At 52.4% G+C, this 116,143-nt stretch overlaps 4 protein-coding genes across 8 annotated transcripts; 1 reads left to right on the top strand and 3 right to left on the bottom strand.

The window, feature by feature from the left end:
* Window positions 1–207: 207 nt before the first annotated feature.
* Window positions 208–3,587, bottom strand: EXOSC6 (exosome component 6). The gene is made up of 2 exons (XM_077288923.1): window positions 2,912–3,587; window positions 208–628 (listed from the first exon to the last, which is right to left on the bottom strand). Exons 1-2 carry the CDS (start codon window positions 3,512–3,514, stop codon window positions 473–475), a joined length of 759 nt encoding a protein of 252 aa, XP_077145038.1. The 5' UTR covers window positions 3,515–3,587; the 3' UTR covers window positions 208–472.
* A 33,324-nt stretch (window positions 3,588–36,911) lies between these two features.
* Window positions 36,912–49,558, bottom strand: AARS1 (alanyl-tRNA synthetase 1). Of its 2 annotated transcripts, none has more exons than XM_077288918.1 (21): window positions 49,360–49,558; window positions 48,209–48,361; window positions 44,828–45,016; window positions 44,606–44,751; window positions 43,282–43,473; window positions 43,044–43,188; window positions 40,481–40,626; window positions 40,303–40,411; window positions 40,073–40,223; window positions 39,861–39,985; window positions 39,481–39,625; window positions 39,212–39,390; window positions 38,956–39,069; window positions 38,675–38,881; window positions 38,422–38,606; window positions 38,241–38,349; window positions 38,058–38,171; window positions 37,861–37,980; window positions 37,694–37,780; window positions 37,504–37,617; window positions 36,912–37,425 (listed from the first exon to the last, which is right to left on the bottom strand). In XM_077288918.1, the coding sequence occupies exons 2-21, from the start codon at window positions 48,347–48,349 to the stop codon at window positions 37,240–37,242; spliced, it is 2,904 nt and encodes a 967-aa protein (XP_077145033.1). In that variant the 5' UTR covers window positions 48,350–48,361; window positions 49,360–49,558; the 3' UTR covers window positions 36,912–37,239. The 2 variants fall into 2 exon arrangements, with proteins under 2 accessions (XP_077145033.1, XP_077145034.1); XM_077288919.1 differs by having other exon boundaries at window positions 49,299–49,415.
* Window positions 49,559–49,597: 39 nt separating this feature from the next.
* Window positions 49,598–79,677, top strand: LOC143807411 (fibulin-7-like). Of its 2 annotated transcripts, none has more exons than XM_077288922.1 (8): window positions 49,598–49,658; window positions 56,750–56,845; window positions 71,043–71,193; window positions 71,267–71,437; window positions 75,213–75,338; window positions 78,746–78,883; window positions 78,969–79,104; window positions 79,204–79,677. In XM_077288922.1, exons 2-8 carry the CDS (start codon window positions 56,768–56,770, stop codon window positions 79,562–79,564), a joined length of 1,161 nt encoding a protein of 386 aa, XP_077145037.1. In that variant the 5' UTR covers window positions 49,598–49,658; window positions 56,750–56,767; the 3' UTR covers window positions 79,565–79,677. The 2 variants fall into 2 exon arrangements, with proteins under 2 accessions (XP_077145037.1, XP_077145036.1); XM_077288921.1 differs by lacking the exon at window positions 49,598–49,658 and adding an exon at window positions 56,533–56,662.
* Window positions 79,678–83,085: 3,408 nt separating this feature from the next.
* PDPR (pyruvate dehydrogenase phosphatase regulatory subunit) lies at window positions 83,086–102,917 on the bottom strand. Of its 3 annotated transcripts, none has more exons than XM_077288916.1 (18): window positions 102,793–102,917; window positions 102,310–102,534; window positions 100,866–100,999; window positions 99,199–99,280; window positions 98,964–99,127; window positions 98,373–98,494; window positions 88,675–88,792; window positions 88,264–88,413; window positions 87,620–87,812; window positions 87,418–87,542; window positions 87,179–87,334; window positions 86,958–87,091; window positions 85,813–85,961; window positions 84,765–84,877; window positions 84,593–84,687; window positions 84,423–84,512; window positions 84,170–84,352; window positions 83,086–84,014 (listed from the first exon to the last, which is right to left on the bottom strand). In XM_077288916.1, exons 2-18 carry the CDS (start codon window positions 102,522–102,524, stop codon window positions 83,643–83,645), a joined length of 2,595 nt encoding a protein of 864 aa, XP_077145031.1. In that variant the 5' UTR covers window positions 102,525–102,534; window positions 102,793–102,917; the 3' UTR covers window positions 83,086–83,642. The 3 variants fall into 3 exon arrangements, with proteins under 3 accessions (XP_077145031.1, XP_077145032.1, XP_077145030.1); XM_077288917.1 differs by having other exon boundaries at window positions 102,800–102,905; XM_077288915.1 differs by having other exon boundaries at window positions 102,701–102,839.
* Between the last annotated feature and the right edge of the window lie 13,226 nt (window positions 102,918–116,143).

Below are 116,143 nucleotides of genomic sequence, written 5' to 3'. Positions count from 1 at the left end.
TACTGTTTAACTCTTGCTGTGCTGTGTAGTGCTGGTTTTCATGACGACAAGATCGCTCAGAGCATATGTGCAGAGTCTGCGGCTTCCAGGTACGGCCACCGTTCTGGGAGCAGTGACGGGGGGTTTTGAACTCCCTTTAGCCAATTCTGACTTGTATCTCTCAGCATCACTCGGTCACGGACAGCAAAAATATCACAGAACCGCGGCTCAGAAAAAAAGACACTTTTATGCAATTCTTACAGAACAAAACAACTTGGGGAGGGGACCTGACAACCACAAGAAGTCAGCGCCCCCCCAGGCACATGGGTGGGGTGAAACCACAGCTTCTCCATCACCTGTGTCCAGCATCTGTCCATCTACTGAGCGTAGCAGCGTCCAGATCACAACATTCGGGAAAAGTACAAGAAACATCCCTGCAGCCGCCATCACCTGGCAGTCACACGTCATCCCGACTGGGGGGCCGGGTCACACGTCATCCCGACTGGGGGGCCGGGATCTTCCTCTTTGTCGCCTTCAGGAGACTCTGCTGCAGCACGGGGTACAACCGCTGACAGCCCTCCATACACATCCGCACGGCCGCGGCCGGACTGTCACCCTCCCACTCGCCGCTGCACAGGAGGCCGGAGACCTGAACGAGAGGAGACATCAGGTGACACATTGCAACATCAACCCCAGTATACAGGAGCCCCCTCAGTATACGGGACCCCCGTTCTCCCACCCTCCCCCAGTATACGGGACCCCCGCTCTCCCTCCCTCAATATACGGGAACCCCGCTCTCCCTCCCTCAATATACGGGACCCCCGCTCTCCCTCCCCCAGTATACGGGACCCCCGCTCTCCCTCCCTCCCCCATTATACGGGACCCCCGCTCTCCCTCCCTCCCCCAGTATACGGGACCCCCGCTCTCCCTCCCTCCCCCATTATACGGGACCCCCGCTCTCCCTCCCTCCCCCAGTATACGGGACCCCCGCTCTCCCTCCCTCCCCCAGTATACGGGACCCCCGCTCTCCCTCCCTCCCCCAGTATACGGGACCCCTGCTCTCCCTCCCTCCCCCAGTATACGGACCCCGCTCTCCCTCCCTCCCCCAATATACGGGACCCCCGCTCTCCCTCCCTCCCCCAGTATACGGGACCCCCGCTCTCCCTCCCTCCCCCAGTATACGGGACCCCCGCTCTCCCTCCCTCCCCCAGTATACGGGACCCCCGCTCGCTCTCCCTCCCGCCCCCAGTATACGGGACCCCCGCTCGCTCTCCCTCCTTCCCCCAGTATACGGGACCCCCGCTCGCTCTCCCTCCCTCCCCCAGTATACGGGACCCCCGCTCGCTCTCCCTCCCTCAGTATACGGGACCCCCGCTCGCTCTCCCTCCCTCAGTATACGGGACCCCCGCTCGCTCTCCCTCCCTCCCCCAGTATACGGGACCCCCGCTCGCTCTCCCTCCCTCCCCCAGTATACGGGACCCCCGCTCGCTCTCCCTCCCTCCCCCAGTATACGGGACCCCCGCTCGCTCTCCCTCCCTCCCCCAGTATACGGGACCCCCGCTCTCCCTCCCTCCCCCAGTATACGGGACCCCCGCTCGCTCTCCCTCCCTCCCCCAGTATACGGGACCCCCGCTCGCTCTCCCTCTCTCCCCCAGTATACGGGACCCCCGCTCGCTCTCCCAGTATACGGGACCCCCGCTCGCTCTCCCTCCCTCCCCCAGTATACGGACCCCGCTCTCCCTCCCTCCCTCCCCCAATATACGGGACCCCCGCTCTCCCTCCCTCCCCCAGTATACGGGACCCCCGCTCTCCCTCCCTCCCCCAGTATACGGGACCCCCGCTCTCCCTCCCTCCCCCATTATACGGGACCCCCGCTCTCCCTCCCTCCCCCAGTATACGGGACCCCCGCTCTCCCTCCCTCCCCCATTATACGGGACCCCCGCTCTCCCTCCCTCCCCCATTATACGGGACCCCCGCTCTCCCTCCCTCCCCCAGTATACGGGACCCCCGCTCTCCCTCCCTCCCCCATTATACGGGACCCCCGCTCTCCCTCCCTCCCCCAGTATACGGGACCCCCGCTCTCCCTCCCTCCCCCATTATACGGGACCCCCGCTCTCCCTCCCTCCCCCAGTATACGGGACCCCCGCTCGCTCTCCCTCCCTCCCCCAGTATACGGGACCCCCGCTCGCTCTCCCTCCCTCTCCCAGTATACGGGACCCCCGCTCGCTCTCCCTCCCTCCCCCAGTATACGGGACCCCCGCTCGCTCTCCCTCCCTCTCCCAGTATACGGGACCCCCGCTCTCCCTCCCTCTCCCAGTATACGGGACCCCCGCTCGCTCTCCCTCCCTCCCCCAGTATACGGGACCCCCGCTCGCTCTCCCTCCCTCTCCCAGTATACGGGACCCCCGCTCGCTCTCCCTCCCTCTCCCAGTATACGGGACCCCCGCTCTCCCTCCCTCCCCCAGTATACGGGACCCCCGCTCGCTCTCCCTCCCTCCCCCAGTATACGGGACCCCCGCTCGCTCTCCCTCCCTCCCCCAGTATACGGGACCCTCGCTCTCCCTCCCTCCCCCTGTATACGGGACCCCCGCTCGCTCTCCCTCCCTCCCCCAGTATACGGGACCCTCGCTCTCCCTCCCTCCCCCTGTATACGGGACCCCCGCTCGCTCTCCCTCCCTCTCCCAGTATACGGGACCCCCGCTCGCTCTCCCTCCCTCTCCCAGTATACGGGACCCCCGCTCGCTCTCCCTCCCTCTCCCAGTATACGGGACCCCCGCTCTCCCTCCCTCCCCCTGTATACGGGACCCCCGCTCGCTCTCCCTCCCTCCCCCAGTATACGGGACCCCCGCTCTCCCTCCCTCCCCCAGTATACGGGACCCCCGCTCTCCCTCCCTCCCCCAGTATACGGACCCCGCTCTGTGGCCGCCATCACCTGGTGCAGCGCCGGCAGGAGGCTCAGGTACATGGTGGCTCCCGCCCCCTCCTCCGCGTCGTCCGGGTCCAGCAGCAGCTCGTCCTCCCCGCGGCTCAGCCCCGCTCCCACCACCAGGTCGTACATCTCCACCCCCGCATCCGCCAGGGCCAGGGAGGCGCAGGAGACGGCGGCGGGCAGCGCGGAGCCCCGGTCCTCCAGCACCAGAGCCCACAGCGCCAGCTCCGCCCGGGGGAAGCGCTCCAGCCGCACCGCGGCCTCCAGACTCTCCTGCAGCAGCAGAGCGGCCGGGCGGGCGGCGGCGGAATACCAGGCCCCGGCCCGGGAGAACGGAGCCCAGCGCAGCTCACACAGCAGGCGGCCGCGGCCCTCCCCGCCGCCCCACTCCCGGGGCCCGGACACCGAACACAGCACCTTCGTGCCCCCGACCTCTATGTACGCGGAGCCCGCAGCCTGACTGAGCAGCCCGGCCCGCACGAAGACTGCCCGCGGCTCCCCGGCAGCACGGCCCGTCCTCCCCGCAGCGGGCTCCCGGGGCACGGCGTACAGCAGCGGAGACTGGGACTCCTCCGGGCCGCGCACACGGCGGCTGTCACCGGGCATCACTGCGGTCCTCCACAGTCAGCGAGAGGGAGGAGGGACAGAGCGGCCACCCACAACTAGCGAGAGGGAGGAGGGACAGAGCGGCCACCCACAACTAGCGAGAGGGAGGAGGGACAGAGCGGCCACCCACAACTAGCGAGAGGGAGGAGGGACAGAGCGGCCACCCACAACTAGCGAGAGGGAGGAGGGACAGAGCGGCCACGGTTGCGTCTAGTTTGGAGTTGATTTTTTGTGGTCCTCAAAAAATCAACTCCATTGTAGCTGATTCACTAGTGAGCCGTCTAGATCGGAGTTGATTTTTTGAGGCCTCATTTTATCAACTCCACTCTAGACGGCTCACTACTGAAGTGACTAGATCGGAGTGGATATTTTGTGGTCCTCATTCCAGCCACTCCACTGTAGATGGTTCACTGGTGAGGTGACTAGATTGGAGTTGAATTTTTGAGGCCTCACTGCAGTCACGTGCCTTTGGTGACCTCATTTTAGCCACTCCACTCTAGACAATTCACTAGTGAGCTGACTAGATCGGAGTGGATTTTTTGATGATCTCTCTGCAGCTTCTCCATTCTAGACAGTTCAGTTACTACAGTGACATTCTTCAAAAAATCAGCTCCAATGTTCAGAATGGAGCTGATTCCAAGAGCCTCATAGACTGCAATGTAGTGGAATTGGAATGTATACACACACGTGTGTGTGTGTGTGTGTTCAGCTTTGTAACTGTAATAATATAATACTTTTATTTTTTAGATACTTGCTTAAACTGTTATATTTGTTATGTATTTCCAAAGGGCACATTTTTTTTTCATGATTAATCAAACTTGCATTTTATTATTGCTTTTTATAATATAAATAATTACACATAGCGCGGTTTGTTGATTTTTGCCTGAATTTTACTTTTGCTGTATTACCAGTCCTGGCCGCAGCACGGACATTGGAAGAGTGGATGGAGCCTCACGGGAAAAAACGTAACATAGCGCATCAACAGAGTCCTCATAATTAACATTGGATCGGAGTGGATTTTTTGAGGACCTCATTTTAGCAACTCCATTCTAGCTGATTCATTAGTGAACCGTCTAGATCGGAGTGGATTTTTTGAGGACCTCCCTGTAGCCTACAATCGTGACAGTTTGGTGCTGAGGTGACTGGAATCTAGTTTTTCAAAGAGTGAGTGGAGCTTCGCAGGGAGAAACATAACATAGCACAGCAACAGAGTCCTCATAATTTACAATATTGGATCCTAGTGGATTTTTTGAGGACCTCATTTTAGCAACTCCATTCTAGCTGATTCATTAGTGAACCGTCTAGATCGGAGTGGATTTTTTGAGGACCTCCCTGTAGCCTACAATCGTGACAGTTTGGTGCTGAGGTGACCGGAATCGAGTTTTTCAAAGAGTGAACTGAGCTTCACATGGAGAAACATAACAGAGTGAAGCAACAGAGTCCTTGTAATTTACAACATTGGATCATAGTAGATTTTTTGAGGACCTCATTTTAGCAACTCCATTCTAGCTGATTCACCATTGAGCCGTCTAGATCGGAGTGGATTTTTTGAGGACCTCATTTTAGCAACTCCATTCTAGCTGATTCATTAGTGAACCCTCTAGATCGGAGTGGATTTTTTGAGGACCTCATTTTAGCAACTCCATTCTAGCTGATTCATTAGTGAACCGTCTAGATCGGAGTGGATTTTTTGAGGACCTCCCTGTAGCCTATAATCGTGACAGTTTGGTGCTGAGGTGACTGTAATCGAGTTTTTCACAGAGTGAACGGAGCTTAACAGGGAGAAACATAACAGATCAAAGCAACAGAGTCCTTGTAATTTACAACATTGGATCGTAGTGGATTTTTTAAGGACCTCATTTTAGCAACTCCATTCTAGCTGATTCACCATTGAGCCGTCTAAATCGGAGTGGATTTTTTGAGGACCTCATTTTAGCAACTCCATTCTAGCTGATTCATTAGTGAACCGTCTAGATCGGAGTGGATTTTTTGAGGACCTCCCTGTAGCCTATAATCGTGACAGTTTGGTGCTGAGGTGACTGGAATCGAGTTTTTCAAAGAGTGAACGGAGCTTCACAGGGAGAAAAATAACAGAGCGAAGCAACAGAGTCCTTGTAATTTACAACATTGGATTGTAGTGGATTTTTTGAGGACCTCATTTTAGCAACTCCATTCTAGCTGATTCACCATTGAGCCGTCTAGATCGGAGTGGATTTTTTGAGGACCTCATTTTAGCAACTCCATTCTAGCTGATTCATTAGTGAACCGTCTAGATCGGAGTGGATTTTTTGAGGACCTCATTTTAGCAACTCCATTCTAGCTGATTCATTAGTGAACCGTCTAGATCGGAGTGGATTTTTTGAGGACCTCCCTGTAGCCTACAATCGTGACAGTTTGGTGCTGAGGTGACTGTAATTGAATTTTTCAAAGAGTGAACGGAGCGTCACAGGGAGAAACATTACAGAGCGAAGAAACAGAGTCCTTGTAATTTACAACACTGGATCGTAGTGGATTTTTTGAGGACCTCCTTTTAGCGACTCCATTCTAGCTGATTTACTAATTATTTATTACTAGATGGTGGCCCAATTCTAACGCATCGGGTATTCTAGAATAAGTATCTAGTTTATTTATGAATATTTTAGAATAATACAATGAATGCACAGGATTCGGCTGGCCGAGCGTGACCAATTAGCGAAGCGTGGTTCAAATCCTACGCCAATTTGCGGCCGGACTGCGCGTGTCGCTGATTGTTCGCTGCCGACGACGTAGTATATAGCACAGCCACGTAGTATATAACAGCCCACGTAGCATATAACACAGCCCACGTAGTATATAGCACAGCCACGTATATAGCACAGCCCACGTAGTATATAACAGCCCTCGGAGTATATAGCATAGCCCACATAGCATATGACACAGCCACGTAGTATAAAACAGCCCACGTAGCATATAACACAGCTCACGTAGTATATAACAGCCCATGCAGTATATAACACAGCCCACGTAGTGTATAACACAGCCCACGTAGTGTATAACACAGCCCACGTAGTATATAGCGCAGCCTGTTGTGAACTCTGTTTCCGGGCTCCCTCCGGTGGTCATGAGTGGTACTGTGTGAGTTCTCTCTTTGGGCTCCTCCTGGTGGCTCTTTTTGTTATTTTGCAGGTTTCTGGCAGGATCAGCTGTCTCGTCATCTGCTAGTTAGGTTTCCTATTTAACCCCTTAGTGACAGAGCCAATTTGGTACTTAATGACCGAGCCAATTTTTACAATTCTGACCAGTGTCACTTTATGAGGTTATAACTCTGGAACGCTTTATCGGATCCCGCTGATTCTGAGATTGTTTTTTCGTGACATGTTGTACTTCAAGTTAGTGGTAACATTTCTTCGATATTACTTGCGATTATTTATGAAAAAAATGGAAATATGGCGAAAATTTTTAAAATTTTGCAATTTTCAAACTTTGTATTTTTATGCCCTTAAATCAGAGAGATATGTCACAAAAAATAGTTAATAAATAACATTTCTCACATGTCTACTTTACATCAGCACAATTTTGGAAACAATTTTTTTTTTTGTTAGGGAGTTATAAGGGTTAAAAGTTGACCAGCAATTTCTCATTTTTACAACACCATGTTTTTTTTAGGGACCACATCACCTTTGAAGTGATTTTGAGGGGTCTATATGATAGAAAATAACCAAGTGTGACACCATTCTAAAAACTGCACCCCTCAAGCTGCTCAAAACCACATTCAAGAAGTTTATTAACCCTTTACGTACTTCACAGGAACTAAAACAATGTGGAAGAAAAAAATTAACATTTTACTTTTTTTTGCAAACATTTTACTTCAGAACCATTTTTTTTAATTTTCACAAGTGTAAAAACAGAAATTTAACCACAAATTTTGTTGTGCAATTTTTCCTGAGTACGCCGATACCCCATATGTGGAGGTAAACCACTGTTTGGGCGCACCGCAGAGCTTGGAAGTGAAGGAGCACCGTTTGACTGTTTCAATGCAGAATTGGCTGGAATTGAGATCGGACGCCATGTCGCGTTTGGAGAGCCCCTAATGTGCCTAAACAGTGGAAACCCCCCACAAGTGACACCATTTTGGAAACTAGACCCCCCAAGGAACTTATCTAGATGTGTGGTGAGCACTTTGAACGCCCAAGTGCTTCACAGAAGTTTATAACGTAGAGCCGTGAAAATAAAAAATCGCATTTGTTTTCACAAAAATGATTTTTTCGCCCACAAATTCTTATTTTCACAAGGGTAACAGGAGAAATTAGACCACAAAAGTTGTTGTGCAATTTCTCCTGAGTACGTCGATACCCCATATGTGGAGGTAAACCACTGTTTGGGCGCACCGCAGAGCTTGGAAGTGAAGGAGCACCGTTTGACTTTTTCAATGCAGAATTGGCTGGAATTGAGATCGGATGCCATGTCGCGTTTGGAGAGTCCCTGATGTGCCTAAACAGTGGAAACCCCCCACAAGTGATACCATTTTGGAAACTAGACCCCCCAAGGAACTTATCTAGATGTGTGGTGAGCACTTTGAACCCCCAAGTGCTTCACAGAAGTTTATAACGTAGAGCCGTGAAAATAAAAAATCTCATTTTTTCTACAAAAATGATCTTTTTGCCCCCAAATTATTATTTTCACAAGGGTAACAGGAGAAATTAGACCACAAAAGTTGTTGTGCAATTTCTCCTGAGTACGTCGATACCCCATATATGGGGGTAAACCACTGTTTGGGCGCACCGCAGAGCTTGGAAGAGAAGGAGTGTCGTTTTACTTTTTCAATGTAGAATTGGCTGGAATTGAGATCGGACGCCATGTCACGTTTGGAGAGCCGCTGATGTGCCTAAACAGTAGAGACCCCCCACATATGACACCATTTTGGAAACTAGACCCCTTAAGGAACTTATCTAGATGTGTGGTGAGCACTTTAAACCCCCAGGTGCTTCACAGAAGTTTATAACGTAGAGCCGTGAAAATAAAAAAATCGCATTTTTTCTACAAAAATGATCTTTTTGCCTCCAAATTTTTATTTTACCAAGGGTAACAGGAGAAAATGGACCCCAGAAGCTGTTGTACAATTTGTCTTGAGTACGCCGACACCCCATATGTGGGGGTAAACCACTGTTTGGGCGCATGGCTGAGCTCGGAAGCAAAGGAGCGCCATTTGACTTTTCAATGCAAAATTGACTGGAATTGAGATCGGACGCCATGTCGCGTTTGGAGAGCCCCTGATGTGCCTAAACAGCAGAAACCCCCCAAAAGTGACCCCATTTTGGAAACTAGACCCCCCATGGAACTTATCTAGATGTGTAGTGAGAACTTTGAATGCCCAAGTGCATCACAGAAGTTTATAATGCAGTCGTGAAAATAAAAAATATATATTTTTTAACAATAAAGATTTTTTAGCCCCCAAGTTTTTATTTTCACAAGGGTAACAAGAGAAATTGGACCCCAAAAGTTGTTGTCCAATTTGTCCTGAGTATGCTGGTACCCCATATGTGGGGGTAAACCACTGTTTGGGCGCATGGCAGAGCTCGGAAGGGAAGGAGTGCCATTTTGGAATGCAGACTTTGATAGAATTGTCTGCGGGCGTTATGTTGCCTTTGCAGACCCCTAATGTACCTAAACAGTAGAAACCCCCAACAAGTGACCCCATTTTGGAAAATAGACCCCCCAAGGAACTTATCTAGATATGTGGTGAGAACTTTGAATGCCCAAGTGCTTCACAGAAGTTTATAATGCAGAGTAGTGAAAATAAAAAATATTTTTTTTCCCACAAAAAAGATTTTTTTAGCCCCCAAATTTATATTTTCACAAGGGTAACAAGAGAAATTGGACCCCAAACGTTGTTGTCCAATTTGTCCTGAGTATGCTGGTACCCCATATGTGGGGGTAAACCACTGTTTGGGCGCACGGCAGAGCTCGGAAGGGAAGGAGCGCCATTTTGCAATGCAGACTTTGATAGAATTGTCTGCGGGCGTTATGTTGCGTTTGCAGACCCCTAATGTACCTAAACAGTAGAAACCCCCACAAGTGACCAAATTTTGGAAACTAGACCCCCTAAGGAACTTATCTAGATATGTGGTGAGAACTTTGAAAGCTCAAGTGCTTCACAGAAATTTATAATGCAGAGTAGTGAAAATAAAAAAATATATTTTTTTCCAACAAAAAAGATTTTTAGCCCCCAAGTTTTTATTTTCACAAGGGTAACAGGAGAAATTGGACCCCAAAAGTTGTTGTCCAATTTATCCCGAGTACGCTGATGCCCCATATGTGGGGGTAAACCACTGTTTGGGCGCACGGCAGAGCTCAGAAGGGAGGGAGTACCATTTGACTTTTTTAGCGCAAAATTGGCTGTCGTGTTTGGAGACCCCCTGATGTACCTAAACAGTGGAAACCCCCCAATTCTAACTCCAACCCTAACCCCAACACAGCCCTAACCCTAATCTCAACCCGATCCATAATCCTAATCACAACCCTAACGATAATCACAACCCTAACCCCAAAACAGCCCTAATCTCAACCCTAACCATAACCCTAATCAAAACCCTAAATCCAACACACCCCTAACCCTAATCCCAACCCTAACCCTAATCCCAACCCTAATCCCAAACGTAACACTAATCCCAACCCTAATCCAAACCCTAACCCTAATCCCAACTCTAACCCTAACTTTAGCCCCAACCCTAACTTTAGCCCCAACCCTAACCATAACTTTAGCCCCCGTCGTCACAAAAAAAGTTCAATGTAACCTTTTTTTTGTACGTCGCGTCCGCCATTTCCGCGGATGCGTGGCCGTAACTCTGCCCCCTCCTCCCCAGGACATAGACTGGGCAGCGGATGCGTTGAAAAACTGCATCCGCTGCCCACGTTGTGCACAATTTTCACAACGTGCGTCGGTACATCGGGCCGACGCATTGCGACCGCCCCGTACCGACGCAAGTGTGAAAGAAGCCTTAGGCTACTTTCAGACATAGCGCATTTTTGAGCGCTATTTTGCGGGCGCTTTTCAAAAATGCGCAATGTCATTTTCGTCTGCCGGCAAAGTGAATGAGAAATTCACTTTGCCGTTCAGACACACCGCAAAAAAACGCGGCGCTTTTGTCTGCAAACACGCCGGCGTAAAAAGAATTGACATGTCAATTCTTTACGCAGCGGCGTGTCTGCGTATCCCCCTAGGGCCCCATATTACCTTCCACACACAGCGCCTTTGTCCTGGGTGTCGGCGTCTTTGTACGGAGGGGTTGACACCCAGGACCGGACGTGACGTCGGACAGGAAGAGGGAAGCCCCCGCCCCCCAGTGAAGCAGCATGGAGTCCTTCTGTGTGTGTGTGTGTGCGTGTGTGTGCGTGTGTGTGTCCCCATGCGACGCTAGTGCCACCATTGTGCTAAGTCGCCGTATGGGACTACTACTCCCATCCGGTATTAGGATGGGAGAGTTGTCCCTGTGTCCGGCGACTTAGCACAATTGTAAAGTTACACAAAACACCTACACACAATACACATACATGACACACAGTACATACAACATATAACACAGAGTATATACTCACCAACAGCACACTTGTAGGCGAAGCCCTCGATCCTCCAGGAAAAAATCCAAAAATAATAAACCAAATTCATACTCCCTGTCCGCAGAATCCATAAAACGAGTGTCCCACGCCGATCGGCTGCTCTCCGGCGATACACTGCCAAGAGCGAAGCTCCTAGCAGTGTATCGCGTACTGTTCCGGAGTTCAATGACTCCGGCGTCTCGGTTAACAGCAGTACAGCTGCGTTGAACTTTCCCACGCAGCACTGCCGTTAAGCGAGAGTGCCGGGGTCAATGACCGCCGGTAAACTCGCTCGCGCATGCGCAGTGACACACCGACAGGAACTATGGCTCCTGTCAGTGTGTTGCTGCAGCCGTGGAGAGCAGACATATCTCTGGATGTGTCTGTTCTCCATGGAAAATCTTGATACGTGGCACTTAAATATGTGGCAATTAAATACGTGACACGTGGCACTTATACATGATACGTGTCACTTAAATACGTGGCACTGAAATACGTGATACGTGGCACTTTGATACGTGGCACGTGTCACTTAAATACGTGGCACGTGGCACTGAAATATGTGGCACGTGGCACTTTGATACGTGGCACGTGTCTCTTAAATACGTGGCACGTGGCACTGAAAGATGTGGCACGTGGCACTTTGATACGTGGCACGTGGCACTTTGATACGTGGCACGTGGCACTGAAATATGTGGCACGTGGCACTTTGATACGTGGCACGTGGCACTTTGATACGTGGCACGTGGCACTTTGATACGTGGCACTTTGATACGTGGCACGTGGCACTGAAATATGTGGCACGTGGCACTTTGATACGTGGCACGTGGCACTTTGATACGTGGCACGTGGCACTTTGATACGTGGCACTGAAATATGTGGCACGTGGCACTTTGATACGTGGCACGTGTCACTTAAATACGTGGCACGTGGCACTGAAATATGTGGGACACGTCGCACAAAAAAGTTACATGTAGTTTTTTTTGTGTCGACGGTCCGCCGAAGCACGACGCATCCGTCGCACGACGGATGCGACATGTGGCAATCCGTCGCAATGCGTCGCTAATGCAAGCCAATGGAGAAAAAACGCATCCTGCAAGCACTTTTGCAGGATGCGTTTTTTCTCCAACGACGCATTGCGACGGAAGCCAAAAAACGCTAGTGTGAAAGTAGCCTAACCCTAACCCTAGCCCTAACCCTAACCCTAAATTTAGCCCCAACCCTAACCCTAACTCTAACCCTAATTTTAGCCCCAACTTGTCTTCTCCTGCCGGCCGGCAGATGGCAGCAGATGGCGGGCGCACTGCGCATGCGCCCGCCATGATGAAAAAGCCGGCTGGCAGGAGAAGACAGAAGAGGACCCAGGGACCCCGGGTGAGTATGATAGGGTCCCCGAATCCCCCTATTTCTCTGTCCTCTGATGTGCGATCACATCAGAGGACAGAGAAATAACTGATCGCTTTTTTTTTTCTTTTTTTTTTGCGGTCGCCGGTAAACTGTTAATTACCGGCGATCGCAAAGCAGGGGTCGGTGCAAATCGACCCCGATCATGTTCTTTGGGGTCTCGGCTACCCCCGGCAGCCGAGACCCCAAAGAACATCCGGGCGGCGGGCGCACTGCGCGTGCGCCCGCCATTTTTTCCCGGAAAAAAGATGGCGGCGCCCATGGGGAGACACGAGGAGCACCGGGGGAGGTAGGTAAGTATTGGGGGGCTATTGGGGGCCATCGGGGACCACATTTCTCTGTCCTCCGATGTGCGATCACATCGGAGGACAGAGAAATTAAACGGCAAATCGCGTTTTTTTTTTTTTTGTTGCGACCGCCGGTAAACGGTTAATTACCGGCGATCGCAACTCGGGGGTCGGTAAAAACCCCCCGAATCATGTTCTCTGGGGTCTCGGCTACCCTCGGCAACCGAGACCCCAGAGAAAATCCGACTCTGGGGGGCGCTATTCACTTTTTCCACAGCGCCGTTAATTAACGGCGCTGTGGTTTAAGTACCCTTAGCGGCCGCCGTTAAAAGGCGTATCGGCGGTCGTTAAGGGGTTAATCCACCTGGTCCTTCATTCCTTGCCTGTTGCCGTTGTATTCAGTGCTATTCTGATTGCTCCTGTCTACATCCATTATCAGTCTCTCCAAGAGAAGCTAAGTTCTGTTTGCTTATTTTTGCTCATCTGTGTTCAAGATGTTTCCTAGTATATGATGAGTTTTTGTCCAGCTTGCTAATATGTGATTTCCCTGCTTGCTGGTGCTCTGGGGTGCTGAGTTGCTCCCCCCACATCGTTAGTTGGTGTGGGGGTTCTCGCATTCTCTGTGTGGATATTTTTGCATAGGGTTTTTTACTGACCGCACAGATCCCTTGCTATTTTCTGCTATCTAGCGTTAGCGGGCCTCATTTGCTTAACCTGTTTCATCTCTGCGTTTGTCTTTTCCTCTTAACTCACCGTTATTATTTGTGGGGGGCATCTATATCTCTGGGGGATTTCTCTGAGGCAAGTGAGGTCTTTACTTTCTCTTTGGGGGTAGTCAGTTTCTCAGGCCGTGAAGAGACGTCTAGGATTTCAGGAAACGTTCCACGGCTGCCTATAGTGTGTGCGGTTAGGATCAGGTTTGCGGTTAGTCCAGTTACCACATCCCCAGAGCTCGTCCTATTATTTTCTACTTAGCTGGTTAGATTTGTGATCCTAAGCCACTAGGATCATAACAGCAGCCACGTAGTATATTGCACAGCCACGTAGTATATAACAGCCCGCGTAGTATATTGCACAGCCACGTATGTTGCACAGCCACGTAGTATGTTGCACAGCCACGTAGTATATTGCACAGCCACGTAGTATATTGCACAGCCACGTAGTATGTTGCACAGCCACGTAGTATATTGCACAGCCACGTAGTATATTGCACAGCCCACGTAGTATTTTGCACAGCAACATAGTATATTGCACAGCCCACGTAGTATATTGCACAGCCCACGTAGTATATAACACAGCCAACGTAGTATATAGCAATGTGGGCACCATATCACTGTTAAAAAAAAGAATTAAAATAAAAAATCATTATATACTCACCCTCCAACGGCCCCCGAATACAGCCCAGGCATTCAGCAATGCTCCTCGCGACACTCCGGTCCCAAGAATGCATTGCGGTCTCGCGAGATGATGACGTAACGGTCTCGCGAGACCGCTACTTCATCATCTCGCAAGACCGCATTGCATGGACTGGAGCGTCGCGAGGAGCAGGAAAGGCGCCGGAAGGTGAGAATATAATGATTCTTTATTTTTTTAAATTATTTTTAACATTAGATCTTTTTACTATTGATGCTGCATAGGCAGCATCAATAGTAAAAAGTTGGTCACACAGGGTTAATAGCAGCGTTAACTGAGTGCGCTACACCGTGGCATAACACAGTCCGTTAACGCTGCCAATAACCCAGTGTGAGCGCTGACTGGAGGGGAGTATGGAGGGGGCACTGACTGCAGGGGAGCGTAAGGAGCGGCCATTTCACTGCCGGACTGTGCCAGTCGCTGATTGGTCATGGCCGTTTGGCCGCGACCAATCAGCGACTTGGGATTTCCATGACAGACAGACAGACAGAAAGAAGGAAGTGACCTTTAGACAGTTATATAGTAGATTATAATACATTTTTATAACGCCATTTATGCCACGGTGCTTTACATGTGAAAGGGGCAGATATAGGCAAGCACAATAAGCATTAGCAAAACAAGGCACACACAAGTACAGAAGGAGGACCCTGCCCGCGAGGGCTCACAGTCCACAGGGGATGAGTGAGGATACAGTAGGAGACGGTAGAGCTGGTCATGCAGCGGTTCAGCAGACTAAGGATCACTGCAGGTTGTAGGCTTGTCAGAAGAGGTGGATCTTCAGGTTCTTTTTGAAGGTTTCCGTGGTAGGCGAGAGTCTGATGTGTTGGGGTAGAGAGTTCCAGAGTATGGGGAGGCATAAGAGAAGTCTTGTATGCAGTTGTGGGAAGAAGAGATAATAGGGGAGTAGAGAAGGAGATCTTGAGAGCTTCGAAGGTTGTGTGTGAGTAAGTACCGGGAGACCATGTCACAGATGTATGGAGGAGACAGGTTGTGGATGGCTTTGTATGTCATAGTTAGGGTTTTGAACTGGAGCCTCTGGACAATAGGAAGCCAGTGAAGGGCTTGGCAGACAGGAGAGGCTGGGGAATAACGGGGAGACAGGTGCATTAGTCGGGCAGCAGAGTGTAGGATGGATTGGAAAGGTGCCAGAGTCCTAGAGGGGAGGCCAGAGAGTAGGAGGTTGCAGTAATCAAGGCGGTAGATGATAAGGGCGTGCACTAGCGTTTTTGTGGTTTCATGGTCATTGAATGCACGGATCCGGGAAATATTACTGAGTTTAAGTCAAAAGGAGGAGGCAAGGGCTTGGATATGAGGCTTGAAAGAGAGGGCAGAGTCGAGGATCACCCCGAGGCATCGAGCATGCGGGACTGGGGAAAGTGAGCAGCCATTGACATTCATGGATAGGTCTCATGGAGGGGCAGATTGAGATGGGGAAAGATGATGAATTCTGTTTTGTCCATGTTCAGTTTTTGAAAGCAAGCAGAAAAGAAAGCAGAAATAGCAGACATTGTGGGATTTTGGTAAGGATTTGAGGTCGGGTCCAGATTGGTAGCTCTGCGTGTCATCGGCGTAGAGATGATACTGCAAACTGTGGGATTCTATGAGCTGTCCCAGGACGAAGGTGTAGATGGAGAAGAGCAGGGGCCCTAGGACTGAGCCTTGGGGAACACTGACAGACAGGGGGCGAGGTGAGGACGTGGTGTGGGAGAGGGAGACATTGAATGTTCGGTCTGTTAGATATGACGAGATCCAGGATAGAGCCAAGTCTGTGATGCCAAGAGATGAAAGAATCTGTAGCAGGATGGAATGGTCGACAGTATCGAAGGCAGAACATAGGTCCAGGAGAAGGAGGACAGAGTAGTGTCGCTTGCTCTTGGCAGTTAGTAAGTTGTTGGTGACTTTAGTTAGGGCTGTATCAGATGAGTGATGCGGTCAAAAGCCATATTGTAACCAGACAAAGAGGGAGCAGAAGAGGAAGGAGGACAGTTCAAGATGGACATGCAGTTCAAGTAGTTTTGAGGCATAAGGGAGAAGAGATATTGGGTGATAGCTAAACACAGAGGATGGGTCAAGGGAGGTCTTTTTGAGGATGGATGTGATCGAGGCATGCTTGAAGGATGAGGGGAATTTGAGTGAGAGATTGAAGGTGTGTTAGGATTGGGATCAAGACTGTGGCGAGGTTAGGGATGAGGTGGGACGGGAGCGGGTCAAGTGTGCAAGTGGTGAGATGCGATCTTGACAGGAGGGTGGAGATACGGCGTCAGTGGGTGCTCTCATCCGCTGGCCCAGCTGTCTTTAGCAAGACTACATGGACCACGGCTCATACCACTGAACGCCCGCTCTATCTCCCAGTGGGCAATACACTACACAGACAACACAGGGTTAAGGTAAAACAGTGTGGCAATACTTTATTGAACCACAACACACAATAGTCAACAGAACACTCCCACCAATTACCCCAAGATGGTGCACATTACAGGGCCTCACCCTTTCGCTGACTCGCCGAGACAATGGTAGATGTTACGTCAGAGCTCCCAGGGTCGCTACTCCATCTGTGGATGCACGCAGAGAAGGGATAACGACAAGCATAGGGAGATGACCAAGAACTGTCCATAGAGTCCATACAAGGTCCAAAGCCAGTTGACACGAGAGTCACCACCTGGCTTATCTGACCATCTCCATGGAACCAGGCGACCAGCGGGTCCCAAACCTGGCTTTCTCCAAACCTATCCATGGTTCAGAGATGGTCACTGGATCAGATCTGTGTCCTTCCAACCGGAGCCGAAAACCCCTAGGTTGTTTCCTATAGAATCATAGATCAGTGTCCCTCGTGATGGTGGCATGATGAATTGGCTGCAGTCCTTTCTCTTGTCTGTTGGGTGGTTTGCAGAATGTCTGGCTGGTAGCTCCGTGTTACTTCCGTCCCCCAGGATGTGTTCTCTGAATCTTTTTATACCCAAGGCATGCAAGCAATTTTTAGAATTACCCAGGGTCTTTCAGTCCAACATCAAGATAAGGTAAACAATGGTGATGGGATTAAGTAGCACTATTAGCATATAAGCACACATCAATAAACAAAGCTTAACACTCTCAATGTACAGTCACTATTACAGACTTACACAGTATGTTAGATAGTAAATTCACAAGCCAATATACAGCTAAAAAGCCAGTTCTTTTGGTTTTGCAAAAACATGGTTGTCTGGGAAATTAAGATACAATCTGGTTTCTTCACAACATCTTCTGTCATGGAGAAGCTGGTTTGGGGGGAACAGTGTTGAGCAGCTAAGAGGGGTATTGGGGGCGGCGGGCCAAAGCTTTCTCTGATCATAACAATCTTCTGCTTAAAGAGGCAAAGTCTTCAGCAGAAATGAGAGGAGAGGGGGAGGTGCTGGGGGATGTAGTAGAGAATTGAAAGTGTTGAAAAGCTGTTTAGGGTTGTGGGACAGGGAGAATATGAGAGATGAGAAGTTTGCGTGAGCCTTGACTTAAAGCTGGCAAGGGACTGCTTGTATGCGATGAAGTGCTCGGCAGAGCGGGATCGCTTCTATCTCTGCTCAGTGACCCTGGAAGCCCACCTCAGTTCTGTGGTCAGGCTGGTCAGCCAGGGCTGCCTGTTGATTGTACGAGTTTTGCTATGAATGTGGGGGCAGCGGAGTCAAGTGTTGCTGTCATTGTGCTGTGATATAAAAAGTGGCAGCAGTATCTGTGTCATGAAGGGAAGCTATGTCTGTAGAGGGAGAAGGGACTCAGTGATTGTAAATTGAGGTGTTAGATTTCTGTGAGGGTGAGTGAGTTTGTGGAGTAGGGGTTGCACACTAGGAGAGGAGAGAGAAGAGAATGTCAGTAGGTTGTGGACAGACAGGGGGAGGGGTTAGTTAGTGAGATTAGTAAGGGAACAGAGGCGGGTGGAGATAAGGTCCAGCATCTTTGTGACAAAGAGGAAGAGGAAGTTTAGAGGCAGCTGGGGTGGAAGCATTAATGGGGATGTTGAAGTAGACCATGATGATAGTGAGGATGTCAGCAGAAAGGAAATGAAATAGCCAGGTGATGAAGTGGTCGAGAAAGGTGGAGATGGCTAGTTCTGGGGGGTGGCAGATGAAGGCCAGCTGGAGGTTGGAGGGGGAGTAGATGCGGATGTAGTGCACCTCAAACGAGGGAAGAGTAGCTGAGGGTAGTAGTGGAATTGGGGTAAAGGAGCAGGTATCGGACAAAAGCAAGCCAACTCCTCTACCGCGTTTGTTGCTAGGGCGAGGGGTGTGAGAGGTGGAATCTGCCATAGGAAAGTGCAGCTGGAGAGGCTGAGTCAGAGGTAGTGAGCCAGGTTTCAGTGATGGCAAAGAAGGAGAGTTTGTTGGTGATAAAGAGGTCATGGATAAACGGCAGTTTGTTGCAGACAGAGCGTGCGTTCCATAGAGCGCCAGCTAAGGGGACCGGATGAGTGGGTATGAGGTTATCATCATTGAGAAAACATGTAGAGGATCGTGGTAGGGTGTTCGAAATGAGTGTGGGGATGTGTTGAGGAGGGCCAGGATTTGGGGATACGTCGCCAGCAACGAGGAGTAGCAGAAAGAGCATTAGAAGGTGGGAGCAGGATAGGACATGATGAACTGTCTAGACTGGCCTCTATTCTGTAGTTTGGTGCGGAGGTGACTGGAATTGAGTTTTTCAAACAGTAAGCGGAGTTTTTCCTTGTAGCCTCTATTCTGTACAGTTCATTGCTGACATGACTAGAATGGAGTTGCTGGAGTGATGTCCTCATAGGATCAAATCTAATCTAGACGGCTCATGACTGAAATTTCCAGAATTAAGTTAATTCCAGGAGCTCCTCCTAGATTCCAATCTAGTGGCATAGGAATTATAAATGTATGCATGTATGTATTGTCACTTTTTGTAAAAAAAAATAATTACACACAGCATTGATTGTGCAGTTTTGGCCGAATTTGACTTTTACTGTATTCCAACCAGTCCCAGCTCCGACATTCCTGGAGTGGGTGGAGCTAGACCGGCTGATAACCTCTGAAGGAGCATGCGACTTTTGCCATTTGTTGTGTGCCTGATTTTGCCTATCGGGACTTTGCGACACGTCGGACCCTTCTGATGAAGATGTGGAGAGCCATCCAGAGGCCGAGATCTGCGGCGGCTCGTATATGAGCTGTGTCTGTGGTGGTATAGGGAGGAATGACTTTTAGAGGGATAGGAGAAATGTTGGCGGGAATTATTAGATGATTGGGAAGACGTGTGGCGTCTACGCTTGCGTCCGCTGTGGCTATGGGGTATGTTGGGGTAATTGAATGGGCAGCCAGGGGTGGGTTACTGGCCATAATCGGTAACGTTGTGCTGTTTAGCATTGGGGGTGTTATAGTGCTACTTTAATCAACATTATTGTTGGGATATGAAAGAGCGGGGGTTAATAGAAATTATTAGCTATTTGGGCTATAGGGAATGATGTAGGATGCCCCAAAATTGCCATAGAAACACAGCTGTGACCTAATAAAATAGTCTGTAGGAGGAAAAAGATCTACATTATTGCAGACCTATTATTGTGGCTATTTGTGTAAATATTTCTGGATTTTTTTTTTAAAGATTTTGCAAGAAAACATGTTTACATAGCTTGATAGAGATCAAACAGCCAGTAACCTGTCATTAATGCCCCAACAAACTTTTCTCAAACTGTTTAATTAACCCCTTAGTGACAGAGCCAATTTGGTACTTAATGACCGAGCCAATTTTTACAACTCTGACCACTGTCCATTTATGAGGTTATAACTCTGGAAAGCTTTAACGGATCCCGCTGATTCTGAGATTGTTTTTTGGTGACATATTGTACTTCATGTTAGTGATAACATTTATTCGATATTACTTGCGATTATTAATGAAAAAAACGGAAATATGGCTAAAATTTCGCAATTTTCAAACTTTGAATTTTTATGCCCTTAACCCCTTCACCCCCGGAGCTTTTTCCGTTTTTCCGTTTTCGTTTTTCGCTCCCCTCCTTCCCAGAGCCATAACTTTTTTATTTTTCTGTCAATTTGGCCATGTGAGGGCTTATTTTTTGCGGGACGAGTTGTACTTTTGAACAACATCATTGGTTTTACCATGTTGTGTACTAGAAAACGGGAAAAAAATTCCAAGTGCAGTGAAATTGCAAAAAAAGTGCAATCCCACACTTGTTTTTTGCTTGCCTATTTTGCTAGGTTCACTAAATGCTAAAACTGACCTGCCATTATGATTCTCCAGGTCAGTACGAGTTCATAGACACCTAACATGACTAGGTTCTTTTTTACCTAAGTGGTGAAAAAAAATTCCAAACTTTGCAAAAAAATAAATAAATAAAATTGCGCCATTTTCCGATACCCGTAGCGTCTCCATTTTTCGTGATCTGGGGTCGGGTGAGGGCTTATTTTTTGCGTGCCGAGCTGGCATTTTTAATGATAGCATTTTGGTGCAGATACGTTCTTTTGATCGCCCGTTATTGCATTTTAATGCAATGTCGTGGCGACCAAAAAAACGTAAATCTGGCGTTTCGATTTTTTTTTTCATTACGCCGTTTAGCGATCAGGTTAATGCTTTTTTTTTATTGATAGATCGGGCGATTCTGAACGCGGCGATACCAAATATGTGTAGGTTGGTTTTTTTTTTTATTGATTTATTTTGATTGGGGCGAAAGGGGGGTGATTTAAACTTTTATATTTTTTTTACATTTTTTTTTACTTTTTTTTTTAACTTTTACCATGCTTCTATAGCCTCCATGGGAGGCTAGAAGCAGGCACAGCCCGATCGGCTCTGCTACATAACAGCGATCATCAGATCGCTGTTATGTAGCTAAAATGCAGGTGTGCTGTGAGCGCCGACCACAGGGGGCGCTCACAGCCACCGGCGATCAGTAACCATAGAGGTCTCCAGGACCTCTATGGTTACAATGTACAAGCATCGCCGACCTCCGATCATGTGACGGGGGTCGGCGATGCGCTCATATCCGGCCGCACGGCCGGATGCGGTAGTTAAATGCCGCTGTCTGAGTTTGACAGCGGCATTTAACTAGTTAATAGCGGCGGGTGATCGCGATTTCACCCGCCGCTATTGCGCGCACATGTCAGCTGTAAAAAACAGCTGACATGTCGCGACTTTGATGTGCGCTCACCGCTGGAGCGCACATCAAAGCGGGGGTCCCGACATGTGACGTACTATTCCGTCACATGTCGGGAAGGAGTTAAATCAGAAAGATACGTCACACAAAAAAGTTAATAAATAAATTTTTAGGGACCATCTCACATTTAAAGTCACTTTGAGGTGTGTACATGACAGAAAATACCCAAACTTAACACCGTTCTAAAAACTACACCCCTCAAGGTGCTCAAAACCACATTCAAGACATTTATTAACCCTTTACGTGCTTGACAGGAACTGAAACAATGTGGAAGGAAAAAATGAACATATACCTTTTTTTTTTTGCAAATATTTTACTTCAGAACCAATTTTTTTTATTTCAACAAGTGTCAAAAGAGAAAATGAACCACAAAATTTGTTGTGCAATTTCTCCTGAATACGCAGATACCCCATATGTGGGGGTAAACAACTGTTTGGGCGCACAGCAGGGCATGGAAGAGAAGGGGCACCGTTTGACTTTTTCAATGTAGAATTGGCTGGAATTGAGATCGGACGCCATGTCGCGTTTGGAGAGCCCCTGGTGTGCCTAAACAGTGGAAACCGCCTCAAGTGACACCATTTTGGAAACTAGACCCCCTATGGAACTTATCTTGATGTGTGGTGAGCACTTTCAGCCCCCAAGTGCTTCACAGAAGTTTATAACGTAGAGGCGTGAAAATAAAAAATCGTTTTTACACAAAAATGATTTTTTCGCCCTCAAATTCTTATTTTCACAAGGGTAGCAGGAGAAACTAGACCACGAAAGTTGTTGTGCAATTTCTCCTGAGTACGTTGATACCCTATATGTGGGGATAAACTGCTGTTTGGGCGCACGGCAGAGCTTGGAAGAGAAGGAGCGCCGTTTGACTTTTTCAATGCAGAATTGCAGAGCTCCTGATGTACCTAAACAGTAAAAACCCCTCACAAGTGACCCCATTTTGGAAACTAGACCCCCCAAAAAGCTTATCTAGATGTGTGGAGAGCACTATGAAGCCCAAAGTGTTTCGCTACAGTTTATAACGCAGAGCCGTGAAAATACAAAATCATTTTTTTCCCCACAAAAATAATTTTAGTCAACATTTTTTTATTTTCCCAAGGGTAACAGGAGAAATTAGACCCCCAAAGTGGTTGTGCAATTGTTCCTGAGTACACTTATGCCCCATGTTTGGGTAAACCACTGTTTGGGCGCACGTCGGGGCTCGGAAGGAAGGGGAACACCATTTGACTTTTTGAATGCAAGATTGGCTGGAATCAATGGTGGCGCCATGTCGTGTTTGGAGAGCCCCTGATGTGCCTAAACAGTGGAGACCCCTCAATTCTAACTCCAACACTAACCCCAACACACCCGTAACCCTAATCCCAAACTTAACACACCCCTAACCCTAATACCAACCATAACCCTAACCACAAGCCTAAGCCGAACCCCAACACACCCCTAACCCTATCCACAAGCCTAACCCTAACCTTAACCCTAATTCCAACCCTAACTCTAGTTCCAACCCTAACCCTAAGTGCCCACATTGCGGATTTTTCCAGTTTTCCGCACTGCATTTTACTTGCGGATTTACAATGTTTTCTGTGCGGATTTCACCTGCGGATTCCTATTGAGGAACAGGTGTAAAACGCTGCGGAATCCGCACAAAGAATTGACATGCTGCGGAAAATACAACGCGGTGTTTCCGCGCGGTATTTTCCGCACCATGGACACAGCGGAGTTGGTTTTCCATAGATTTACATGGTACTGTAAACGTGATGGAAAACTGCTACGAATCCGCAGCGGCCAATCCACACCGTGTGCACAGAGCCTAATTTTAACCCCAACCCTAATTGCAACCCTACCCCTAGTGGAAAAAAAAATATATATTTTATTATTTTGCCTACCTATGGGGGTGATAAAGGGGAGATGGAAAATGGCGGCGCCCATGGAGAAGACGGACGGACACCCAGACTTGGTAAGTATGGGGGGGTGGGATCGGAAAGCGGAGGGGCGCGGGCGGAGAGAAGACTGATGGCGGCGGATCGCCGCTGTCAGTCAGTGGAGGGTGCAGATCGGGGTCTCCAACCATGGCAGATGATATTGCAGCATCGGCCATGGCTGGATTGTAATATTTCACCAATTCTCAGTTAACCCTTTCACCCGATCTACAGGAATGTGATCCTGCCACGACGCCACATAGGCGTCACAGGTCGGATTGGCAAAGGTCGGATTAACTCTATATGTACCATTTTATTATGTTTATTACTAGGGTTGAGCGAAACGGATCGGACAAATTCAAAAATCGCCGACTTTCGGCAAAGTCGGGTTTCATGAAACCCGACCCTAGTGTGGGATCAGCCATGAGGTCGGCAATCTTTGCGCCAAAGTCGCGTTTCATATGACGCGTTCAGCGCCATTTTTCAGCCAATGAAGGAGGACGCAGAGTGTGGGCAGCGTAATGACATAGGTCTCGGTCCCCACCATATTAGAGAAGGGCATGACAGTGATTGGCTTGCTTTCTGCGGCGTCACAGGGGCTATAAAGGGGCGTGCACGCCGAACGCCATCTTACTTCTGCCGATCTTAGCATAGGGAGAGGTTGCTGCAGCTTCATCAGAAGCAGGCATATAGTTAGGGAGGGAAGATTAAATCCCAAACCGCTTGTGCTGTAGCGATTTCCACTGTCCAACACCACCTTTTGTTTGCAGGGACAGTGGAGGCTATATTTTTGTGCATCAGCTCTGTAGCTTATTATGTTGCCTTATAAGGCTCCCTGACAGCTGCATTGCTGTTTGCACGCTGCTGTGCAAACCAACTGCTTTTTTAAAAGCAAAAATCCTGTTGCTCCTTTCTGCACAGTTATCTTGTTTATTTATTCACACTTTTGTGTGCAGCAGTCCTTTTTATTGCTGCCATAATTGTCCTGAGATCATTGTAGGGAGATTGAAATTGTACTACAGTCCTTGTATTTTTTCATATATCTTCCAGCCACTTTCATTGTGTTGTGTTATACACTGGGCCTGAGTTTTGGTGCAGTCTCCCCCCCCAAAAAAAGGGAGATTCAAATTGTCACAAAGTGGATGTACTTCAGTCCTGTTTGTCGTATATCAGCCAGCCACGTTCTGCCACTTACATAGTGTTGTGTTATATACTGGGCCTGAGTTTTGGTGCAGTCTCCCCCCCCCAAAAAAAGGGAGATTTAAATTCTCAACAAGTTTATATACACCTTCTACCCTGTTTTACAGTACCATATAAGGGTTGTTATTTTGGTTAGATTTTCCCAAAAATGAGGAAGTCTGGTGGAAGAGGCCGTGGGCGGTCGTTGCCAGCTGGTACTGATGGTGGTGGAGCATCTGGTGGTAGTGGGAAAAGCAAAATAGCACCTAAGGCTGGAGGTGTTGAGCCAGCGTCATCGTCTGGCTACACAAGGCCTCGAAGGCTCCTTTACCTGGGAGTAGGAAAACAGCTTTTAAAGCCGGAGCAGCATGAAAAAGTTTTGGCTTTCCTTGCTGACAGCCTCTAGCTCTTTCGCCTCCTCTTCAGAAAGTTACAAATATAAAAGCAGCGAGTCGTCAGTGGATGCTCCGGGTCAGGAACAAGTCGCTTCCTTGTGTCCTTCACCCAAACCAAAAGTGAAGGATGCGTCAGGCAACACTACAGTTTACTCCATGGAGCTCTTTACACATACCGTGCCTGGGTTAGAAAGGGAAATTGTTAACTGCCCATTACAAGATGAAGCGGACATGGAGTGCACTGATGCATAGCCACAGGTAGATTATTATGCTACTTTTCCTCCCTTATCGATTTTCTCCCTCACAGGTCATTCCCCTTTGATTACTGGGCATCTAAAATAGACACTGAGGACTAAGGGCATCTTTGTTGCCCGAAATGCGTCCAGGTGCTGGTTGCTCTCCGTCACCTTCATGCTGGTCATGTTCTAGCAGCGTTTTAAATGTTTAAATAAAATTTAGCATTTTTATCCCGGAGCTGGATCCACACCGTTTCTTTCTACATACCAATCAGTGTTGTGGCAGCAACACTCTGTATCCGTGCTCGGACTGACTTCTACCATCTCGTCTGAACTAAGGGTGAGCTGAAATACCGTTCTTTTTTCATCTAAAATAGACACCTGGCCTGAATTGGCAGACTATGCATTACAGGAACTCGCTTGCCCTGCTGCTAGTGTGCTATCCGAAAGTCTTCAGTGCTGCTGGTTCAATACTGACCGAAAAAAGGACACGTCTGGCTACCCAAAATGTCGATAATCTAACCTTCATTAAAATGAACCAATCATGGATTTAAAATTATTTGGCCCCACCTTCCCCTGCTGACACGTAGCTTGCCTGAAAAATGTCTTGCTTTTGGCCTCCTCTAACTGACTGCTCCAATTCCTCCATTTGCAGCTGCTGAATGTCCACCATAGGCCAATTTTATACCTCTCTAAATGGGCTGACTACCCCCACAGGGCCGTGGTCACCACCTGGCGCAAGCACCCGTGCGAGTGCCGTTTGCCTGGAAAGGTGGGTGTGCCCACTCTTGGGCGACGGCACTGGCACAGGGTCCCTCGTAGTACAATGAAGTGTCTCTGACGGTGGTGGTGCACAACCGTCAGACACACAGTCTTAATATGAGGGGCCCTGTGCCAGTACCACCGCCCAGGAATGTTCCCCCCCAGCTCGAACAGTGCTCTACCACTTGCAATACTTACCTCTCCCTGCTCCACCGTGTAGGCTGTGCTGATAAATCCTTCAATGGCACTGCCAATACAAATGTGTTGAAATGATAGATGAGTTAAAATATACAGGGGCCCTGGCCTCCATTTAGACCAGTTAATACTTTGCGCCTACTATCACTGTCTGCTACTCAGCAGAGGAGCCCACCCCTGTACCTAGCTATGCCACCTGTTTATTTATGAACAATTTTTTGGCAGACATTTAGCCTACTTAATTATTTGGGCCTACTAACTGTGTCAGTCACTCATTACAGTTGTCGTCCACTGAACAAAGCAATGCCGCCTGTTTAGTCCTGTTACCAATTTTGAACTGCATTTAGCCTACTTAATTATTTGGGCCTACTGTGTCAGTCACTCATTACAGTTGTCGTCCACTGAACAAAGCAATGCCGCCTGTTTAGTCCTGTTACCAATTTTGAACTGCATTTAGCCTACATAATTATTTGGGCCTATATCTGTTTCCTCCTCATCCTGCCCATTGCCCAGCCACTGCTAGATGAGTCTGCTGGTACATTGACCCAGACCACTACATTCCCCTTGCACTCTACACAGCCAAAATCTGACCCTGCTGAAAGTCAGATTCCCCTTCCCGCATACTATACCACCTTACACGGGGACAAAGAGGAAGGTGCAGATGAAAGTGCAGGTTCCTTCATCAGGTGGGGGGGAGGCATGCTCGGCAACGTCACTGGCACAGGGCCCTTCATAGTACGCAAAAGTGTCTCTGCCGGTGGGAGGCGCCACCTGCCGTCAAACACACCGCCTACTATGAGGGGCCCTGTGCCAGTGCCAATGAGTGGGCCCCCACTGCTTGCTCAGGATCACAGCACTTGCAAAGTTGAAATACTTACCTCTCCCTGCTCCACCGCCGTGACGTATTCCGCGTTTCCTGGGCCCACGAAAATCTTGAGCCAGGCCTACCCCCCAACTTTAGCCAAATGACCCCCAATTTTCAATGCCTAACTATTATTATAAAGTATATTAAGATTGACAAGCTTCAGTAATAAGAATTGATGTTTTTGGCATTAAAATGGGCACTGTAGGTGTTTTCCTGTCCTCCACTCACTGCCTACTTTGATTCCCCATTGACTTGCATTGGGTTTCGTGTTTCAGTCGGCCCCCGACTTTTTGCAATAATCGGCCGATTTCACCCGACCCGACTTTTGACAAAGTCAAACCCGTGAAACCCGACTCGATCCGAAAAAAGTAAAAGTCGCTCAACTCTATTCATTACTAAACATCGGGCTTGGTATTATCTATATATCTATCTATAGATTCATCTATTATCTATGTGTGTGTAAACATTATTCTCCAATGGAGTATATAAAGGAAAAAGTTGAACAAGAAATTACATCACAATTTTTTTGGGGGGTTAAATAATAGATCTTTATTTAGCTTACAAAAACACACACAAAGCCGCATGAAAATCAGCATCAAATCTGCACGGATTTTTCTGCCAAGAGATGCAGAATCTGCACAGAAAATTCCACAGGCAGATCTGCAACGTGTGCACATACCCTAACGCACATTTCCCCCCCCAAAAAAATTGGTGCGAAAACAGGGTGCATCTTATAATCTGAACCTTAAAAAAAAAAAACTTACTGAGGGGGGTTGCGGTGGTGGAGCAGTGATGCATGCCCCCTCACACCAGCCCCCTGGATGCCCCTCTACATACCCCATGCTCCCCTCACACTATGCAACACAGCCCCCTGGATGCCCATCTACATACCCCCTCACACCAGCCCCCTGCCCCCTCTATATACCCCATGCCCCTCACACCAGCCCCTTGGAAGCCCCTCTACATACCCCCTCACGCCAGCCCCCTGGATGCCCTTCTACATACCCCATGCCCCCTCACGCCAGCCCCCTGGATGCCCTTCTACATACCCCATGCCCCCTCACAACAGTCACAAGCCCCCTGGATGCCCCATGCCCCCTCACCTACATACCCCATGCCCCCTCACACCATCCACACAACACTCTGGATGCCCCATGCTCCCTCACCTACATACCCCATGCAACAGCCCCCTGGATGCCGCATGCCCCCCCTACATACCCCTTTCCCCCCTCACACCAGCCCCCTGAATGCCCCTCTACATACCCCCTCACACCAGCCCCTCACACTATGCTACACAGCCCCCCCCCCCCAGATGCCCCTCTACATACCCCATGCCCCCTCACAACAGCCACAAGGCCCCCTGGATGCCCTGCTACATACCCCATGCCTCCTCACAACAGACACAAGGCACCCTAGATTCCCCTGTACATACCCCATGCCTCCTCACAACAGACACAAGGCACCCTGGATGCCCCCTCTACATACCCCATGCCTCCTCACAACAGACCAGGCACCCTGGATGCCCTGCTACATACCCCATGCCTCCTCACAACAGACACAAGGCACCCTGGATGCCCCTCTACATACCCCATACCGCCTCACAACAGACAAGGCACCCTGGGTGCCCCGCTACATACCCCATGCCTCCTTACAACAGATACAAGGCACCCTGGATGCCGTTACATACCCCATGCCTCCTCACAACAGACACAAGGCACCCTGGATGTCCGCTACATACCCCATGCCTCCTCACAACAGACAAGGCAGCCTGGATGTCCCGCTATATACCCCACGCCTCCTCACAACAGACACAAGGCACCCTGGATGCCCGCTACATACCCCATGCCTCCTCACAACAGACACAAGGCACCCTGGATGCCCTGCTACATACCCCATGCCTCCTCACAACAGACACAAGGCACCCTGGATGTCCGCTACATACCCCATGCCTCCTCACAACAGACACAAGGCACCCTGGATGCCCCTCTACATACCCCATGCCTCCTCACAACAGACACAAGGCACCCTAGATGCCCCCTCTACATACCCCATGCCTCCTCACAACAGACACGAGGCACCCTGGATGCCCCTCTACATACCCCCCCTCACAACAGACACGAGGCACCTTGTATGCCCCTCTACATACCCCCCTCACAACAGACACAAGGCACCCTGGATGTCCCACTACATACCCCATGCCTCCTCACAGCAAATTACAACCTCAGAGCACTCATACGGAGTCCTGTGTCCTCATTCCCTTGTACAGCTCCTCGGTCCTCTCCTCACTGGCTCCATGCTGCAGCCCCTCGGTCCTCTCCTCACTGGCTCCATGCTGCAGCCCCTCGGTCCTCTCCTCACTGGCTCCATGCTGCAGCCCCTCGGTCCTCTCCTCACTGGCTCCATGCTGCAGGTCCTCGGTCCTCTCCTCACTGGCTCCCTGCTGCAGCCCCTCGGTCCTCTTCTCACACGGATCCTTGCTGCAGCCCCTCAGTCCTCTTCTCACTGGCTCCATGCTGCAGCTCCTCGGTCCTCTCCTCACTGGCTCCATGCTGCAGCTCCTCGGTCCTCTCCTCACACGGCTCCATGCTGCAGCTCCTCGGTCCTCTCCTCACACGGCTCCATGCTGCAGCCCCTCGGTCCTCTCCTCACACGGCTCCATGCTGCAGCTCCTCGGTCCTCTCCTCACTGGCTCCATGCTGCAGCCCCTCGGTCCTCTCCTCACTGGCTCCATGCTGCAGCCCCTCGGTCCTCTTCTCACTGGCTCCATGCTGCAGCTCCTCGGTCCTCTTCTCACTGGCTCCATGCTGCAGCTCCTCGGTCCTCTCCTCACTGGCTCCATGCTGCAGCTCCTCGGTCCTCTCCTCACTGGCTCCATGCTGCAGCCCCTCAGTCCTCTCCTCACACGGCTCCTTGCTGCAGCCCCTCGGTCCTCTTCTCACTGGCTCCATGCTGCAGCTCCTCGGTCCTCTTCTCACTGGCTCCATGCTGCAGCTCCTCGGTCCTCTCCTCACTGGCTCCATGCTGCAGCTCCTCGGTCCTCTCCTCACTGGCTCCATGCTGCAGCCCCTCAGTCCTCTCCTCACACGGCTCCTTGCTGCAGCCCCTCGGTCCTCTTCTCACTGGCTCCATGCTGCAGCTCCTCGGTCCTCTCCTCACTGGCTCCATGCTGCAGCTCCTCGGTCCTCTCCTCACACGGCTCCATACTGCAGCTCCTGGGTCCTCTCCTCACACGGCTCCATGCTGCAGCCCCTTGGTCCTCTCCTCACTGGCTCCATGCTGCAGCCCCTTGGTCCTCTCCTCACTGGCTCCATGCTGCAGCCCCTCGGTCCTCTCCTCACTGGCTCCATGCTGCAGCCCCTTGGTCCTCTCCTCACTGGCTCCATGCTGCAGCCCCTCGGTCCTCTCCTCACTGGCTCCATGCTGCAGCCCCTCGGTCCTCTCCTCACTGGCTCCATGCTGCAGCTCCTCGGTCCTCTCCTCACACGGCTCCATGCTGCAGCCCCTCGGTCCTCTCCTCACTGGCTCCATGCTGCAGCCCCTCGGTCCTCTCCTCACTGGCTCCATGCTGCAGCCCCTCGGTCCTCTTCTCACTGGCTCCATGCTGCAGCTCCTCGGTCCTCTTCTCACTGGCTCCATGCTGCAGCTCCTCGGTCCTCTCCTCACTGGCTCCATGCTGCAGCTCCTCGGTCCTCTCCTCACTGGCTCCATGCTGCAGCTCCTGGGTCCTCTCCTCACTGGCTCCATGCTGCAGCCCCTCGGTCCTCTCCTCACACGGCTCCTTGCTGCAGCCCCTCGGTCCTCTTCTCACTGGCTCCATGCTGCAGCCCCTCGGTCCTCTTCTCACACGGATCCTTGCTGCAGCCCCTCGGTCCTCTTCGCACTGGCTCCATGCTGCAGCTCCTCTTCTCACTGGCTCCATGCTGCAGCTCCTCGGTCCTCTCCTCACTGGCTCCATGCTGCAGCCCCAAGGTCCTCTCCTCACTGGCTCCATGCTGCAGCCCCTCGGTCCTCTCCTCACTGGCTCCATGCTGCAGCCCCTCGGTCCTCTCCTCACTGGCTCCATGCTGCAGCCCCTCGGTCCTCTACTCACTGGCTCCATGCTGCAGCTCCTCGGTCCTCTCCTCACTGGCTCCATGCTGCAGCCCCTCGGTCCTCTCCTCACTGGCTCCATGCTGCAGCCCCTCGGTCCTCTTCTCACTGGCTCCATGCTGCAGCTCCTCGGTCCTCTCCTCACTGGCTCCATGGTGCAGCTCCTCGATCCTCTCCTCACTGGCTCCATGCTGCAGCCCCTCAGTCCTCTCCTCACACGGCTCCTTGCTGCAGCCCCTCGGTCCTCTTCTCACTGGCTCCATGCTGCAGCTCCTGGGTCCTCTCCTCACTGGCTCCATGCTGCAGCTCCTGGGTCCTCTCCTCAAACGGCTCCATGCTGCAGCCCCTCGGTCCTCTCCTCACACGGCTCCTTGCTGCAGCCCCTCGGTCCTCTTCTCACTGGCTCCATGCTGCAGCCCCTCGGTCCTCTTCTCACTGGCTCCATGCTGCAGCTCCTCGGTCCTCTCCTCACTGGCTCCATGCTACAGCCCCTCGGTCCTCTCCTCACTGGCTCCTTGCTGCAGCCCCTCGGTCCTCTTCTCACTGGCTCCATGCTGCAGCTCCTCGGTCCTCTCCTCACTGGCTCCATGCTGCAGCCCCTCGGTCCTCTCCTCACTGGCTCCATGCTGCAGGTCCTCGGTCCTCTCCTCACTGGCTCCCTGCTGCAGCCCCTCGGTCCTCTTCTCACACGGATCCTTGCTGCAGCCCCTCGGTCCTCTTCTCACTGGCTCCATGCTGCAGCTCCTCTTCTCACTGGCTCCATGCTGCAGCTCCTCGGTCCTCTCCTCACTGGCTCCATGCTGCAGCTCCTCTTCTCACTGGCTCCATGCTGCAGCTCCTCGGTCCTCTCCTCACTGGCTCCATGCTGCAGCTCCTGGGTCCTCTCCTCACTGGCTCCATGCTGCAGCTCCTGGGTCCTCTCCTCACTGGCTCCATGCTGCAGCTCCTCGGTCCTCTCCTCACACGGCTCCATGCTGCAGCTCCTCGGTCCTCTCCTCACTGGCTCCATGCTGCAGCCCCTCGGTCCTCTCCTCACACGGCTCCATGCTGCAGCCCCTCGGTCCTCTTCCCACTGGCTCCATGCTGCAGCTCCTCGGTCCTCTCCTCACTGGCTCCATGCTACAGCCCCTCGGTCCTCTCCTCACTGGCTCCTTGCTGCAGCCCCTCGGTCCTCTTCTCACTGGCTCCATGCTGCAGCCCCTCGGTCCTCTCCTCACTGGCTCCATGCTGCAGGTCCTCGGTCCTCTCCTCACTGGCTCCCTGCTGCAGCCCCTCGGTCCTCTTCTCACACGGATCCTTGCTGCAGCCCCTCGGTCCTCTTCTCACACGGATCCTTGCTGCAGCCCCTCGGTCCTCTTCTCACTGGCTCCATGCTGCAGCTCTAAAAAAACACCATTGGAGGAAAACCTCCACTAAACTCAAAAAAAACACCAGAACACAGGCATGCTTACCTGTTCAAGGCCTCCAACAATTGCACTACCCAGGGTGCACCAGGCCCAAGTAAAGATAGCAAACAACACAGGTGCAAATAATACCGATGCAGCCAACCTACAATCAGGAATTGGCTGCTTGGAGCACCCATGCAAAAAAATAGTCTGTATGTGGCATGTTCACACAGGACTGCAAAGTATATGGTGAAAAGCCTATTAATGACGCCATGCTGCAGCTCCTCTTCTCACTGGCTCCATGCTGCAGCTCCTCGGTCCTCTCCTCACTGGCTCCATGCTGCAGCTCCTCGGTCCTCTCCTCACTGGCTCCATGCTGCAGCTCCTGGGTCCTCTCCTCACTGGCTCCATGCTGCAGCTCCTCGGTCCTCTCCTCACACGGCTCCATGCTGCAGCTCCTCGGTCCTCTCCTCAGTGGCTCCATGCTGCAGCCCCTCGGTCCTCTCCTCACACGGCTCCATGCTGCAGCCCCTCGGTCCTCTCCTCACGCGGCTCCATGCTGCAGCTCCTCGGTCCTCTCCTCACTGGCTCCATGCTGCAGCCCCTCGGTCCTCTCCTCACTGGCTCCATGCTGCAGCCCCTCGGTCCTCTCCTCACACGGCTCCATGCTGCAGGTCCTCTCCTCACACGGCTCCATGCTGCAGCTCCTCGGTCCTCTCCTCACACGGCTCCATGCTGCAGCTCCTCGGTCCTCTCCTCACTGGCTCCATGCTGCAGCTCCTCGGTCCTCTCCTCACTGGCTCCATGCTGCAGCCCCTCGGTCCTCTCCTCATATGGCTCCATGCTGCGGCCCCTCGGTCCTCTCCTCATACGGCTCCATGCTGCAGCTCCTCGATCCTCTCCTCACTGGCTCCATGCTGCAGCCCCTCGATCCTCTCCTCACTGGCTCCATGCTGCAGCCCCTCGGTCCTCTCCTCACACGGCTCCATGCTGCAGCCCCTCGGTCCTCTCCTCACACGGCTCCATGCTGCAGCTCCTCTTCTCACTGGCTCCATGCTGCAGCTCCTCGGTCCTCTCCTCACTGGCTCCATGCTGCAGCTCCTCTTCTCACTGGCTCCATGCTGCAGCTCCTCGGTCCTCTTCTCACTGGCTCCATGCTGCAGCTCCTCGGTCCTCTCCTCACTGGCTCCATGCTGCAGCTCCTGGGTCCTCTCCTCACACGGCTCCATGCTGCAGCCCCTCGGTCCTCTCCTCACTGGCTTCATGCTGCAGCTCCTCGGTCCTCTCCTCACTGGCTCCATGCTGCAGCCCCTCGGTCCTCTCCTCACACGGCTCCATGCTGCGGCCCCTCGGTCCTCTCCTCACACGGCTCCATGCTGCGGCCCCTCGGTCCTCTCCTCACACGGCTCCATGCTGCGGCTCCTCGGTCCTCTCCTCACTGGCTCCATGCTGCAGCCCCTCGGTCCTCTCCTCACACGGCTCCATGCTGCAGCTCCTCGGTCCTCTCCTCACTGGCTCCATGCTGCAGCCCCTCGGTCCTCTCCTCACTGGCTCCATGCTGCAGCCCCTCGGTCCTCTCCTCACACGGCTCCACGCTGCAGCCCCTCGGTCCTCTCCTCACACGGCTCCACGCTGCAGCCCCTCGGTCCTCTCCTCACACGGCTCCATGCTGCGGCCCCTCGGTCCTCTCCTCACACGGCTCCATGCTGCGGCGCCTCGGTCCTCTCCTCACACGGCTCCATGCTGCAGCTCCTCGGTCCTCTCCTCACTGGCTCCATGCTGCAGCCCCTCGGTCCTCTCCTCACACGGCTCCATGCTGCAGCTCCTCGGTCCTCTCCTCACTGGCTCCATGCTGCGGCCCCTCGGTCCTATCCTCACACGGCTCCATGCTGCAGCCCCTCGGTCCTCTCCTCACACGGCTCCGTGCTGCAGCCCCTCGGTCCTCTCCTCACACGGCTCCATGCTGTAGCCCCTCGGTCCTCTCCTCACACAGCTCCATGCTGCAGCCCCTCGGTCCTCTCCTCACACGGCTCCATGCTGCGGCGCCTCGGTCCTCTCCTCACTGGCTCCATGCTGCAGCTCCTCGGTCCTCTCCTCACTGGCTCCATGCTGCAGCCCCTCGGTCCTCTCCTCACACGGCTCCATGCTGCAGCTCCTCGGTCCTCTCCTCACATGGCTCCATTTCATTTCCCGCGTCTCTTCTCCAGCAGCAGCCTCAGCAAAACGCAACTTCCAGCTATCGGCTTGTCATTGGACTAAAGGAGGCCCCGCCCCTTCCGGTGACATCATGATTTCATGGAATCACTCCTCCCCCTCAAGAAATCAACTCCAATCTAGACGCTACCGAGCGGCCACCCACAACTAGCGAGAGGGGAGGGAGGAGGGACAGAGCGGGCGCCGAGAACCAGCGAGAGGGAGGAGGGACAGAGCGGGCGCCGAGAACCAGCGAGAGGGAGGAGGGACAGAGCGGGCGCCGAGAACCAGCGAGAGGGAGGAGGGACAGAGCGGCCTCCCACAACTAGCGAGAGGGAGGAGGGACAGAGCGAGAACCAGGAGGGACAGAGCGGCCGCCGAGAACCAGCGAGAGGGAGGAGGGACAGAGCGGCCGCCGAGAACCAGCGAGAGGGAGGAGGGACAGAGCGGCCACCCACAACTAGCGAGAGGGAGGAGGGACAGAGCGGGCGCCGAGAACCAGCGAGAGGGAGGAGGGACAGAGCGGCCACCCACAACTAGCGAGAGGGAGGAGGGACAGAGCGGCCACCCACAACTAGCGAGAGGGAGGAGGGACAGAGCGGCCACCCACAACTAGCGAGAGGGAGGAGGGACAGAGCGGCCACCCACAACTAGCGAGAGGGAGGAGGGACAGAGCGGGCGCCGAGAACCAGCGAGAGGGAGGAGGGACAGAGCGGGCGCCGAGAACCAGCGAGAGGGAGGAGGGACAGAGCGGGCGCCGAGAACCAGCGAGAGGGAGGAGGGACAGAGCGGCCCCTCACAACTAGCGAGAGGGAGGAGGGACAGAGCGGCCGCCCACAACTAGCGAGAGGGAGGAGGGACAGAGCGGCCGCCGAGAACCAGCGAGAGGGAGGAGGGACAGAGTGGGAACCAGCGAGAGGGAGGAGGGACAGAGCGGCCGGCGGGAACCAGCGAGAGGGAGGAGGGACAGAGCGGCCGGCGAGAACCAGCGAGAGGGAGGAGGGACAGAGCGGCCGCCCACAACTAGCGAGAGGGAGGAGGGACAGAGCGGCCGCCCACAACTAGCGAGAGGGAGGAGGGACAGAGCGAGAACCAGCGAGAGGGAGGAGGGACAGAGCGAGAACCAGCGAGAGGGAGGAGGGACAGAGCGAGAACCAGCGAGAGGGAGGAGGGACAGAGCGAGAACCAGCGAGAGGGAGGAGGGACAGAGCGAGAACCAGCGAGAGGGAGGAGGGACAGAGCGAGAACCAGCGAGAGGGAGGAGGGACAGAACGAGAACCAGCGAGAGGGAGGAGGGACAGAACGAGAACCAGCGAGAGGGAGGAGGGACAGAGCGAGAACCAGCGAGAGGGAGGAGGGACAGGGCGAGAACCAGCGAGAGGGAGGAGGGACAGGGCGAGAACCAGCGAGAGGGAGGAGGGACAGAGCGAGAACCAGCGAGAGGGAGGAGGGACAGAGCGGCCGCGGAGAACCAGCGAGAGGGAAGAGGGACAGAGCGGCTCCTCTAGTTCCGGCGGTTCTCTGCGGCCTGGGTCGGATGATACGTGTATTTCTTTAGCTGCTGTTGATCCTGGTGTGTGATCTGTGGGGGAGGAGCTGAGCACTTGTGTTTGTGTCCAGTGGGCGGTCCTGCCAGTGATTGACAGCTGCCATGGGTCACTGCTCAGTGACGGCTGTTATGGGCTGGACCCGGCACTGTATATTCTGACCTGTCGTCTTCGAGGCGAGTTCATACCCGGATTTTGCTGCCCTCCTGAATGACCTCCCATTAACCCATTGTCTTCCAGGCGTCATTCATTCTGCTGTGGAGAAGCTGAATACTGGGCTGGGGGTGCGGGAGACGTGACCTCGCCAGCCCCCCAGTGGGAAGCTCCCTGAGCACCCGCCATCCTTCCCCGAGCACCCGCCATCCTTCTCGGCCATCCTTCCCCGAGCACCCGCCATCCTTCTCGGCCATCCTTCCCCGAGCACCCGCCATCCTTCCCGGCCATCCTTCCCCGAGCACCCGCCATCCTTCCCCGAGCACCCGCCATCCTTTCCCGAGCACCCGCCATTCCTTCCCAGCCATCCTTCCCGAGCACCCGCCATCCTTTCCAAGCACCCGCCATCCTTCTCGGCCATCCTTTCCCGATCACCCGCCATCCTTCCCGAGCACCCGCCATCCCTTCCCTCCATCTGTACATGTCACTTGGGGCTGGGATCTACCAGGAGCTCTGCATTACCGCGGGATCAGCATGTGTGGGGGTCACGCCGACCTGTTTGGGGCCCCCATTACCACAGGGGCCACACGTGGGGTCCTGGCTGCAGGGTCTGTTCTCACTTTCCACATCTGCGATTTTCTACACTGAGGACACGACAGCATTGTGCATTGTTTTTTTTATTGCAGCTTATTCTACACATGGTGCAGACCCCGTTATCCCCCATTGCAGGGGCAGCGCAGTACAGACCAGTGGCTAATACCACCTTGTTAACCCCTTGGTGGCCAGTCAGGAGCGGCTACGAGCTCTCTAAGTCTTAGTCAATGAAGGATGCACTAGTACTGAGGCAGCAAGTGGGGGAGGGGAGATGAAACTAGCGGATGATCTTTGCCCGCGGGGCAGACACATCACATAACACTTTCCATGCCAGGCAGATGAGCGGCCCACCAGTCCCGGGCGGACGGAGCGTATTTCCCGTCTTGTGACTTTTCAGTTCTTCAGGGATTCGATCTTCAGTTTGGCGAAGTCTTCAGCGAGTCTCAGCGCCTCCGGGAGGCAGCCGACGTTCTTACCCGTGGCCTGTGCAGACGTGTCCTTCCCTCCACCCTTACCGTCCATCAGCTCGGACACCTGCTGGACCCACTCGTTGGCTTTCAGGCCTTTGTCCGCAGTTTCCTGTGGGAGAAACAAAAGTCAGTAGGTGTCTGGGAAATCTCAGCCGCAGAGTTCTGGAGACAAGGCACCGATGCTCACCTGCGGCACCTGGCACAGGCACGTGATCTTCCCAGCGTCATTGTCCACAGCAAAGATGATGGCTGCAGTTTCTGGAGACTGAGACTTGAGGAGCTTCAGAGATTCATTGAGAGCCTGCGGCAGAGACAACAGACATAAGAGCAATGGCCACCACCACCACCACCAAGGCAACGCTGGACAGTGTAGGCACCTTGGCCGAGGCTCCGGCTTCCATCGCCAGCACCAGGAGCGGTTGGTTTGGGTTTTCTGTGATCAGCAGCTTGGTTTTCTCCAGAACCTGAGTAGACACAAGTGGGAAGAGGAATAAACCACAGACCCCATCGTGGCCACCACCAGAGCACTCAGCACGGCACTCACCCGCTTCTGGATGTCAGCCTTGCTGGCACGATCCAGATCATCCATGGTCTTCTTCAGGGATTTGAGCATCTCTCGGAGTTCATCCTTCTGCCACTGTGAGATGACGGCTGTAGCCAGAGTCTGAGGAAGTCCAGAAGGTCAGAGGAGCAGGACAGGGCAGAGGATGGCAGACAGATGGTGGCAGCTGGTGGTCCTACCTCACTGAGGTCAGCAATCTCCTTCTGAACCTCCTTATTGGGGGCAGTCTGCTGCTTGACTTTATCTTCCAGTTCAGATAATGCGACTTTCAGGGTCTCCTGCTTCCGCACGGCCTGCAGAGACAGAGTCATCGTCTGAGCTGTCACTACCTGCCCAAGAAGGCAGAGGGAGGTACAACTCACCTTCTGGGCCTCCGCGCCGGTGACGGCCACAATCCTCCGGATTCCCTTTGCAATGGCTTCCTCTGTAACAATGACAAATTGTCCGGCGTGGCCGGAGTTCTGCAGGTGCCTAGAAGAGAAGCCACCATCAGAGGCCACAGTGCGAACATCTCCGTGTACCGGACCATTGTCCACCACTTACGTTCCACCGCAGAACTCAACCGAGGTCACAGAGCCTGCGGAGCCCGAGGGGTCAGCCAGCAGATCCTCCACAGGGATCCCCACAGACACGACACGGACGGGGTCCGGATAGGTTTCATCAAACACAGCGCGCAGACCCTGAATCGCTTTAGCAGCTACCAAGGGGCAGTCCAAGGCGTAGACGGTCTGTGCAGAGATGACCGGTCACCAGATGAGAATGAGCGGAGGGGTCAGGAATTAGGGCTCGCACTCACCTTGTTCTCCTGGATCAGCTGATTGGCAATCTCCTCTGCTCGGTGGATTTCCTTCGTGCTCATGGCCCCTTTTGCTGTGAAGTCGAACCTCAGTCTGTCCGGAGCCACCAGAGACCCCCTTTGATCCGCCTCCCCGAGGACCGAGCGCAGGGCAAAGTTCAGGATGTGGGTGGCCGTGTGGTTGCTCATAACTGGACGTCGCCTCGTCTGTGAAGAGACTTGTTACAAGATGGCCGGAGGAGTCATGTCCTCTAGTTACAAGAGCAGAGCTGCACACTCACTTCATCCACGTAGAGACGCACGCGGTTCCCGACCTTCAGGCTGCCGTACACGGACCCCACATGCAGGATGTAGCCGCCCCGGACCTGCGTGTTCCTGACACTAAACTCTGTTTTCTACAAACAAAAAGAACGTTTTTAATGGAAAAATCTCCAATAAACGCGGCCAAGAGACAGACGAGGACCCATCAGAGGTGGTCACTGTACGAGGAGGTGACCAGCAGTCCCTCACCCACGCCATTACATAGAGACCACTCACATCCTCGCTGCTGTCATCCTCCCGGACCATGTACCCCTCATCGTACGTCTGTCCTCCTTGTTCTGCATAGAAGCAGGTCTTGTCCAGGACCAGCCCGCACTCCTGTCCGGTGCTGACCTCCTCCACAAAGGTCTTCTCCCGGCGGATCGCCTTCACAGTGGCCTCCACGCCTTCAAACTCTGGAGACCATGACAATGATTGCCGCTGTTACCTGCCCACCCAGGACATACACAGAACCCCACCTGTCGAACACACACCCCTCATCTTACCGTAGACGCCACCAGAACTGGATGTGTAGTTGTATTTCGGAGAATCGTCGGTCGGCTCCAATCCCCGAGAGCGAAGCTCTTCAATGGCGTAAATATCCAACATCAGCAGATCCTCATCCCCGGCGCCCTTCCCCTGAGACTTCAGCTGTAATAGACAAAGGATGATGACTACTCCCAGCGATGGATATGGGGACCGACCGCTGTCATAAGATCAGAATACCCCAATAATGGCCAGGGAACCACAAATTCAGGATCTAGGAGATCACTGGCAGGAAGTCTGCTTGTCATCCACACGACATGGCCACGGCTCGGCTCTGGCACTCCATAGAGATGAGGTCACCCTTCCATTCAGATGATGGGGGCAGCAGTCGATGTGTTACCTGGGCAGCTTTCCGCTCTTCCTCAAAGCTATCCATATCCACTCTCAGGCCTCGCTCCTCTGCGATCAGACCGGTCAGATCCACAGGGAACCCATATGTGTCGTACAGCAGCCATGCCGTGTCACCTGGTGAGGGGTAGAAAGGGTCTCCATGTTACTTCTCAGCAAGACACCGCAAGTCATGGGGCCTCAGCAACCTGCAGCTCCTCTTACCAGGGATGGTCATGTTCTCTCCCAGGCTCTGTATTTTTCGGTCCAAGATGCGACGCCCCCTATTGAGGGTTTTTAAGAACTGGGTCTCCTCCTCATTGATGATGTCCTTCACCATATCAGGGTCTTTCTTAAGCTCAGGGAAAGCATCTCCCTGCATGGACAGAAGATGACATAGCAGCAGGCGGAAAAGGAAGGGGTGGCGCGGGAAACACTCGGCAGCGCACACTAACCAATGATTGGACGACCACATCAACCAGAGTAGCGAAGAATCCTTTGGAGGCGTTGAGCTTCTCGTGTGCGTATCTCACAGCGCGGCGAAGGATACGACGTAAGACATAGCTACGACCAAAGACAAGATGAGGCGACTGCTCCACCACGTGTAGGCCAGTGTCGGTATATAAGACTTACCCACGGCCCGTATTGTCAGGTCTCCCACCATCAGCAAGGGCAACAGTGATCGTCCTGGCATGATCTGCCAGCACTCTGTATGCCATGTCTATGCCATCTTCATCCTCTGCACCCACTTTGCCAGAATAAGGCCTGGCGCCAGTGCCCTGTGGGTAAAGACACTTTATAGGGCCAGACAACAGTAAACCAACACTGAACAGTGAGCGAGCGGCGGGGGGGGGGGGGGGGGGGGGGGGGGTTGGGTACAGAGAAGATGCTCTGCAGACGTGTAGAGCACCGGCGGCGATGTAGCCCAGGATCCGCACAAGGTACAGAACAAGTACCGTATATACTCGAGTATAAGCCGAGATTTTCAGCCCAAATTTTTGGGCTGAAAGTGCCCCCTCGGCTTATACTCGAGTCACGGTCTGTGGCAGGGTCGGCGGGTGAGGGGGAGAGGGCGCTGAGGCATACTTACCTAGTTCCGGCGATCCTGTCGCTCCCCCTGCCCGTCCCACGGTCTCCGGGTGCCGCAGCTCTTCCCCTGAGCGGTCACGTGGGACCGCTCATTAGAGAAATGAATAGGCTGCTCCACCTCCCATAGGGGCGGAGCCGCCTATTCATTTCTCTAATGAAGCGGTGCCGGTGACCGCTGATAGAGAAAGAGGCTGCGGCACCGAAGACAGGCAGGGGAAGGAGCGGGACGCCGGGAGCAGGTAAGTATGACGTATTCACCTGTCCTCGTTCCACACGCCGGGCGCTGTCTCCATCTTCCCGGCGTCTCTCTGCACTGACTGTGCAGGCAGAGGGCGCGATGACGCATATAGTGTGCGTGCTGCCCTCTGCCTGATCAGTCAGTGCGGAGAGACGCCGGGAAGATGGCGCCGAGGAGCTGCAAGCAAGACAGGTGAGTATGTGTTTTATTATTTTTATTGCAGCAGCAGCAACAGCTATGGGGCAATAATGTACGGTGCAGAGCACTATATGGCACAGCTATGGGGCAACGGTGCAGAGCACTATATGGCACAGCTATGGGGCAATAATGGACGGTGCAGAGCACTATATGGCACAGCTATGGGGCAATAATGGTGCAGAGCACTATATGGCACAGCTATGGGGCAATAATGGACGGTGCAGAGCACTATATGGCACAGCTATGGGGCAATAATGGACGGTGCAGAGCACTATATGGCACAGCTATGGGGCAATAATGGTGCAGAACACTATATGGCACAGCTATGGGGCAATAATGGTGCAGAGCACTATATGGCACAGCTATGGGGCAATAATGGACGGTGCAGAGCACTATATGGCACAGCTATGGGGCAATAATGGTGCAGAGCACTATATGGCACAGCTATGGGGCAATAATGGTGCAGAGCACTATATGGCACAGCTATGGGGCAATAATGGACGGTGCAGAGCACTATATGGCACAGCTATGGGGCAATAATGGTGCAGAGCACTATATGGCACAGCTATGGGACAATAATGGTGCAGAGCACTATATGGCACAGCTATGGGGCAATAATGGTGCAGAGCACTATATGGCACAGCTATGGGACAATAATGGTGCAGAGCACTATATGGCACAGCTATGGGGCAATAATGGACGGTGCAGAGCACTATATGGCACAGCTATGGGGCAATAATGGACGGTGCAGAGCACTATATGGCACAGCTATGGGGCAATAATGGTGCAGAGCACTATATGGCACAGCTATGGGGCAATAATGGTGCAGAGCACTATATGGCACAGCTATGGGACAATAATGGTGCAGAGCACTATATGGCACAGCTATGGGGCAATTATGAACGGTGCAGAGCACTATATGGCACAGCTATGGGGCAATAATGGTGCAGAGCACTATATGGCACAGCTATGGGGCAATAATGAACGGTATGGAGCATCTATTTTTATTTTTGAAATTCACCGGTAGCTGCTGCATTTTCCACCCTAGGCTTATACTCGAGTCAATAAGTTTTCCCAGTTTTTTGTGGCAAAATTAGGGGGGTCGGCTTATACTCGGGTCGGCTTATACTCGAGTATATACGGTAGTTACCCAGAATCCCCCAGTGTATGACGCAGCCGCGCCCGAGACCCCGCAGAGGACGTGTGCTGCCCGTTCACGTGGGCCCGGAGTGTCACTGATCCGGTCACACATCAGTCTCCGGCCCGTCAGACTCCGAGCAGCTCCTGTTCTCATCCATTTTGTGGATCAGATTTGGCCATTACAGTCCATAGGATCCGTATAAAATGGACGGCAGACATTGTACTCGGAGACCCGTCCCAGGTTCAGGTGGTTTTTCCCGATCCATTGTTAAGAGTCAAAAGGATAAAACCAGTTCTGACCATTCTAAAGCCGGAGGGGGAAAAAAAGAAAACAAATGCCATATGGAGGCAAAACAAATGTCGCCCAAGAGAAACACCGTAAGTTTCTTAAAGCTGACATGGAAGTGTGGATGTAGCCTTAAGTGCAACCCGAGCGGCGCGCCCATGGGGCAAGGCACAACCCGAGCGGCGCACCCACGGGGCAAGGCGCAACCAGAGCCGCGCGCCCAGACAGCTCGGCGCAGCTCGTACCTTCTGGATGGCGTCAAAGTACGGAACAAAGAGGTCTGTGTCGTAGTTGGACATCTTTGTCTGCAGCACGGACACCAGTCTCTCCAGCCCCATCCCGGTGTCGATACTCTTCTTGGGCAGCGGCTTCAGGCTCCCGTCACTTTCCCTGTAACAGAGTGGTCACTTGTACAGTCCCGGGGGGCTACAGACACAGCGATGTGTGGACTCAGCCGTAATGCACAATGCGATGATCTGTTACCTGTTAAACTGAATGAACACCAGATTCCAGATCTCCAGCACGTTGGGGTCATCCATATTCACCAAGTGAGTAGCATCACGGCCCCCAATACGGTCAAAGTGCATCTCACTGCAGGGTCCACAGGGGCCCGTGTCCCCCATCTCCCAGAAATTGTCTTTCATGCTGCCTGGTAAAATGCGGCTCTCTGGAAGCCTGGGGAGAAAGATGCAGTCATTGCTCCACAGATACCTCTCGCAGCCTTTATAGAAGTCTCAGTGCACGGGGGGTGCACAGGAGACCCCGAGCACTAATGTGGCACAGTGCCCCCCCCCCAGCCAAGGAGACCCAGAGCAGTAATGTGGCCCTGCGCCCCCCCAGCCAAGGAGACCCCGAGCAGTAATGTGGCCCTGCACCCCCCCAGCCAAGGAGACCCCGAGCAGTAAGATGGCACAGCGCCCCCCCAACCAAGGAGACCCAGAGCAGTAAGATGGCACAGCACTCCCCAGCCAAGGAGACCCCGAGCAGTAAGATGGCACAGCACCCCCCTAGCCCAAGAGACCCCGAGCAGTAATGTGGCACAGTGCCCCCCCCAGCCAAGGAGACCCAGAGCAGTAATGTGGCCCTGCACCCCCCCAGCCAAGGAGACCCCGAGCAGTAAGATGGCACAGCGCCCCCCCAACCAAGGAGACCCAGAGCAGTAAGATGGCACAGCACCCCCCCAGCCAAGGAGACCCCGAGCAGTAATGTGGCACAGCGCCCCCCCCCCAGCCAAGGAGACCCCGAGCAGTAATGTGGCACAGCGCCCCCCCCAGCCAAGGAGACCCCGAGCAGTAAAATAAAGCACCCCCCCAGCCCAAGAGACCCCAAGCAGTAAGATGGCACAGCACCCCCCCCAGCCCAAGAGACCCCGAGCAGTAATGTGGCACAGCGCCCCCCCCCCCGCCAAGGAGACCTCGAGCAGTAATGTGGCACAGCACCCCCCCCCCATCCAAGGAGACCCCGAGCAGTAATGTGGCACTGCCCCCCCAGCCGAGGAGACCCCGAGCAGTAAGATGGCACAGCACCCCCCAGCCCAAGAGACCCCGAGCAGTAATGTGGCACAGTGCTCCCCCGACCTCAGGAGACCCCGAGCAGTAAGATGGCACAACGCCCCCCACCTCAGGAGACTACGAGCAGTAAGATGGCACTGCGCCCCCCACCTCAGGAGACCCCGAGCAGTAAGATGGCACCGAGCCCCCCACCTCAGGAGACCCCGAGCAGTAAGATGGCACCGAGCCCCCCACCTCAGGAGACCCCGAGCAGTAATGTGGTACAACTTCCCCCACCTCAGGAGACCCCGTCTTACCCCAGGCTGAGCCAGATCTGTTTACATTCCAGGTCCGGATCCAATCCGGCCGCCTCGCTACCACCAAAGTAAGTGACGTACAGGCGCTCAATGTCAATGCCAAACTCCTTGGTCAGAAGGTCCAGGGCCAGTTTACATGCCAACTCCTGCAGGGGGCAGAACAGGGTTATTACCCCCAGGACGACCATCCCTGCACCAGCCACACTGGGCGCCAGGCCTCACCTTGAAGTAGTCTCCAAAAGACCAAGAGCCGAGCATCTCGAAGAAGGTGTGGTGGTAGACGTCCTTGCCCACATCGTCCAGGTCGTTGTGCTTCCCTCCGGCGCGGATACATTTCTGAGTGTTGGCGGCGCGGCTCAGCCGGGCCATCGGGTGAGAGGGGTCAATGGAGTTCAGGAAGATCGGCTTGAACTGGAGAAAAGGGGCAGAGTAGCAGTGCGAATCCATAACCCTCATCATCCTCAGAGGGGACGTAGTGACGACGCTCAGCAGCAATCACTAGAGCCGCCCGGACCCCCGTTCCTCTCACCCCGTGGACTGTGGCACCTCTGCCCAGGACACTGTGCCCTGGACCCACGCCCTCAGCAGACAGAGCTGCCAACTATTACCCCATGGGGAAGGTGTGTGCGGACCCCGGCCACATGGCGGCATATGACTGAGGGGGCCGCGGCCGTCTGTGAACTGCGGCTGCAGGGGGCTCACCAGGAGCTGCCAACAAATAATCATCTGGCATAGATTACAGCCAGACCCCAGCGGACCACCACCCTGCTGACACAAGGCTGCACCACCCCCGCCCACCACACGAAATGCTGAGTGATAAGCATGTGTGACTGGACCCCCGCCCAACCTGCTAATTATAAGAATTGTACCTTTAGGTGGGGGTTACATGCCACATTTGTCAGGGGGCGTAAATTGTTAGGTGCGAGGACGACGGGTCTGCGCGGCAAGAGGACAGGAACTTCTTAGGCTACTTTCACACTAGCGTTAACTGCAATCCGTCACAATGCGTCGTTTTGCAGAAAAAACGCATCCTGCAAAAGTGCTTGCAGGATGCGTTTTTTCTCCATTGACTAACATTAGCGACGCATTGCGACGGATTGCCACACGTCGCAACCGTCGTGAGACGGTTGCGCCGTGTTGTGGCGGTCCGCCGGTAGCAAAAAACGTTACATGTAACGTTTTTTGCTCCCGACTGTCCGCTTTTTCCAACCGCGCATGCGCGGCCGGAACTCCGCCCCCACCTCACAATGGGGCAGCAGATGCGCTGGAAAAATGCATCCGCTGCCCCCGTTGTGCGGCGGAGACAACGCTAGCGTCGGGAACCTCGGCCCGACGCACCGCGACGGGCCGAGCCCGACGCTAGTGTGAAAGTAGCCTTACATGGAGTCTGAGTCAGTTGCATGGGAATCAAATATCTGATCTCACAACATCTCAAGTGCAACTCGAAAGTCGTTATCAATCTGCTCAAAGCAATAAGAATTTCTACATACTCTGCAGCACGTTACATTTTAGAGGGGACTTGGAAATAGGATTTTAGGGCTTAAAACTGTGGGGATTGGGGATTAATCAAATTGTCCTGGGTAGTGCATTCCAAAGACTTGGTGCAGCACGTGGAAAGTCTTGGAGACGGGAGTGGGAGGTTCTGATTATTGAGGATGTTAACCTCAGGTCATTAGCAGAACGGAGAGCACAGGTAGGGTGGTAGGCTGAGACCAGGGAGGAGATATAGGGTGGTGCTGAGCCATGGAGTGCCTTGTGGGTAAGACTGATGAGTTTATATTGGACTCTCTATGGATGGGTAACCGATGCAGTGACTGGCACAAAGCAGAGGCATCGGTGTAGCAGATGGGTAACCAGTGCAATGACTGGCACAGGGCAGAGGCATCGGTGAAACGAATGGGTAACCAGTGCAATAGTTGGCGCTGGGTGGAGGCATCGGTGTAACTGATGGGTAACCAGTGCAAAGGCTGGCGCCGGGTGGAGACATCAGTGTAACGGATGGGTAACCAGTGCAATGGCTGGCGCCGGGTGGAGGCATCGGTGTAACGGATAGGTAACCAGTGCAATGGCTGCCGCCAGGCGGAGGCATCGATGTAACGGATGGGTAACCAGTGCAATGACTGACACAGGGCGGAGGCATTGGTGTAATAGATGGGTAACCAGTGCAATGACTGGCACAGGGCGGAGGCATCGGTGAAACGGATGGGTAACCAGTGCAATGGCTGGCACAGAGTGGAGGCATCGGTGAAACGGATGGGTAACCAGTGCAATGGCTGGCACAGAGTGGAGGCATCGGTGAAACGGATGGGTAACCAGTACAACGACTGGCGCAATCTTCAGTATATTGGTAGGAACTATCCACGCAGCACATAACAGGAGGAACAATATCAGGGATGGTAACAAACCAGAAGACCCTCACACCTCCAATTCATCAAATCTACAAAATGTTCATAAAAGAGATCCGCAACTCATTAATAGAAAACCCAACTGGATCGTTAAAGTGGCCTCTTCATGTCCTGAAGGGTTAAACAATTCTCTCCCCGCAGTGTTTTAGCCTTCTTCCCCACCCTCGGTTGCAGGTCTCCCAGTATACACTGACGGCTTAGGCTACTTTCACACTAGCGTTTTTGCATACGTCGCAATGCGTCGTTTTGGCGAAAAAACGCATCCTGCAAAGTTGTCTGCAGGATGCGTTTTTTCCCCATAGATTTACATTGACGACACATTGCGACGTATGCACACACGTTGCAAGTCGTGCGACGGTTGCGTCGTGTTTTGGCGGACCGCCGGCAGCAAAAAACGTTACATGTAACATTTTTTTGTGCCGACGGTCCGCCATTTCAGACCGCGCATGCGCGGCCGGAACTCCGCCCCCACCTCCCCGCATCTCACAATGGGGCAGCGGATGTGTGGAAAAACAGCATCCGCTGCCCCCGTTGTGCGGCGCATTCACTGCGTCAGTACGTCAGCCCGACGCACTGCGACGGGCCGAGTACGACGCTAGTGTGAAAGTAGCCTTAGAATCAGATATATTCTCTTATTTCTGTGTCCCGCTGTCTTATCTCCCCCTTATCATCACCCTTTCCTTATTACAGCCAGCATTTCTCCCAGCCCCTTTTCTGCATCTTCTTCACATCCAGATTTAGTAATTGTGACGTCATTTTCGTGTTAATTTTCGAGGCCCCAGTCACGTTCTCCCGTTAGGTCTGACCTCTAGAAAGCAGTTGGTCGACATCTTGGTTCTTGCACGGCCGATGACAGCGTCCGATCGGCTCTGACGCACGCAGCGTGATTGAGGATGTTGTGGTTTCTACACCAACTGGATGTTCCCGTCATCGGCAGCGCCCCGGACCACCACTTATATTTACTCTACACGGCCCACCTGTTGGATGGCGCAGATCCAGCTCACCCCCCCCATCAGGACACCCCTGAACTCTATGCCATGTGTGGGTGAGGAGACCCCAAAACCGAAATCCAGGACGGCAGCAGTGCTGGGGGGACCTATGCCCAAAGGAGCCGGTGGGGGCAGAAGTCCAGGGAACCACAGACCTCACAGATCGGGGGTCTATAGGCGTATATCAGCACAGACGGGGGGTCACCAACCTGGTTCATGCCAGCGTTGGCAAACAGCAGCGTGGGGTCATCCAGGGGGACGGTGGCCGAGGAGTGGACGTACGTGTGACCATTCTCCTTGAAGAAATCAATGAACTTCTGTCGGATGGCGGAAGCAGTCATTGTCGTCATGCTGACTGTGACCTGCGCAAAAAGAGAGACCACCATGTGTCAGCCATCTGCCCCAGCACAGGGCAACTCCCAGCGTCAGTCATATCGGGGGGCACAGCGCAGACCCCGGAAGACGGCAACTCCAAAAAGGTTTATGAAAGCCAGAACCTTAGAGCCAACAGAGACACGTGGCCCGAGAAGTTAAATCCCCACACCCCTCTATATCCGGGGTAACTCCCTCCCCCCCCCCACCCCTCTATATCCGGGGTAACTCCCTCCCCCCCCCCACCCCTCTATATCCGGGGTAACTCCCTCCCCCCCCCCACCCCTCTATATCCGGGGTAACTCCCTCCCCCCCCCCACCCCTCTATATCCGGGGTAACTCCCCCCCCCCACCCCTCTATATCCAGGGTAACTCCCTCCCCCCCCACCCCTCTATATCCGGGGTAACTCCCCACCCCCCACCCCTCTATATCCGGGGTAACTCCCCCCCCCCCCCCCACACCTCTATATCCGGGGTAACTCCCCCCCCCCCACACCCCTCTATATCCGGGGTAACTCCCCCCCCCCACACCCCTCTATATCCGGGGTAACTCCCCCCCCCCACACCCCTCTATATCCGAGGTAACTCCCCCCCCACACCCCTCTATATCCGAGGTAACTCCCCCCCCCCACCCCTCTATATCCGGGGTAACTCCCCCCCCCACCCCTCTATATCCGGGGTAACTCCCCCCCCCACCCCTCTATATCCGAGGTAACTCCCCCCCCCCCCTCTATATCCGGGGTAACTCCCCCCCACACCCCTCTATATCCGGGGTAACTCCCCCCCACACCCCTCTATATCCGGGGTAACTCCCCCCCACACCCCTCTATATCCAGGGTAACTCCCCCACACCCCTCTACATCAGGGATAATTCCCCCATTCTCCCCCCCCATACACCTCTATATCGGGGTAATTCCCCCCATACACCTCTATAGCCAGGATAACACTTCTGTTGGCCCCCACTACTCCCGGCTGGGGGTCGCTCTACCTCAGGGGTCTCCTCTCGCCTCTTCTGCTTCTCACGGTGTCTCTGCTTGGTCAGAAGGCACTGACAGTAGACAGAAGCCCCGCCCTGACTCTTCGCTGATTGGCTTACGGGTGCCGGTTCTACGATTCTAGTGGATGAATCTGCTGCCTGTCTTCGAAAACGAGGCTGTCGGCTGATGCAACTAGCGGTAGAGGCCGGCGCTCAGATCATGTGACCAGGGGTAACCGGGGGGGGGGAATGACGGCCGGAGGGCAGTGCGCAACTGCGGGGGGCGGAGAGGGGCCTGTGACATCCTGAGGGTGAGAACAAATCATCGACCGCCAGAGGGCGCTGTGCACCCAGCCAGGGAGTAGAAGGAAGACCACAGGACAGGCTGAGATACACGGGGCAGGCTGAGATACACGGGACAGGCTGAGATACACGGGATAGGCTGAGATACACGGGATAGGCTGAGATACACGGGGCAGGCTGAGATACATGGGACAGGCTGAGATACACGGGGCAGGCTGAGATACACGAGACAGGCTGAGATACACGGGACAGGCTGAGATACACAGCTCACCACCACACGGGACAGGCTGAGATACACGGGACAGGCTGAGATACACAGCTCACCACCACACGGGGCAGACTGAGATACACGGGACAGGCTGAGATACACGGGGCAGGCTGAGATACACGGGGCAGGCTGAGATACACGAGACAGGCTGAGATACACAGCTCACCACCACACGGGGCAGACTGAGATACACGGGACAGGCTGAGATACACGGGGCAGGCTGAGATACACGAGACAGGCTGAGGTAGACGGGACAGGCTGAGATACACAGCTCACCACCACACGGGACAGGCTGAGATACACGGGGCAGACTGAGATACACGGGACAGGCTGAGATACACGGGGCAGGCTGAGATACACGGGGCAGGCTGAGATACACGAGACAGGCTGAGATACACAGCTCACCACCACACGGGGCAGACTGAGATACACGGGACAGGCTGAGATACACGGGGCAGGCTGAGATACACGAGACAGGCTGAGGTAGACGGGACAGGCTGAGATACACAGCTCACCACCACACGGGACAGGCTGAGATACACGGGGCAGACTGAGATACACGGGACAGGCTGAGATACACGGGGCAGGCTGAGATACACAGGACAGGCTGAGATACACGGGACAGGCTGAGATACACAGCTCACCACCACACGAGACAGGCTGAGATACACGGGGCAGGCTGAGATACACGAGACAGGCTGAGATACACGGGACAGGCTGAGATACACAGCTCACCACCACACGGGACAGGCTGAGATACACGGGGCAGACTGAGATACACGGGACAGGCTGAGATACACAGCTCACCACCACACGGGACAGGCTGAGATACACGGGGCAGGCTGAGATACACGGGACAGGCTGAGATACACGGCACAGGCTGCGATACACAGGACAGGCTGAGATACACAGCTCACCACCACATGGGACAGGCTGACATACACGGGGCAGACTGACATACACGGGACAGGCTGAGATACACGGGACAGGCTGAGATACACAGCTCATCAGCACCACATGGGACAGACTGAGATACACGGGACAGGCTGAGATACACGGGGCAGGCTGAGATACACAGGACAGGCTGAGATACACAGCTCACCACCACACGGGACAGGCTGAGATACACGGGACAGGCTGAGATACACAGGACAGACTGAGATACACGGGACAGGCTGAGATACACAGCTCACCACCACACGGGACAGGCTGAGATACACGGGGCAGACTGAGATACACGGGACAGGCTGAGATACACAGCTCACCACCACACAGGACAGGCTGAGATACACGGGGCAGGCTGAGATACACGGGACAGGCTCAGATACACGGCACAGGCTGAGATGCACAGGACAGGCTGAGATACACAGCTCACCACTACACGGGACAGGCTGAGATACACGGGGCAGACTGACATACACGGGACAGGCTGAGATACACGGGACAGGCTGAGATACACGGGTCAGGCTGAGATACACGGGTCAGGCTGAGATACACGGGACAGGCTGAGATACACAGCTCACCACCACACGGGACAGGCTGAGATACACGGGGCAGACTGACATACACGGGACAGGCTGAGATACACGGGGCAGACTGAGATACACGGGGCAGACTGAGATACACGGGGCAGACTGAGATACACGGGTCAGTCCGAGATACACGGGACAGGCTGAGATACACAGCTCACCACCACACGGGACAGGCTGAGATACACGGGGCAGGCTGAGATACATGGGACAGGCTGAGATACACGGGACAGGCTGAGATACACAGCTCACCACCACACGGGACAGGCTGAGATACACAGCTCACCACCACACGGGACAGGCTGAGATACACGGGGCAGGCTGAGATACACGGGACAGGCTGAGATACACAGCTCACCACCACACGGGCCAGGCTGAGATACACGGGCCAGGCTGAGATACACGGGGCAGGCTGAGATACACAGCTCAGCACCACACGGGACAGGCTGAGATACACACCCGAACACCACACAGGATAGGATTAGATACACGGCTCAGCAGTCAGTATCACACAGGAGAGGATTAGATACACGGCTCAGCAGACAGTATCACACAGGAGAGGATTAGATACACAGCTCAGCAGTCAGTATCACACAGGATAGGATTAAATACATGGCTCAGCAGACAGTATCCCACAGGAGAGGATTAGATACACGGCTCAGCAGACAGTATCACACAGGAGAGGATTAGATACACGTTTCAGCAGACAGTATCACACAGGAGAGGATTAGATACACAGCTCAGCAGGCAGTATCACACAGGATAGGATTAGATACACGGCTCAGCAGACAGTATCACACAGGAGAGGATTAGATACACGGCTCAGCAGACAGTATCACACAGGAGAGGATTAGATACACGGCTCTGCAGACAGTATCTCACAGGAGAGGATTAGATACACGGGCTCAGCAGACAGTAATCACACAGGAGAGGATTAGATACATGGCTCAGCAGACAGCATCACACAGGATAGGATTAGATACACGGCTCAGCAGACAGTAATCACAGAGGAGAGGATTAGATACACGGCTCAGCAGACAGTAATCACACAGGAGAGGATTAGATACACGGCTCAGCAGACAGTATCACACAGGATAGGATTAGATACACGGCTCAGCAGTCAGTATCACACAGGATAAGATTAGATACACGGCTCAGCAGACAGTAATCACACAGGAGAGGATTAGATACACGGCTCAGCAGACAGTATCACACAGGAGAGGATTAGATGCACGGCTCAGCAGACAGTATCACAGGAGAGGATTAGATACACGGCTCAGCAGACAGTAATCACACAGGAGAGGATTAGATACACGGCTCAGCAGACAGTATCACATGGGAGAGGATTAGATACACGGCTCAGCAGTCAGTATCACACAGGATAGGATTAGATACACGTTTCAGCAGACAGTATCACACAGGAGAGGATTAGGTACATGGCTCAGCAGACAGTATCACACAGGATAGGATTAGATACAAGGCTCAGCAGTCAGTATCACACAGGATAGGATTAGATACACAGCTCAGCAGTCAGTATCACACAGGAGAGGATTAGATACACGGCTCAGCAGACAGTATCACACAGAGGAGGATTAGATACACGGCTCAGCAGTCAGTATCACACCGGATAGGATTAGATACACAGCTCAGCAGTCAGCATCACACAGGAGAGGATTAGAAACATGGCTCAGCAGACAGTATCACAGGATGGGATTAGATACACAGCTCAGCAGTCAATATCACACAGGAGAGGATTAGATACACGGCTCAGCAGACAGTATCACACAGGAGAGGATTAGATACACAGCTCAGCAGTCAGTATCACACAGGTAGGATTAGATACACGGCTCAGCAACCAATATCACAGGATAGGATTAGATACACGGCTCAGCAGAGTATCACACAGGATAGGATTAGATACATGGCTCAGCAGACAGTATCACACAGGATAGGATTAGATACACGGCTCAGCAGAGAGTATCGCACAGGATAGGATTAGATACGCGGCTCAGCAGAGAGTATCACACAGGATAGGATTAGATACACGGCTCAGCAGACAGTATCACACAGGATAGGATTAGATACACGGCTCAGCAGACAGTATCACACAGGAGAGGATTAGATACACGGCTCAGCAGACAGTATCACACAGGAGAGGATTAGATACACGGCTCTGCAGACAGTATCACACAAGATAGGATTAGATACACGGCTCAGCAGACAGTAATCACACAGGAGAGGATTAGATACATGGCTCAGCAGACAGTATCACACAGGATAGGATTAGATACACGGCTCAGCAGACAGTATCACACAGGATAGGATTAGATACACGGCTCAGCAGTCAGTATCACACAGGATAAGATTAGATACACGGCTCAGCAGACAGTAATCACACAGGAGAGGATTAGATACACGGCTCAGCAGACAGTATCACACAGGAGAGGATTAGATGCACGGCTCAGCAGACAGTATCACACAGGAGAGGATTAGATACACGGCTCAGCAGACAGTAATCACACAGGATAAGATTAGATACACGGCTCAGCAGACAGTAATCACACAGGAGAGGATTAGATACACGGCTCAGCAGACAGTATCACACAGGAGAGGATTAGATGCACGGCTCAGCAGACAGTATCACACAGGAGAGGATTAGATACACGGCTCAGCAGACAGTAATCACACAGGAGAGGATTAGATACACGGCTCAGCAGACAGTATCACACGGGAGAGGATTAGATACACGGCTCAGCAGTCAGTATCACACAGGATAGGATTAGATACACGTTTCAGCAGACAGTATCACACAGGATAGGATTAGATACACGGCTTAGCAGTCAGTATCACACAGGAGAGGATTAGATACACGGATCAGCAGACAGTATCACACGGGAGAGGATTAGATACACGGCTCAGCAGTCAGTATCACACAGGATAGGATTAGATACACGTTTCAGCAGACAGTATCACACAGGATAGGATTAGATACACGGCTTAGCAGTCAGTATCACACAGGATAGGATTAGATACAAGGCTCAGCAGTCAGTATCACACAGGATAGGATTAGATACACGGCTCAGCAGAGAGTATCGCACAGGATAGGATTAGATACACGGCTCAGCAGAGAGTATCACACAGGATAGGATTAGATACACGTCTCAGCAGACAGTATCACACAGGATAGGATTAGATACACGCTCAGCAGTCAGTATCACACAGGATAGGATTAGATACACGGCTCAGCAGACAGTATCACAGGATAGGATTAGATACACAGCTCAGCAGATAGTATCACACAGGAGAGGATTAAATACATGGCTCAGCAGACAGTATCACACAGGATAGGATTAGATACACGGCTCAGCAGACAGTATCACACAGGATAGGATTAGATACACGGCTCAGCAGACAGTATCACACAGGAGAGGATTAGATACTCGGGCCAGCAGTCAGTATCACACAGGATAGGATTAGATACACAGCTCAGCAGACAGTATCACGCAGGAGAGGATTAGATACACGGCTCAGCAGACAGTATCACACAGGAGAGGATTAGATACACGACTCAGCAGTCAGTATCACACAGGAGAGGATTAGATACACGGCTCAGCAGACAGTATCACACAGGAGAGGATTAGATACACGGCTCAGCAGTCAGTATCACACCGGAGAGGATTAGATACACGGCTCAGCAGTCAGTATCACACAGGAGAGGATTAGATACACGGCTCAGCAGTCAGTATCACACAGGAGAGGATTAGATACACGGCTCAGTAGTTTTCCGGTGTTTGTGAATCGGATCTTTATGATCAGGGTCCGGACACTGCAGGATTTGTCTGTTGGCTGCAGCTCAGGGTCCGGACGGCAGAGTTGGGTTATTAGTGGGAGGTTAGAACTTACAGTCTGTGTGTGGCCCCTGTATACAGCTCTATCCATCACCAGTGTAGGGGGACTGATGACTGACACTGTGCGGGCTGGAAGAAGTGATCATCTGCAGGAGTGTGTGATGAGATGGCGTACACCCGTTACCAATAGTGATGTGTGATGGTCAGGATGCTCTGCAGGTGATGTGTGACGGACAGGATGCTCTGCAGGTCATGTGTGATGTGGCAGGATGGTCTGCAGGTGATGAGTGATGGGCAGGATGCTCTGCGGGTGATGTGTGATGGGCAGGATGCTCTGCGGGTGATGTGTGATGGAGCAGGATACTCTGCAGGTGATGGGCAGGATGTTCTGCAGGTGATGTGTGATGGGGCAGGATGTTCTGCAGGTGATGTGTGATGGAGCAGGATGTTCTGCAGGTGATGTGTGATGGGGCAGGATGCTCTGCGGGTGATGTGTGATGGAGCAGGATGTTCTGAAGGTGATGTGTGATGGAGCAGGATGTCCTGCAGGTGATGTGTGATGGAGCAGGATGCTCTGCAGGTGATGTGTGATGGAGCAGGATGTTCTGCAGGTGATGTGTGATGGGGCAGGATGCTCTATAGGTGATGTGTGATGGGCAGGATGCTCTGCGGGTGATGTGTGATGGGGCAGAATGCTCTGCAGGTGATGTGTGATGGGGCAGGATGCTCTGCGGGTGATGTGTGATGGAGCAGGATGCTCTGCGGGTGATGTGTGATGGGCAGGATGCTCTGCGGGTGATGTGTGATGGGGCAGGATGCTCTACAGGTGATGGAGCAGGATGCTCTGCAGGTGATGTGTTATTGGGCAAGATGCTCTGCGGGTGATGTGTGATGGAGCAGGATGCTCTGGGGGTGATGTGTGATGGGCAAGATGCTCTGCGGGTGATGTGTGATGGGGCAGGATGCTCTGCAGGTGATCTGTGATTGGGCAGGCTGCTCTGCGGGTGATGTGTGATGGAGAAGGATGCTCTGCGTGTGATGGGGCAGGATGCTCTGCAGGAGATGTGTGATGGGAAGGATACTCTGCAGGTGATGTGTGATGGGAAGGATGCTCTGCAGGTGATGTGTGGTGGGGCAGGATGCTCTGCAAGTGATGGGCAGGATGCTCTGCAGGTGATGGGCAGGATGCTCTGCAGCAGAGCTGTGTTGTGCAATGCTCTGCGGACACAGCTCTAACAAACAGGTCTTGTTGCCGCCGCGCTGTTTACTGTGCTGGAGGAACCCCGCCTGCGGCTGCCAGGAATGTGGAGGTGATGTGTCTGCAGCGCTCGCTGCCACCCATCACATCTCTGCGGAGGCCCCGGACGGTGAGCGACCCTATATGTGCTGCTCCATCTCAGACAGGATCAGAATATTCTAGTAACTGGGATTACAACTCTCATCGTGTTCTGCAGGACGTCTGTACTGACACCATGTTGCTGACCATCCTCCTCCTCAGCGTCTCCCTCCACCTGCTCGGTGACAGCGCTGCGCAAGCGAGTCCTCCAGAGGTAAGAGACACAAGTACACGAGGGTCTCCGGGGGGCAACCAACACAGAGAGCAAGATCACAGCTGAGCTTTCATATCTGACACAGTGTATCACTACTCCCATCATCCCTGACCCCAGAGCTCACAATCTAATCTCCTATCACACAGTGTATCACTACTCCCATCATCCCTGTTGCGGATCCCACCGTGCTGCCACCAATATGTCACAGATCCCACCGACTATGTCAGGGATCCCACTAATTTGTCATGAACCGGGGTTGTTTGGTTGCCCCTGGGTCCTTCTGAAGGGAGTTTATCTACTGTATATCCCACTTACCAGTTCCGCTTTGGAACTTTCAGCTCTCTGGCACCCCCCTTACCCTTAGGTCAGTACTGCACCTAGGATAATTAGTCGCCAGAAAGGCTGCCTGCTATGTACTGGCTACTGGGCACGCTGCAGCGAGGGCGATATAATGTAATACTATTGTAGGAACTCAAGGATTCTGATAGCATGGGGCAATGAACAGAGACGGGTTTCTTTAGTGCAAATAGTGTATTTGTACAACAGCAATAACACCCAAAACAATATACTGATAACCCACAGTGTCCTGGAATGAAACGAGTCCTTGAAATACAGTGCCTACAAGTAGTATTCAACCCCCTGCAGATATTTAGCAGGTTTAGGGTACTGTCACACAGTGCAATTTTGATCGCTACGACGGTACGATTCGTGACGTTCTAGCGATATAGTTACGATCTCGCAGTGTCTGACACGCAGCAGCGATCAGGGACCCTGCTGAGAATCGTACGTCGTAGCAGATCGTTTGGAACTTTCTTTCGTCGCTTGATCTCCCGCTGACATCGCTGGATCGTTGTGTGTGACAGCGATCCAGCGATGTGTTCGCTTGTAACCAGGGTAAACATCGGGTAACTAAGCGCAGGGCCGCGCTTAGTAACCCGATGTTTACCCTGGTTACCAGCGTAAAAGTAAAAAAACCAAACAGTACATACTCACATTCCGGTGTCTGTCCTCCGGCGTCTCAGCTTCTCTGCACTAGGAGCGCCGGCCGGAAAACACAGCACAGCGGTGACGTCTGACGTCACCGCTCTGCTTTCCGGCTATGGCGCTTACACAGTGGAGAGAAGCAGAACGCCGGGGGACAGACACCGGAATGTGAGTATGTACTGTTTGGTTTTTTTTACGTTTACGCTGGTAACCAGGGTAAACATCGGGTTACTAAGCGCGGTCCTGCGCTTAGTAACCCGATGTTTACCCTGGTTACCCGGGGACTTCGGCATCGCTCCAGCGCCGTGATTGCAAAGTGTGACCGCAGTCTACGACGCTGGAGCGATAATCATACGATCGCTGCGACGTCACGGATCGTGCCGTCGTAGCGATCAAAATGGCACTGTGTGACAGTACCCTTACACATTTGGAATTAACTTGGCATTGTGACATTTGGACTGTAGATCAGCCTGGAAGTGTGAAATGCACTGCAGCAAAAAAGAATGTTATTTCTTTGTTTATTTTTTTTTTTAAATTGTGAAAAGTCTTTTCAGAGGGTCATTTATTATTCAACCCCTCAACCCACCAGAATTCTGTTTGGTTCCCCTAAAGTATTAAGAAGTAGTTCAGGCACAAAGAACAATGAGCTTCACATGTTTGGATTAATTATCTCCTTTTCCAGCCTTTTCTGACTATTTAAGGCCGGTTTCACACGTCAGTGGCTCCGGTACGTGAGGTGACAGTTTCCTCACGTACCGGAGACACTGACACACGTAGACCCATAAAAATCAATGCATCTGTGCAGATGTCATTGATTTTTTGCGGACCGTGTCTCCGTGTGCCAAACACGGAGACATGTCAGTGTTTGTGGGAGCGCACGTTTTACACGGACCCAATAGAGTCAATGGGTCCGCGTAAAACACGGACCTCACACGGACATTCTCCGTCTGGGGTCCGTGTGCGTGCAGGAGACAGCGCTACAGTAAGCGCTGTCCCCCCCACATGGTGCTGAAGCCGGTATTCATATCTTCCCTGTAGCAGCGTTTGCTATAGAGAAAATATGAAGAATAGTGTTAAAAATAAAGATCCATGTGTCCGCCGCCCCCCCACCCCCTGTGCGCCCCCCCGCTGGTCAGAAAATACTTACCCGCTCCCTCGCTCCTTCCTGGTCTGGCCGCGCCTCCTACTGTATGCGGTCACGTGGGGCCGATCATTTACAATCATGAATAGTCGGCTCCGCCCCTATGGGAGGTGGAGCCACATATTCATGACTGTAAATGATCGGGCCCACGTGACCGCATGCAGGAGAAGCCGCGGCCAGACCAGGAAGCAGCGAGGGAGCGGGTAAGTATTTTCTGACCAGCGGGGGGGGGGGCGCACAGGGGGTGGGGGGGCGGCGGACACATGGATCTTTATTTTAAACACTATTCTTCATATTCTCTCTACAGCAAAAGTTGCTGCAGGGAAGATATGAATCGCAGCTTCAGCACCATGCAGAGTGGGTACCACACGCTCCGTGTGGTACCCACTCGCCATACGGGCGGCACACGTGTGCCGCACGTATGGCCTCCGTGAGTTCCCAGGCACACGGACACGGATAACTCCGGTACCGATTTATTCCGGTACCGGAATTATCTGGACGTGTGGGACAGCCCTAAGACCCTCCCCAAACTTGTGAACAGCACTCATACATGGTCAACATGGGAAAGACAAAGGAGCATTCCAAGGCCATCAGAGACAAGATCGTGGAGGGTCACAAGGCTGGCAAGGGGTACAAAACCCTTTCCAAGGAGTTAGGCCTACCTGTCTCCACTGTTGGGAGCATCATCCGGAAGTGGAAGGCTTATGGAACTACTGTTAGCCTTCCACGGCCTGGACAGCCTTTGAAAGTTTCCTCCCGTGCCGAGGCCAGGCTTGTCCGAAGAGTCAAGGCTAACCCAAGGACAACAAGGAAGGAGCTCCGGGAAGATCTCATGGCAGTGGGGACATTGGTTTCAGTCAATACCATAAGTAACGTACTCCACCGCAATGGTCTCCATTCCAGACGAGCCCGTAAGGTACCTTTACTTTCAAAGCGTCAAGTCAAGGCTCGTCTACAGTTTGCTCATGATCACTTGGAGGACTCTGAGACTGACTGGTTCAAGGTTCTCTGGTCTGATGAGACCAAGATCGAGATCTTTGGTGCCAACCACACACGTGACGTTTGGAGACTGGATGGCACTGCATACGACCCCAAGAATACCATTCCTACAGTCAAGCATGGTGGTGGCAGCATCATGCTGTGGGGCTGTTTCTCAACCAAGGGGCCTGGCCATCTGGTCCGCATCCATGGGAAGATGGATAGCACGGCCTACCTGGAGATTTTGGCCAAGAACCTCCGCTCCTACATCAAGGATCTTAAGATGGGTCGTCATTTCATCTTCCAACAAGACAACGACCCAAAGCACACAGCCAAGAAAACCAAGGCCTGGTTCAAGAGGCAAAAAATCAAGGTGTTGCAGTGGCCTAGTCAGTCTCCTGACCTTAACCCAATTGAAAACTTGTGGAAGGAGCTCAAGATTAAAGTCCACATGAGACACCCAAAGAACCTAGATAACTTGGAGAAGATCTGCATGGAGGAGTGGGCCAAGATAACTCCAGAGACCTGTGCCGGCCTGATCAGGTCTTATAAAAGACGATTATTAGCTGTAATTTCAAACAAAGGTTATTCCACAAAATATTAAACCTAGGGGTTGAAGAATAATTGACCCACACTTTTATGTTTAAAATTTATAAAAATTTAACTGAGCAACAAAACTTTTTGGTTTGTAAGATTTATGCATCTGTTAATAAATCCTGCTCTTGTTTGAAGGCTCTAACTTATTTGCATCTTATTAAACCTGCTAAATCTGCAGGGGGTTGAATACTACTTTTAGGCACTGTATATACAGTAAATCGGCAGAGTTCTTAAGGCAGAGTCCTCAGCAAGGTGAGCAAAAGGTGAGTGTGACAGGTGACGTGGTGCAGATCCAAACACTGTCGGTGCAGAAAGAGTCAAATCCAGGTATGAAGTAAACACAGGGAAGTCCAGAACAAGTCCACAAGTTCATCCCAGGTGTGGCATGAACACGGGTAAGTCCAGAAAGGAGTTCACAAGTTGATTCCAGATTTGGCATAAACACAGGTAAGTTCAGAAACAAGTTCACGTAAGTATTTTACTGGTGTTGTTTCCAACAGCTGCCACCGGGGGGAGTAAATGAAGGATTACGTAGCAACTCACAGTCCAGAAACAAGTCCATAAACAAAGTTCCAAAAACACAGTTCTTACCAGGAGGAATTAACCATGGGTTAAGTTCCAAGTCAGCAGACTAATGATAACATAGAGAGTGTAGCTTACATATGCAGGGAATGTCCAGAGAAAGAGACACACTCAGAACCAGCAGCTGAGCTGAAGGAGAACAGAATCAGAATACTCCAACAAAGAGGCTGACACCTGACCCGGGTTTTAAACAAACGAACAGGAAGTAGGGCAGACAAAAACAGCAAACTCCATCTTAACAAAGGGCAAAATCATTCACAAGGTGACTTAGAAAACCCGGAATACTGACATAACTACTCCAACTCAGGCGGGAACAATAATTATCAACGCCGCCGCCACTACAAAGCCTCCGAAAAGCACAGAACAAAGTATGCTGCCACCAGCTCCGATTTCCTAAAATTAACGGGTCCGGAGCCAACCCAAATCAGTAGCGTAATTCACTTCAGAGGACGCGACAGTTCGTTTAGAGCATGGAAGGACAAGCTAGTAATTTTTATATTTTACTCCAAAAAAGGTAGGCAGTGTTTACAAAGTATAAAAAGATATTACAAAGAAGACAATATCATATGTACCATACAGATTACAAATAAAATGGGATTAAAATTGAAAAGAGAACACTTACAGGTCATTCAGATCATTTCATATCATCATGCCTGGCCGTGGGCTTTGTAGGATGCATACATCATGATGCATATCACATCTATATAGCAGCAGGACCCCGGACACAAAGACACTGCAAGAATGCTGTCTCACTAAGGTATTCCTAGCCCAAAACCCAGCCACTCCCCCTGCGGTGACATCACTTAGGGATTGAAACCTCCCCTTTTCTTAGAATATGAAAACTATTTTTACACATATCTCGTATACAAACGACACCAGGTTCCCGGGGTGCACCACGTCGGGGTGATTCTTTTAAGTGTAAGCACGGCGCAATTACATGGACCGCTTAAGGAGAAATCCACGCTTTGCACTCGTTGCGTTTAGCTGCTAGCGCTTTCAGTGAATGATAGATCTATCGATGGACATCCGGAATATATAATTGTTATATTTCTAGCCCGAATCGGTGCCCATATATATCACACTAATAGAACAAAGAATCTCAACAAAGAAAGTACCAGTTTTGGCCAGTATTTGATGGGAGGGGGGTAATGAGAAGTCTAGGGAGACTGGAATTTGCAGCGTACAGCCATAAAACTTCAGTGATTCTAGTGAGGGTTTTGAATTACACACGTAGCAGCAGGCAGAGTCAGAAGAGGAAGGTTGGAATGGCCCACAGCGTGTCTGTTCTCCGCTCTTGGATGCAGCAGAGCTCAGTGTGCACGACAATATACAGTCAAAAACCCATGTTCCTGACACCTCCCCCTTTTTGGACTGCGTTACGGAGGCAGGACCTCTCAGTACTCCTCCATGCGCACTTCCGCAGGTTCGCCATGGCGGGACAACCCATCTGCATTGCCATGCTCCCTGCCCGTTTTGTGTTTGATTGTAAAGTCATACTGCTGGAGGGCAAGGCTCCAGCGTAGCAACCTTCCGTTGGTTCCACACATGGCTTTTAGCCAGCGCAGAGGGTCGTGGTCCGTCACCACAGTGAAGGTGCGACCATACAGGTAGGGCTGCCAACGTTGCAGGGCCCATACTATGGCCAGTCACTCCTCGATGGTGGAATAGGCCACTTTCCTTGGCAGAAGCTTCCGGCTCAGGTACAACATGGGGTGCTCATGGTTCCCCGAGTCGACCTGGCTGAGCACAGCACCGAGGCCAAACTCGCTGGCGTCAGTCTGCACCAAGAACGATCATCCGCTTTCAACACAGGAGCGTTGCACAGGGCTGTTTTCAACACCTGGAAGGCCCCCTCACAGTTGTCGGTCCAGTCGACTATGTGGGTTAGCTTCATCCTGGTGAGGTCCTTCAAGGGTTTTGCCAGGCTACTATAGTTCTGTACGAAGCACCTATAGTACCCTGCAGTGCCCAGGAAGGACATCACCTGTTTCTTGGTCCTGGGGGTGGGCCAGGACACTATAGCGTCCACTTTCCCAGGCTCTGGCTTTATGGACTTCCCACCTACACGATGCCCCAGGTAGTGGACCTCTCCCATGCCCATCTGGCACTTTCCCGGCTTGATGGTCAGACCGGCCTGGTGAATTCACCTGAGCACCTCCTCAAGATGCTGCAGGTGTTCGTCCCAGGAGGAACTGAAGATGTCAATGTCATCCAGGTACGCCACCGCCTACTTCTCCAGCCCCTGAAGCAGGTGGTTGACCATCCGCTGGAAAGTGGCAGGGGCATTCTTCATGCCGAATGGCATGACCGTGGACTCGTACAGTCCGAAGGGGGTGATAAAGGTGGACTTCTCCTGCGCCTCGGGGCTCAGGGGAATCTGCCAGTATCCTTGACTCCATTATGGTCAGATATTTTGTGCCAGATAACTGCTCAAGCAGCACCTCTATGCGCGGCATTGCGTGGGCGTCAGAGGCCGTGATGGCGTTGAGCCCCCTGTAGTCCACACAGAACTGGGTGGTCCGATCCTTCTTTGGCACAAGAACTAAAGGTGAGGCCCATGCGCTCTTTGACCGTTGAATCACCCCCAGCTGTAACAGCTCATCGACCTCCTGGCGCATAACCTGCTGCACCTCATCCGAGATCCGATAGGGTGTTCGCTGTAGTGGGGCATGATTCCTGGTGTCCACCTCGTGGACCGCTAACATGGTCCTTCTAGGTCGGTCGGAGAACACGGCCTGGAAGGATTCCAGCTTGGTCCGCAACTGCAACTGCTGGGGTTCGGTTAGTGAGGCGCTTATCTCCAGGTCCTCAATGGACCCACCAGCCTTGGGCCAGCATGTCCAGGAGGGGGTCTTCCTCCCCGTCTTCGGGCAGGCTGCAGACCGGTAGGACGTAAGGTTCACGTTCGTGATGAGCCTTCATCATGTTGACGTGAAAGGCCTTTCACCTAGCCCGAGCGTGGTCAAGCATGACCACGTAGGTGACTGGGTTGAGCTGTTGGACAATGTACAGGCCTTCCCATGCTGCTTGAAGCTTATCTTTTGGTACGGGGAACAGCACCTACACCTTTTGACCCACGTAGTAGGTCCACTCCTGGGCATTCTGGTCGTACCAGTGCTTCTGATCAGCCTGAGCCTGCGTCATGTTGTCATGCACCAACTGCGTCAAGGTCTGCATTTTGTCACGGAAGCGCGTGACATACTCCACTATGGAAACTTCAGAAGGGTCCGGCTCCTCTTCCCAGGATTCCCTTACCAAACCAAGGGGTCCCCGGACTCACCTGCCGTACAGGAGATCGAAGGGGGAGAACCCTATCGAGGCCTGCGGAACCTCTCGGTAAGTGAATAGCAGATGTGTGAGGTACCGCTCCCAGTCACATCCTTGGGTCTCAACCAGCATACGTAGCATCTGTTTGAGGGTACAATTGAAGCAGTCACACAAGTCATTGGTCTGTGGGTGATACACACTCGATACCAGACGCTTCATGTGCGTTTTATTACAGAGAGCCTCCATTAGGCGAGACATAAATTGGGTCCTGTAGTGAGGTATGTATAGGTTTATATGTGTAACCAGCAGTAGTTTAACATCTATCCTGAGACTGCAGGTCTCACAAAGGTCACAACATATGTATCTTGAGAAGGCAGTCTACTGTCTCCAATGTCGCCAGGGTGTCTTCCTGAGAACCAATAAAGGGAAACATTTCACACCTTCTAGCTCTTTTGAAGAGAGATGTCAATTACAGCCTGACACTATCTGTTCGAAACGTTACAGAAAGAATTTCAGAGAAATAATATATTCATTGGTTGAGTGGCCATGGCCCAGTGAAAAACTAGCAATTATAATATCAACCTGAGAGGCTGGTCTAGAAATCTGACCTCCAGGGTTACTCTATAAATTAGGCCTGTATACATAGAATCGTGTTCACAGATTGAGGGCAGCCGAGCTGATGTGTTCCAGTGCATATTCATCCCCCCTCAGGGAGCAGAAAGCAGACTACAAAGTTAGGTATTTCTGTACGTTTTCTCCTGTTTATTTTTATAACTGTTTTGCATATTTGTATGTCTTGTTATTACCATATTTTTATACCTTTTTCTTATTGTAAGCACTGTACCTTTTTGTATTAAAGCATAAAACTTTAACAAGTTGAACCTTGTATGTTCTAAATAATCCATAGCCTTAAACTGTGTGAACCTTATGATTGGCAGACAGTAGTAGTAATATTTCATCGCCCGTGTGTTCGGTGAGTGGTGGCAGCGTGTATGAGCGGGTGTGGTAGTTATGTTCCCATTACAGCATAGGACAAAGGTTGAATGCTGGACTGACAGAGGGGAGATAGATTAACCCTTGCAGGTGCAACCCCAAGTCGCGTGCTGAGAGCGGGTACGTTACAAATTGGTGGCAGCACGGTGGGATCCATGACAAATTATATATATGTGTGACAGGTCCCTTGATCGGTAAGCATCTCCCTGGGAAATCCTACCAGTGAAAAGATGGTGAAAACAGTGCATTCGCCACCTTATCTGCCCTGGTTGAGGACAGAGCCACGGCCTCTGGGTACCGGGTAGCGTAGTCTACCACAGTGAGGATGTATTGCTTTCCAGAGCTGATGGGGACAGCCAGTGGGCCCACAATGTGCACCGCGATCCTCTGGAAAGGCTCCTCTAGCACTGGCAAAGGGATCGGGGGAGCCTTAAGAGCAGGCCCCGCCTTCCCCACTCTTTGGCAGATGATACAGGTGAGGCAGTAGTTTGTCACATCTGTCCCCATCTTGGACCAATAGAAGTGTTCAGGCAGCCGGGCCTTAGTTTTGCTGATCCCCAAGTGTCCAGCGAGCGGGATCTCACGGGCAATCCACAATAACTCACCCCTGAATTGGTGCTGGATGACCAGCTGTCTTTCCCTCAACCACTCCTTTTGCGATTTTCCGGGTACTGTCTCCCGGTACAACCTCCCTCGTTCCCAGAACACCCTCTCCTTATCAGTCACAGGGGTGGGAGTCTCGGCGAGGTGTCTCAAACTCTCCAGGCTCGCATCTGAGTGCAGAGCGGCCTGGAACGCCTGGCTAGGGGCAGCCAGAAGTGACGTCAGGGTCCATTCCCCACGGGAACCCTCTGGGACCTGCTCTGGGTCCATCTCTGGTTCAGTCAGGTCTGTCACTGAGGAGGGTCCAGAAGGCAGAACGTTATCTGCGTTCGGGCACTCTGCGGGTGACAGCAGCTACGTAGGCTGTCTCCCCGAGGATTTCCACGGACCCATCAGCCGGCGCTGCTATGCGTACTACCTCCCCATCCACCCCCAACATCCCAGGAGCAGTGCTACTTCAGTAAAGCATGGTCAGGTAACACATGCAATTTCCCATCATTATCAGCATTCGATCGGGGAGGGGAGTCAGGGACATAGTATGCAACCATCTGCCCCAAGTCAGTCCCCAATAAAACATCAGTGGGCAACTTATCAGACAGCCCCACTTCCTTCACCCCGCTTCCCAATCTATATACAACCGGGCCATTGGCAGGGGACAGCGGATGCCCCCAATCCCAGTGACAGTCAGGGTTTTCCCCGGAATTATCTATTCAGGGGCTGCCAGATCGGGTCGGATGAGGGTTCATTCAGCCCCGGTGTCCTTGAGGCCTGTAGAGATATGGCCCCCCTCGGTGACGTGCTGCACGTTGTCACACACCCTCCCAACTGCCCCCCCACCAAAAGAACTGCTGCATTAGGCCCTGGGGCCTTGGCTGGGGGGTTCTTCTGCCTCTCCAAACAGTTGGTGCTGATATGACCGGTCCGTTTGCAGGAAAAACACTGGCGAAGGTCAGTGGTAGGTCTAGTGCTGTTGGCAATGGGGAAAGGGCCTCTGGTGAGTCGGCTGGCAGGGGTACTGACGTTGGTTGCAGGCTTACCCCCTCTGCAGCTGGCGGTGACTGGCTTACGCACTTCCGATTTACGGTTGGCCTCAGACATCGGCAATCTGCGCTGCTTTAGTCACGTCTTTGGGCCCTCTGTCCATCATGAACTGTCGCACCTCAGCTGGGCAAACATGTAAGAACTGGTCTTTGATCATCAGGTCTCGCAGCTACTCAAAGGTGGTCACTGACATACCTTGGATCCATTGGTTAAAGTGGGTCCCGAGTCCATGCGCCACATCGCTGTAACTGTTGTGTGGGTCACGTTGGAGGTTTCGGAACTTTCTACGGTAAACCTCAGGTGTAAGCTGGTACTTGGTTATCAGGGCCTGCTTGATGGCCTCATAGTCACCATCTTGATGGAGAGCAGCAAACGCCTCCAGAGCTTTGCCTCTCAGCCCCAGGGTCAAGTATCAGGCCCATTGGCTCTCCAGGCAGCCGGTACTGTCTGCAGGCTTTCTCAAATGCCCTCAAAAGTGTCCTTTTCCATCACAGGAAAGTGCCCTGGGCGGGTTTAGGGGTCTGAGCGCTGTTGGGCTCGCCGCTGGACTGGGATGACCTCTGCACCTGGAGTTGGGCTAACTCCAGCTGGTGCACCTGCACCGCTTGCCACTCAGCTCTCTCCGCCTCCCGCTCGGCTCAGACCTCTTGCTGGATCAGCTGCAGACGTCCATCACGGCGGGGAGTTGTTCTAAGGCCGCCAGCAGGTTGGGGTCCAATCCGCCCTGGTTGCTAGTAGGGCCAGCATTCAGTGGTTGGACCTCTGCTGCAGCACCATTTTCACTTGTGCTGGCTTCTGCGGCCACTGGGCTCTGAGACCTGGCTTTGCTTCAAATTGCACCAGTTCCGTGACCATTTGAGCCTTGAATTTGCCCTGGGGGTCCAGGCCATGGTACGTACATACCCCAACAAGGGTGTCCTTCTTCTGCTGGGTGTACCAGGCTTCTCCTTTTGCGGCCATCATTGCCAAATAAAAGATAGGATAGAAAAACAGAGAAAGGGAAGGGGTAATCGCAAGTACACACTATTGTCTCAGGACTAGTAAACACTGAGCTTGTTCTCCAAAACTTTTTTGCGCCAATTCCTCGCAAGAACTGTGCAAGTTTTTAGTGAGAGGAATGATTGCTCAGACAAGATCACTAATGCTCTATTATCCCACCGCTCTGCCACCAATATGTCAGGGACAGTTCGCGACAGTTCGTTTAGAGCATGGAGAGACAAGTGTTGTGAATTCCATTCTCGGGCTCCCTCCTGTGGTACTTTGGTGAGTTCTGTCCTTGGACACCCTCTGGTGGCTTTGAGTGGAACTGCTGATCTTTGAGGTTGGCTTTCTCAGCTGCCCTCGTTTATTGCTGCTGCTGGCTTCCCTATTTAACTCTGCCCAGGTCGTTAGTTCATGCCAGCTGTCAATGTCTCAGTACTGGTTCAGATCTCTCTTGGATTTCTCTGATGACCTGTCTACTCCAGCAGAAGCTAAGTCCTTGCTAGTCCATTTGCTGTTCATTGGTTTTCGAATATATTTCTCATTACATGCTTTGTTTTTTGTCCAGCTTGCTATTATGATATTTCCTTGCTAGCTGGAAGCTCTGGGGGTGCAGAGCTGCACCTCCACACCTTGAGTCGGTGTGGAGGTCTTTTTGCACACTCTGCGTGGTTTTTGTAGCTTTTAATACTGACCGCATAGTTCCCTTTCCTATCCTCTGGCTATCTAGAGAAGATTCGGCCTCCTTTGCTAAAATCTGTTTCATTCCTGTGTTTGTTACTTCCCTCTTAACTCACAGTCAATATTTGTGGGGGGCTACCTTTACTTTGGGGAATTTCTCTGAGGCAAGGTAGGCTGCTATTTCTATCTTTAGGGGTAGTTAGCTCTTAGGCTGTGAAGAGGCGTCTAGGGAGAGTTAGGTACGCTCCACGGCTATTTCTAGTGTGTGTGATAGGATTAGGGATTGCGGTCAGTAGAGTTACCACTTCCTCAGAGCTTGTCCCAGGTTTTCCATTTTAACCATCAGGTCATTTCGGGTGCCCCTAACCACCAGGTCCATAACAGACAAGCTAGTAATTTTAGATTTTTCTCCAAAAAAGGTAGGAAGTGTTTACAAAGTATAAAAAGATATTATAAAGACTATATCATATGTACAATATAGATTACAAATAAAATGGGATTAAAATGGAAGAGAACACTTACAGGTCGTTCAGATCATTTCATATCATCATGGCTTGCCGTGGGCTTTGTATGATGCACACATCTAGATGCATATAGCATCTGTACAGCAGATGGACCCTGGACACAAAGACACGGCAAGAATGCTGTCTCACTAAGGTATTCCTAGCCCAAAACCCAGGCATTCCCCTGCGGTGACATCACTTAGGGATTGAAACCTCCCCTTTTCTTAGAATATGAAAACTATTTTTACAAATATCTTGTATAAGAACTACACCAGGTTCCCAGGGTGCACCACGTTGGGGCGATTCTTTTAAGTGTAAGCACGGCGCAATTACATGGACCGCTTAAGGAGAAATCCACGCTTTGCACTCGTTGCGTTTAGCTGCTAGCGCCCTCAGTGAATGATAGATCTATCGATGGACATCCGGAATATATAATTCTTATATTTCTAGCCCGGATCGGTGCCCATATATATCACACTAATAGAAGAATCTCAACAAAAAGTACCAGTTTTGGTCAGTATTCGATGGGAGGGGGGAAATGAGGAGTCGAGGGAGACTGTAATTTGCAGCTGTCAGGGATCCCTCTCCGTGCTGTCACTAATTCATCATGTATCCGCTCTCAGCACATGACTTGGGGTTGTTCCTGCAAGGGTTAATCTATCTCCCCACTCTCAGTCCAGCATTCAACCTGTCCTATGCTGTAATGGGAGCATAAATCACACACCGACCCAGGCCACACACCTGCTCATCCATGCTGCCACCACTCACTGAATACACGGGCAATGAGTCCCGGAAATTACTAATACTGTCTTCCACTCATACGAATCATACAGTTTAAGGCTATGGATTCTTTTAGAACATTCAAGGTTCCACTTGTTAAAGTTTTATGCTTTAATACAAAAAAATAAGTGCTTACAGTAAAGAAACAGGTATACAAATATGGTAATAAAAAGACATACAACTATGCAAAACAGTATAAAATAAACAGGAGAAAACTTACAGAAATAGCTAACTTGTAGTCTGATTCTGCTCCCTGAGGGTAGGATGAATATAGACCGGATCACATCAGCTTCCCAGGCTGCCCTCACATGTGAACAATTTTGAATGTATACAAGCCAAATTTATAGTCGCCCTGGAGGTCAGGTTTCTAGACCAGCCCCTTAAGTTGATATTCTAATTGCTTGTTTTTAATTGGACCATGGCCGCGCCCCCAATGAATATATTATTTTCTCTGAGATCCTTTGTTTAAAGCTTTCCACAGAAAGTGTCAGGCTGTAATTGACATCTCTCTTCCAAAGAGCCAAAGGTGTGAACCTCTTCCTCTCTTTCTTGATCCTAGCTAGGTCCCCTGGCGAGATTGGAGACAAAAGTCTGCTGTCTCAGGAAAATACATATTAACACCTGGGTGAGACCTGCATCCTTCAGGACAGATGTTCAATTATTACTAGTCACACAATAAACCTATACATAGTTCACTGCACACATATATATTTATACATATTTCACTACAGCATCGTACAGCCATAAAACTTCAGTGGGTCTAGTGAGGGTTTTGAATTACACACATAGCAGCAGGCAGCATGTCTGTTCTCCACTCTTAGATGCTGCAGAGCTCAGTGTGCGCAACAATATACAGACAAATACCCCATGTTCCTGACAATCCCTGACCCCAGAGCTCATAATCTAATCTCCTATCACATAGTGTATCACTACTCCCATCATCCTCAGGTTTACAGACTGTGAAGAGCGGGGCGAGACCCCCTTCCTGGTTGCAGTGATGTTGGGGGGCATGATGTGGGGTCTCTGTAGATCGGGGGCAGTCAGCGGCAGTTCTCTGTACCCTCAGGTCTGCTCCGAGCAGCGGGAGGCTCTCCGCGTCCTGCGCCAGGTCCAGAAGCTGCTCACGGACCATGAGGCCTCGTACCTGCGGGGGGTGCGGACCCTCAGCAAAAGACTGAACCAGCTGAGGGGGCAACTGCAGAGACGGGAGGATAAAGGTGGGAGCTGCCCCCACCCCGCGATTTACCTGCCTGCTGACTGTCTCCTGACGGAGGTTTCTTCCCACCGCAGACTCCTGTCCACAGCTGAAGCCGCCGCGGCACGGTCGGATCCTGGGCAGAAAGCTGAAGCTGGGACACGAGCTGCACGTCCTGTGTGACCCCGGCTACCAGCTGAGCGGCTCCGAGTCCAGGACCTGCACGGAGAACCAGACCTGGAGCGGACAGCTGGCCGTCTGCAGCGGTAACAGCGGAGAGCGTGGCCAGGGCGGTGGGGTGGCAGAGGGTCAGGCGTGGAGCCTCCACATAAGAAATGGGGCAGTGGCCCGCAGACTCCTGGCACAATCTCGCACCCACCTAGATATCACTTCAGACATATGGCCGGCTAACATCACAGAGCCGCTCGTGAGAAGCCATCACGGCTGCTGTACAGTCTGAGAAGGGGGCTGGAAACCAGGCCCCCTCTGCGCATAGCACCAGTGTAAGTGACGCCCCCTCCGCTCATAGCTCCTGTGTCAGCCGGGCCCCCTTCGCTCATAGCGCCAGTGTCAGCCAGGCCCCCTCCGCGTATAGCACCAGTCAGCCGGGCCCCCTCCACTCATAGCGCCAGTGTCAGCCAGGCCCCCTCCACGCATAGCACCTGTCAGCCAGGCCCCCTTCGCTCATAGCGCCAGTGTCAGCTGGGCCCCTTTGCTCATAGCGCCAGTGTCAGCCAGGCCCCCTCCGCGCATAGCACCAATGTCAGCCGGGCCCCCTCCACTCATAGCGTCAGTGTCAGGCCAGGCCCCCTCCACTCATAGCACCAATGTCGGCCAGGCCCCCTCCTGTTGTGAATTCCGCTCTTGGGCTCCCTCCGGTGGTTGTAAGTAGCACTTTTGTGAATTCTGCTCTTGGGCTCCCTCCTGTGGTTTTGAGTGGTATAGCTGCTTCTTGGATTTAGTCTCGGCAGCTGCTTCCACTGATCTTCTTTCTGCTCGGCTATTTTAGTCTGGCTTTATCTCTCAATCAATGCCAGTTGTCATTTGTTCCTGCCTGGAGGCACGGCTCTTGGATTTCCCTGACACTCTGACCCGTTCAGCAAAGATAAGTCCTTGCTTGTCCTTTTGCAGTCCACTTGTTGTGGACCTATTGTTCAGCACATTTATGTTTTGTTCATTTGTCCAGCTTATCAGTATGGATCTATTTAGCTAAGCTGGAAGCTCTGGGCTGCAGATTTTGCCCTCCACACCTTTAGTCAGGTGTGGAGATTTTTGCATATCTCTGCGGTGGACTTTTTCTAGTTTTTATTACTGACCGCACAGTGTTTCTTTCCTTACTGTCTATCTAGCTAGAATTGGCCTCCTTTGCTAAATCTTGTTTCATACTACGTATGTCATTTCCTTCTCCTCTCACAGCCAATATTTGTGGGGGGCTGTCCTATCCTTTGGGGATTTTCTCTGAGGCAAGATAGCTTTCCTGTTTCTACCTTTAGGGGTAGCTAGTTCTCCGGCTGTGAGATGTCCAGGGAGTGACAGGAACATTCCACGGCTACTGCTAGTGTTGTGTTAAGATCAGGAACTGCAGTCTGTATAGTTACCACCTGCCCAGAGCTAGTCGCATGTCGCTCCTAAATTACCAGTCCATAACACCCTCCACTCATAGCACCAATGTCAGCCAGGCCCCCTCCGCTCATAGCACCAATGTCAGCCGGGCCCCCTCTGCTCATAGCATCAGTGTCAGCTGGGCCCCCTCCGCTCATAGCACCAATGTCAGCCAGGCCCCCTCCACTCATAGCACCAATGTCGGCCAGGCCCCCTCCACTCATAGCACCAATGTCAGCCAGGCCCCCTCCGCTCATAGCACCAATGTCAGCCGGGCCCCCTCTGCTCATAGCACCAATGTCAGCCATGCCCCTCCGCTCATAGCACCAATGTCAGCCGAGCCCCCTCCTTGCATAGCACTAGTGTCAGCCAGGCCCCCTCCGCTCATAGCGCCAGTGTCAGCCGGGCCCCCTCCACTCATAGCACCTGTCAGCCGGGCCCCCTCCGCGCATAGCACCAATGTCAGCCGGGCCCCCTCCACTCATAGCGCCAGTGTCAGCCAGGCCCCCTCCGCGCATAGCACCTGTCAGCCAGGCCCCCTTCGCTCATAGCGCCAGTGTCAGCTGGGCCCCTTCGCTCATAGCGCCATTGTCAGCCAGGCCCCCACTGCGCATAGCACCAATGTCAGCCGGGCCCCCTCCACTCATAGCGTCAGTGTCAGGCCAGGCCCCCTCCTTGCATAGCACCAATGTCAGCCAGCCCACCCTCAGCTCACAGCACCAATGTCAGCCGGGCCCCCTTTTTGCATAGCACCAATGTCAGCCGAGCCCCCTCCGTTCATAGCACCAATGTCAGCCGAGCCACCTCCTTGCATAGCACCAATGTCAGCTGAGCCCCCTCCGCTCATAGCACCAATGTCAGCCAGGCCCCCTCCGCTCATAACACCAGTGTTAGCCGGGCCCCCTCCGCTCATAGCGCCAGTGTCAACCAGGCCCCCTCCGCGCATAGCACCTGTCAGCCAGGCCCCCTTTGCTCATAGCGCCAGTGTCAGCTGGGCCCCTTCGCTCATAGCGCCAGTGTCAGCCAGGCCCCCTCCGCTCATAGCGTCTGTCAGGCCAGGCCCCCTCCGCGCATAGCACCAGTGTCAGCCAAGCCCCCTCCTTGCATAGCACCAATGTCAGCCGGCCCCCCCCTCAGCTCATAGCACCAATGTCAGCCGGGCCCCCTCCACTCATAGCGTCTGTCAGGCCAGGCCCCCTCCTTGCATAGCACCAATGTCAGCCGGCCCCCCCTCAGCTCATAGCACCAATGTCAGCCGGGCCCCCTTTTTGCATAGCACCAATGTCAGCCGAGCCCCCTCCGTTCATAGCACCAATGTCAGCCGAGCCACCTCCTTGCATAGCACCAATGTCAGCTGAGCCCACTCCGCTCATAGCACCAATGTCAGCCGGGCCCCCTCCGCTCATAGCACCAGTGTCAGCCGGGCCCCCTCCGCTCATAGCGCCAGTGTCAACCAGGCCCCCTCCGCGCATAGCACCAATGTCAACCAGGCCCCCTCTGCTCATAGCATCAGTGTCAGCTGGGCCCCCTCCGCTCATAGCACCAATGTCAGCCATGCCCCTCCGCTCATAGCACCAGTGTCAGCCGAGCCCCCTCCTTGCATAGCACTAGTGTCAGCCAGGCCCCCTCCGCTCATAGCACCAATGTCAGCCAGGGCCCCTCCGCTCATAGCACCAATGTCAGCCAGACCCCCTCCACTCATAGCACTAGTGTCAGCCGGCCCCCTCCGCTCATAGCACAAGTGTCAGCCGGGCCCCCTCCACTCATAGCACCAATGTCAGCGAGGCCCCCTCTGCTCATAGCACCAGTGTCAGCTGGGCCCCCTCCGCTCATAGCACAAGTGTCAGTTGGGCCCCCTCCGCTCATAGCATGTCAGCCGGGCCCCCTCCGCTCATAGCACCAGTGTCAGCCGGGCCCCCTCCGCTCATAGCACCAGTGTCAGCCGGGCCCCCTCCGCTCATAGCACCAGTGTCAGCCGGGCCCCCTCCGCTCATAGCACCAATGTCAGCCGGGCCCCCTCCGCTCATAGCACCAATGTCAGCCAGGCCCCTGCCATGGCTGTAGAGGGGGCAGGATGAGGCTGTTTCGGGGACTGGCTGAGGCGGTGGATGGGGCTAGGTGACGCTGTGGCAGGGGCCTGGTTGAGGTTGTGGAGAGGGCTGGCTGAGGCTTTGGCGGGGGCTAGCTGAGGCTGTGGTTGGTTGAGGCTGTGGAGGGGGCTGGCTGAGGGCCATGTCGTCATCAGCAGTGAGGAGGCAGATAAGGGGTCCGGTCACTATAGACCCCAAGTAATAATATGATCTGCTGCCCTGTTAAACCACACTGCCCCGCGCAGTTCTGGGACCCCATGCTATACATTGGCCCTTGGGGGGGCTACAGATGGAAGCAGCTTTTGGGTGGAGGGTCCAGGATACTTTCACGTGTTTTCTTTGTCCACAGAGCTGCCGTCTGCAACCAACACGTCGTCCTCAGCGCTGCGTCCGGCCCGCTGCTCCACCGCGCAGGGAGTGCAGCACTGCTCCTGTGACCCCGGATACCTCATCCAGACCGGGGGTCTCTGTCAGGGTAACTGCTTCACCCCGCTCCGTGTACCCCAGACCCAGTGTGACCCCATAGATGAAGCGAAGGATGTTACTCGCTGTTGGTGAACTGTACGATCTGCTCCTCGCGATGAAATCTATCCGCAGCACCTCGTGCTCTGCTCCGCCTCGTGTTCAGCGTTGCCTCTGCGCATCGTGCTCGGCTCCGCCTCTGCGCCACGTGCTCGGTTCCGCCTCTGCGCCTCCTGCTCCGCTCCGCCTCTGCGCCTCATGTTCAGCGTTAACATAAATGATAATAAAGGGTGCACTCTAGCTGGATATATCCCTAAAATCAGAGAAAGAGGGTGCCGAGCCCAGTCCAATAATGTGAATAATGGAAAACGAAGAAAACAGATTGGACTATAAAGGGCCCGCACAACCACATGGTATAGAAAATGTAGCAAAACGTTTATTGAACACCACAAAAAACACATAAAAACAATTAAAATACAACCAGTGTAAACATAACACCCCTATTCCAGCATAATAAGTCTGCAAGCAGTAGAAAAATGCAATATATCAAACCGAACTGGCATTAATATATACCCCTGCAAATATAGAAAATATACATGTATACATATGCAGAGACAAGAAGTCCCTAATGATGTGCACAAAGTGGCAAAATATCTAATAGATGCATAATAAGCGCCTAATAAGGAATTTGATACAGAGCTCACCATATACCTCATAAATGGAGTGAAGATATGATGCTAAAAAAAGGGGTTAGTGTCTATGCAAAACGATAGCATGCCATGAATGTTCAGCTAGCTGAAGAGGGAAAACAGCTGAAGCCCAAAAGTAATCTGGCCCTAAACAATCAAGCAGATGTCCATGCCCTGGGTGACCGGCAGTGGGACAGAATGGGGTGTATGAAGGAAACCCACGCGTATCGCCGCCGCAGCGGCTTCGTCAGGGAAAGTGGGTTTAGTGGTGACATACTCACGTTTAAGTAGAAGCAGTAATCAACTATAATGAAAGCAGCCGCGAGGTCGAAGAATGGTCAGCGTGGACCGGAAGGCGCACATGAGTAAGTAAAGAGGCAGCAGAGCGGAAGTGTAGAAGCTCTCCATGGAGACGGGTGGCACGTGCGCAGATGCGCCTCAGAATTGAGCTGCACTGCGCAAGCGTCCGGGAGGACGAAGCAAGCAGCACACAGAGGCACCCAAGATAAAAGGTGCCAAAAGCGACAGACACTTGAAAAGCAATACCATCGGGCATATGAGCAAAAAAAGTGTAAGAAAGCCGGTGAAAGGACAATGAGGAAAAAAATGTGTCATTAATGCATATGAAATACAACAGTATATGTGCAGATGCCTATCTGATAGAACTAAATTAAATGATGTATAAACCATAAGCACATATATGCAAGAGAATTCCACAAATGGTTCCTGAAGCAGAGGGCAGATGAATAATTCATGGCCCGCATACAGGAGTGCATTTGCTGATGATCCGTGACGGTCCTAAGACAAGGGGGAAGAAGGCAAGAGGGCACAGATATGTAACACATCCAGAGAATTGTCCATCTTCACTCTTCCAATTGACCCGCTGTAAAGTAGTGGGAAAAAAAAAGCCACAATGCGTGTCCAGGAGCCATATTCTGGAATGCGTAAACTTAAACCAGTGAGCAGTTCATTGCCATATTGTCCAAAAATATGAACTAGCTGCAGAACATATGTAAGAAACTAGAACATCCAGTAACACATTTTTCTTGTATATAGTCCATGGATGCCAATACGGGTCCAGTTCCAGAATCGACCAACTCCAAACCGATCTGAATTCAAACCGAGTGATTTGCGTGGAAGTCCCAAATAAGGGGTCTACGGCAGGTCATGTACAGGAGAGAAAGACATCCGACGTCCAATAATTTATATAGTCAATGAATGCTGGAACGTATCCAATCGATCCTGATGGATAACTAAAAGGAGGAAAACAGTAATGGAAATATTAGATGTAAAGCCACGAGTAAAAAATGGATCAACTGCCCGAAAACCCGTGAAAAGAAGTTCCTCATTCAATCCAGAGGGAGCAACCGATTTTAGCTGAAAAATGCATCTGGATTCTATTTGTAAAAGCAATTGACGTCTGTCCCCCCCTCTCTCATTAGGGGTGAGTTTTTGCAGACCCACCACCCTGAGGTTGGTTGAAGAACCGCCATGTTTGTTGAGGAAATGTTCAGCCACTGGGGTGAGGGTCTTTCCTTTCCTCAAATCTGAGGCAGCCAGATGTATCGTGGAGATGTGTTTCTGGATTCGTCTCCTCAGCTCTTGCGACGTCTGCCCAACGTATACCAACTTACACGGGCAGATCAGAGTGTAGATTACGTCCCTGGATTTACAATTGATGTACATCCTAAGGGGATGTCGACTAAGGAGTGTAGGGTGAATAACGAGGTCGCGGGTCGAGACCATGTGAGGACAGATGTTACAGTCCCCACATGGGAATGAACGCCTCAAGATGATCATGTTCAGCGTTGCCTCTGCGCCTCGTGCTCGGCTCCGCCTCTGCGCCTCGTGCTCAGCTCCGCCTCTGCGCCTCGTGCTCGGCTCCGCCTCTGCGCCTCGTGCTCGGCTCCGCCTCTGCGCCTCGTGCTCAGCTCCGCCTCTGCGCCTCGTGCTCGGCTCCGCCTCTGCGCCTCGTGCTCGGCTCCGCCTCTGCGCCTCGTGCTCGGCTCCGCCTCTGCGCCTCGTGCTCGGCTCCGCCTCTGCGCCTCGTGCTCGGCTCCGCCTCTGCGCCTCGTGCTCGGCTCCGCCTCTGCGCCTCGTGCTTGGCTCCGCCTCATGCTCGGCTCCGCTTCAGCGCCTCGTGCTCGGTTCCGCGCCTCGTGCTCGGCTCCGCGCCTCGTACTCGGCTCCGCGCCTCGTACTCGGCTCCGCGCCTCGTACTCGGCTCATGCTCGGTTCCGCCTCTGCGCCTCGTGCTCAGCTGCGCCTCGTGCTTGGCTCCGCCTCTGCGCCTCATGCTCGGCTCCGCCTCTGCGCCTCGTGCTCGGCTCCGCCTCTGCGCCTCGTGCTCGGCTCCGCGCCTCGTACTCGGTTCCGCCTCTGCGCCTCATGCTCGGTTCCGCCTCTGCGCCTCGTGCTCAGCTGCGCCTCGTGCTCGGCTCCGCCTCTGCGCCTCATGCTCGGCTCCGCCTCTGCGCCTCGTACTCGGCTCCGCCTCTGCGCCTCGTACTCTGCTCCGCTTCAGCGCCTCGTGCTCGGTTCCGCCTCTGCGCCTCGTGCTTGGCTCCGCCCCACAGCACACTACACACTGGCTCTGGTCTCACACTATTTGGGAACGTTCACTGTCCAAACCCTGAATACAGCACTTCCTACAGCTGCAGGGCTGTCACAATGTATCGGTGCACCCTACCGGGGCCGCAGTGCCTCCTCATTCTGCCTCTTCTCCCCCCAGACATCGATGAATGTGGTTTGTACCAAGGAAGGGCCGGCTCTAAGCTCTGTGTGCACGAATGTGTGAACACGCCGGGGGCGTACCATTGTGTGTGTCCGCGGGGGTACCTCCTCGAGTCACAGCCCAACACTTGTAAAGGTATGGTGGACACGATGCGGCTCAGAGGTGGTCGGCTCAGAGGTGGTCGGCGCGCAGCTCTTCACCGCGTCCTCCTCTTGTGCAGATGTAGACGAATGTGTCTCCAAGGAGGCGGCCTGTCCTGGAGAACAATGCGTCAATCTCTATGGCGGCTTCACCTGCGTGCGACCGGAGTGTCCCAAGCCCAAGATGAACGCCACCTACGTGAAGGTGTCCGGCCAGTGAGTACGAGGAGGCGGCACGTCATCGCACCTGTGGGGGGCGCACGTTTCCTGCAGTGCCCCCGCTTCTGACCGCTTCCCCCTCCTGTCTCCTTGCAGCCAGTGTGAGCGGACCCCCTGCCCGGTGGGAAGCAGCGGCTGCCTGGACGCCCCCCACTCCGTCTCCTTCCACTACATCCCTGTACAGTCCCAGCTGCCGGTGCCCCGCGTCCTGTTCACCATGACAGCCCCCCGCTCCCAGGCGGAGAGCCAGCGCTTCACCCTGACCAGAGGCAAAGGGCCCCGAGGCCTGGAAGTCCGTCAGGCCGGCCGCCACCGCGGGGAGCTGCTCCTCACCAAGCCCGTGAGCGGCCCGGCCGAGATCCAGGTGGACGTGGAGATGGAGGAGACGTCCGCGGAGGGGCCGCAAGGCCGACACGTCTTCACCGTCACAATATTCGTCTCGCAGTTCACCTTTTAGGGAGCCGGCGCCTGGGGGTTAATATGCGCAGCTTCTGCCCAGAAGGGTTAATCATGGCTCCGCCGCGCTATGCCAAATGTATGGGTCTGGTAAATAAACAAGCTTCATCCGCTCAGGGCCTGGCCCGTCTGAGGGCGAGAGGGTGGCACGGCCCGCACCGCGAGGTAACACGAGGACAGGGGCAGCGGACAAAGGGCGACTTGTGGAGAGCTGGGAATAACGGGACCCTGGGCCCAGAACAACACACAGAGGAGGCCGCCACAGGCCTAGAGGTGGGCGACTTGTGGAGAGCTGGGAATAACGGGACCCTGGGCCCAGAACAACACACAGAGGAGGCGGCCGCCACAGGCCTAGAGGTGGGCGACCAGTGCCCCCCACACAGAGGAGGGTGACCAGTGCCACACACCTACACAGAGGAGGGCGACCGGTGCCCCCCGCCACACACCTACACAGAGGAGGGCGACCGGTGCCCCCCGCCACACACCTACACAGAGGAGGGCAACCGGTGCCCCCCGCCACACACCTACACAGAGGAGGGCAACCGGTGCCCCCCGCCACACACCTACACAGAGGAGGGAGACCGGTGCCCCCCGCCACACACCTACACAGAGGAGGGAGACCGGTGCCCCCCGCCACACACCTACACAGAGGAGGGCGACCGGTGCCCCCCGCCACACACCTACACAGAGGAGGGAGACCGATGCCCCCCGCGCCACACACCTACACAGAGGAGGGCGACCGATGCCCCCCGCCACACACCTACACAGAGGAGGGCGACCGATGCCCCCCGCCACACACCTACACAGAGGAGGGCGACCGGTGCCACACACCTACACAGAGGGCGACCGGTGCCCCCCGCCACACACCTACACAGAGGAGGGCGACCGATGCCCCCCGCCACACACCTACACAGAGGAGGGCGACCGATGCCCCCCGCCACACACCTACACAGAGGAGGGCGACCGGTGCCACACACCTACACAGAGGGCGACCGGTGCCCCCCGCCACACACCTACACAGAGGAGGGCAACCGGTGCCCCCCGCCACACACCTACACAGAGGAGGGAGACCGGTGCCCCCCGCCACACACCTACACAGAGGAGGGCGACCGATGCCCCCCGCCACACACCTACACAGAGGAGGGCGACCGGTGCCCCCCGCCACACACCTACACAGAGGAGGGAGACCGATGCCCCCCGCGCCACACACCTACACAGAGGAGGGCGACCGATGCCCCCCGCCACACACCTACACAGAGGAGGGCGACCGATGCCCCCCGCCACACACCTACACAGAGGAGGGCGACCGATGCCCCCCGCCACACACCTACACAGAGGAGGGCGACCGATGCCCCCCGCCACACACCTACACAGAGGAGGGTGACCGGTGCCCCCCGCCACACACCTACACAGAGGAGGGCGACCGGTGCACCTTGCCACACACACCTACACAGAGGGCGACCGGTGCCCCCCGCGCCACACACCTACACAGAGGGCGACCGGTGCCCCCCGCGCCACACACCTACACAGAGGAGGGAGACCGATGCCCCCCGCCACACACCTACACAGAGGAGGGCGACCGGTGCCACACACCTACACAGAGGGCGACCGGTGCCCCCCGCCACACACCTACACAGAGGAGGGCAACCGGTGCCCCCCGCCACACGCCTACACCGAGGAGGGCAACCGGTGCCCCCCGCGCCACACACCTACAAAGGAGGGAGACCGGTGCCCCGCCACACACCTACACAGAGGAGGGCGACCGGTGCCCCGCGCCACACACCTACACAGAGGAGGGCGACCGGTGCCCCCCGCGCCACACACCTACACAGAGGAGGGCGACCGGTGCCCCCCGCCACACACCTACACAGAGGAAGGCAACCGGTGCCCCCCGCGCCACACACCTACACAGAGGAGGGCGACCGGTGCCACCCGCCACACACCTACACAGGAAGGCGACCGATGCCCCCCGCCACACACCTACACAGAGGAGGGCGACCGATGCCCCCCGCGCCACACACCTACAAAGGAGGGAGACCAGTGCCCCGCCACACACCTACACAGAGGAGGGCGACCGGTGCCCCCCGCGCCACACCTACACAGAGGAGGGCGACCGGTGCCACACACCTACACAGAGGAGGGCGACCGATGCCCCCCGCCACACACCTACACAGAGGGCGACCGGTGCACCTTGCCACACACCTACACAGAGGAGGGCGACCGGTGCCCCCCGCGCCACACACCTACACAGAGGAGGGCGACCGATGCCCCCCGCCACACACCTACACAGAGGAGGGCGACTGATGCCCCCCGCGCCACACACCTACACAGAGGAAGGCAACCGGTGCCCCCCGCGCCACACACCTACACAGAGGAGGGCGACCGATGCCCCCCGCCACACACCTACACAGAGGAGGGCGACCGGTGCCCCCCGCCACACACCTACACAGAGGAAGGCGACCGATGCCCCCCGCCACACACCTACACAGAGGAGGGCGACTGATGCCCCCCGCGCCACACACCTACAAAGGAGGGAGACCAGTGCCCCGCCACATGCTTAGAGGTGAATGATCAGCGCCCCCCCAACACAGACTAGCAGGAGCCCGATGCTCGCACAGCTGGGGGTCCGCAGTCGTCGCTGTGTTTCGGTTTGAATGTCCATAATCTTGATATTTGGGGCTCTCCCAGGGTGCAGCCCCCCCATTCCTGCTGCAGTGGGGGCTCAGACGCCTTCCCTTCAGGTTCCCGCTGCAATGAGCACAGACTGGGGCACAGATCTAATCTTTCACTCTCCAGGGTAAAAAGTACCTTCACACACAACGATTTCGTTAACGATATCGTTGCAACGTCACGCTTTTTTGTGACGTAGAAACGATCCCGCTAACGATCTCGTTATGTGTGACAGCGACCAACGATCAGGCCCCTGCTGGGAGATCGTTGGTCGTAGGGAATGATCAGGACCTTTTTATTTGGTCGCTGATCACCCGCTGTCATCGCTGGATCGGCATGTGCGACGCCGATCCAGCGATGTGTTCACTTGTAAGCAGGGTAAACATCGGGTTACTAAGTGCAGGGCCGCGCTTAGTAACCCGATATTTACCCTGGTTACCATTGTGAAAGTTTTAAAAAAAAAAAAAAAACACTACATACTCACATTCCGATGTCTGTCACGTCTCCCGCCGTCAGCTTCCCGCACTGACTGTCAGTGCCGGCCGTAAAGAAGAGCACAGCAGTGACGTCACCGCTGTGCTCGGCTTTACGGCCGGCGCCAACACAGTCGATAGATAAGAGATAAGCAGCGCCCCGACGGCGCCCCCGTCGATCCATCACACTCCATATAAGAGATAATTTGTGCCCCCCCGACAATCCATCACTTTTCAGATAAGCGGTGCCCCCCGACGATCCATCACACTCCAGATAAGAGATAAGCGGCGCCCGCTCCCCCCACAGATCCATCACTCTCCAGCCAAGAGATAAGTCGTGCCCCCTCGACGATCCATCACACTCCAGATAAGCGGCGGCTGCTGATGGACACATTTATTGTCAGCTCCTGTATGTACAAGAAGAGTAGAAATGGTAGAAACCTCGCTGAGCGCTGGATTATGGGGAGGGGACCCTGTAATAATAAAGTGGAGGGTCCGGGGCCGCTCAGCCCTGCAGATTAGGGGGCGGCCATCACTCACGGTCCATGGATCCGTCCTCTCTGGCACCAGAACCGACACAAACATGGCGGAAACTTTATGGAAACAGTCACCGGATGTTGTAAAATCAGATAAAAATCAAAATGGGGTCCGCACCTCGGAGACCCTCCGGGCCCACGACTTATATTGCTTCTTTGATCTGGTGGCAGAGTAGGGGGGGGGGGGTCCCCCCTCAGGTCTCCATGGTAACTGCAGCTGAATGAGACCACCCTCTGACTGCATAAAGACATCAGTGATAAGTGTCGGTGCAGCAGGTGGGCCCCCGGGGGCCACACTCACCTGCTGGCATTAGGAGCCGTTTCCTTCACATTCCATACAACCAATGAATAAACCCCAGACCCCTGTGGGACCCCTGGCCGCGGCATTAACCCCTCCTGCTCAGTAGCCCAGCTCAATGTCTTCCTTCCTGCGCCTCTGTGTGAACAGGGAGCTGAAGGGGTAGAGTTTGGCTTTGGCCTGGAACCTCTGACCGGCGATCTCGATCTCGTACTCCCCACGGTTGATGAACTCGGGGGTGATGGGGTTAGGGCTGTGGATGAACCCCAGACACACGTGTCGCCCCAGGGTGTAGCTATAGGCACTGCTGGTGGTCTTGCCCACATGCTCCCCATTGCGGTAGATGGGCTCCCCCCACCAGGGCCACAAGTCCAGGTCCGTGTCGTGGTCCTCCAGGATGAACATTGTAAATCGCTTCATTATCCCCTCGTCCCGCTGCCGCAGCAAAGCGTCGTGGCCGATGAAGTCGTAGCCCTGGGGGAGGGGAAGAGAGAGCGGTTACACCGTTCGACCCCCCACCACGTCCCTAAAAGCGTGCAGGGCTGAAAATGCGCATCAGCCGCACTGGACGGTGACGGACCATGATCATGCACGCCGTCTGTCGCCCGCGCCGTCAGGGTCTCATCTACCTTGTCCAGCTTCACCCGGAACTCCCGGCCACACTCCAGCGGCGTGGTGAAGGCGTCCAGGTCCTGCCCCCAGAAGGCGAAGAACTTCTCGATGCGCAGGCTCCGCAGGGCGTAGTAGCCGGCGTTGCGGATGCCGTATTTCTGGCCCACGCTCATGATCTCATTGTAGACATGCAGTGCGTACTGTGAGGGGAGACATCAGGAACGTCACGGGTATAATGACACCTCCATGTACCGGGGCCTGGCTGCTCACCTCGATGGGAATGTAGAGGGTGAAGCCCGGCTCGCCCGTGTGCGTCATACTCATCACCCGGATGCCGTTGGCGTACCCCACACTCATCTCCTGCAGGAAAGGCAGAACGCGCAGGATGAGGCTGCGCCAGGGCCGACGGGTGGACCGCAGCGGGCGACGGGGTCACTAACCTTACAGAATAAGGTCGGGAAGTGGTCCGGGCTCATCGGGGCATAGGACAGCTCCGACAGCACATCCATAGCGCGGGGACCAATCAAATTTAAAGCTGCAAGACAAAATGGCAAGGCTGACACCAGAGAGCACAAGCTCCGAGTGCTGCAGCGCCGGGTGATGTCTTCCTACCTGTGTATTTCCAGGTCACGTCTTCAAGAAACAAGTCACTGTCGCTCGGCCAATGCTGCTTCAGCCATGACCAGCAATGCACCTGCTGGTCTGTGGGGGAGATCATGAAAAAGCTACGGGACACAAAGGGTTAATGCTCCAACCAATGAGATTCACAGGGAAAGGAAAAGTGGAAAAACCCTTTAAATCCAAGATGTGGTCTGTGCAATACTAGGAAACGAACCTTACTTACCCCAAGGTCTCTGACGCGGACCACCAGTCTGAGCAGTGATGTCACAACTACAGCGAGTGACCACTGCAGCCAATCACTGAGCTCAGCAGGACGCCTACATCTGCATCATCACTACAGCCAAGTGATTGGCTGCAGTGGACACGTGCTGTAGTCATGACCATAGTGCTGCAGCCGCCTGAACAAGCAGCGGGGGGAAGATGGAGACAGCGGTGAACCAGCAGGGGGAGCGTAGAACATCAGGGGATGGCGAAAACACAGCGGTGAACCAGCAGGGGGCGTGTAGAACATCGGGGGGGGGGGGATTTAAGATGGAGACAGCGGTGAACAAGCAGGGGGCGAGTAGAACATCAAGGGAAGGCAGAAACACAGCGGTGAACCAGCAGGGGGCGTGTAAAGTTCACTCTTCTATTTTTTTCACATTTGGTGCCTTAAGCTGAAGATGGAAAACCCCTTTAAAGGTGGCGTCCAGACACTGAGGTCTGACTGCTGCACCTCACATCACACATTCAGCACCAACACAAGCAGAACATCAGCCATGGAGGCTGCAGGGACCAGACTCGCATCCTGGGGGCTCAGCGCTAGGAAACAGTACGGCCACATAGCTCAGGACCCCCGATGACGCCCGGCTTACAAATAACTGCTGACATCATCTCTGAATGATCGGATGCCCCCGTTACATCTGTGGTCAGCAGAAACCTGACAGCATCCAACCCCGGGGAAGCCATCACTACAGGGTGCAGGGCCCACATAGGAGAAGCCATTCCCTACAGCTCACCATGGTCCACAGCCGCTGTCACATGACAAGACCACCCTTACCTGCGTTTCTGGAGTCGCACCACACTGCAGTCATTCTCATATCCTCCGCGCTCATTCAGCATCCCGGTGTGAACAATGTGACCCACAGGAACGTCCACATCATTGGAGAGGAGATACTGCAGGGTGTCCAGAGCCTGATCCCCCGGAGACTGGAGACGAGACACAAGATGTTACCGGGACAGAGCCGTGTCATCATAAGGATACAGAGACTGTGCGAGAAGAGGCCGAGGAGACCCCCGAGAGGAGACGCAACACTGCCAGAAGGATGCCAGGAGGAGACACGACACAGCCAGAGACATGAGAGGAGCCTGATCCCTGGGGACTGGAGACGAGACACAAGATGTTACCGGGACAGAGCCGTGTCATCAGGAGAGTACAGAGACTGCGCGAGCGGAGGCCGAGGAGACCCCCGAGAGGAGACGCAACACTGCCAGAAAGACGCCAGGAGGAGACACGACACAGAGATGAGAGGAGCCTGATCTCCGGGGACTGGAGACGAGACACAAGATGTTACCGGGACAGAGCAGTGTCATCAGGAGAGTACAGAGACCGCACGATAGGAGGCCGAGGAGACCACCGAGAGGAGACGCAACACTGCCAGAAGGACGCCAGGAGGAGAGCCTGAGACCTGAGAGGAGACCCCACACTGCCAGAAGGACGCCAGGAGGAGACCCCCACACAGCTAGAGAGACGAGAGGAGCCTGATGCCCCGGGGACTGGAGATGAGACACAAGATGTTACCGGGACAGAGCCGAGTCATCAGGAGGATACAGAGACCGCACGATAGGAGGCAGAGGAGACGCGGAGGCCGAGGAGATACCGAGAGGAGGCGCAGAGCACGAGAGGAGGCTAAGGAGACGCCGAGCACGAGAGGAGGCCGAGGAGACGCTGAGAGGAGGCGCCGAGCACGCAGAGAGGAGGCCGAGGAGACGCCGAGCACGCAGAGAGGAGGCCGAGGAGACGCCGAGCACGCAGAGAGGAGGCCGAGGAGACGCCGAGCACGCAGAGAGGAGGCCGAGGAGACGCCAAGAGGAGGCGCAGAGCACGAGAGGAGGCCGAGGAGACACCGAGAGTAGGCGCAGAGCACGAGAGGAGGCTGAGGAGACGCCGTGCACACAGAGAGGCGCAGGGCACACAGAACTCACGCTGATCTCAAACTTGGTGAAGGACGACATGTCTATGACACACACGGCCTCCTTGCAGCACTTCACCTCGGAGCCCACGATATCAAACCAGTCCGGCTTGTAGAAGGTTTTGCTCTGATCCAGAGACAGTAGATCTGTGGAGGAAGGTGGAGCAGGGTTACAACATGGAGGCTTCATCCTAGCAAGGTTTTAAGGCCTCACACTCAGTGGATGCTCCTGACCTTTCCCAGGGGGGATAAAGTACTTGGCCCTCTCAAATCCATGCTTCTCCATCCATCGGGCACCCTGAGCATCCAGACGGTCGTAGAGGGGGGAGGTACGCAGCTGTCGCCCGGTCTGGAAGTCCCAGCGTGGCACCTTCAGGTCATAGATGAGCGCTGCAGCGGAGGAGAGCACAGAGGATGGGTGTAAGGGTCCATCAGAGCTCAGGTCCAGGACATAATCACTGGCCAGCACTCACGCATGACCTCCATCACTCTGTGCCGCAGGAAGGTCCGGCTGCTCTGCAGGGCTCCAAAGCGCTTGATGTCCAGGGGCCACACATTATCTTGTGGGTAACCGTAAACCATCCACTCTGCGAGGAACCTGAGAGAAGAAGCATAGACGGTGGTCTCAGACAGGGAAGTCAATCTCTCAGTTGGTGGCAGTGTGGGGGAACTTACTTTCCAGCTCCTCCTCCAAGAGAGCAGCCCTGGGAGTTCATTCCGGCAAGTGTGAAGTATCTCAGAAGGGTCGGACTCTCCCCCATCACACAGCGCATGTCCGGAGTGAAGGATTCTGGGCAGTTGACAAGACGCAGGATCTCCAGCGCCTCCAGGGACGGCATCCGGCGCAGCAGAGCACTGAGCAGCGGTTCTGCAGTGAGACCCCCACAAGTACAGCAACTAAGAAATACCCCTTTCTAGAAGGGGCCTCTCATAGGGTCATTCCCAAGATAGTAGGTTATCCCCTATTCAGTGGGGATAACACAGAACACTGGGGGTCTGCAGAGCCCCATCTTACAAGGGGTGGAGGTGCACATGCTCCATCTCTGCGCCAATCACTGTCCATGGGACTGACAGAGCGCTGTGCTGGGCCCTCTCTGACAGTCCCATACACAATGAATGGAGGAGACGTCGCACGCCATCTCGGGTCGGTATAAGACCGGGCCGCACAGCCCTGGACCCCAGAGCCCGCTGTACCTGGGATTGCGGGGTATTCCAGAGGTCTGAAACCAGTAATCTGCAAGTTATCCGCTATCCCTTTAACTCTGTCCAATGATTATACAGAGATGATCAGCGACAATTACTGACCAAGTCCATCTTACCAAAGTGATCCCAGTCCTCCTGCAGATTCTGGATTTCCAGCTGATTGCGGCCCTCTGTAAAGATTGGTTTGGGGTTTTTCTCAAAGCCTCCAGAGAGAATACCACCTTGCCAGCTGCGGATGTAAATCCTGCCATCAGGGTCCACAACACCTAGAGACAGGGGCAAAGGGCAAGGTCCTGACTACAGCCGGCCATACTGGACCTGTGTATGGGGTGAATTCCCCTGTGAATTCCCCTGTGAATTCTGCCATCCTTAATTACCACGACTGATCATATAGAGATAAAGGGCGCCGCACCGGACCCTCGCTATCCTGTATAAGATATAACGTGCACTCCTGGGACATGAGGACCCCTGAACACCCCCACAGACAGAAGTAACCCTGCAGTGTACAGTCAGCAAGCTGCACGTACTTGGCGTGGTATCCTGCAGCGGCGTGCGCAGAGGACGGGTCAGGAGGTAGAAGTGCTCGCAGGCATGAAGAGGAATACTGACCGGCTCCTCGTTGGACAGACCGAGCTCGTAGGCCCACTGCAAGAGAAGCAAAGGTAAGAACACGAGCTTAGGACGCAGACCGGGCGATGAACCGCGGCAGCGAGGAGTCATAAAGCCTCATTCACTGGAGTGAAAACTGCAGAGTACACCGTGGCCGACTGACCCGCTAATGACCAAAAGACCCGGAATACACAGCAGACACCACGGCCGACTGACCTGCTAATTACCAAAAGACCCGGAGAACACAGCCGACACCATGGCCGACTGACCCGCTAATGACCAAAAGACCCAGAATACACAGCAGACACCACGGCCGACTGACCCGCTAATTACCAAAAGACCCAGAATAGACAGCCGACTGACCCGCTAATCATGGCTGTGGAGTCGGAGTTAGTTTTGGTTGGAGTCGGAGTCGGTAGAAATGTACCAACTCCGACTCCAGCTTTAAAAAAAAAAAACAAAGTGTATTAATATTTCATAATTGAACTTTCATATGAATTTTATAAATGTTACTCAAATATATATGTTCTATCAAACTATGAACAACAGTGATAAGCAGTTCTGCTGGAGATAGAGACATTTCTTACTTCGTGTGTGTCACTGTTCTCCACTGCCCTTATCTAATCTTATACTTGGTTAAAGGTACCGTCACACTCAGTGACGCTGCGGCGATATAGACAACGAGCCGACCTAAACTAGATCGCTGGAGCGTCGGTGTTTAGGTCGCTGTAGAGACGTCAAACACAGCAACTCCAGAACGATGCAGGAGCGATCCAGTGACGTAACGGCGACTCACTTCCCGTTCTCGCTGGTTGTTAGCTCCATGTCAAACAGCCAGAGTGTACCGACTGGCTAGAAGGAGACGCTGCGACGCCCACTATGCTCGTTGCTGGCGTCGTTGCTTTTGATGTCAAACATGACGATACACGCCGACCTGGCGAAGAAATAAATTTCTGGACTTCTAGCTCCGACCAGCGATGGCACAGCGGGATCCAGATCGCTGCTGCGTGTCAAACACAACGAGATCGCTATCCAGGATGCTGCAACGTCACGGATTGTTGTCGTTCTCTTTGCAAAGTTGCTCAGTGTGACGGTACCTTAACCTCATGCTGCCCCAACCCCCCTACTTACAATGTATGAAACCGAAAGTGAAAATGTGTTGCAAATTCTTAGTAGTAAAGCTCCTCTAGACTAGATGTTTACTAGGTGTGCGTCTTCCAAGCATCTCACAGCTGCTACTCAGAAGAGGAAGACTGTAAGAAGTATTATCCTTTCAACAAACTTTGCATCAGTTAACTATGAGTACATGAGGAATAACAGTATTACTGACCACTATATCAGTTGTACGACCTGGCAATAATTTTGTACAATTGTTTTTAAGAAAAACAATTGTCATTTGGATTGTGAATGCAGAATTAAAAACCTGAGAATGTCAAAGAAGCGTCACATTAAATCAGCTGTATTTGAACATTTCACCATCACTCAAGATAGAAAACATTATGTCTGTCAGTGTATGACAAATGAGCCAGACAAAAACAAATGCTGTGAAGGCAAGACCAGTGCATATTCAGGCAAAGATAAAAATGCTCCTACCAGAGCTTCTAATCTAAAGAGACATTTACAGCGCTTTCATCCAGAAGTACTGAAAGCAGTGGATGAGAAAGACTGCATCCAAACCAATGAACCAGTGCCCAGCTCTTCCAGCCAAACAAAGGAGCAGAGAACTTTGCAGCCATCAGTTGCAAGATATTTTGTCAGTGACAAAGTTACTGTGACAATGACAGAGCAAGTTCTTTCTGTCGTAACTGACAATGCTTCAAATATGATAAGTACTATTAAGATAATGAAAGAGTAATGATGGTGACCAGCAGCTAGAAGAACATTCTGGGTCCACAGACACAGAAATGTTTGAAATAGAGGAACACAGTATTGTAACTGAGGAGCAAACTGAAGTTGCTTCGGATGAACAGCAACATGATAGTTTAGATGATCTTGTTGAAACTGTGTCAATACGTTCTTTCATTCATCACATGCGCTGTGTTGTGCATACGCTACAGCTGGCTATAAGAGACAGTCTGCAAGAAGGACATGCTGCTGCACTGATTGGCAAGGTGAGAAAGCATTAAGCTACTTACGGGTAGCGGCATTTTTCGGAGGCCCATGACAGCACTACGAGAGAGGGGATCCGCCCTTCAGGAACAGGAAACCTACAGATACAAAAGGGCGGCACCTCTCCCCTGCATCAGTTGTATATTAGAGCCTGAGAGGACTACCGTGGTTAGTAGCACACAATATTATATACAGTTTATATACAAAATTAATCCATTGTATTATAACTAGATACCACACGTGAGATCTATATATCTCATTATAAACATTATAGGAAGTGCAACCCCCACGTGAAAAGGGAGGGAACTAAGGGTGCTGTCATGGGCCTCCGAAAAATGCCGCTACCCGTAAGTAGCTTAATGCTTTATTCGGACTCCCACGACAGCACTACGAGAGAATTACAGAGATGTAAAACTACCTTAGGGAGGGACTATAGCTTGTAGCACCCTTAACCCGAAGGTGAGATCAGAGGAGAACCCCAAGTCCAACCGATAGTGTTTGAAAAAGGTGGAAGGGGACGACCACGTAGCTGCCTTACATATCTGGTCGATTGATACTCCAGATCTTTCCGCCCAGGATGTAGCCATGGCCCGGGTGGAATGCGCCCTCAGATTCTGTGGAGCCGGACCTCCACCTGCAGTATAAGCCAGAGAGATAGTCTCCCTAATCCACTTCGCTAGTGTGTATTTCGATACTCTAAGCCCTTTCCTAGGACCTTGGAAGGATAAAAATAACGCATTATCTCTCTTCCAAGCGTCAGTGACTGCGATATATTCTAACAGGCATCTCCTAACATCTAACGTATGGAGTAGTTCTTCCTTAGTATTAGAAGGATTAGGGAGAAATGATGGTAACACTATCTCCTGTGATCTGTGAAAATGTGAGGCCACTTTTGGCAAATAGGCTGGGTCCGGTTTTAGGACTACTCTGTCCTGTAGAAACTCTGTATAAGGGGAGAGTCTAGAAAGCGCTTGTATGTCCCCTACCCTACGAGCAGATGTTATTGCTACTAAAAATGCTGTTTTGAGGGACAATAATTTAACTGAGGCTGAATGTAAGGGCTCAAACGGTTCTCTAGTCAAGGCTGAAAGGACTAGGTTGAGATCCCAAGGCACCGACCTGTTCTTGTGTATAGGTCTAGCTCTACTAGAAGCTTTTATAAACCTTGATACCCAATAATTATTAGCAATGTTACAAGAAAACAGGGCCCCTAGGGCTGATACTTGTACTTTCAACGTACTTGTAGATAGATTTAGCTCTAACCCTTACTGCAGGAATTCTAAAATCTGGTTAATTGGTATCCCTTCTTCGATTTTAAAATCTGAAGAGGCCAGGAACTTCCTCCAGGTTCTAGAGTAGATATTTGTTGTTATATGTTTTCTACTCTTCATAAGGGTATCAATTAAATTTGGGGAAAATCCTCTGTTTTTTAACAACGACCTCTCAAACTCCATGCCGTCAAATGAAGCCCCTTCACTTGCGGATGGCTGATCGGACCTTGATGGAGTAAATTTGGAATGTCCGGGAGTACCCAGGGGTCTTCCACCGACATGGTCCTGAGTCAGGCAAACCAAGCCCTTCTGGGCCAGAACGGGGCGACCAGTATGACCCTTGCTCGGTCCTCCCTTATCTTCCTGACCACAAGAGGTAATAGACCCAGCGGGGGTAAGGCATAAGCCAATTAGAAATCCCATTTGATCAGGAAAGCATCCACTGCCAACGGATTCTCCCTGGGATTTAGGGAACAGAACTGTTTTGTTTTTCTGTTGTCCCTGGTGGCAAACAGGTCCACCTCTGGATGACCCCACATGTGGACAATCTGATTGAAGAGGTCTCTGTTCAGAGACCATTCCCCTTGTTTTAAGGTGTTGCGGCTTAGAAAGTCTGCTTTTATATTTTCTTTCCCCCTTAAATGCAGTGCAGTTAAAGATAGTAAATGGCTCTCTGCTGTCTGGAGCAGGCGGTCCGCTACTTCCATCAGAGATTCGGAATGTGTTCCACCCTGGTGATTTACGTAGGCCACTGCCACCTGGTTGTCGGAGAGGATCTTGACATGGTGACCCTGTAGATACACGAGGAGTTCCTTAACTGCCAATTCAATTGCCATTAACCCTCTCTGATTATAAGAGGCTGACGTTTGGGGGTCCCATAGCCCTTGAACTACGATGTCACCCATGTGTGCCCCCCACCCCGTAGGGCTGGCGTCTGTTATTACACGAGTCACATGCGTCACCCAGGGAACTCCTGCTGACAGATTGTCTTCTTCTAGCCACCATCTGAGAGAAGTAAGAACTACAGGACTTAACGTCACCTGACCCTGCAAGGACCCCTGTAAGGCTCTATCATTATCCAGAACCTCAAACTGCAAAGGTCTGGTATGGAATTGGGCCCAACGGACAGCGGGAATACACGAAGTTAGGGATCCTAACAGTGACATAGCCTGTCTAAGGGTCATGGACGGTCTATTAATCGCCTTTAACACCTGTTGTTGAATGTGGAGCAATTTATCAGGTGGAAGACAGCATTGTTGGGTCTCTGAATTTAATAACAGTCCAAGGAATCTCTGAATTTTTAGGGGCTGTAAACGGGATTTCTCATAATTTATAATCCAGCCCAGACGTTCTAGTTTGGTCGTAGCGGTCTTTGCTTGTGAAAGGCAATGATCTGCTGAATTTCCCACAATAAGGAAATCATCCAGATAAGGAAAAATGAGGATATTGAATTCCCGTAAATGCGCCATAACCTCAGCAACTACTTTAGTAAACACCCTAGGTGCTGCTGAAATGCCGAAGGGAAGGGCTCTAAATTGAAAATGACGAACAATTCCCTCTATAGATACCGCAACCCTTAGGAACCTCTGGAAGTTCTCATGGATAGGTATATGATAGTATGCATCCTTTAGATCTACAACTACCATGAAGCAGTGTTTGAACAACATCTTTATTGTAGAACTGATTGACTCCATTTTAAAGGTTTTATTAACCAGGAACTCATTAAGGGACTTAAGATTAATGATAGTTCTAAATGATTTATCTGGTTTCTGAATCAGAAATAGAGGAGAGTAGAACCCTCTTCCTCTTTCTGAATCTGGGATTTCAATCAGCACTTTTTTAGGACAAATTCATGACTTCTGCTTCCAAAGCTGTCTGTTCAACAGTGGAGGAACGTAAGGGGGTTAATTTAAATTTATCACGAGGCCAGTGATTAAACTCCAGTCTCAGACCGTCTGATATAATGCCTCGGACTCAGTCACTATTTGTGATGTCAGACCATGCGGAAGAGAAGGCTGCCAATCTCCCTCCCACAGGGATTGCTAGTCATTGGTCTGGCTTTTTACGTTCTTTTGAGGAACGGCGAAACATGTAGCCCGTACATCTCCTGCGTCTATCCTCCCATCTAAAATTATCTCTAGAAGGTGAGGATACGCGTTTTCTTCCGCGGCCAAATCTCCTTCTATTGAAAGGACGACGGTAAGATGCTGATGCCAAATTAGGGAACTTCTTCTTATCATCCCCTGCTTTCTCAAGCAACTCATCCAGAGTTGGCCCGAAGAGATATTCCCCCTTGCATGGGATAGCGCAGAGCTTGGACCTTGATTGAATGTCACCAGACCAACACTTCAACCATAAGGCTCTACGAGCCGCGTTGGTAAGTCCTGCTGCTCTGGCCGCCATTCTGACCGAATCTAATGAAGCGTCTGACAGGAAGGCCGCAGCATCTTGAATTACCGGGAGCGCATTCAGGATTGTATTCCTGGACGCGCCTTCCTTAAGTTGTGACTCCAACTGATCGAGCCAGACCATTAAAGATCTGCCTGTACATGTTGCGGCCACCATCTCCCAGGTACCTTTAAGGAAGGTGTCTGCCTTCCTATCAAGCGGATCTTTAAGGGTCCCCATATCCTCAAATGGTAATGAGGCTTTTTTGGATGCCTTCTCCACCGCAGCATCTAGCTTAGGGGCCTTGTCCCAGGTATCAACGGCTGCATCCTCAAAGGGACACCTGCGTTTTAACGCTGGTGGTAATGAGCCTTTCTTCTCCGGTTTCTTCCACTCTCGGAGAATCAAATCCTGAACTTTATCAATCACCGGAAAAGATCTACGTCTCTTATGGTCTAATCCGCTGAACATTATTTCCTGTCTGGAAGGTTGCGTTTTAGGCTCTTCCAGGCCCATCGTACCCCTGACTGATTTAACTAATTTATCAACTCGGTCCAGAGGTAGACAAAATCGGCCAGAGTCCTCTTCTGATGACGAGGAAGAGGGAATAGAGCCATAGGAACATTCTTCTCTTTCTTCCTCCGAAGAATCAGAGATTAAGGGAGTTTTATGTTTTGAACTTCCCGCCTGGGAAAGAGACCGCAGGGATTCCTTTACTTCCATACAGATCATCTCCTTTAAGTTAGCCGTACTCACAGATTCTTCCGCTACCTAGGGGAGGACAATAAGGGTGATACCTTCTATCAGACCTGATGTCACTTAACCCCTACCACACCTGTAGACCTCACCGTCTGCTGTATACAGGGGGCACATAATTTTTTTGGACAAGAATCTGGTAAAGGGATTCGACATAGGGCGCACTCCTTATGTTTCGTCTTTGTACTTTTCTTCCCCTAGAATGACAAAGTATAAGGGTCACTGAGTGAACATTCACATAGATCACTTACCAGCGTACGCCAAAGAAAGGTACCGGAACACGAGGGGGTTCTTTCCCAGTCGAAGCTCTCGATCCCTGCTTGGACGAGCTTTTACGGCTGGACTGGTCACTTCTGACATGCTTCTTCTCCAAGGGCTTCTGTCGCACATCATCCAGTAGCTGAGGCTGCTGCTCACCATCACTCTCCATGATGAAGATGTGGCCAAAAGCAGGGCTCTAAATCCGACACCTGCTTAAATCCCCCTGGATTCCGGTCAGCAGGGTGCCTGGCGCCATCCCATTGGTTTCTGCTGACCAGACTGCAGCTGGGAGGTCAGCGGTAGCTAATGAGGAATCCGGCCTCCAGGATCGATGGGCGCCGCCATCTTGGATAGACTGCGCATGCGCAGCCATCCAGTAACCCGGAAGCACCCGCTGACTCCGCCCCCGGCAGCAGCGCTCCGGTCGGCGTCCATCTCCCGACGCCGCCACCCCACCACACCGCTGCACCGCCGCATGGACCGAGGGGGGCGGCTATACTTACCGATGCCAGCACATAATGGAGATCAGGAATCCTCCGGACCCTGCTCCCTGCTGCAACACGCCACCGACGTGCAGTCCACCCAGGACCACCGTGGCGTCTCCAGGGACATCCGCACCGGCCGAGGTAGGAGACCCCCCCGCTACCAGATTCGGCCGGCCGGCCTGGGATCCATAGGATTCATCTGTAGGATCCTGTCCCTCCAGGAACAGGAAACCAACTGATGCAGAGGAGAGGTGCCGCCCTTTTGTATCTGTAGGTTTCCTGTTCCTGAAGGGCGGATCCCCTCTCTCGTAGTGCTGTCATGGGAGTCCGTATAAAATTGGCTACTGTTGCCAGAACCCCTAAAGTTGACTCAATTTTGAAGAGACGTGCTGGAAAAGGGGCAATTATTGATCAAGCCACACGATGGGGCAGTACTTACTTAATGATTCAGCGCTTGGTTGAACTGAAAACCTTTCTTGTAGACATGGCTAACCCTCAACTGACGCTAAATGAAAGTCAGTGGAATCAGGTGACTGAGCTGGAAAAATTGCTAGAGCACCCATTTACAGTGACTAAAAAATTACAAGCAGAGGACTTAACTCCAGGTATTTTCTTAAAGCAGTGGAAGAACCTGATGTTTCGCCTGTCCCAAAGAGGAGGGTTAATTGCAAGTGGCATTGCTACATCAATGAAACGGAGAGAGGAGCTACTATTACAAAATAACATTCTTTTGGCAGCTGTTTATGTAGACCCAATGCATCGGATTCTTCTAGATGATCAACAGCTAACTAAAGGAAAAGAAGCTCTGTTTGAAATAGCAGTAAGGATGAAAGGGTTGCAGAACAGTCAGGAGGAACAAGAAGAATTTGGTCGTCCTGCCACATCTTCACCCTCATCAACTGATGAAGAATTTCATTTCGAAAAATATTTGGATCACAAGGACCGTGCAAAGCGTTCCCGCATAGAAGAGTCGTCATCCCCATCAAAGAACACAGCCAGTACATTTCAGCAGAATTTTTCATGTGCACTAAAAAAATTGAGAAATTTGACCGTCAAAAATAACAGTGCAACAAGCGATTCCTCTGTATCCTGACATTGTCAGAGATGTTGCCCGAGTGGTTACTGCTTTGCCACCAACCCAAGTTAGTGTAGAGAGGTTGTTCTCTGCTCTCAAAATAATTAGATCAGATTTGAGGGCATCCATGAAGGAGGATCTGACAGAGGCAATACTTTTTCTGATGACAAATTTATAGATTTCTTCTTATTAACTGCATAACAGTGTTTATTGCATATTTACTTACAAGAGTTTAGAAAAGTTTCTAAAAGTTATTTGCTATATTCTAATAAATATAGTTTTTGCTGTAAGTGGTCTGATTACTTATATGATGGTGAGAAACAGAATAAGCACGATGTTAATATTTTACAACAGTAAATTTATTGTTACGAATTGGCCATTTATGAAGGAGTCGGAGCCAGAGTCGGAACCTGATAAAATCCAGAAGTCGGAGTCGCAACTGTGGCTTACCGACTCCACAGCCCTGCCACTAATGACCAAAAGACCCGGAGTACACAGCCGACACCGCGGCCGACTGACCCGCTAATGACCAGAAGACCCAGAATACACAGCCGACACCACGGCTGACTGACCCACTAATGACCAAAAGACCCGGAATACACAACCGACACCGCGGCAGACTGACCCGCTAATGACCAAAAGACCGGATTACACAGCCGACACCGCGGCCGACTGACCCACTAATGACCAGAAGACCCGGAGTACAAAGCCGACACCGCGGCCGACTGACCCGCTAATGACCAGAAGACCCGGAGTACACAGCCGACTGACCCGCTAATGACCAGAAGACCCGGAATACACAGCCGACACAGCGGCCGACTGACGCACTAATGACCTGAAGACCCGGAGTACACAGCCGACAAATACTGAGTGAGCCCAGTATATACCATATCCACCAAGAGCCCGCTCTCTTCATCCCTGTTGTATCGCTGTGACTGGACGGATACAGGGCACCGCACTGATCCACTGTAACAAAGCTGCAGAACAGAAGGTTAGTGCAGTGCAGAGTTTCGCTCTAGCGCTGTGTATCCGGATACATTAGGAGCCGGATGAAGTCAGGGCAGGTTGTCAGCCCCCGAACAGGAAAATGCTCCGGTTAGTAGACGATTCTGCCAGCACTCCCCGCTAGCTCTGCTTAGCGCCCTCGGTAGCAGCCATGGCGGGCGCTTGGAGCAAGTGACACAGGGTTGGTTATAGCCCCCCAGGGGCATTATCAATAACAGTCTCCAGGAGATGGCTGCCCTATTATTGGGGCTACCGGCCCCCATTACCTGGCCTGCGCAGTTCACAAAGTACTCGCACTCGATCTGCCCGCGGTCGGTGTCCACGCCGCTCACGTGACCCCGCTCTATCAGGACGTGGTTGACGGCCGTGTGCTCATGGACCTGGACGCCTGCAGACAGCACAGCAGAGATGGGGTTATTAAACGGCCCTTACAATGATTCACCCCAAATGATAACGAGCCCCAACACAAGACCCCCGAGGGCAGAGCCCTGAGAGCACCCCCCAAAAGCAATCCCCTGAGAGCAGAGCCCCAAGAGCAGAGCCCCGAGAGCACACCCCCTAAGAGCAGAGCCTCCAAAAGCAGGGCCCCGAGAGCATGCCTCCCGAGAGCACGCCCCCCGAGAGCACAGCCCCCCAGAGCACAGCCCCCCAGAGCACAGCCCCCCGAAGCACAGCCCCCCAGAGCACAGCCCCCCGAGAGCAGAGCAACGAGAGAACACACCCCAAGAGCAGAGCCCCTGAGAGCAGAGCCTCCGAAAGCACAGCCCCCGAGAGCAGAGCCCCCGAGAGCACAGGCCCCGAAAGGAGAGCCCCCGAAAGCAGAGCCCGGCCAGCCACCTGCTCTCTTCTTCTCTTACCTTTACTCCGTGCCGCAGTAACCAAGGCCAGAGCCACGTCCGCTGTCGACACCACCGCGTCCTCGGGTACATACAAGGCTCCCACCAGATCATGAATATTAATCAGGGGGTGGAGCTCGCCAACCCGCCGTGGTGCAATGATTTCACACGGGATGTCCTTCATTCTATATATAAACAGCAAAGTGTTAATCTCAGCCTCAACAATAACAAAGATGGAGGCTGCGCCAACTCTCACCTCAACCGCGACATCATACGCCGGAGAGATATGAGCCGATCCTGGGTCTGCGCCAGCAAGATGGATCCCGTCCGCTTGTAGCCTGCAGGACACAATGAGCGGAAAGCATCAGCCCCATACAGGCCGGACCACCGCAGGGAGGTCACAGGTCACCATAATGGAAAGAGGACAGATTGGGGGGGGATTATAGGAGGTCACAGGTCACCATAACGTAAGGGGGACGGGGTGACTATAGGAGGTCACAAGTCACCATAACGTAAGGGGAACGGGGGTGTCAGGAATCCAACCGCACTGCCACCAATATGTCACGGTTCACAGGGAGGATATCTTTATCATCCCCACCACTCACACCAATTTGTCATGAACCGGAGCTGTTTGGTTGCCCCTTGTTCTTTCTGAAGGGGATTTATCTATATCCCACTTCCCAGTTCCGGTTTGGAACTTGCAGCTCTCTGGCGCCCCCCTTACCCTCAGGTCAGTCAGGGTACTGCTATGTACTGGCTATTGGGCATGCTGCAGCGAGGGTGATATAACTACTCCCACTCAGGCGGGAACAATAATTATCAACGCCGCAGTCGCTACAAAACCTCCCAAATGCACAGAACGAAGTATGCTGCCACCAGCTCCAATTTCTTACTTAATAACGGGTCCGGAGCCAACCCAGATTAGTAGCGTAATTCACTTCAGAGGATGCGACAGTTCATTATAGAGCAGGGGAGACAAGCTAGTAATTTTATATGTTACTCCAAAAAAGGTAGGCAGTGTTTACAGAGGTATAAAAAGATATTATAAAGGAGACAAGAATCATATGCACAATACAATCACAAATAAAATGGGATTAAAGTTAAAGAGGACACTTACATTGCGTTCAGATCATGTCATCTCATGGCTGGCCGTGTGCTGTGGGGGATGGGCAAGCATCCCATTAATAATTAAGAAATCGGAGCTGGTGGCAGCGGAATTTGTCCTGTGCATTTGGAAAGCTTTGTAGCATTGATAATTATTGTTCCCGCCTGAGTGGGAGTATGGGGGGAGGGGGATTATAGGGGATCACAATGTTTTATGGGGTGAGGGGGATTATAGGAGGTCACAATGACATATAAGGGAAGGGGATTATAGGAGGCTACAAAGATGGGAGAGGGATTATAGGAGGTCACAATGATGTATGGGGTGAGGGGGATTATAGGTCACAATGATGTATGAGGGAAGGGGATTATAGGAGGTCACAATAATGGGAGGCGGATTATAGGGGTCACAATGATGTATGGGGGGAGGGGGATCATAGGAGGTCACAATGATGGGAGGGGGATTAAAGGAAGGTGCAGAAAGTAGCAGAAAATCAAAAGAATGATCATGTCAATGTGCGGATGTGACACTTTCATTTCCTTCTCTCCAACTCAAAGCTCAAAAACATTAAAGTGACTGGACCGTAAAGAGTCAGTCCCATGTTCCACACGCAGGGGCATTTACTTGCAGTCCTGTCACTACGTCCGATGTCTGTCCAGTGTCAGATCACTATCCTGAAGGAAAATCACTAGAGCTCAGGGCAGACACTGATCAAGCAAGGAATTCTGGGAGATTTCAGCTGTTAAACTGCAGAATTCTGCTGTGTAATGGGGTCTCCACAATGCTGTATATAACGCACATCTCCACGGAGGATCACTAACCTGTAGGCACCCCGGTCTCTGCCTCCAGCTGCTGATAAAGCTTGTTGGAATAATCGGCCATTTCAGTCTCTATAGAAATATGTTTCACCGTACTCACAGCGCCGGCACAGAACCGCGTAGAGCCAGCGGCCAACCTGCAGAAACAGAGACGCTGAGAATGAGGGGTAGGGACACAGAAAACCCAGGGGAGCCAGTAATCACTGCTCATCACAAAAGATAAAGAGTTACCTCCTGTATTATACCCCAGAGAGGCACTCACAATTCTGCTGGTGCAGTCACTGTGTACATACATTACATTACTGATCCTGAGTTACATCCTGTATTATACTCCAGAGCTGCACTCACTATTCTGCTGGTGCAGTCACTGTGTACATACATTACATTACTGATCCTGAGTTACATCCTGTATTATACTCCAGAGCTGCACTCACTATTCTGCTGGTGCAGTCACTGTGTACATACATTACATTACTGATCCTGAGTTACATCCTGTATTATACTCCAGAGCTGCACTCACTATTCTGCTGGTGCAGTCACTGTGTACATACATTACTGATCCTGAGTTACATCCTGTATTATACCCCAGAGCTGCACTCACTATTCTGCTGGTGCAGTCACTGTGTACATACATTACTGATCCTGAGTTACATCCTGTATTATACACCAGAGCTGCAATCACTATCCTCCTGGTGCAGTCACTGTGTACATACATTACGGATCCTGAGTTAGCTCCTGTATTATACCCCAGAGCTGCACTCAATATTCTGCTGGTGCAGTCTCTGTACATACACGGCGGACCCTGTGCTTCCCTCCGGAGCTGCACTCCCTGTTCTGCTGGTGCAGTCTTACTGCATACACGGCGGACCCTGCGCTTCCCTCCGGAGCTGCGCTCCCTGTTCTGCTGGCGCAGTCTCAGTACATACACAGCGAACCCTGCGCTTCCCTCCCGAGCTGCGCTCCCTGTTCGGCTGGTACAGTCTCAGTACATACACGGCGGACCCTGCGCTTCCCTCCGGAGCTGCGCTCCCAGTTCCGCTGGTGCAGTCTCAGTACATACATGGCGAACCCAGCGCTGCGCTCCCTGTTCTGCTGGTACAGTCTCAGTACATACACGGCGGACCCTGTGCTTCCCTCCGGAGCTGCGCTCCCAGTTCGGCTGATGCAGTCTCAGTACACACACAGTAGACCCTGTGCTTCCTGCCGGAGCTGTGCCCATTGTTCGGCTGGTGCAGTCTCAGTACACACACGGCGGACCCTGTGCTTCCCTCCGGAGCTGCGCTCCCTGTTCGGCTGGCGCAGTCTCAGTACACACACGGCGGACCCTGCGCTTCCCTCCGGAGCTGCGCTCCCAGTTCGGCTGGCGCAGTCTCAGTACATACACGGCGGACCCTGCGCTTCCCTCCAGAGCTGCGCTCCCTGTTCGGCTGGTGGTCTCCGCACTCACCGTCCCTGCTCCAGTATGACTACGTCCTGCCAGCCCAGCCTGGTGAGGTGATAGGCCACAGATGCGCCCATGATGCCGCCTCCGCAGATCACCACCTGGGCACGCGGGGGCAGGCTCTGCGGCTCCGTGGAGGCCGTTCTCTGTGGGGGGCACAGTCTCCGCCAGCCGTGCCATCTCGCCGGCCCCCAGACGTCTGCCAGCAGCCGGGCGTGCATGGCGGCGACTCTGCGGGGAAGGGACACAGGCGTGAGCGGTGAGAGCGGCAGGGCTCGGCTCTAGGACATCATGGCGGCCCTGGCAACAGTTGCCACGGTGACAGCGGAGCCCTGGACCACACAGGACGTTATACGAGGGCTGTGACTCTCCGGACACACAGGGTCAGTACACACACAGAGGTCAGCGCCGCAGGGGGCGCCGCGCTCCAGGGTATCAGGCCTCCGGCCGCGTCCGGTCCATGCCCTGCTCTCCCCGGGGCTCAGTCACTTCTGACCTCTCCGCTTCCGGTGTTTCTCCCACTTATAAAAACGAGCTGACCGTCGGGAGACGCGTCCCGTCAGATGACGTCATGGCGCTAGCCAGTCAGCCAATCAGAGAGCGCCTCCCAGGACCGCCCCGCTCCTCTGTTTAGGTGACGCACATGGTCACCGAACAACCAATCAGCGAGCTAAAGGCGGTCTGATCAACAACCAATCACAGCACGGGGGCGGGAGCTAAGGAGTCCAGCGCTCCAGAGTCCAGGAGGAGACAGAAGACAGAGGAGGGAAGAAGAGAGACAGGAAGGAATGAAGGAGAGAGACAGGAAGGAGAGAGACAAGAGGAAGGAAGGAGAAGAGAGACAGGAAGGAGACGGAGAGAGACAGGAAGGAGACAGGAGACGGAGAGAGACAGAGGAAGGAAGGAGAGATGAGAGAGGAAGGAAGGAGAGACAGAAGGGAGACTGAGGAAGGGACAGAGAAAGGAAGAAGAGACAGGAAGGAGATAGAAGAGAGAGAGGAAGGAAGGAGACAGAAAACCCCAAAGATCGACAGATCCTGAGCCGGTACAGACTGAGCGCCCACAGCCTACTCATCGAATCCGGGCGGCACCGACAGAACTACAAGCCCCGAGAGAGCAGACTCTGCCAGCAGTGCCCCCAGGAGGCCGTGGAGGATGAGGCCCACTTCCTGCTGAGGTGCCCCAAATACTCCGCAGTGGGGGACACTCACCTCAAGAGACTGTCTGATCTCCTCCCAGACTTCACCTACATGGAGGAGGAAGAGAAACTACCAAATAATACTGGGGGAAGAGTAAAGTGCAGCGGCCATAGCAACGGAATATGTCAGTGCCTGCCACAGACAAAGAGGAGCCTGATATGTCATGGACTCCTATACCCCAACACTGGATATATCCCTATCCCCCGACTAAAAAACCTGATATGTCATGGACTCCTATACCCCACCCTGGAAACGTCCCTATCCTTTAACCCCTTCATGACCCAGCCTATTTTGGCCTTAATGACCTTGCCGTTTTTTGCAATTCTGACCAGTGTCCCTTTATGAGGTAATAACTCAGGAACGCTTCAACGGATCCTAGCGATTCTGAGATTGTTTTTTTGTGACATATTGGGCTTCATGTTAGTGGTAAATTTAGGTCGATAATTTCTGAGTTTATTTGTGAAAAAAACGGAATTTCGCAATTTTCACATTTTGAATTTTTATTCTGTTAAACCAGAGAGTTATGTGATACAAAATAGTTAATAAATAACATTTCCCACATGTCTACTTTACATCAGCACAATTTTGGAAACAAATTTTTTTTTTGCTAGGAAGTTATAAGGGTTAAAATTTGACCAGTGATTTCTCATTTTTACAACAAAATTTACAAAACCATTTTTTTTAGGGACCACCTCACATTTGAAGTCAGTTTGAGGGTTCTATATGGCTGAAAATACCCCAAAGTGACACCATTCTAAAAACTGCACCCCTCAAGGTGCTCAAAACCACATTCAAGAAGTTTATTAACCCTTCAGGTGTTTCACAGCAGCAGAAGCAACATGGAAGGAAAAAATGAACATTTAACTTTTTAGTCACAAAAATGATCTTTTAGCAACATTTTTTTTATTTTCCCAAGGGTAAAAGGAAAAACTGGACCACGAACGATGTTGTCCAATTTGTCCTGAGTACGCTGATACCTCATATGTGGGGGTAAACCACTGTTTGGGCATACGGCAGGGCTTGGAAGGAAAGGAGCGCCATTTGACTTTTTGAATGAAAAATTGGCTCCAATCTTTAGCGGACACCATGTCGCGTTTGGAGAGCCCCCGTGTGCCTAAACATTGGAGCTCCCCCACAAGTGACCCCATTTTGGAAACTAGACCCCCCAAGGAACTTATCTAGAAGCATAGTGAGCACTTTAAACCCCCAGGTGCTTCACAAATTGATCCGTAAAAATTAAACAGTACTTTTTTTTCACAAAAAAATTATTTTAGCCTCAATTTTTTCATTTTCACATGGGCAACAGGATAAAATGGATCCTAAAATTTGTTGGACAATTTCTCCTGAGTACACGGATACCTCACATGTGGGGGTAAACCACTGTTTGGGCACATGGTAAGGCTCGGAAGGGAAGGAGCGCCATTTGACTTTTTGAATGAAAAATGATCTCCATCGCTAGCAGAGACCATGTCACGTTTGGAGAGCCCCCGTGTGCCTAAACATTGGAGCGCTCCCACAAGTGACCCCATTTTGGAAAGTAGACCCCCCAAGGAACTTATCTAGAAGCATAGTGAGCACTTTAAACTCTCAGGTGCTTCACAAATTGATCCGTAAAAATTAAACAGTACTTTTTTTTCACAAAAAAATTATTTTAGCCTCAATTTTTTCATTTTCACATGGGCAACAGGATAAAATGGATCCTAAAATTTGTTGGGCAATTTCTGCTGAGTATGTTGATACCTCATATGTGGGGGTAAACCACTGTTTGGGTGCACGGCAAGGCTCGGAAGGGGAGGCGTGCCATTTGACTTTTTGAATGGAAAATTAGCTCCAATCGTTAGCGAACACCATGTCGCGTTTGGAGAGCCCCTGTGTGCCTAAACATTGGAGCTCCCCTACACGTGACCCCATTTTGGAAACTAGACCCCCCAAGGAACTTATCTAGATGCATAGTGAGCACTTATAACCCCCAGGTGCTTCACAGAAGTTTATAACGCAGAGCCGTGAAAATAAAAAAATAATTTTTCTTTCCTCAAAAATGAGTTTTAGCCCAGGATTTTTTAATTTTCCAAGGGTAATAGGAGAAATTGGACCCCAAATGTTGTTGTCTAGTTTGTCCTGAGTACGATGATACCCCATATGTGGGGGTAAACCACAGTTTGGGCACACGGCAGGGCTCGGAAGGGAAGGCACGCCATTTGGCTTTTTGAATGGAAAATTAGCTCCAATCATTAGCGGACACCATGTCACGTTTGGAGAGCCCCTGTGTGCCTAAACATTGGAGCTCCCTAACAAGTGACCCCATTTTGGAAACTAGACCTCCCAAGGAACTAATCTAGATGTGTGGTGAGCACTTTGAACCCCCAAGTGCTTCGCAGAAGTTTATAACGCAGAGCCGTGAAAATAATAAATGTGTTTCCTTTCCTCAAAAATATTTTTTTAGCCCAGAATTTTTTATTTTTGCAAGGGTAACAGGAGAAATTGGACCCCAAAAGTTGTTGTCCAGTTTCTCCTGAGTACGGTGATACCCCATATGTGGGGGTAAACCACTGTTTGGGCACATGCCGGGGCTCGGAAGGGAAGTAGTGACGTTTTGGAATGCAGACTTTGATGGAATGCTCTGCGGGCGTCACGTTGCATTTGCAGAGCCCCTGATGTGCCTAAACAGTAGGAACTCCCCACAAGTGACTCCATTTTGGAAACTAGACCCCCCAAGGAACTTATCTAGATGTGTGGTGAGCACTTTGAACCCCCAAGTGCTTCACAGAAGTTTATAACGCAGAGCCGTGAAAATAATAAATGTGTTTCCTTTCCTCAAAAATATTTTTTTAGCCCAGAATTTTTTATTTTTGCAAGGGTAACAGGAGAAATTGGACCCCAAAAGTTGTTGTCCAGTTTCTCCTGAGTACGCTGATACCCCATATGTGGGGGTAAACCACTGTTTGGGCACATGCCGGGGCTCGGAAGGGAAGTAGTGACGTTTTGGAATGCAGACTTTGATGGAATGGTCTGCTGGCGTCACGTTGCATTTGCAGAGCCCCTGATGTGCCTAAACAGTAGAAACACCCCACAAGTGACCCCATTTTGGAAACTAGACCCCCCAAGGAACTTATCTAGATGTGTGATGAGCACATTCAACCCCCAAGTGCTTCACAGAAGTTTACAACGCAGAGCCGTGAAAATAAAAAATCATTTTTCTTTCCTCAAAAAAGATGTTTTAGCAAGCAATTTTTTATTTTCACAAGGGTAACAGGAGAAATTGGGCCCCAATGTTTGTTGCCCAGTTTGTTGTGAGTACAGTGATACCCCATATGTGGGGGTAAACCACTGTTTGGGCGCACGTCAGGGCTCGGAAGGGAAGTAGTGACATTTGAAATGCAGACTTTGATGGAATGGTCTGCGGGCGTCACGTTGCATTTGCAGAGCCCCTGATGTGCCTAAACAGTAGAAACACCCCACAAGTGACCCCATTTTGGAAACTAGACCCCCCAAGGAACTTATCTAGATGTGTGATGAGCACATTCAACCCCCAAGTGCTTCACAGAAGTTTACAACGCAGAGCCGTGAAAATAAAAAATCATTTTTCTTTCCTCAAAAAAGATGTTTTAGCAAGCAATTTTTTATTTTCACAAGGGTAACAGGAGAAATTGGGCCCCAATGTTTGTTGCCCAGTTTGTTGTGAGTACAGTGATACCCCATATGTGGGGGTAAACCACTGTTTGGGCGCACGTCAGGGCTCGGAAGGGAAGTAGTGACATTTGAAATGCAGACTTTGATGGAATGGTCTGCGGGCGTCACGTTGCATTTGCAGAGCCCCTGATGTGCCTAAACAGTAGAAACACCCCACAAGTGACCCCATTTTGGAAACTAGACCCCCCAAGGAACTTATCTAGATGTGTGATGAGCACGTTCAACCTCCAAGTGCTTCACAGAAGTTTACAACGCAGAGCCGTGAAAATAAAAAATAATTCTTCTTTCCTCAAAAATTATGTCTTAGCAAGTAATTTTTTATTTTTGCAAGGGTAACAGGAGAAATTGGACCCCAACAGTTGTTGCCCAGTTTGTCCTGAGTACGCTGGTACCCCAAATGTGAGGGTAAACCACTGTTTGGGCACACGTCGGGGCTTGGAAGGGAGGGAGCACCATTTGACTTTTTGAATGCAAGATTGGCTGGAATCAATGGTGGCGCCATGTTGCGTTTGGAGACCCCTGATGTGCCCTAACAGTGGAAACCCCTCATTTCTAACTTCAACACTAACCCCAACACACCCCTAATCCTAATCCCAACTGTAGCCATAACCCTAATCCCAACCCTAACCCCAACACACCCCTAACCACAACCCTAACCCCAACACACCCGTAACCCTAATTCCAACCCTAGCCCTAATTCCAACCCTAACCCTAAGGGTATGTGCCCACGTAGCGGATTCGTGTGAGATTTTTCCGCACGACTTTTGAAAAATCTGCAAGTAAAAGGCACTGCGTTTTACCTGCGGATTTACAGCAGATTTCCAGTGTTTTTTTGTGCGGATTTCACCTGCGGATTCCTATTGAGGAACAGGTGTAAAACGCTGCGGAATCCGCACAAAGAATTGACATGCTGTGGAAAATACAACGCAGCGTTTCTGCACGGAATTTTCCGCACCATGGGCACAGCGGATTTGGTTTTCCATAGGTGTACACGGTACTGTAAACCTGATGGAAAACTGCTACGAATTCGCAGCGGCCAATCCGCTGCGGATCCGCGGCCGATCCGCCGCGGATCCGCGGCCGATCCGCCGCGGATCCGCCGCCGATCCGCTGCCAAATCCGCACATGCCATAACCCTAACCCTACCCGTAACCCTAACCCTAGTTCTAACCCTAACCACAGTGGGAAAAAAAAAAAATATATATTTTCTTTATTTTATTATTGTCCCTATCTATGGGGGTGATAAAGGGGGGGGTTTATTTATTATTTTTTTTATTTTGATCGCTGTGGTAGAACCTACCACAGCGATCAAAATGTACCTGTAAGGAATCTGCCGGCCGGCGGGCGTACTGAGCATGCGCCCGCCATTTTGGAAGATGGCGGCGCCCAGCGAGGAGACGGCCGGACACCGGGAGGATCGGTAAGTATGAAGGGGTGGTGGGGGGGTGGATCTGAGCACAGGGGGGGTGATCGGAGGACGGGGGGAGCGGACAGCAGGACGGGGGAGCGGGCAGGAGCACGGGGCAGCGGAGCACAGGACGGAGGGGACCGGACCCCATAACGGAGCGGTGGGGGGGCGATCGGTGGGGTGGGGGGTGGTCACTTCAGGTTTTCCAGCCATGGCCGATGATATTGCAGCATCGGCCATGGCTGGATTGTAATATTTATACCTGTTTTTTAGGTGAAATATTACAAATCGCTCTGATTGGCAGTTTCACTTTCAACAGCCAATCAGAGCGATCGTAGCCACGGGGGGGGGGGTGAAGCCACCCCCCCTGGGCTGAAGCACCACTCCCCCTCTCCCTGCAGATCGGGTAAAATAGGAGTTAACCCCTTCACCCGATCTGCAGGGACGCGATCATTCCATGACGCCACATAGGCGTCATGGGTCGGATTGGCACGGGTTTTCATGACGCCTATGTGGCGTCATGGGTCGGGAAGGGGTTAAAAGGAGTCTGATATAGCCCGGACCTCTATATGCCTCCCTTCCCCACCCTCGCATTTTAACCATATGCTTTGGCAATGCTAATGTGTACTTAGTCCTGCGAATAAAGCTCATTTGAATTTACTCTGTCAAGAAGGAGAGAGACAGAGGAAGGAGAGAGAGGAAGGAGACGGGAAGAAATGAGAGAAGAGAGGAAGGAGAGAGAAGAGACAAAAAACTGAGGAAGGGACAGAGAAAGGAAGAAGAGAGACAGGAAGGAAGAAGAGACAGGAAGGAAAGAGAGACATGAAGGAGAGACAGAGGAACGTAGAAGAGACAGGAAGAAGAGAGTGGGAAGGAAGGAGAGAAGAGAGACAGGAAGGAGAGACAGGAAACTGAGGAAGGGACAGAGAAAGGAAGGAGAGACAGAGGAAGGAAGAAGAGACGAAGGAGAGACAGGAAGGACAGAGAGAGACAGGAAGAAAGGAGAGACAGGAGGAGAGAGACAGGAAGGAAGGAGAGAAGAAAGAGGAAGGAGAGAGACAGTTGAGAGACAGGAGAGACGAAAACTGAGGAAGGGACAGAGGAAGGAAGAAGAGACAGGAAGGAGATAGGAAGGAAGAAGAGAGACGGAAAGGAGAGGAAGGAAGGAGAGTCAGGAAGGAGAGAAGAGAGACAGAGGAAGGAGAGACAGGAAGGAGAGAAAACTGAGGAAGGGACAGAGGAAAGAAGGAGAGACAGAGGAAGGAGAGAAGAGAGACAGGAAACTGAGGAAGGGACAGATGAAGGCAGGCAAGACGAGAGAGAGAAAGGAGAGAAGAGACAGGAAGGAGAGACAGTGGAAGGAAGAGACAGGAAGGAGAGAGACAAGGGAAGGAATGAGAAACAGGAAGGAGAGACAGAGGAAACTGAGGAAGAGACAGAGGAAGGAAGAAGACACAGGAAGGAGAGAAACAGGAAGGAAGGAGAGAAGAGAGACAGAGGAAGGAAAAAGACAGGAAGGAGAGACATGAAGGAAGAAGAGACAGGAAGGAGATAGAGGAGGGAAGGAGAGAAGAGAGACAGGAATGAAAGAGACGAAGGAAGGAGACAGGGAGGAGAGACGAAGGAAGGAGAGAAGAGAGACAGAGGAAGGAGAGAGACAGGAAGGGGAGACAGAGGAAGGAAGGAGGGAAGAGAGGAAGGAAGGAGACAGAAGAGAGACAGAGGAAGGAGAGACAGAAAACCAACGAAGGGACAGAGGAAGAAGAGACAGGAAGGCGACAGAGGAAGGAAGGAGAGAAGAGAGACAGGAAGGAAGAAGAGACAGGAAGGAGAGATAGAGGAAGGAAGAAGAGACAGGAAGGAGAGAAGAGAGACGGGAAGGAAGGAGAGACAGAGGAAGGAGAGAGACAGAGGAAGGAGAGACAGAAAACAGAAGGGACAGAGGAAGGAAGAAGAGACAGGAAGGAGATAGAAGAGACAGGAAGGAAGGAGAGGGAAGGAGAGAAGAGAGAGGAAGGAGAGACAGAAAACTGAGGAAGGGACAGGAAGGAAGAAGAGACAGGAAGGAGATAGGAGAGAGGAAGGAAGGAGAGAGACAGGAAGAAAGAAGAGACAGGAAGGAGAGAGACAGGGGAAGGAAGGAGAGAAGAGACAGAGGAAGGAGAGAAAACTGAGGAAGGGACAAGGAAAGGAGAGAGACAGGAAGGAAGGAGAGACAGGAATCTGAGGAAGGGACAGAGGAAGGAAAGAGAGGAGAGACAGAGGAATGAGAGAGAAGAGAGACAGAGGAAGGCAGGAGAGACAGGAAGGTGAAAGATAGAGGAAGAAGAGAAGAGAGACAGGAACGAGAGACACAGGAAACTGAGGAAGGAAGGAGAGAGGAAGGAAGGAGACAGGAAGGAGAGAAGAGAGACAGAGGAAGGAGACAGGAGGAGAGACAGAGGAAGGAAAAAGACAGGAAGGAGAGAAGAGAGGAAGGAAAGAGACAGAAGAAGGAAGGAGAGACAGAGGGAGGAAGGAGAGACAGGAAACTGAGGAAGGGACAGAGAAAGGAAGAAGAGACAGGAAGGAAGGGGAGAAGAGAGACAGGAAGGAAAAAACAGGAAGGAGAGAGACAGGAAGGAGACAGGAAGGAGACAGGAAGGAGAGAGGAAACTGAGGAAGGAAGGAGAGAAGAGAGACAGGAAGGAGAGAGGAAGGAAGAAGAGAGAGGAAGGAAGAAGAGACGGGAAGGAGAGACAGGAAGGAAGAAGAGACAGAGGAGAGAGGAAGGAAGGAGACAGAAGAGACAGGAACAAGAGAGGAAAGACAGGAAGGAGACAGGAAGAAAGGAGAGAGACAGAGGAGAGAAACAGGAGAGACAGGAGGGAGAGAATAGAGGAAGGAGAGAACAGAGGAGGGAGAGACAGGAGAGAACAGAGGAGGGAGAGACAGGAAGGAGAGACACAGGAGACAGGAAGGAGAGGACAGAGGAAGGAGAGACACGAGAGACAGAGGAGGGAGAGACAGAGGAAGGAGAGACACAAGAGGAAGGAGAGAGACAGGAGGGAGACAGAGGAAGGAGAGACAAGAAGGAGAGACAGAGGAGGAAACAGGAGAGACAGAGGAGGGAGAGATGAGGGAGAGACAGGAAGAGGAGACTGGAGGGAGAGAGGAGATGAGACAGAGAAATGAGAAGAAGAGACACGAAGGAGAGAGATGAGACAGAGGAAGAAGAGACAGAAGACAACGGAAGAAGAGACAGCGGAAGGAGAGAGGAAGAGACAGAGGAAGGAGACAGGAAGAAGAGAAGAGGCAGTGGAAGGAGATAGAAGAGACAGGAAGGGTAAGAGGAGATGAGAGAGGAAGAAGAGACAGGAGAGACAGAGGAAGAGACAGATGAGAAGAGACAGAGGAGAGAGAGGAAGGAGACAGGAGAGGAGACAGGAATAAGAGACAGGAGAAGAAACAGGAAGAAGAGACAGAGAAAGACGAGACAGTGGAAGAGACAGAGGAAGAAGACACAGAAGGGAGAGACAGGAAGAAGAGACAGCGGAAGGAGACAGGAAGAAGAGAAGAGGCAGTGGAAGGAGATAGAAGAGAGAGGAAGGGTAAGAGGAGATGAGAGAGGAAGAAGAGAGAGGAAAGGAGAGGAATAGACACAGGAGAGAGGAAGAGACAGAGGAATAAGACAGAGGAGAAGAAACAGGAAGAAGACAGGAAGAGACAGGAGATGAGACAGGAAGAGACAGAGGAAGGAGAGACAGAAGAGACAGCTGAAGAAGAGAGGAGGAAGAGAAAGGAAGACGAGACAGAAGAGAAAGGAAAAAGAGACAGAGGAAGGATAGAGACAGAAGAGAGGAAGAGAGAGGAAGGAGAGGGACAGAAGAGAGAGAGGAAGGAGAGACAGGAAGGAGAGAGAGTGTGGTGAAATATGTGTATATATATATATGTGTGTAGTGACATATGTCTAGGGTTATATGTGTGACTAGTGATAATGTAACATCTGTCCTGAAGGCATGTCGCACCTAGGTGTTAATAGGTACTTCCTTGGGACTAGTAGAAATTGTGTCTCCATATCTCACCAGGAGGTCTAGCTAGGGCCAAGAAGAAAGGTAACACTTGACACCTCCTAGGTCTTGGAGGGGAGACGCTAAGTGCGGCCAGAGGCTAACTTTCTGGGAGAGCTGTTACACAAAAGATCTCAAGAGAAAATAATATATTCATTGGGGGCGCGGCCGTGGCCCAATCAAACAGGCAGCAGTTATGATATTGACCGGAGGGGCCGGTCTAGAAACCTGACCTCCAGACCAAAGTTATAAATTTAGGCTGCAGACAGAGAATTGTGTTCACATGATGGGGGCAGCCTGAGAAGCTGATGTGATCCAATCTACATTCGTCCTACCCTCAGGGAGCAGAAGCAACTACCAGTTAGATAATTTCTGTAAGTTTCTCCTTTTTATTTTATACTGTTTTGCATAAGTTGTATGTCTTTTTATTATCATATTTTTATACCTTTTTCTTATTGTAAGCATTGAACCTTTTGTTATTAAAGTATAAAACTTTAACAAGTTGAACCTTGAATGTTCTAAAAGAATCCATAGCCTAAGGTGTGTGAGCCTTATGAGTGATAGACATATTTTTATTAGTATTATTATTTCCGGGACTCATCGCCCGTGTTCGGTGAGTGGTGGCAGCGTGTATGAGCGGGTGTGTGGCCTGGGTCAGTGTGTGATTTATGCTCCCATTACAGCATAGGACAGAGGTTGAATGCTGGACTGAGAGTGGGGAGATAGATTAACCCTTGCAGGCACAACCCCAAGTCACGTGTGAGAGTGGGCACGTGACGAATAAGTGACACCACGGAGAAGGGATTCGTGACAAGCGTGACACAGACGCAGGAGAGACAGGAGGGAGAGAATATAAGGAGAGAACAGAGGGGGGAGAGACCGAAGGAGAGAACAGAGGAGGGAGAGACACAGGAGGAGAGAAACAGGAGACAGGAAGGAGAAGACAGAGGAAGGAGAGAGACACAGGAGGAGAGACAGAGGAATTAGAGAAACAGGAGAGACAGAGGGAGAGACAGAGGAGGGAGAGAACCGAGGAAGGAGAGAACAGAGGAGGGAGAGACAGAGGAAGAAGAGACAGGAAGAAGAGACAGGATGGAGATACAGAGGAGGGAGAGACAGGAAGGGAAATGAGACAAAGGAATGAGAGAGGAAGAGACAGAGGAACGAGAGAGATGAGACAGGAAGAAGAGACAGAAGAAAAGACAACGGAAGAAGAGAACAGAAGGAGAGAAGGGAAGAGAAGGCGAAGGAGACAGGAAGAAGAGAAGAGGCAGTGGAAGGATATAGAAGAAGAGACAGAGGAAGGGTAAGAGGAGATGAGAGAGGAAGAAGAGACAGGAGAGACATAGGAAGAAGAGAGAGGGGAAGAGACAGAGGAGGAAGAAACACAGGAGAGAGAGGAAGGAGACAGAAGAGTAGACAGGAGAAGAAACAGGAAGAAGAGACCGGAGGGAGAGAGGAGATGAGACAGAGGAAGGAGAGGAAGAGAAAGGCAAGAGAGATGCGACAGAGGAAGAGACAGAAGAAGAGACAACGGAAGAAGAGACGGGAAGAGAAGGGAAGAAGAGACAGCAGAAGGAGATGAGCGGAAGAAGAGACAGGAAGAAGAGACAGAGGAAGAGACACAGGAGAGAGGAAGAGACAGAGGAAGGAGATAGGAGAAGAGACAGGAATAAGAGACAGAGGAGAAGAAACAGGAAGAGAAGAGACAGAGGAAGGAGAGACAGAGGAGGGAGACAGCGGAAGAAGAGACAGAGGAAAAAGAGAGAGGAGGAAGAGACAGAAGAGAAAGAGGAAAGAGACAGGAAGGGAGAGAGATGAGACAGAGGAAGGAGAGAGGAAGAGACAGAGAAAGAAAAGACAGGAAGGAGAGAGGAAGTAGACGAAGGGAGAGAGATGAGACCGGAAGGAGAGACAGAGGAAGAAGAGAGATGAAGAAGAGACAGAGGAAGAGAAACAGGAGAGACAGAAGAAGAAACAGTGTGAGACAGAGGAAGAGACAGATAAAGAATAGACAGAGGAAGGAGACAGGAGGGGAAGAGAGAGAGGAAGAACACACAGAGGAAGAGAAGCAGGAGAGACAGGAAGAGACAGAGGAAGGAGACAAGAAGAGACAGTATGTGTGAAAAAGACTTGGGAAAATAATAATCTTTATTTTTATATAGCGCTAACATATTCCGCAGCGCTTTACAGTTTGCACACATTATCAATAGTAATACTAATAGATCACAGACTGCACATGAGTCAACAGTGTGATGCGGCAGCAAGAAGTGCAAACACAGTTCTAGGATGTATTAAGAGAAGCATAGTCTAGATCACGTGAAGTCATTATCCCCCTCTACTCCTCCTTGGTCAGGCCTCATCTGGATACTGGGTCCAGTTTACTCCTCCTTGGTCAGGCCTCATCTGGATACGGAGTCCAGTTTAATCCTCCTTGGTCAGACCTCATCTGGATACTGGGTCCAGTTTACTCCTCCCTGGTCAGGCCTCATCTGGGTACTGGGTCCAGATTACTCCTCCTTCGTCAGGCCTCATCTGGACACTGTCCAGTTTACTCCTCCTTGGTCAGGCCTCATCTGGATACTGGGTCCAGTTTACTCCTCCTTGGTCAGGCCTCATCTGGATACTAGGTCCAGTTTACTCCTCCTTTGTCAGGCCTCATCTGGATACTGGGTCCAGTTTACTCCTCCTTGGTCAGGCCTCATCTGGATACTAGGTCCAGTTTACTCCTCCTTGGTCAGGCCTCATCTGGATACTGTGTCCAGTCTACTCCTTGGTTAGGCCTCATCTGGGTACTGGGTCCAGTTTACTCCTCCTTGGTCAGGCCTCATCTGGATACTGGGTCCAATTTACTCCTCCTTGGTCAGGCCTCATCTGGATACTGGGTCGTTTACTCCTCCTTGGTCAGGCCTCATCTGGATACTGGGTCCAGTTTACTTCTTGGTCATGCCTCATTTGGATTCTGGATCCAGTTTTGGGCTCAACATTATAAAAAAAAGATTGAAAAACTGGAGCAAGTTCAGAGAAGAGCGACCAGGATGGTGAGCGGACTGCAAAGTATGTCCTACAAGGAACGGTTAAAGGATCTGGGAATGTTTAGCTGCAAAAAATAAGACTGAGAGGAGACTTAATAGCTGTCTACAAATATCTGAGGGGCTGTCGCAGTGTAGAGGGATCATCATTCTCATTTGCACATGGAAACACGAGAAGCAATGGAATGAAACTGAAAGGGAGAAGATACAGATTAGAGATTAGGAGGGTGACAATGAGGGAGATCAATGAGTGGAACAGGCGGCCACGAGAGGTGGTGAGTTCTCCTTCAATGGAAGTCTTCACACAGAGGCTGGACAGACATCTGTCTGAGATGGTTTAGTGACTGCTGCATTGAGCAGGGGGTTGAACACGAGGACCCCGGGGGTCCCTTCCAAATCTGACATTCTAGGATTCTATGAAAGCCACAAGTCACAATACACAAAAATGTTACCACATTTCAG

Source organism: Ranitomeya variabilis, chromosome 2, assembly GCF_051348905.1.
Source record: "Ranitomeya variabilis isolate aRanVar5 chromosome 2, aRanVar5.hap1, whole genome shotgun sequence".
Taxonomy (NCBI): domain Eukaryota; kingdom Metazoa; phylum Chordata; class Amphibia; order Anura; family Dendrobatidae; genus Ranitomeya; species Ranitomeya variabilis.
The sequence above is the reverse complement of the archived record's forward strand: the minus strand, read 5'-3'. Positions and strand labels throughout refer to the sequence as shown.

Bases quoted from the DNA above. Each gene is read 5' to 3' on its own strand.
- LOC143807411 (XM_077288921.1), top strand. From the start codon at position 56,609: ATGTGTCTGCAGCGCTCGCTGCCACCCATCACATCTCTGCGGAGGCCC. The intron at 75,339-78,745 runs GTAACTGCTTCA...TTCTCCCCCCAG, and splicing joins GACCGGGGGTCTCTGTCAGG to ACATCGATGAATGTGGTTTG. The intron at 78,884-78,968 runs GTATGGTGGACA...CCTCTTGTGCAG, and splicing joins ACAGCCCAACACTTGTAAAG to ATGTAGACGAATGTGTCTCC.
- EXOSC6 (XM_077288923.1), bottom strand. From the start codon at position 3,514: ATGCCCGGTGACAGCCGCCGTGTGCGCGGCCCGGAGGAGTCCCAGTCT. The intron at 629-2,911 runs GTGATGGCGGCC...CCTCTCGTTCAG, and splicing joins TCCTGCCGGCGCTGCACCAG to GTCTCCGGCCTCCTGTGCAG.
- AARS1 (XM_077288918.1), bottom strand. From the start codon at position 48,349: ATGACGACAATGACTGCTTCCGCCATCCGACAGAAGTTCATTGATTTC. The intron at 43,189-43,281 runs GTAACAGATCAT...ACTCTGTTACAG, and splicing joins GTGTTCATTCAGTTTAACAG to GGAAAGTGACGGGAGCCTGA. The intron at 39,391-39,480 runs GTAAGATGAGGG...CATGGTCTCCAG, and splicing joins CAGTTCTGGTGGCGTCTACG to AGTTTGAAGGCGTGGAGGCC.
- PDPR (XM_077288916.1), bottom strand. From the start codon at position 102,524: ATGCACGCCCGGCTGCTGGCAGACGTCTGGGGGCCGGCGAGATGGCAC. The intron at 87,335-87,417 runs GTGAGTGCTGGC...CCTCCGCTGCAG, and splicing joins CAGAGTGATGGAGGTCATGC to CGCTCATCTATGACCTGAAG. The intron at 84,688-84,764 runs GTAGGAAGACAT...TTTGTCTTGCAG, and splicing joins CGTGACCTGGAAATACACAG to CTTTAAATTTGATTGGTCCC.